Below are 144,179 nucleotides of genomic sequence, written 5' to 3' on the forward strand. Positions count from 1 at the left end.
GACCTATCTTCTTGCCGGAAGTTCTGATTTGCCAGCGTGGTCGCAGGCGTGTAATGATGCATTTCAGGAACTCTGACGGCTCCTCACCACACCTCCCATACTGCGACATTTCGATCCGTCTGCTCCAACAGAGCTTCATACAGACGCTAGTGGTGTCGGGCTAGGGGCCATACTGGCCCAACGCAAGGGTGGCTTTGACGAGTACGTCGTTGCCTATGCCAGCCGCACCCTCAGTAAAGCCGAGAAGAATTACAGTGTAACTGAAAAGGAGTGCCTCACTATTATTTGGGCAATCGGAAAATTTCAGCCTTATTTATATGAACGTCCGTTTGATATTGTAACAGACCACCATGCGCTTTGCTAGTTATCTTCACTGAAGGAGCCTAATGGTCGGCTCGCTCGTTGGGCATTGCGGTTACAAGAGTTTGATATCCGTGTTATCTACCGTTCTGGCCGGAAGCATTCCGACGCCGATGCCCTGTCACGTTCACCATTAACTTCAGAGCCTGTCGGCTCGCCTATCTCCACCAGTGCTGCCTTGGCCATCAGCATTTCGGACATGCCTTCCGAGCAACGCAAAGATGCTTGGATTTCTTCTCTTTTGGACTTGCTCTCAAACCGGACGCCCGCTCCAGTTTCCAGGACGCTTCGCCGTCAAGCAGGACACTTCGCTATTCGGGATAACCTGCTTTACCGCCGAAACTACAGCTCGATTGGCCGTAAGTGGTTGCTCGTCATTCCCCGACATCTGCGCTCTGACATATGTGCCACGTTCCACGATGATCCGCAATGTGGCCACGGTGGTGTGTTAAAAACATACACTCGCTTGCAGCTGCGGTACTACTGGCGCGGTATGTACCGTTTCGTTCGCCGTTACATAAGGTCTTGCCTTACGTGCCAGCGACGCAAAATGCCCACTCAGCATGCCACAGGTCCCTTGCAGCCGTTGCCATGTCCAGCACGAGCTTTCGATCGTGTCGGAATCGACCTTTACGGTCCGCTTCCTAATACTTCGAGTAGCGACCGCTGGGTCATTGTCGCTATCGACCACCTAACGCGGTACGCTGAAACAGCTGCGTTACCTTCTGCTACCGCAAAAGACGTTGCATGTTTTATACTGCAAAACCTGGTTTTAAGGCATGGAGCACCTCGGGAGTTACTAAGCGACCGCGGCCGCGTTTTTCTCCAAGATGCCATCAAAGCGTTGTTGAGCGAGTGTCGCATCATACACCGCACTACCACAGCCTATCATCCGCAAACTAATGGGATGACAGAGCGTTTTAATCGTACACTTGGGGATATGCTGGCCAAGTACGCTTCACCCGACCAGTCAAATTGGGATAGCATACTGCCTTTTGTGACATATGCTTACAACACTGCAACGCAAAGCACCACTGGATTTTTGCCTTTCTTTCTTCTTTATGGACGCGAGCCATCATCAATAATGGATACTATTCTTCCTTATCAACCGGACCCTCCAGAGATGACTACCGTTTCTCGAGCAGCAGCACACGCTGAAGAATGTCGGAAGCTTGCTCGTGCGTTCACGTCACATGACCAGACGCGCCAAAAACATCGCCACGATGCGTCAACCACGCCTATGAGCTTTGCTCCGAACTCACTGGTGTGGTTATGGATTCCTTCTACTTCTCCAGGACTCTCCCACAAGCGTTCGTCCAGGTACCATGGCCCTTATCGAGTTGTATGCCAAACATCCCCTGTCAACTACCTGGTCAAGCCGCTGGATGCATCTCCGGACAACCGCCCTCAGGGACAAGAAATTGTACACATCTCTCGGCTCAAGCCATACCATGACCCTTGTGTGTACACCTGTCCTTAGGTCGCCAGGACGGTTCCCTCATCGCCCCGGGGGTGATTGTCACGAGGGCAGTGGGCATCGAGCTCTAGTATAGAAAAGGAAGAAGACTTGCTGCGATCGCAGGCTTGCGTTCAGTTAGCCCTTGCGCTAAATAAAGCTTTCGTTCGCCGAGTCAACTCCTGCTTGTTAAACAACCCGTTGCAATATATATATATATACATGTGTGTGTATTTCTCACTAGATGGAATTGTGTGTATATGTCCTTGGAAATGATATCTCTAGTGGTTATCACTAGAAGTTAGTGGTTTCCGTATAAAGTACACTTACGACAATTCATACTTTCGGTTAATTCAAACAAAATTCAATTATTTGGTAGGCCCTCTATTCTTTCAATGTACTTAAAAGCCTCTTAAGTAAAAGTCCGTCATTCGGTTAATTCATACTTATTGCAGTTTCATACCAGAAAGTATTTGTTTCTTTCCCAGCACTACTATTTAAAAATTTGCGTGCTTGTAGAATGCTAACAGTCTAAAAATGAAAACTAAGCGCCTCAGGCCTTCAAGGCAAACGGCTTTGCTAGTAAACAAATGCTTGCATCGAAGCACATATGCGGTAAACCGAGATGCTTCTCAATTGGTATAGAGAGCTTTGTGCTGAGGGCACATAGCAAAAAACCAGTTGGCAGTTAACAATTTCTTTAAAAGGTCTGATCAGCAGTAAATTGCCGATGAACTTGTAGATGGTACCTTACACCTCTGCTTTCTGTTCATTACTACAGTTCGGTTTTAAAACCGCTTAAAATTTTTTAAATCAGATAAAATCAATGCCTAATCGTAATCTTTGATGTCACCTCACCCACAGTTGTATATCTGAGAACTTTTGATAGTTCAAACTTCTTGATAGTTCATACAAATTCAGAGGTTCCTTCGAGTTTGAATTAACCAGAGTCAACCGCAGTTAATGATTTCGTGCAGTTGACAGACGAACAGACAGACTTCACCCCAATCATCATTCATTCTGTGAATATCTAGTAACGTTGTGAATATGCTGTGAATTTTTTTATATTTTCTTCCAATTATGGGCTATAGCTCTGACTGAAACATACGCCAGCAGACATCACCACCAAATTTGGCTGTTGTACTGAGTAACATTGGTACTAAGCTCATAGCAGCTTGCGCTGCAAAACAGCTGGTCACTTTCTTATGCTATGTCGGCGATAGTGACCTTCAGCAGCTTGTAGACAGATTTTCCCATCTCCTGCAGGTTATTATGTGGCTTAATCTTGGTTCATCAGATTGTCTGGGCCAAGGATGTGCAGCATTTATATAAGAATTTGGCATTGGCGATTGATGACGAGACTGGTATGCTCAATAAATAGAATTCTAGTTGGGCTGCGGTAGTAGCAGCCACATATTGACATTCCCAGTGATTACACACACAACAGAAGACTAGTTCGTGGCTTGATGATGGTACAGCCGAGCCCTTTATAAGAGACAAATAAGTGTAAGAGACACCAGTATCCCTACAGTAAAATACAGGGGATAGGAAAATGCATACAATGTCCCCTGTTTATTAAATTTATCTTGCCCAGAGCATGCCTCTTACAAAGGGGTTTAAATGAACAAAGATTTATTAAAAACAAGGAATGTATGCAGGGAGCGCCTCTTAAGAGGACGGCACCCACAACTGTACTCGGGGACTACTTTCTGAGGCAATGAAGGGAAGGCTACGGAGGTAAAGTGGGCATGTGCCACCACTCTAGAAAATAGTGCCACGAATGCGTCCGTGTTTTTCGCATTAAAGCAATCAAAAAGAACAACACTACTTTGCACTAGATGCTGTTTATAAAGAGATGCTGCACGCACGGAGGAGATACCATTATTTATTGTTGCTTTATGAAGAGTAATTTCATGTTTTTGCACGTGTGAAAAATGACGCATGTTTTACGTGCACCTCGCAACCAAAATGGCGTCTTCGTCCTTAAGTGAGCGCGCGTCACCCTCCAGCTATTTCGTCGACTCGCCGAAAGAGCTTGTGTCGAATTTCTCTCACAAATGGCTGTGTAAGCAGGCGTATAACATTGTGTGCAGCGGAATCACATGAACGTGGCTGTCACTCGAAACGCGAGCCAAAGAGGACTACATCGCGGAGAAGCACAGGAGTAGTAGCTCCGCCCATGTAGCCTTCCCTTCATTGCCACAGAAAGTTGTCCCCGAGTATACATAGTAGGTGGGGATCAGCTGAGGATGGTACCGGCAGTGGCATTTCTGTCGAAAAGACAAGCCCATAAACGTGCTGCTCTCTGAATGGGTAAGCATTCTAGAGCTAGTTTCCCTGGAAAATTCATCCTTAATACAATGCCAATGGCTCCTTCGTTCATTCTCTTATTTACTGACACATCAAGGGTGGACACATCTAGTCAGTTGTAGACTTTTGATCAAAGTGTAGCTGGAGTGATGCACATCATTGGCAGGAAGACACTTCCACAGCCTGGACAAATGAGAATATTTTGGGTGAGGCACGCTGCGGAGATTGAGAGAGATCGTGGTGCCATCTAGGACAGCTACGTAGTGCATAATGAAGCCGATGAATACAAATAAATGTAGAAATAGGTTCCCAACAGCTGGAGCACATAAAACCATATGCTCTAATCATTATACCACTTGCCTGATCCAGTGGAATACTAACCCTCAGGAATGCCGAGGACTTCCACTTAAAAATATGCTATAATTAGCTTAAACAAATCCTGTGTGCAAAGAAATCATCTCATATAGTCAGGAAAGACATGTGTGGGAGAACTGCGACCCGTTTCTGGCAGCTGCTTGGAACTAGTAGCCGCAAAATGCAGGCCATACTTGTGCTTCCCCACCTTGGCTATAGTACCTAAAAGGGGTGCATCAAGGTGATAAAATTGCTTAAGAAGCAGTTAACATACCAGACATTAACAAACACGTTTTATTACAATCATACAATGGTGACACACAAGGTGTACACAGAATGAGATTTAGACAAATATTTTAGAAATCAGTCTCTCATCAAAAGGCTGATCCGCACAACAGCGTGTCACATTTACCTCCACTGGGCCCACAGTATAACAATTATCACAGCAAACGAATCGGAAGAAATAAAATAAAACATTCTGACAAACCACCAGGCACGCAACATGAGGTCATAAAAAGTGTTGACTAGCAATCGCTGAGAAATTTATCTTAATGGGCTATATAACTTTGACTTTTGATTTTATTTGAAGTACATGAGATGTTAAACATGACCTATGCATTAAATTATTTGCTCACTACAGAAGTATCTTGTGCATGGACTTCATTAAAAAAAAAGGCATCGCATAGAATGCAAATGACACGTACAATTTGAATAGTTGAAGAAACTAAAGCACTGCTCATTTGGAGTAGCACACATTTATGCAGATTGACCAAAGGCACTTGTCTGAGCAGTGCTGCCATACTGAATTCGTGTAAAGTTTGAACAAGTTGTTCTTTGTAATACTGTGTAATAAAAGATGTTTGTCCGGGTGAAATGATGTGACAAATGAAAATGCAATGACAAATGCATCAGCAGCCTGCAAATGCAGTTGCAGCAATGACGTGCACTGCCATATTGCAAATGGGATACTGTCATGTAAAAAAGAGACAAGAAATTCATGCTGTTTAATTGAACATCCTATGCAAGGCTTTTTTTGTACACTTGCCTGAACTTGTCATTGCCTTAGTCTTCCAACTTCATTTTTCTGATGCTTCAGAAGAAAAGCTTGCATATAACAAGCCATGCTATTCTACATAAAAGTGTGTAATTTCTGTAGAGTAAAACATGTGGCCAATGGTTAAAAATTACTTGCAATGTCAAAAATTCAATCACCACCAATTGCATAGCAGTGTGCACACTAATGATGTGCTTCCAGTGGAAAATAATTTAGGCTATTTTTCGTCAGCTAGCACATTATAGAATCCTAGCCGAAGTGCTCGGCGCATCAAACATCTAAGGTGACAACAAATAAATTACCAGCACACATGTCGCAACATTTATGCCATTTATATGAGCCAGCTGACCAGCCACCTCAATTTTGTTCATCATTACAGACTCACCCAAACCATGCCAACTTAACAAGGAAGAACGAGAGATAGCCCACACAGCTGTCCTGTCCCACAAATCGTTGTCCTCGCAGTGACAGCATTTCAGTTCCCACCGGGCAATTCCACCACAACAGGACGCTCTTCCTCGGCCACTTCTTGCTCGAAGCTCCAGCCCATCAACTTGGTCAAACTTATCCTGAAACGGTTGGCCTTCATCTTTAACGTCGTCGGTGAGTTGTCAGGCAGACTGGACTCGGCAATGTTTCGGAACAGCGAGGTCAGGGCCTCAGTGAGGAAGTTCTTTCGAGACACGATGTCCACAAAGAAGTCGCAGGGGACTTCGCGCAGCTGGAAGTGCAACACGGAGACCAGGTCGCTGAAGAAGTCTGGATGCCGGTCGATGGCCTCGCTGCTCGTGCAGAAGATGCGCACCAGCTTCTGCCACTGTTCAAAGCAGGGATACACGTGCCCCACCAGAAAGCACACAAACACAAACTGCAGTTCACCTAGCAGGTCCTCCTGGTGTGGCCAGGTGGCCAGCAGCTGCTCCAACACGTAGCTTGAGTCCATGCCGTGCTTGGTGATCTCCGATGGGGTCGAGCCACTCGGGTGCCTATAAGAATAGGCACATCATTTTTGCTCAACAGGAACAGTTGGCCTGTTTATTCACTATGTTGGTCTCGTCATTTGCAACAAAATTTTGAACACATAGGCATTGCGAATTTCTTGGCATAAGTCGAGCAGCAAGCTCATGCATTTTCAACAACTGTTTAGTTAATTGTGAGCATGTTCTTTTTTCTAAGTTGTCACCGCCAAATGTTCATATCACTACTTCCTCATGAAGGAAAGAAGTGTAATTAAATGCGCTCCCTTTGTTTTCTTTCTTTTTCTTTTTTGTTAGACACAATACGAATCAGAAATAAGAATAATGACACCAAGGAAAGTACAGGAGATGTTATTAGAAGTACTTGTCATGTAAATGGGAAAAAATGAAAAGTGGATGAAAAGATAACTTGCCACTGGCGGTAACAAAACCTGCAAGCTTCGAATAATGCGTCCGATGCTCTACCAACTAATCTCTCCGTCCACTTCATAGGGTATATATATGTGCATTTTAATTGTGGGAGCGTCAGCACCACCAGTAGCTATTATGGCGAGTGTGAAACAGAGCACCGTGAGTGCCATAATTTACGACATGAATTTTATCGGAAGCATTCACAAGCTTCCCACAAAATTTATGATGTGGGTGTATAGCACAGTGGCCTTCAGATCAGCACTTTTCCACGGATTGCCTGTGTTCATACGCCGCGTCAACAAGAAAGTTAATTCTGTTTTTGTTTTATTAAATTCTACATTCACCACACCCCCTGTTCAGTCCAGGTCAGTTCTTCCAAGGTTCATCAAGTGACTTCTTCCCCCTGTCCCCCCCCAGGTGTTTTAGCGAACACTAGTGCAAGGTCCCCAAAGACAGCCTCACTGAAACAAAATTCAAAGGCCCTATCAAGGAAATGGGGGCATCTTTCATTCTACTACACTGTGCGACGCGTCCTTCCGGATTCTTCCTCCACGTCAAGAACAGAACTTGCATCTACTTGCTGAGCAGTGCTACATTTCTTTGCTTCAGGCAACAATGATGGTGATTCACTCACATGCAGGCAACAATAAAATGTGAATGGACAAGATACCTCAATAAAAAACCAGACTGCCACATCACATATGGCCGGCAAGCTCATGTTTGAGAAAACAGTAATTATTAGTAAATGCCGCATGCACGAAACTTGCATTTCTAGGGCAACAATTTCTTTACACTCACCAGTGACAGGTTTTTTAGTGCATGTTGTTGCCAACGATATCTAAATTTTAAACGAAAGGCATCAGCGGCACAGTTAGAAATCTACGGTTTTGTGCTTAGAAGCCATGCGTCTAGCAAACAGGTGTCAACAATAGAAACCTCTAGAGTATTCATTTCCACTGTCCAGTGCGTGACAATCAAAACTATTTTTGTTATTTATAGAGATAAGGTGATGAAGTTCGGCATGCAGATATGACTTACTGTGCTGATATTTTATCTAAAATCACTTTTGAGCTATCTACTGCAGTTTCTGAGTTAAAACACTTGACAAACTTTCATTGTCATCCCAAAATTAAATAATGAATTAGACATAAGTTCCTCAAAATTTCTGCGTAATAATATTCACAAAGGCCCATTATGCATCATAATGCTATTGGTTTATTTATTAACATTTAAATAAGCACACAAAAAATTTTGAAATTTCCTGTAGATATCGTGTTACTAGTCTCCTTTACAAAAAGCCAATCATAAAAAAATTTTTACGACGTGGAGACAAGTATTGACAGCTTTGTGGCGCTCACCAATATCTCTAGATCTAAATAATGAAAACAGAATGGTTATTATCATCATTTCTTGTGATATGGCCCACAGATGATTGACAGCAACTGCTCAAAAAGTGAAAGCTGAGAAAACGGTGCTCAAAGAAAACCGAGTTAAAAGCTGAGAAAGCTGAACTCAGAAGGAAGATGGTTTGATTTTTCATTAAAACAATGCAGTTTTGTGGCTATCTTGAACTCTGGTCTGTCGTTTTTACAATGATACTAATATGATGACACTGTACTATAGAAAAGTTGCAAACTTGCATTTTCTAAAGCCCGATTTTCTCATAGTTCTTTATGACAGCACACAAGTAAAATGCTACTACTGCTTATTTTGTTCTAATATTATCGCATGACATAAAACATAGCCTCAGTGTTGCAGAACTGAAAGTATTCCCATTGCCCCTTCAGCATTGTTAAGCAAGCTTCCCTGTCCCAGATGGCAGAACCAGTAGAACGCAACTATTGCACAATTTCGCAATCGAGGGGAGGTGTGCCTGCGTCCTGTTGCTTGTCATTTTCTGCCATTTGCAATCCACCCCATACTGATCTTCTTGCAAAGTTTGCGTGCTAAGAGTCACCTGTGACTGATTGAACAGACGAGCATTAGCTCATAGAGCTTCTTGGGATTCAGTGCCAATTACAAAGTCCCTTGCATGAAAGATTACCTATGCATTTGTCATATATTAACAGTATGACACTTTCATGACAGGCATGCAAACACAAACACACCAGAAGAATAACAGACAACAAGAGCATTGGCTATCAACTCTCTGACATGTGTGGGCCAACACAAAAGGTAACCACTTAGGCACATTTCTCCTTTATGAAAAATATTAAAATTTTGGTTCATGCAGACAATTTCACTGACATGCCTGCCTAAAGCATGATACAGTCTGTACAATACTGCAGGTTTGTACATTTTCTTCGTGCATTGGCATTTAGAATCTCCATGATCCTTAGTAGCAAATCATTTCCAGTATAGCTGAACAATGAGCATAATGTGAGAACATGCCTTTTCTTGGGGATCTCTGTATAACGTATCTTGCACTCGGGCACCTCTTTCAGCTCAAGCAATTCTTTGGCCCTGTCAGACAGCCTGATGTCCTCGCCACAGTCGCCCCTCGAATCGACAGAGGCCAGGTCACCACCTCTATGTGAGCAGAAGTTAATTGGCTCAAAAGGCGTGGCCGAATAGATGACGCTCCTCTCTGGCTGCAGCCGCTCCAGCACCGCCCGGCTGACATGCTTCGTGAGGGAAATCCAGCGCCGCCACTCGGCGTACGCAAACACCGCCAAATGCTGATCCAGGTCGCCTCTCAAGTTCGAGCGCAGGCGCTCCACCTCTTCCATGTCCACTGGCTCGGGTGATATGTCTGCACAGACAGGCTCGCTTTCTTTCAATACTGCAGTACCACCCATCATTATTTATATTATTTATTTATTCATACTGTTAGCATACACTCCAAAACAGGAGTTGCTCAGCTGTGCACAAAGCAGCAGTTTCAAAAACCAATTCAATAGGGGAAGAAAACCTCGCAACTTGACACCATGCAACAAAATGAAAAAGAAAAAAATGCAACATTCGATGGGCACATTGCAGTCAACTCAGCGGAACACAGGTTTGCAAGTGAGGACATTTTCATCAGCACATTTAATTCAACAATGCGCTTTCAAAATATTTTCAACATCGTTACCCAATACAACATACTTTCATAACTTATTTCATGTGTCAACAGCGGATATGACGAAAATATTTTTGAACGATTCGGTGTTATGCTTCAAAGGTTTAACATGTTTATTGTGCTTTGTCTGCGAATAGGACAGATATAGAGCGAGAATGTTTGTTAGCTCTGTTTTTTAAATGCCATGGAATATCTGAAAAAAGTATTGTACGCTGTTGATGTTTATTCTTTCCTGCAATGCAAAGATATGAGCGTTTGTTCTTAGGCTTGTTACTGACTGCGTTCTATGGTAGGAATTAAGTACACTGAAAGCTCGTTAATTCACACCTCATTAATTCGAAATTTTGGATAATTCGAAATGGTCGCCGCAGTCCGGTCCGCAGTGCATAGGAGACCATGTGTAAAACGATTCGTTAATTCGAACAGAAATTGCTGCCTCTACGAATAATTCGAAGCGCGCGCCGCCGAGCGTCATCATCGTCAAACACTAGTGGAAGCTTTTACGGTCGAACGATATGTGGCACGACCAGTTTTTTCGAGCTTCAAGTGACCTCCGAGCAAAGGGCGAGCAAAGTATGGCCTCCAAAATCCAGGAAGCAATTTTTTTTCCGTAGCTCTCCCGCTATCTCAGCGCCTGGCGCCACTCGTACGCGGGACCCATGGGATGCTGAGGAGTCGGCGGAGTAGTCCAAGCAGTCCTAGGCCGCTCCCGGCAGCGTCACTTTGTTCCTCGAGCACGTTGTTCGTTCACGAATGATTTTGTGCGCGGGCGACAGGAAGGACTTCGGCATTACGCTGCTCACTGCCACGCACATGTTGGTGCGCGCATGGGAACAGGTGACCGCGACCACAATCGCAAACTGTTTCCGCCACAGTGGATTTGCAACTGGAAGTGCGCAGGATAGTTGTGACGCCAACGTGGATGGGGCTGAGGAGCTCATGCCAGTGGCATTGCGCGACACTCTTCGGGACGTACGTTTTGCCGATTATGTTGAAGGTGACACCGGTGCATCGGAATGTGGTGCCCTGACTGATGAGGACATTATCGCTCAAGTAGCCGGTGCGAAGCCTGATGCTGAAGAGCCAGAAGGTGAGGAAGACGAAAATGAAGCGCCTGTGCGCCCGTCAGCTTCTGCGGTGATGGAGGCACCTAATGTGGCGTGTCTCTTCTTCAGCTTTGAAGAGGGTGAAAAAGATTCCCTGCGCCGCGTCCGCGCGCTAGAGCAGGGAGCCGCAGCTGTGGCATTCAGAGAAAAGAAGCAGATGGTCATCCCCGACTTTTTTGGCCAATAAATATTTTTCGTGCCCCCACCCCCGAAATTCACCCATTTTCGCTCACTTTCATTATTTCGAATTTTGTTTAATTTGAAATTGCTCAGCGTTCCCGTGGAATTCGAATTAAAGAGCTTTTACTGTACTCCATTTTGAGCTCGCTTACATTTAGCTATGTTATTTGGCGTATATGGCTTCTATATCGGGCATGCATATTCCTGCAACGGAAGTACCATGGTTTTATTTGCTCTGAGTTTTCCTTCAATTGTCGCGTCACTAAGCCTCCAACGAAGCATCCAAAGCTTTTCTTCACAGATATAGTCTATATGGCGCTTCCAGTTCAAGTTAGCTGTGACGTAAACACCCACGTATTTATATTCTGACACACAGCAGAGTGGTTTGCCTAAAAAAATAACAGAGGCTTGGTTTTTCTTGCAATCGGCATAAAAACGTTTTTGCTAGGGTTCCATTTTATTTGGCATTTTTTACACCAAGAGCCTATTATGCCCAGATGCTCATTGAGCTTTTCCTGGTTGTAGTTCGATTCTACCTTTGAGTAAATGATTGTCTCGTCCGCATAGTGCTTAAGAAAACATCTGGTGAGAAGCCGCTGTTCATATCAGTGATATACAATAAGAACCACAGAGTTCCCTAAAATTAACTAGAGGGGACTCTGGGGCTGTGATCGTTCGGCGACCATGGGAATGATGAGTAATACACAGATTTTCCTAGTCTTCGTACTTGTAGGCGGCGATTGTACTTGTGGCTTCCTTTATTGCTGTGCTTCGGTTTTGTTTCAAAAGAAAGAACAAACGCTTTTGAACATTGCGACCCAATTTGAAAAGGTAAGCCTAAAAGAATAAGGTAGTGAAGCGCAACCACTGAACATTTGCTAATTTTTGTTTCATGAGAAAACAGCTCCAAGCCACACGAACACACACGGAGCTAGAAGTACAAAAATTAGACAAATCCGTGTACTACCCATCATTCCCATGCTCGTTGAAGTGCCGTGCGTTACAGCTCCCACAGACAATAGCGCCAGAGTTCCCTCTAGTGTATATTTAGGAAGCTATAATAGGAACAGTAGTGGCCCTATGACAGAACGCTGTGTAACAACACCGGAACCTACCGGCCGCCTTGTACTAATTGTGCCTTTAATGCAAAGCACTTGCTCTCTTTTTGTAGGCCGTTATCCAATTTAAAAGCTCATCATTCTGCAGGGCCAGGCTAAGTTTATGTAGCACTTTTGGATAAGGTATTTTGTCGAATGCCTTTCTGAAATCAAAAAAGAAAATGTCAACTTGCCCTCTGTAGTCTAGAACTTGGTTAATAAAATGTGTTACTCCGGTAAGAATCGTGGCAGTCGAGAAACTTCACCTGAAACCGTGTTGTTGTTTTCCTGTTAGTTTGTACTCTTTGAAAAATGCTGTCAAGTGCTTAGTAAGTACATGCTCCAGTGTTTTTGCAGCATGTGCTTGTCAAAGACACAGGCCTGTAGTTATTCACACAGTCTTTAGCTCCTCCTTTGTGAATCTGTACGACCTTAGCACATTTTCAGTCATGAGGAACCTCCCCGTCATGCAAAGATTTGTTAGATATATGTCAGATAATAAGAGCGCCCTTCAGCATACCGTTTTAAAAAGACATTTGGAATGCCATCTAAGCCACGTGATTTCTTTTCATCAAAAATTAAAAATTTAGATTACAAATGCCTTCCTGAGTAACCACAATATCCGTTATTGGCAGAGCAGGACAACCTAATCTGAATTCCGGCAATACACCATGATACCTTATAAAAACCGATCCGAAATAATCAGTAAAAGTACACGCAATTTGAAAACTGTCGGTAACACTGCCGTTCTCATTAGTTAACTACACATCAGTGAATTTTTTTTGTGGTGAAAATTTCTGCAGTGCTGCTTTAATAAACTGCGTTGAAGATTCATTCACGTATCACTTCTTTGAGTCAGCCAACCCAGCTTTGCACAACAAAAAGAGCGTCATGACATCAGCCGATCTCAAATTTTGTTTACCATTTTTCTTGTTTGGCCCGCATGCGCCTTAGATGACGCTTACACGTGAATAATTTTTCGCGAAACCCACAGATTCATTCCTTGGACTTTTCTGTACCATTTCTTTAAATTTTTCCCACGCCTCATCAACCGGAACTATAAGATACAGCAATGCATTTAAAATCTTCATATTCCACGTCGAAAGAAATCCAGAATTGAAATATGATCAGCTTTAGAGTAATCGGTGATTAGCGCTGCATGACACATGCCTAATAGCTGAAGAATCACAATACTGTGACCTGAAATACCAGCCTTGACTTCTCAAGTGTATATTTTTTTTAGCCAGTGATGCACTCGAAAATATGAGATCAAGTAGAGAGCCACCCTTCAGTAAGCCTGACAATACCCACTGCAGGGCACAGACCTTTCCCATGTTCCACTGATCAAACCGGTCCGGTGCTTGCTGTCGCCAAGTTACGCCTGTAAAGTTCTTAATCTCATCTCCCCACCTAACTTTCTGTCCCTCACTTATGTTTGCCTTTTCTTGGAATCCAGTGAGTTACCCTTAATGACTAGTGGTTATCCTGCCTGCGTGCCGTGCGTCCCGCCCTTGCTCATTTCTTCTTAATTTCAACTATGATGTCCTTAACACCCGTTTACTTCTGACCCCCTCTGCTCTCCTCCTGTCTCTTGAGGTTACTACGCCTATCATTTTCCTTCCTATTACTTGCTACGCCACCCTTGATTTAATTTTAACCTTCTTTATAAAACTCCAGGTTTCTGCTCCGTAGGTGTGTACTGGTAAGATGCACCTTTTATATGCATTTTTTTTAGGGATAGTGGTAGACTACCATTCATAATTAACATATGAAACATAATGCAACTACACAAATGAAATTGGCCTGGCCGTGGCAGATGCATTTCAATGGAGACAAAATACTCGAGGTCCATATGCTTACATTTAGGTATGGGTTAAAGAACACCAAATGGCCAAAATTCTGGAGCACTCCACTATGGCGCCCTCATAATTATATTGCAGTTTCGGGACGTAAAACCCGAACAATTATTCATATTATGATGAATAAAATGGTTTCTTTAAGAAGGAGTACCGCATTACAATGCAAACCACACTCTCTGAGATGGCACTCCAAACGATGCAGATTTTCAGGAAAAGCTCAAAGCACAAAATTCATGTAGACCAAGGCAAGCCACCTTGTCGAAATGCTGGCTACAGCAACATTTCTTGTTCAATGACTTCTCCCAGGCAGCATATTATAAACTGTCAAAATCAAAATGAAGAAGCACTTGGGAGAAGTCTAAGGATGCACCAAAACGTGAATCAATCGATCAGGCAACACATCTTGACAGCAGGTATGCAAAAATACATAACTTCGAATATTCGGTTCAAACAGTTTGGCATTTTTGATTCAGAAGGCACCTCTTCTATTCGAACACCACGAAAATTCGTAATGAGTATTAAAATCAGCCCTAAAACCTAAAACCTTCCCCAGCCCCTTCACTGTGCTTTTGCAAATGTTGTGCAACTATTTGAGTATAGTTGCTAAGAGCATGTATGAAGCTGTGCATGTTGATGCAACAGAGTGCCAAAGCAATACGCAACAAAACTGCTGAAACATGTAGGAAGCCCTTATGAAGTTAAGAAGTACCTCGATAAATAGGAGGTGAACGTAATCCTGACATTAGAGCATGGCAGTAGCACTCACTCGTGAACACTAGAGCATCCCTTCGGTTAAGTGTGCTCTGTTTCAAAGCCGAAAATTTGGACACTTTGTAAATTCCAACGTATGTTGGCGAAAACCTGTCCAATTTACTGACTTTGTCTCTCTCTCTCTGTGTGTGAGTGAGTGAGCGAGTGTGAGCATGCGCTTATACCGTTCAATATTCGCAGCATTTTCGAGTTCACCAACACTTCACGAGACGGTGTCGCTAAAATTCTGCATTCTTAGCTAGTAATTTAGCACTTATTCCATTTATAATGACGGCAAATGCACTATGTGATGTGCTTGAACAGCAAAGTGTCACCCACATTAAAAATATTTTAGACTATGGACGGAATGGCGACTACACTCAGTGTCATATGGACACATGCACGAAATCACTTATTAATTGATTTGATTTATATGTGGGGTTTAACATCCTCAAAACCACCATATGATTATCAGTGGATGACTCCGGAAATTTGGACCACCCGGAGTTCCACCCAAATCTGAGCACACGGGCCTACAACATTTCCACCTACATCGGAAATGCAGGAAATCACTTATTAGTGGGCACACAAGTCTCTAAAGGCAAAATGCTAGCGTATATTGTCACGACGCAGACACAGCACGAGTCCGATATAGAAGAGCTCACTTTAATTAAAAATTAAAGGCGCTCGTAAAGAGGACCGGGCAAGAGCTTCGTCTTCCTCTCTGGCTGTGCGAGCTCTCCTTTGCAGGTTGAATGCGGCATTTGCCTCCCTACAGGAAGAGCATCGACCCGATGCTCGGCTACAGAATACGCGGTGTATGTAGTTGACGTATTATGCAACTGGCTCACTGCAATATGGCTTCATCCGCACAACGTGTACGATTTCAGATTTTTGAGCTCGCGAGGAACTGTCAGGGATGACCTCATAATTCACGTCACTTAGGCGCCGTATAACATTGTAGGGACCAAAGTACTTCTTCAGTAAATTTCAGAAAGGCCGCGTCGGTGAATAGGGCTCCAGACCCACACTTTCTCGCCTGGTTGATAAGTGACGTATTGGTGTCGCAGGTTATAACGTTGTGCGCCGTAACTCTGCTGTCGGGCGATTCACACGCATGCTAGATGCCGTGCCGCTTCAGCTCGTTGGGTACAGGCTTGAACATCCGTGTCTGTATCCTCGCAGTCGTGCAGCAGCATGGCATCAAGCATTGTTGTCACTTCATGGCCATAAAGAAGACTAAATGGCGTGCTCCGTGTAGTTTCCTGCTGCACCATATTATAGGCAAACGTCACGTATGGTAGAACTTCGTCCCAATTTTTATGATCCACGTCGATGTACATACTGAGCATATCAGCAATTGTCTTGTTGAGACATTCTGTTAAGCCGTTGGTTTGTGGGTGGTAGGAGGTAGTTTTTCGATGCGTTGTTCCACTCAACTCAAGCACTGACTTGAGGAGCATGGCCGTGAAAGCGGTACTCCTGTCTGTTATTATAATTCTAGGAGTACCATGCCTCAGAACGATATTTTCAATGAAAAATCGTGCCGCTTCTACTGCGGTTCCACTTGATAAAGCCTTTGTTTCTGCGTAGCGAGTAAGATAGTCCGTAGCGACAATTACCCACTTCTTTCCAGTATGCGAAGTCGGAAACGGTCCAAGAAGATCCATTCCGATTTGTGCAAAAGGCATGGTGGGCACTTGAACTGGTTGCAACAATCCGGCTGCTTTTAAAGGTAGCGATTTTCGTCGTTGACGATCGAGGCATGTGCGGACGTAATGCTTTACAGTGCCTGGAAGCTTCGGCCAGTAGTACTTCTGCTGGATTCTGGCCAATGTGCGCGTGTATCCGAGGTGGCCGAAGATTGGCTCATCGTGGAAAGCGCTCAGGATCTCATCGCGAATGGATGTCGCGACGACAAGTAAGTGGGCATTTCCGCTGGGGGCAAAGTTCTTCTTGTATAGGACCACTGCGCAAGCAGAATGATGGCAGGCTCCTTGCAAATATCTTGGGAACGCTTGTAGACTGGCCGTTAAGAAAATTGATAAGAGGGAGCAACTCACTGTCTTCTTTCTGCTTGGACGAAATGGTGACTGTGTCGACCACTCCTAAAAATGCCATGTCATCATCTTCTGAGACATCATCTTGCTTTATAGGCGACCTGGATAAGCAATCAGCATCAGAGTGCTGCCGTCCCGACTTATAGACGACCGTCATATCGAATTCTTGTAGGCGTAAGCTCCAGCGCGCTAGCCGACCGGATGGGTCCTTCAAGTTGGTCAGCCAGCAAAGGGAGTGGTGGTCGCTGACTACGTGGAAGGGACGGCCATAGAGGCATGGGCGAAAATTCAGAACTGCCCATACTACAGCAAGACATTCCTTTTCCGTTGTGGAATAATGGGACTCGGTACGGGAAAGCGTCCTACTTGCATATGCAATCACTCTCTCGCTGAGTCTTGCCACTGGACGAGTACAGCGCCTAAACCTACGTTGCTGGCATCAGTGTGCATCATGGTTGGAGCGTCCCCGTCAAAGTGAGCAAGCACAGGTGGTGTCTGCAGGCGCTGTCGTAGACCGTCAAATGCTGCTTGTTCCTCTTCGCCCCATAAAAATGGAAGATCATCTCTCGTTACGCGTGTTAAGGGCGACGCTATGTGCGAGAAATTGGCGATAAACCTGCGGTAGTAGGCGCAAAGGCCAAGAAAACGTCTTATGGCCTTCTTTTCTGTTGGCACCGGAAATTTACGGACGGCGTCGATCTTGTCGGGGTCCGGACGAACATTTTCATGGCTCACCACATGTCCTAAGAATCAAGGTTCCTTGAAACCGAAATGACATTTCTCAGGCTTCAGCGATAAGCCAGCGGACTGTATTGCTCGAAATACTAATAGCAGCCGTCTTAGATGTTCCTCGAATGTTGGTGAGAAAACAATGACGTCGTCGAGGTATACCAGGCACGTCTGCCACTTAAGGCCTGATAGGACGGTATCCATCAGTCTCTGAAATGTTGCTGGGGCTGAGCACAATCCGAAGGGCAAGACTTTAAACTCGTAAAGTCCATCAGGCGTAACAAAAGTAGTCTTTTCTCTGTCCCGCTCATCGACCTCGATTTGCCAATAACTGCTTTTCAGGTCCATCGACGAGAAGAAGCGTGCATGCCTCAGCCTGTCAAGTGAATCGTCAATACGCGGTAGTGGGTGTACGTCTTTTTTTGTCACGCGGTTAAGCTTGCAATAGTCCACACAGAAGCGTAAGCTGCCGTCTTTCTTCTTAACTAGCACTACCGGTGATGCCCAAGGGCTTTTTGACGGCTGAATGATGTCATCATGGAGCATTTTTTGGACTTGTTCTTGGATTGCTTCGCGTTCTTTCGGTGCCACGCGGTATGGGTTTTGTCGAATTGGTCTTGCCGTCTCTTCCATTATAATTCGGTGCTTTGTCAGTGGCATTTGATTTACCCTCGAGGTCGACGAAAAACAATCTTCAAACTGGCCGAGAATATCAAGAAGACTGCCTCTGCGCTGGCGATAAATCTGTGCTCACGTCGACAGCCAGTGGTGTTGAAGCGGCCGGCGTCTCTGCCTGTTGTACTGCAAAGCACTCGTGGAATTCTACAATTTCTTCGAAGTATGCAACTGTGGTACTCTCTGTAATGTGTCGACGCTCGTTGCTGAAGTTTGTCAACAGGACCTCTGCTTGCCTAGACACTACACTGACAAGACTTCTGGCAATAGCGATTCCTCGAGAGAGTAAAAGCGTCAATATTTGTTCTGCGACACCTTCTCCAGTATGCTGCGTCTTACACATGACAGAGACGAGGCGGCATGACAACGGTGGCATGGTCACGTCGTCAATCACGCGCATGGGCTTGTGCTGCAGCGCTGCGCTATGGTCCGCTGACAAGGTCAGTACACCGTCTGGTATATTTATGATGGCAGCGTACTCCCGCAAGAAATCCATACCCAAGATGGCCTGTTTACAACCCTCAAAAAGAATAACGAAGGTTGCCACGAATGATAAATCCCCAATCTTGATTCATGCGGTGCACTTTCCGGTAGGCGTCAGCAGCTGGCCTCCGGCTTCTCTAATTTGCGGCCCTGTCCATTCCATTTTTACCTTCTTGAGTTTGTCGGCCAGATTCGCACTCATTATTGAAAAGTTCGCACCAGTGTTGACCAGTGCGGTCACGTCATGACCGTCAATTGAAAGTGTAATGTCGGCAGTGACAATCTAGTCTTTCGTCGGTTCATTCGAAATGTGCGGCACTTCGTGCGGCGGTAATGGGGGATTTTTAAATCTTCGGCAATTCGCAACCTTCCCCCCTAAGGTCGCTGCTTTTAGTTTTCCCGGCGTGGACTGGGAGATCTTCCTCTCACCATGTCCGTGGTGCTACCTCTATTAGATTGGGTAAAATGACCTGGGGAGGGCGAGCGTGACCGGAACCCAGGAGAAACGTCCCGCAGGATCGTCGTGCTCGTTTCAACGTTGCGTCTTCCGTCGAAATAGCGCCGAGGGGTAGTGGACGGAAATCCTTGATACCCGGCAACGCGATGAGGACAATACTGCACGATGTGGCTTGCTTCCCTACAATGGAAGCACAGGGGCCTGTAGTCAGGGGTACGCCATATGTCGGTCTTGCGGAGTGGGGGTCGCATCGGCGTCGACGTTTCCCTGTAGTACCAAGGCACTGCCGGCGGCTGTTGCTGGTGGTACTGCTGAGGTAGCGGCACGTTAGATCTAGGCTGTCGACGGAGAATATCTGCATATGCTGAGGTAGCGGCACGTTATATCTAGGCTGTCGACGGAGAATATCTGCATATGTTGGCCTAACTATTTCAGTGTTCGGCTCGGGAAGTGAAAGCGCTTGCCTTATTTCTTGGCGAACAACTTCTGTGACCGACGCAATCGCGCAGTCATTCGGTGTGGCGGCGAGCTTCTTCACCTCTTCTTGCACAATTTCGTGTATCAGGTCACGCAAGGAACGCTCGTCAGGAGTCACAGTGGCCATGGCGGTTGCGCTGATTTGTCCGCTGTTGTTTGGACGGTCGTACTGGCGGTACCGTAGCTATAGTGCGTGTTCTATGGCGGTCGCCTCCTTCGAAAATTCGTCGACGCTTGAAGGTGGGTTCCGTACGAGACCTGCAAACAGCTGCTCTTTAACACCACGCATGAGGTGGCTGATCTTTCTGTTCTCGGACATATCGGGATCGGCTCGATGAATGAGACGAGCCATGTCCTCAAAAAACATAGCAACAGACTCGGGCTTTTGAATCCGTGATTCGAGGAGTCGTCGTGCATGCTCCCGCCTTTCGGTGTTTGCGAAGGTGTCCAGGAACTTCCGCTGGAACTCGTCCCACGTTGACGACACGCGATTCGTGAACCACGTGCGAGCCCCGTCTTGAAGAGGGAAATACACGTACCCCAACTTCTGTGCGGCGTTCCACCCGTTAACGTTGGCTGTGCGCTCGAACTCCTCAAGCCAGTCATCTGCGTCCTCATATGTGTTGCCATGGAAGTCCACAGGAGTTTTAGGGGTGAAAACAGTCACCTGTGTCGTGCTTGGCCTCGTCATGGTGAGGCAACTGCTTCCCGGCGCGGTCATGTTTTCCGTCCGAGGACCGAACTCTGGGCTCAGGCCTAACAGGCGGCGGCTGGCGCGGTGAACGGGTGTTTCGACGAGCGGAAGTCTTTGTGGACTAGATCCCGGGCTGTTGGAAGGTGTCCTGGACATGTACCCAGCTCCTCCACCAGTGTCACGACACAGACACAGCAGGAGTCCGATATAGAAGAGCTGACTTTAATTAAAAATGAAAGACGCTCGTAAAGAGGACCGGGCAAGAGCTTCGTCTTCCTCTCTGACTGTGCGAGCTCTCCTCTGCAGGTTGAATGCAGCAATATTGTATAAACATATGTTCAAGAATTTCGCACTGTGCTAACACCACAGAATAAACTGCCTTCTAAGGATGTGCATAACATAAGCACACATGTAAACATGCTGTGACTAGCAGATGACACTGTTCAATTTTGTGGCTAATAGCATTTGGTATCAGAGATCCACATTCTTGGGGCGCTTTTCAGAACCGCTTGCCGGCATTCCTGCTCTACTTCTGTGAAAGACAGCTGCACTTATTATTAATTGAGGATTCGTTGTCACTGTTCATAACATTATGTTTGCCTGAGCAGCGATGTCAGAATATCAAACGAAATTCACCAGATTGTTCAAGTTTCTCAAATAAAACCAGTGACACAATTGTGGGTCTCTACCATGACAGAGATATCTGGGCCCTGACAAAGGGACAAACGGATGTGAGCATGGGAGATTAAAAGATTTCGGCTTAAAACGTATACCAGAGACCACATATAAAGAAGCACATGGCTGGATTTGCTCTGCCAGGTGCATGAAGTCATTAAAGCATTTTTATAATTTTACTGACAGTCAATAGGCCCTTTCCTCAAGTAAACTTGAGCTCCAATATGATACAGATTTAACATAAAAATTTTTCGAATATTTGGAAAACCAGAAGTGCTCGACCGGAGTCATTACTTATGCCATCAAAGATGAAGCACCTGATGAATGCAATGCCAATCAGTTGTCATTCCTCGACCCGCTTGAGAAAGCAAGCTTAGAGCATTATACTGTGATGACAAGATGAACACAACAGCACCAGTGTGTCTGGCGAGCAGCTGAGGAATAGTGGTATGCACACGGTGCCACTGCTTCCCGAACATCCCATTTGTTTGCATCTCTCGAATCCGCTTCAAAGCTGAAAACTCGATGTTTACACACCCTCTAGTGCTGCCCAATCATTTTCAATTCCATGCAGTCACAAATATACAGAATCAAAATTTTAATCATGCTTGTGGTATATTCAAAAGAAGGCAGCATGAAATAAACACAGACGAGAACAAGTCCTGTGTTCTCACTTGCCCATGTTTTATCTTTCACTGCAATTTGCCAATGCTATATTGGCAAATTACAAAGATGTAAAAATAGTAAAATTTCCAACATATTTTTTCTCTGCCATCTGAATGGAAGTAATACAAGCTCACCTTCGTTATGAGTTTATGTAAGCATTATTCACACCAAGTTAATGCACAGAAAATGATAGTGATATGAAGATGTGAAGACATATCCTACTGCAGCAAGGATCAACACTATTCCCATGTGATACTACTTAATTCTGCACTGAGATAGTAGTTTGCTGGCCCACAGAAAACTGGCTCTAAGGAGAGCTGAACTTCCTACCTGGACATTCAAAGCCACTCACCCAGTTTTTCCAGCACTGCGAGCAGCATCCAACCGAAATTAATAAATTTGAGATTTGTTTATTATGTAGTAAGTTATTAGAATAGCTTCTCTGCAGCTATGCTAAAACACTGAACTTTACATGGGAGCGTTCTTCAGAAGAGCAGTATAAATGATGTGAACAAGGCATCAGCAATAGTACTGTAATGAAGAAGTAGTGGGTCATGCAAAGCTCACCAAACACATCGTCAGTGCTAAGCACGAGACGCTCGGCCCGGACGTTGTCACTGTTTTCGCTGGCTAAGCCTATGCTCCTACCTGGTCTCAAATAACAATTCTAACTGTCTCAGTTCTTTATTATATTTGGTGGAGTTTTCTGGGTCTCCTCGCAATCCAGGAATTGGGAAGCCGGACTCGACCTGCTGCCATGAGCACTGCATCTGCCACAAGCCTTCAACCTATGGCTCCACAGGCCATCGTGTGCTCCGGCGCGGTACGTCAGCGGGACCCTCTCATATTTGGCGGGACTGACGATTACGTCATCAACGACTGGCTGGCTACCTACGAACTCGTGAGTGTCTTGAACAAATGGGACGAAGCCACGAGACTGGCCATCATCGGCATTTACCTGAATAACATTGCCCAATTGTGGCTTCGGAACCATGAAACCGACGTTCCAACCTGGACAGCATTCAAGACAAAGTTCAGCGAAGTCTTCGGTAGTCCTGCTGTCCACAAACTTAGTGCGGAGCAGCGCCTTCAGTCAAGATCTCAACAGCCTGCTAAGAATTTCACCAGTTACATAGAGGACATCATTGACTTGTGCAAATGCGTCGATGCGAACATGGCAGAGGCGGACCGCATCAAGCATATCTTTAAGAGTATCGGCAAGTACGTAGTCCAGATGCTCATTTCAAAAAGCCCAACTACTGTCGGCCAAATTACCGAGCTCTGCGAGCTCCGCCGGCAACGTCTCGTCACCCGCCGTGCTGTCCCACATCAGGAATCGATGTCCGGCTTAACTCCCTCGCAAGATCCTGTCCTCCTCTCGCCAGATCAAAGATTTTGTGCGCGAAGAAGTTGCCCGCCAACGCTCGCCCATCTCCGGCCTACCAGAGTGCAGTGCGCCGCTTAGCCCTACACTACGTACTATTATACAAGACCAAGTGTATGAGGTCCTTTCTTCGCAGCTGGTGCCACTAGTCAAGGCACCATTTACGTACGCCGAAGCAGCAGCACAACCACAACTACAGACGTTTCGAGTGCCACCTCCACTGCCTGCTTCTGTTTATGCCGCCCAGAGGCCATGACCTCCAGTGCACAGAGTCCTTAATCCATGGAGCACGGCCGACAACCGACTGATCTGCTTTTCGTGTGGTCTACCAGGACACGTCGCACGTCTGTGCCGCCGCTGCCCACTCTGGTTACGTGAAAACCCACGTCCATATGAGTACGACCACATGTTTCTCTACACTCTAGACCCTGAATTGCACCCTCCTTGATCAAGCCACCGACCAGCTGCTGATCGCCGATCTCCTTCTTCACATTGTCGTTCGCCCTCCCCGATGCCCCAACGCCCCGTCCCCCTACAATCGACGCGGAAAACTAAATGACGCAGTTCCCAAGGCAAGAACTGCGTCCTCGTCGCAAAGCACAAGCCCTCTTCGTTCACCACCGAATGTAATTATTGCCGTTCTTGAAGGTGTATCTGTATTTGCGCTTATTGATACTGGTGCCGCCATTTCTATCACCGCCAAAAAGGTTTGCTGTTCAATTCGAAAAGTGACAACGCCTTACTTAGGTTCGTGTCTTCATACTGCCACTGCACAGCCTGTGCAGCCTGTGGCCGCGTGTACCGCTAGACTTGTAATTCAAGGAGTGCGCTACACAGTGCAGTTTGTAGTACTCCCGCACTGTTCTCACAACAACATCATTTTAGGTTGGGATTTTCTCTCCCATCACCAAGCCGTCATTGATTGCGCCCCTGCCAAAGTCGTTTTTTGTCCCCTTGGTGATGCTCTACCTGAAGATGATCGCCCTTCTACACGAAGTTGGTCATTAGTGACGACACCCAGATCCCTCCGCGCGCTACTGTCTTCGCACCTGTGTCGTGTTCCGCCGTCGTCGACTTTACCTATTTTTCACGCTTTCCGCTGCTTTCGTTCATCGCCACCTATCACTGCTCCCAACCACTCTCGTTACTTTTCAAGGTGGTGCAACCGACGTGCCGATAGGGGAATCCGTCCCCATTCACGATTACGCTTCTACGGCGCTCAATAGAATCATTCGAAACCATCGCTACCCTCGACGTTCTTGATGTATCATCGGAAGTCAGCACCCTCTCCTGTAGTTCCGTGAAAGGCCCTCTCACTGCCGACATTTTCAACCCAGTCATCGACGAAGGAATAAACCCACAACAGAGGTTTTTTTCATTTCATTTATTGCATCCTTAAAGGCCCGAGGGCATTACATAAGGGGGAGCAAAAAATACGCTGTGAGTGTGTATAATTCAAGTTGAACAAATTATTATAAACAGTACAGTTCTAATATGGTAGTTTGGTCAAAAATGACAACAAAAATGAATCAAATAAAACACAAAAGAAACGCTTTGGCTGGGAATTAGAGTACAAACAACTAGGCACAAGCAAATTATACATACAGTACGTTGGTAGAATATATTTACAGCCACGGGTTAATGGGTGGAATCAAAGTGGGATTCCAATTTTGCGCCGAATGATGTGCGGTCAGGTGTGGCAACAATGGTGCCGGGAAGGCGATTCCAAAGTGTTATTGCTTGGGGGAAAAAGGAGTCGTTCATTGCGGATGTACGGCCGTTGATTCATGCAATGGGGTTTGAATGGTTAATGCGGGAAGAAGATCTGTTTGGGGGCTGTAAAAGTTCGTGTCTTGATTGGGGTCGGAAAAATAAACTGAGGAGGAAGCATGGGCGCGAGATGAGGCGGCACGACGCGAGTGATGGCAATTCAATTGATTGTTTTAGGGCGGTGACGCTGATTTCTCTGGAGAACTGTGAGGTTATAAAGCGGGCAGCGCGGTTTTGAACTGCTTCTAGTTCGCTAACGAGGTATGCCTGGGATGGATTCCAAATGGACGATGCGTATTCGAGCTTTGGCCGTACGTATATTAACTATGCTAGTTTTTTAACGTCAGGAGATGCTGATTTGAGGTTACGGCGCAGAAAACCAAGCGTACGCAGAGCGTCTGAGCAGATGCACTGTACGTGCGGTGCAAATGTGCACTCCGAGATACATGTGCACTCCGAGATACTTGTATGACGAAGCCGAATCGAGAGGAAGCGAATAGATAAAGTAGGTATGATGAAGAGTGGTGCGTTTACGGGAAAATGACATCGATTTGCATTTGGTTAGATTTAACGGCATTGATGAGTCTTGGCACCATAGCGCAACTGTGTCGAGGTCTTGCTGTAGTTTAGTACTGTTTTCAAAGTTGTGAATGGGGGAGTATATGACACAGTCATCTGCAAATAGTCGAAGTTTTGTTTGAATGTTTGTTGGCAGGTCGTTTATGAATATTAAAAATAGAAGAGGTGATAAGCCCGCACCCTGAGGAACGCCTGATGATACGCGAGTTTTAGAGGAGTTATGATTATTAGCAGAGGTGAATTGTTTACGGTTGGAGAGAAAGTGTTTAACCCAGGAGACAACATTCTGTGCAATGCCAAGGGAATTAATTTTCCTAAGTAATAAGTTGTGTGGTACGCAATCAAAAGCTTTGGAAAAGTCTAGGAATATGGCATCAATCTGCAGGTTATCATCCATGCTTTTTAGTAGGTCGTGGGTAAACTCGGCTAATTGGGTCTCGCATGAGAGGAGGAGGAATAAATGAGGAAGGACAGGGAGGTTAGCCAGTTCTCAGACCGGCTCTCGCATGAGAAGTGCTTTCGGAAACCGTGCTGGTGATTATAGAAGAAATTTATTGATTCAAGGTGAGTCGCGATGTGAGAAGATATAATGTGTTCTAGTAATTTAGAGGGAACGCTTGTCAGGGAAATAGGGCGGTAGTTTGCTGGATTCGTTCGCTCTCCTGTTTTGAAGATGGCTACTATTCGGCCTATCTTCCAATCGTCTGGAATTTCGCTTGTTTCAAGGGACTGCATGAAGATGAGACAAAAAATCTGACTAACCACTGTGACGGTGTTAACTAAAAGTTTGGGGGGTTATTTGGTCAGAACCTGGCGCTGAAGATATCTTAAGACCGGTGATTAGTTTAACGATTGCTTCAGGGTTAAATGCTATTTCGGGGGATACAGCGCCGGGGGAACGGGTAGGTATTCATGTTGGCTGTGTAATGTTAGGGGTAGAAAATACTGATGAAAAGTAATCATTTAAAGCGGAGGCAACGTGTTTTGCGTCTATTGGTTCCCCGTCTGGGTCTAGAAGATCTTTGTTGGTACTTTGATTTTTGTGAGAGAGCATGCGCCAGAATTTAGTGGGATTTGAGCAGAGAATAGATAGTAGGTCACATGAAAAATATTTATCTTTGGCTTTTTGTAGTTCCGTAAGATACTTTTTGGCGCACAGGTGATATTTTTCCCATGTTAAAGGGTTATCGCATTGACTGGCGGTCCTATAAAGACGTTTCTTTTTATTTAAAAGACTTTTCAGTTGTTTGTTGAACTAATGATTTGTGGAATCTGATTTTACGCGAATGGTTGGAATATACTGTTTTTCTAAGTTAAGTATCGTGTTTTTGAATATCTGCCAGTTGGCGTTTACTGAGCGGGTTTGATATGATCCGCGAAAACTGTCAAGAAAAGAACCAAGTTTGTCGTTGATAGCGTCATAATTTCCTCGTTTGTAATCAGTTATGAATTTTTCAGTCAGCGACCTTCTGATCAGAGGTAGAGATATGCAGTTGTGGATAAGGTTATGGTCGCTAAACCCGGGGAGTACTATTGTGCGCTTTATGTCATCCGGGCTTGATGCTAGAAGAAGATCTAAAGTATTATCACCTCTTGTGGGGCATGTTATAGCTTGGTGTAGGTTAAAATCTAGCGTCAGATCAAGGAATTGCTTTGATTCGTTGGACGGGGATGCACTAGGGGCTGAGAGTAAAGGCCAGTTTATTTGAGGGAAATTAAAATCACCGAAAAGAAAAATAGGGGCGTCCGAAAACTTGTCTTTAATCCGGGTGAGTGAATTTGAAAGGAGGATGGAAAAGCCAGGTTCAGAATCAGGCGGCCGGTAACAGATGCCAAAAATCGCCTTTTGGGCAACGTTTGACACTCGCACCCAGGTTAGTTCTAATGTGTCGTCATGAGTGATAAGAGATGTTAAATTGTTTTTAATAGCTATGAGCACGCCTCCACCTCGGCGATTAGTGCGATCATGGCGATATAAAGTGTAGTCCATGTTAGACGGGAAGATTTCGTTGTCGAGTACGCCTTCGTGTAACCATGTTTCTGCTAGCACGACAATGTCGGCTTCTACATCTTGGATAAAACTGTGTAGCCTGTCTAGTTTAGGCAATATGCTTCGTGTATTAGTGAAGGCAACATTTAGGTGTGAGCTTTTGAGCCTCTTTGACAAGTTTCGGCCATCTTTTGACAGTCACAGCACTACTTTAGATCGAACATCTACTGCATGCCACTGGATCGACACAGGTAATTACTCACCACTACAGCGGCGACTGTACCGTGTTTCGCCGACTGAACGCTGTGTCATTAATGAAGTAGGTGACATGCTAAAGCGTGGCGTCATTCAACTATCAAACAGTCCTTGGGCGTCGCCGGTTGTTTTAGTTAAAAAGAAAGATGGCACAATACACCTTTGCGTAGATTATTGTCGTCTAAACAAGATAACACGAAAGGATGTTTATCCTTCGCCTTGAATCGATGACGCCCTCGACTTTTTACATGGCACAGAGTTCTTTTCGTCTCTTGATCTAGGCTCTGGGTATTGACAAGTGCCCACGAATCCGGATGATAGGCCAAAAACTGCATTTGTTACACCAGACGGCTTATACGAATTCAATGTGATGCCATTCGGCCTATGCAATGCGCCGGCATCATTTGAGTGCATGATGAACACTATCCTACGAGGCCTAAATGAAACATGTGTTTGTGCTACTTAGATGATGTGGTGGTATTCTCTCCCGATTTGCCCATGCACCTTCATCGCTGGGAACGGGTTCTACGCTGCCTCTCTGCAGCAGGCCTCCAACGAAACTTGAAGAAGTGTCACTTTGGAGCACGCAAGCTCACCATTTTCGGACTTGTCGTGTCGAAAAATGGCGTTCTACCTGACCCCGATGAGCTACGGCTGTTCGCGAGTTCCCGAGGTCCGCGTCTCTCAAGGAGCTGTGTAGTTTCACTGGGCTTTGCTCATACTTCCGCCGCTTTGTCCGGGACTTCGCCTCGATCATGGCACCTCTGACAGACCTCCTTCAGGGGGACTGCAATCTATCTGCGTGGTCTCCAGCCTGCAACAGTGCCTTTGCAAAGCTCCGTGAACTACTTACAACCCACCCATACTGCATCAATTCGATTCAAGCGCTCCCACAGAAATCCACGCAAATGCTAGCGGTGTCGGTCTTGGCGCTGTACTCGCCAACGAAAGCCTGGTTACCAAGAATATTGTCACGGCTAAACGCCGAGAAAGAAGACAGAGGACGATGAAGTGATGAGCGTGGACAGCACCCACGGTTCCTCCGAGGAAGAAGAAGTCGAAGGGCTGCTCTTTTGTTCTGTTAATACAGACCTCGTTTTTTTCTGGTCGCACCGTCGTCCTGTATTCTATTATTTTCACCTAGCGACATTGGTGGAGGTGCTGGACTTCTCCAACTCATGCTTGGGACACCTCCGCGCCCTAGCACATCGAGTCCACCACCGCAATCCATTCCTGCAGTGGATACTCCTGTCCACCGCTACAGTCGCCGACAGCGAGGCCTTAGTCCCGAGGTGACCCCGCTCGAACTTCTCCAGCAACACACCGTACCGGTAGAAATGGCTACCGGAGGGCCTTCACAGCTTACTGTTGATCAGCCTCTAATTCCTGAGACCTTCCACGGTGAGGTTTATGAAGACGTCGAGGACTGGTTAGCCCAGTACGAGCAAGTCGCCAAAGCCAACCGCTGATCCACTGAACAAAAGCTATCTCGCGTCTACTTTGCTTTGGCAGACAGCGCTCGTACATGGTACGAGAACCACAAGTCAACGCTGTCTTCGTGGGAGGAATTTCGGCAGCAAAATCTCGGGACATTCGTAAACACCGATCGCCGTGATTCTGCTATGCACCTCATCGAGGCACGCATACAGAAACCAAACGAGAGCGTCGCCACGTTTGCGGAAGACATGGCCCGCCTATTCCAGCGGGCAGACCCCGAGATGCTAGAAGGTAAAAAACTCCGACATTTGATGAGGGGCGTCAAGGAAGAGCTGTTTGCCGGTCTCCTATGCAACCCACCAACAAGCGTAGCGGAATTCGTCAAAGAGGCTACAACAATCGAGCGAGCACTGCAGCAACGGCGCCGATACCATGACCAACCAAACAAAACATCTCCCAGCCTCTCTGCTTTGAGTGCTGGTAGTGAGTGTTCTCTGCGCAAACTCATTCGTGAGGTCGTTCGGGAGGAGATCCGAAACCTTTTTGTGACTCCGCAAGAAAATACTATAGCTTGCGTTGCAGAAGTTGTGCGGCAAGAACTCCGCCAGGCATTTTCGTTGCCCGAATCGCTCTCAGACAAGCGGTCTGTAAGCTACGCATCAGCTGTCCGTCGACCCACTCCAGTGTCGTACAACTTGTCACCACTGGCTTATCGTGACGTGAGCCAAGGGCCTTACAACGAGCCGTGAGCCCCAGCTCCCAATCCGCCGCAGCCGCATCCACAGTCCAACGTGCCTATGCAAACGGCGCCGATGTACACTCCGCCGACATCTGCATCTTGGTCGCAAGGTATGCCCACCATTCATCCGTAAGACGGACTTGTGGCGCATCGTCAACCGTCGACCACTTTGCTTTCATTGCGGAGAAGCCGGCCATATTTTCCGCAATTGCCCGTACCGTGACCGGAGACATCATAATTTTCTACAAACCTCCCCTCGTGCTTATTTCGATAACCGCCGTGACAGCAGTACAGGCCCACAAGCACAGCAACCCGAAGTGCCGTATCGTCGACCCCACTCTCCTTCCCCTGCATTGAACTCGCCGCCGCAGCGCAGTTACTCCGAGGTAGTCCGGGGCAGATCTCCTAGCCCTCGTCGGGGAAACTAACAGCTGCGACCTTTGGGGGGAAGGTTGCCGCCCGTCGAGATGCTATTCTTCTCTACGACGTGATACGACGAATGATACCACGGATCATACGACGCACGATACCAATGACGATACGACGTCACCGACATCAACGGAAATCCTAAGCGCCAATCTAGACATTTGTATAGACGGACGCCCAATAACAGCACTGGTAGATACTGGTGTGGACTTCTCTATTATCAGCCGTAAGCTCGCCGACTGCCTAAAGAAAGTAAGAACAACATATACGGGCCCAAACATAAGAACCGCAGGGGGTCAATTGGTGACGTGACGGGCAAATGTAAAACTCGAATTCATATTGGCAGATCAGATTTCGTTGCTACTTTCGTAATTTTACCGGAGGGCTGCAAAGACCTGATCTTGAGCATGGACTTCTTGCGTTAATACGGTGCCATTATCAACATTCCTGGGAGATCGGTTACGTTTTGGACGGCCCCAGATCAAGTTTCGGATGTGCCCTGTACAGACCAGCGACGTCAGCCTTTGCGCGTCTTTGAAGATGATGTGACCATCCTACCGCAGTCGAGTGCACTCGTGGCTGTGACATGTGACACGTCGAGCGATTCTGAAAACATCACCGAGCAAATTCCAACACTGCTATTCAGCCACGGTTTATCTATCGCAAGACGCGTCGTAAGCATAAAATGCGGACACACGCACGTCCTTGTTAAGAACTTCAGCTCTGAACGCCGACATCTAACGAGGGGCATGGCAGTCGCATACGTGGAAGAGCTCGCTGAGATGACAGACTGCCCAACTCTTGAAAAAGATAATTCAACTGATCTGACCCCCGCATCTCTATCTGTTGATATTGGCCCAAGTTTGTTGCCGGCGCAGAAGCAAAGTATCATGCAGCTTATTAACAAGTTTGAAGATTGTTTCTCTTCGATTTCCAGGGTCCGTCGAGCGCCGCTGACGAAACATCGAATTATAACGGACGACATGACCAGACCCATCAGGCAAAACCCGTACCGGGTAGCTCCGCGAGAACGTGAAGCCATCGAAAAGCAGGTGCGACAGATGCTTGAAGACGACGTTATTCAGCCGTCGAAAAGCCCTTGGGCTTCGCCGGTTGTATTAGTGAAGAAAAAAGACGGCACCTTACGTTTCTGCGTGGATTACCGCAAGCTGAATCAGGTGACAAAAAAAAAACGTCTACCCACTTCCACGTATCGACGATTCACTTGGTCGACTACGGCACGCGCGTTATTTCTCATCGATGGATTTAAGGAGTGGGTATTGGCAGATAGAAGTCGATGAAAGAGACCGGGAGAAAACAGCTTTCGTGACACCTGATGGCCTTTTTGAATTTAAGGTACTTCCATTTGGCTTGTGCTCAGCACCAGCAACGTTTCAGGGGCTAATGGACACCGTACTATCAGGCCTCAAGTGGCAGACGTGCTTAGTGTATTTAGATGACGTCATCGTATTTTCTGCCACATTCGACGAACACGTCAGGCGACTGCACTCAGTATTTCAAGCTATCCGTTCCGCCGGACTAACACTTGAGCCGGAAAAATGCCATTTCGGCTTCGAAGAGCTTCTGTTCCTGGGGCATCTTGTCAGTAGTGAAGGTGTGCGGCCTGACCCTGAAAAAATAGCTGCTGTTACGAATTTTCCAGCGCCAACTGACAAAAAGGCGGTCAGACGGTTTTTAGGACTGTGTGCTTACTACCGACGCTTCATTGAGAACTTCTCGCGCATTGCCTCGCCGTTGACCCGCCTTACCAGAGAAGACGTCGCATTCGTATGGAATGAAGAGCAGCAAAAATCATTCGATGAGCTGCGGCAACGCCTTCAGAAGCCACCAGTCCTCGCACACTTTGATGATGACGCACCGACAAGAGTGCACACCGACGCTAGCAATGTCGGCTTAGGAGCTGTACTCGTGCAGTGGCAGGATGGCGCCGAACGAGTAATAGCTTACGCAGGCAGAACCCTTTCACGTGCGGAAGAAACTTATTCCACTACGGAAAAAGAGTGGCTTGTGGTGGTGTGGGCGGCTATAAAATTCCGCCCATACCTGTATGGTCGTCCTTTTAATGTTGTCAGCGACCATCACTCCCTCTGCTGGCTGACGAATTTAAGAGACCCTTTAGGACGGTTAGCGCGCTGGAGCCTGAAGCTTCAAGAATTTGACATGACTGTGGTCTACAGATCGGGGAAATGACATTCAGACGCTGATTGCCTTTCTCGTGTGCCATACGAACCTGCGACGGCAGAAGATGACGATACAGCCTTTGTCAGAGTTGTGAACACGGCAACTGTCGTACAGCTGCAACGAGACGACCCCGAACTAGAACCCATAATACGTTTTTTAGAGGGTCGCACTTCAGCTGTACCTAGACTGTTTGCGAGGGCTTTCGTCATTTTGCTTGCGCAACGACGTCCTAAATAAGATGAACTTCACGCCACACGGAAAGGACTATTTACTCGTCGTCCCAACATCTCTAAGGAGCGAAGTATTACAGGCATGCCACGATGAACCAACATCCGGCCACCTGGGTTACACGCATACGCTGTGCAGAGTGAGGCAAAAATACTACTGGCCAAGACTGACGGCGACCGTTCAACACTATGATCGGACGTGCCTTGATTGCCAGCGCAGAAAAGTTCCACCCGTCAAACCAGCAGGCCTCCTCCATCCTATTGACGTGCCTGTTACTTCATTCGCACAAGTCGGAATGGATCTTTTGGGCCCATTTCCAACTTCATCAGCAGGTTGTAGATGGATTATAGTGGCCACCGACTACCTCACTCGTTACGCCGAAACCAAGGCTTTTGAGAAAGGCACGGCAAGTGAAGCAGCCCGATTTTTCGTAGAGAATGTGGTGCTGAGGCATGGTGCTCCATCAGTGGTAATAACTGACAGGGGAACTACATTCGCAGCCGAACTATTACAGACAGTTTTAAGACTTAGCGGCACATCCCACCGGCGAACAACGGCGTATCATCTGCAAGCGAATGGTCTTACAGAGCGTCTCAACAAGACACTAGCGCATATGCTCTGCATGTACGTCGATGTGGAGCATAAAAATTGGGACGAGATCTTGCCGTATGTCACGTTCGCCTATAACACGGCTCATCAAGAAACAAGAACAGCGCCATTCCGCCTTCTTCATGGTCGTGAAGTCACCACTATGCTGGATGCTATGCTGCCGCACGAGTGCGAAGACACTGAAACGGATGCTGATTATATCACTCAGCTGGCCGAAGAAGCCTGACAACTTGCACGCCTACGTATTAGTAGCCAGCAGGACTACGATTCAAGACGGTACAACCTTCGTCACAGACCAGTCTCCTATGAGCCAGAAAAGAAAGTTTGGATATGGACACCTATTCGGCGCCGTGGCCTCTCAGAAAAACTGTTAAGATGGTACTTCGGTCCCTATAAAGTTCTGCGACGTCCCAGTGACATTAATTATGAGGTTCTTCCTGATACTGCGCACTCTTCAAGGCGTCGAAGGTATGCCCCAGAAGTTGTGCACGTGGTACGCATGAAGCCTTATTTCTCCGAATGAACTCATGCGTTTCCAACGAGTACAAACCGCTTTGATTATAATGCATCGGGACGATGCTTTCTTGAATGGGACGCTAATGTCACGGCTAAAGGCCGGGAAAAAAGACAGAGGACGATGAAGTGATAAGCGTGGACAGCACTCATGGTTCTTCCGAGGAAGAAGAAGTCGAAGTGGCTGCTCTTTTGTTCTGTTAATACTGACCTCGTTTTTTCTGGTCGCACCGTCGTCCTGTATTCTGTTATTTTCACCTAGTGACAATATGTTGTTGCGTACACGAGCTGCACTCTCACAAGGACAGAAGCAAATTATTCGGTAACTTAGAAAGAATGCCTAGCGATCATCTGGGCCATTACCAAATTTCGACCTTATCTGTACGGCCGCCCTTTCGATGTTGTTACCAACCACCACGCGCTCTGCTGGTTATCCTCCCTCAAAAATCCCTCCGGACGCTTGGCATGATGGGCTTAACAGCTCCAAGAGTACGACATCAGTGTCATTTATTGCTCAGGCCAGAAGAGCATAAGCCGATGCCGATGCTCTTTTGCGCTTGCCTGTTTCTACAGATATTGCGAGTGTCTGCATCCAAGATGACTTACTTTCACTATCAGGACCCATCGACATGGCTGCGGAGCAGCGCGAAGATTCGTGGATTTCGTATGTGATAGATTACCCATCTGAAACACTCGCCCGCCCGCCATCTCGAGCACTACACCGACAAGCCTCTCATTCCGCCATCCGTGATGGAATACTGTATAGCCGCAAACTACCAACCTAACGGCCGCAAATGGCTACACGTCATACCCAGGCATCTCCGTGTCAGCATATGTGCAGCTTTCCATGCCGATCTGCAGTGTTGCCCACGCTGGTTTATTTAAAACCTACGCCAGGCCACGTTTTCGGTTTTATTAGCGCGGCATGTACACATTCGTTCAAAAGTACATTCTATCTTGCACAGAGTGCCAACGCCGCCAGCCCGATCCTACCGTCCTACTGCACCAATGCAGCCATTACCGTGCCCAGTGCGACCATTCGACTGGGTTGGAATAGACCTTTATGGTCCTCTGCCATATACATCAGCTGGGAATCACTGGATTATTGTAGCGATCGACCATCGCACGAGATATGCAAAAACGACCGCTCTACCAGCCGCGACGGCACGTGACATAGCGTCTTTCCTGCTGCAACGTGTTGTTCTGCGTCACGGCGCTCTACATGAACTTGTGAGTGACCGAGGCCGCGTCTTTCTCGCAGATGTTATTCAAGAACTTCTTGCTGAATGCCATGTGATTCATCTCTGTACTACCGCATATCGCCCACAAACGAACGGCTTGACCGAACGTTTCAACCACACTCTTGGTGACATGCTTTCTATGTATGTCGCCTCCAACCACACCAACTGGGATCTTATCCTTCCCTACGTAACGAACGCTTACAATACGGCACATCAAGGGACGACAGGCTTTTCTCCCTTCTTTTTACTTCATGTTCGAGAACCATCATCTCCAATCGACACCATTCTCCCCTACCGACCCGACTCATCCAAAGGCACACCAGTTTCCGAAGCCGCTCGGAATGCGGAAAAATGACGGCAATTAGCTCGCACCCTTACAACACAAGAGCAAGGGCTACAGAAATTTCGTCACAACGATGAACGGTCCCACAAGCAGTTTTCGCCAAACTCTCTTGTTTGGCTGTGGGTGCCTCCCACTGCTGCTCCTGGTACCTCTACAAAGTTCGTCAGCAGGTACCATGGACCTTATTTCATAGATTGAACTTGCGCTGTCAACTACCTCATCGAACCTCTCACGCCCACTGTGGACCTGTGTCGCCGAGGCTGCGAAATCATACACGTGGATCGTCTCAAACTATATCATGAACCACTTGTCCTCACGACACCTTGGAACACCTACTTGGCTCCCGTCTTCAGCGAGGGGGAAATATGTAATGGAGAATTAGTGGGTCATGCAAAGCTCGCCAAACACATCGTTAGTGCTAAGCACGAGACGCTCGGCCTGGATGTTGCCGCTGCTGTCGCTGGCTAGGCCTATGCTCCAACCTGGTCTCAAATAACAGTTCTGGCTGTCTCAGTTCTTTATTATAGTACCAGTATTACTGGAAATGTTCTCATGATCAAGAAATCTGTCAAGCCCACTTTCTGCATACAAGGTAATGACAGCGCAAAGAAAACAGCAAATGCTGTTTTTTGTACAATACTGTAAATTCTTTGTTGCATGTAGTGCAGTAATAGTTGGCTCACCTATACACAGGAGTTAAACTACACCATGCCAATGTTTTCTCACAGCATTCAAAAAGTATTGCAAGATTCCTTGAATAGCCAATAAGCTAGCATGGCAGGTGGTGAAGTCTGTAACATCTAGTTACGTACCATTACACGCAAAGAGCTCAAGGGTACTTCAAATACATTTCTAAATTTATTATTTAATCAAGCCAAGAACTACAGCCGGTTGTGCTGCAATGTCCGCAGAGATGAAAGATGTCTATAGCACGCTAACAGCTATGACAAGTTAGAACAGGTTCATAATTATCTAAGCTGCTAAAAAAAATATGTGTAAAAAATAAAGGTACATTTTGGTCACACCTCTAGCAGCCACTCATGCCTTGCTGAAAACAGTCACTGCAGCCAGTAATTGAGTTGAAAGTGATTAAATAAAGTCTATGGTAATATACAAACAGCAGGATAACACAAGCTCTTTTAACACAAGACTGCTGTGTACACATTTGGGAAGAGTGTGAAATGTTGCAAAACTGAACAAAACATGAACAAAAAGTTTTTCATATACCATTTACGCAATATGAGTGCCTTATGATCATAAACCTTTGCTTTTTCATCAAAGCAGCCTTAATGCAGCTGATGACCTTGACAAATTAAACAAAATTACCCTAGCAAATAGCTCTTCATTTACATCTTCGTGTATGGCAATTAATAGTGCGAGAATAGCAGGAAAGGCAAAAAAGGAACCAATGATGGAGAAAGCACAAAGAAAGACTGCAGCACATGACATAAGCACTAACCACAAGAACGATGCATGAAAAAATGAAAGAGCACAATCATTTTTTTTTGCAAGATAAGAAAATCTCACCCTCAGTGGCTTTGTCCCACTTTTTGACAAGCATTTCGCCTTTCTCGAAGTAGTGAAAGAAGCCCGTGCGCGGTGCAGCTGTGCCAGTCTTGCTCACGGCACTATAGTGCACAAAGTGCAACCCAGCGGGAATCAATTTGACGCCCCTAAATTTGTCTCCAACCACATTTGTGGACATGTCAAGGCCAAACTCGGTGCCTGGTGGCACGTCCAGAAACACAAGGGTGGCACCCTGCAGCAACAGCCGGTCCACCACAGCCGGATTTACCTGGACATTGCTGGCACCTTCACCTGCCCTGCAAACACAAGAACCACCATCACAGACTGAAATCTAAACAAGTTCTGAAAGACTACAATATGGCAACTCTAATTTTAGGTGGTCCCATAAGCACGCAGAATGTTAGCAGGACTGGCGATCAGCACAGTGTCGTGTGTTAAAGGGCGGTTCGCAAGGTTTAACGTCCCAGAATGGCTCAAGCTATAGAAGATGCCATAGCAGAAAGCTTCGGATAATTTCAATCAAGTGGGGTAACACACTCGTGTACTGGCAGTGCAAAGAACATAAGCCACTAGCATTTCACTCCATCGAAAGAAAACTTTTTCCAACCAGGATTAAAATTGCATGGAGCTCAAACCGGACGTATAAGAGCAACCAAAGCATCAAGCTAACTGCGCCCCTACATTTTTCGACACCGTCAAGTTGCACGCTATGTGATCTTCTTCAACCATTACAGCAGATGTACGTGCAACTTTCTGAAACGAGGAAAAAATGTGAGAAATGCAATGAGTGCGCCATAGGGACATAACCCTGAGCACGCGACTGATAAGAGGAAGAAAAAAAAGACTGGTTCACAAAGCCATGTATGGCCGCCTTCGATTGTCTTCAAGGCTTAGACCCCGTGCCTAGGGCCCTCGCTTTTGTTGAGCATGATCTGGACACCAGCAAGACGCCAGGGTGCAGCACAGAGTCGTCGAGCTCGAACCAGCGGGGCAAACGACAAGGCATGTACGCACCATAGTCACTACAGCGACGGACTCTACACCATGTTGCCCGGTGCTGCCGTCATCGCGATGAAGGTGTGTGTGAGTGCCGTCGCTGAGACTGCTTTCGCTGAGTGTGTAAATTCTGCCACCGCATTGAGCGCTGGAAGGAACTTCCTTGTAAACTCTTTTTCACCTCGTATCGTCTTGCTGTTTTGTGTAATATGAAGTCCTAGTCCTAAATAAATATTTTCTTTGTATATTCATTAGTCTGTCTTGACTTCATCTGATCACCTGGGCCCATTGAGTAAACTTACTCACCACACGTATGCTACCAGAGCGGTCAAACTGGACATGCAAGGCAACAATGCTTCGCGCGCCGTAGCGCGAATACAGGTCATTCGGGAAACTGGCTGGCATTTGTATTTGCAATGAAATATAGGAGCTTCTATCTCAACTTCAATAATACAATGGTGATATGAAGGTGGAGAATAAAAAGAATGTGTGCTTTACAGTAAAGCTGCAACATACTTCTCATTCTTTAATGCACGCTCTGTGAATGGCATTTGTCTCTAGATGAGCACATGTTCTTCCTAGACGAATGAACGCAAGACCAGCCTTCACTCTTCACCTACCAGCAGGGCACTTTTACAGAGATTCAGTGAAGTGCAATTAGCGCTATCGTCACAAGCCAGAGATAATTTCTCAAAGTGTCGCCTACTTCAGTCACAAGGTCACACAGCTTTTCTCAGAAGTGCAGCTGTCCTTGGCAGCCAATCACAACATTGCTGTCATTGTAACTAAATTAATAACTGTAGTCTGCTGTGTTAGCTTTCATTTGCATCCATGTCTGCATGCTTTGCCTTCTAAGCCATGTCACAAGTCCTTTTTTTTTCTATGTCAATCTCTTATATTCACCAATAAAAAAATTAAAAGGCCACTGCTGGCACTGCCAACACACCAAAAGCCACGTGTGGTACATGCCCACATTCCCTGGGTAAAGAATTAAGTACATTAAAGATGAATAAAATGTGAATTGAAGTAACGAGTGTATGCCAAGTCATCAAAAACAATTGATAAGGTGAATCAAATGTTAAGCTGAACAAAAGAGAACCAAAAGTGAATTATGGTGAATCAAAGAAAACAAAGACAAACGACATATTGAGTAACAGTGAACGAACAGAACTAAAGCTGTGAATAAACGTGAGAGTCATCTCAGCACTGCAAACAAAGGGGTCTGCCAATTGCACTGCAGCCTCAAATATGCCTCTTTTTGATGACAAACTGCAGCGGTCTGGTTACCTTTTTTCTGCGCAAAGAAACAGAGCAGTAACAAGAGTTTTCCTTTTGGTGGCACGGTGACTCAAGAAAATTATCTGCGTATTTCTGCGTTCTATAAAGTACCTAAGACCTCAAACATTCCTATAACATCAAACACCTAAAACATCACCTCACCGTACCGTACGACTCAGGTCCACTACATCTTCCCTCCGGGTACAAGTTCAACCTGCACGGTGGTTTCACGGCATGACCAGAACGCGTACGCTTAGGTTCACCACACTGAGGTGAATTTGCTTGCACAGGTAGAGTCTGCACTTCAGGCAAGGGGCATCTTCACAGGCAGCATAGGTGATGGGCATGAACTACTTGGAGGCGATGCTTCCGGCGTTGAAGTTGAGGCTGATGCTCTTGGCGGACTTGATGGCAAGGTTCCATGCGTCAGTGATGAAGCTGTTGCTACTTGTCCTTGGACATTTTGGTCACCCACAAACAGCACCAGATGGCAACGGTTCTTCTGGACAGCACCACTGGGAGTCTCGCTAATGTACGACCTTGGTCGCTGAGCTGGTCTGAGAACACGAGCGTTGCGACATAAATCCTTTATCCACACCTCCTCCCCCATACTGAGAGGAATCAGAGGAATAGCACTATAAGGGCGATTGTAGTCCTTCGCCTGCTTCAACTTCGCTGCAGTATTCTGTGCTTGAAATTCCCCACGATTTGGTAAGGCCGGAAGAAGTAGGTCCACAGAACCAGAAGATGAGTTTGTAGTCTCCTCCGCATGGGCAACTGAGCTCGAGAGACGCCCAGAACTCCAGGTGTGTCTCAGTATGTGAGCAGAGCGAAGTACGAATCCGGGTTTCTCTTCAGCATATCTTTCATGGTACGCACCACGTGCTGTGCCTCCCCATTACTTTGAGGGTATCGAGGGCTGTTGGTCTCGTGGCAGAATCGATATGCCATTGCAATGTCGGCAAACTCCTTGGACGAGGATTGAGGTCCATTATCCGTCCGTACAACGTCTGGTATTCCAAAACGAGCAAAATAACTCTTGACGGCAGCAATAACTGCTTTTGCTGACAAAGTTCCGAGTGTGGCTACTTCTAGAAATCTGTAGTAGTAGTCAACGATGAGTAGTAGTCAACGATGAGGACATAGTCCCGTCCTTCCAAGTGAAACAAGTCAATTTCCAGGCATTGCCATGGTCATTCTGGTGTTGGCGTTGGTATCAGTGGCTCAGAACATGAGGCTCGAGTATCAGCACACTTAGCACATTGAGTCGCAAGGTCCTCCAAACGCATTCTCGGGCACGCTCTTGACAGCGGCGGACACCTTGATGTCCTTCATGCAGCAGTGCGAGAATGTCTTCGCGTTGATCTGACGAGATGACAATGTGGCGATTCAGTAAGAGTAACCTCTCGTATCTACTCAGTCTTTCTCACACCTTCCAGTACGGTGCTAAATGGGTTGGCACTCTCTTCTTGGACAGCCAACCTTTCTCACAATAGGTCATAATCGAAGAACATTCGCTATCTTGAGCTTGAAGACAACGAATTTCATCCAGCTGACTTGCCAGTTCTGTAGGTAGATCCTATAGAACTTCCCCTATATAGCCTTCCAAGCTCCTGACTGCTTTAGAAGTTGGCAAGTTAGAGGGTGCTCTTGATAGTGTGTCAGCTGTATCTAGCAGTTTTCCAGGAATATACTTAACGGAGAACTGATAGCGCATCTGTTTGATTTGCATACGTTGAATTCGAAGTGGCAAGATATCTAGATTTTTACGTGACAAGAGCAATACAGATTTGGCCTCAAAGCCTGGTTTATGTAGGTATTGGTCAAACCTGGTGACAGCCCATGTGACAGCCAGAAATTCTTTTTCCGTTGTAGCGTCCTTCTGTAGTACTGAGAGATCTGAAGCATAGACAAATGCACTTCGAATTCCTGACAGTTGATCTTGTAGTAAGACGGCGCCAAGGCCATGAGAGCTTGCGTCAGCCAATACTATCATTGAGTAATGGGGATCGTACATAGCCATACACATGTCTGAGCTGAGCGAAGACTTTATGTTCTTGAACACTTGCTTTTAGTTATAACTCTAGCTCCATGCGTTGTTCTTGTTGAGGAGAGCACGAATAGGTGCAGAGATCTCAGACGTGTAAGGAATGAGTCAAGCCCCATGGTTTACCATTCCAAGTAATCGGCGAACACCTCTGACATTGATTTGAAGTGGGAGATCTATTATAGCCTTGACTTTGTCCGGGTCTGGACTAGTTCCTTGCTAGCTGGCGACAACTCCTAAGAACTTAACAGAAAAGACTCTGAACTGACACTTCTTTTTATTAAGAGTGACGCCCACTTGAGTTAACTGCGTTGGAAATACTTGGGTGCTGTCGCAATGCCAAAAGGAAGACACTTGTAGCAATAGCGGCCAGAAAGTGTGATGAATGTCGTCAGCTCTTCGCTCTGACATGTTAGTTTGATTTGGAGGAAGCTGGATCTTGCATCAAGCTTGAAAAAAATTTGTGCCCCACCAAGCTGGCCTAAGACGTCTTCAACTGTAGGCAGAATGTAGCGTTCCCGCTGGATAACCTTGTTAAGCTTCGTCAAGTCAACACACAGCCTGTGCCCGCACGACAGCTTCGGCACAACAACGAGGCCTGAACACCATGCGGTAGGCGTGTCAACCTTGCGAATGACTCCTTGGGTTTCCATTTCATCCAATTCCTTCTTCACTTTCTCAAGTAGAGGCAGAGGTAATCGTCAAGGAACACTTAATGAAAAGGGACAAACATCTTGAGTGATGCAGATTTGGTATTCTTCTTGCACTTCACCAAGCCCATGAAAAATTTTTGCTTGAGGTGACAAAATACCCTCCACAGAGTCCAAAAACTGAACGTTGCCCAATTGCCAGAAATCCCAGCAAGTGTGCCTGGTTCTTGATGATATAAGTGTATGTGCACAGACACCTTGTAACGTCACTGCAAGGTAGCAATGAAAGATTCCAGAATGTGCAACCCTTCATTTCCAGGACCAGACACCTCGGCATCCACTTTATCCAAAACAGTAGAGAATGCCAGAAAGAAAAGTGAAACAATTGTTACTTCAGCTTCTGAGTCTGCTTTCAAGTGTGCAAGGTGACCTTTCACGTGAATATCGGCATATCGTACCCAACGCGTACTGAGCACGTGAAGTTCAACTGAGCCTAACAACTCTTTCCGGGCAGCAATAAAGTGACCTTGCTTCCTGAAGAAATTGCATGTAGCCTTGCATGCTGGATATTCTTTTTGAGAGTGGTGACTGTGGCTACAGTAATCGCAAGTAAACTGAGTTGGCTGCGCAGACTTGCTGAACACGATGACGCTTTCTTCATTCACTTGCATTCATATTTCTAGCGCAAAATAGAAAGGAACAGGGACTCACAGAAGTAACACGTGAGTCATTTCTGTGTGTCTCCGTTCCTTTCCGGTTTGCACTACAAATATGAATGCAAGTGAGCAAAACCAACTAGCCCGCATTGCTGCCTTGACTGCCTTCTTCGCGCAATGTGCAAAGGCCCCACTCTTGCTGGGAGTTTCGCGGGATAGACACTCTTTTCGAGCTTCTTCGTGAATGCACGCTTGGCACAACGCTTCCTCAGCTGAAAGTTTCGTACATTGGCACAACTGATTCGATAGCTTCTTGCTCTACAATCCATCGACAAACTTGCCTCCCGCAAGGCGGCCTACGATATCTGCGTTGTGGTACCCACAATGCTTGACAAAATTTCTAAGAGCAGTAAAAAATTCATCAAACAGCTCCCCTTGTACTCGGTGGTGAAATCGGCGGCGCTCGTAAATCTCATTGATAAGGTGGACAAAATGCGAAGTGAGCTTAGCTTTGACTTCCGCAAAAGGGCGGTTCTCCGAAGCAGACAGTCCTAGCGACGACAAGATGCTACGTGCTTAGGAACCCATGCAATATAAGAGAGTTCGCACCAGCACCTCATCAGTGGCTGCGTTCATTTCGCCAGCGAAGGCGTAACCTTCGTACCTTGTTATTCATGCAGTCCATTTCCCAGGGCTAGGGAAGTTAAAGAGGGAGGGAGGCTGAACTGCCGGCATACCGACGTGAACGAGGTTGAGATGGAAAGGATCGGCATCTGTACCAGCTGTCGTGTCCATAACTCCGCGTTAGGCGTCCACTTCTCGCATTAAGTTCAGGGATGCCCAGTAAGACACAAGCACAGGTCATAACAACAAGAAGAAGGGAGCCTTCATTTGGAACTGCCCCTCTGCTATATACGCCATCTGAGATGGTGTGTGCTAGAGTTAGTGCACATGCTACCTTTAGGTAGCAGAGTTGCACCACCACTTTCTGGGCGCCGCTCACTCCGCCTGCAGGAGTTTAGTGCCCCCATTCACCAAGTGCCATTATGTGGTCATAAGTGGTTCATTTGCACTGCAGAGAAGCCAACATTATGCAGATTCCGGGCAGATCAAGTGTGGTTGACATCGGCTGTTGTTATTCTCACCGCGCTTCTTCGGTACTGAAGCCATGTTGCCCGTTAGTCGCAAGAAATGTGGTAGCAAGTGCATTCTGTGTTGAATTGCACTATTGATTAGATGTGGGTGCAGCAGGTGTTCCTATAGAAAGATTAGTGTTAAGTAAGAAAAGAATAAATGACTCGCTTCTTTTTATCTATCCACGGCACTGCGAAACTTGCTCCGTTTGTGTTACCCAAAGATGCAGTGAATACATTATACATAAAGAGTTGGTCAGCGTGTGTTGGCTGCATACTTCCAAATTGATCTGACGGGGAAAACGCTAAAAACAAAAGGGAAATTACAATAAAACTATTCTAATTTGCAACGTGTTGCAGCTAATGGATGAATTTATGCAGCTTTCAAACCTAAAGCGAAGGGAATGTGGGACGCGACAGGGCTGTTGGCCAACAATTCACATCAGCTGTCTTGAGACGTGATTGTAATAAGAGCGTAATATAAGAGCCGACACAACACGGGCGTCGCAAGGCCACTCTCAATCGCTATTCAGCTCGATTCAGTTGAAGACAATAGAACTATAGCTGACTTCTTCCCACAGTTAACAAACGAGTCCCAACGCAACGAAAAAATTCCGTCCCCAAATGGCTCGATCACGATCAAAAAGTGCAAAAATATCTTGGTATCAGTAAATTGGAAAAACAGCGAAAAAGACGACGAAGTTAATGTGTGACCAAGTATAAATATATATCTCACTGGTTAAACGAGCCAATGCACTTTGTTTCTTTATTACATATCAAGTAGATAAGTAAAAAATGAAGGCTGCTAGGCATCACCGGAGCAACCGAGGCTTGCTCGTACCTTCACAAAAAATAGAAAGGAAGTGAAAAAAAAAAAAGCAACGCTAGTACTCTAAAACACGAGCACTGCACCTATGGAGGTAACCAAGCGCTTTCCGGCAAGACATTTCAACCTAAGATGGCATACCTTGATACAACTCTGCTACCTCAAGGTAGCATATACAGTAACTCTAGCTATTTCCTCCTTTATTAAAGGGGCCCAGCAACACTTCTTGAGCATGATCAGAAAACGCTGCCGATCGATAGGGGCTCTTGTGAACACGCGAGCTAAATATTATAGAGCAGCAAGTGGCCTCGAATTCACAGGAAGTTATCGAAGTCACCTCAAAATTTATTTTTCTTCTCTCGACTGATGACGAAAGATGCTCAAAAATCACTCGTAGAAGGCCATCTGTCAGCCATTGGCTGATTTGAAAACAACGCGCTCGGTCGTTACAGGGATCGCCGCGGGAGGCCGCGACTTGTCCATGCACGCGCGCGCAATCACACTGAAAAAGCGGTGTATTCCAAAAAAAAAAAAAACAGTGCTCAAGGTCACGAGATGCACGTGATGTATTGTTTTTTTTTTTTTCTTCTGCCATCCCTCCCTGTTTAGCTTCCAGTGCTTTCGTCGAGACGAGAGAAAGAATGCGTTTGCAGCGTGCGACAAATCTTTGTAACTCAGCTCATCATGGATAGATTCTTAAAATTTTCGCGACGTTGAATTTGTAAGGCAATAAGTTATCGTAGTGAATCCATTCCATGGTTACATGAAAAAGTGTTCCAGGGCCCCTTTAATATGCCTGACGAATAGCTCGTGGTCCCAGCGGAGTCGGGCTGCCTTCAGTTTTGAGCAAGCTCCGCACAGTGGCGTTCGCAACCGACACTATTATCTCGGCATTTTTTTACTTGTGGCCCATAGGAGCACGTAAGTCGAGAATTATTAAAGATCTACAGCTATACACGACTATTTCGGAGGCTATGCACAATGTCGAGTTGTTGCAGCGTTTTCCACAAGTGGCACTAGCGACAGACACTAATCAAAAAAGAAGAAGCGAAAGGGTGTGGCGCCTGGTTTCTTTCTCATGCGTCAGGCATCTAGTCTAGGAGGCAATGTTCTAGTAGATGGATGCTACGAGCGCCCCCTTTATAACGGGCGGTGACATGTGTGCCAGCAGGCTCGCAAGAAAAAAAAAAAATGAAAAGAAACCTTTTTTTTTTTATGTTGGCCCAATGCCTTGTCTACTTCGGTTAAATTTATCTTATTGTAGCAAAAAATATATATATATTTATGTTCCATCTCTCTGCCTCGTCAGACAGAATGACCTCATTTTCCCACTATTGCTGTCCTTTATCTCTACTTTTCTGCCAACAGTATTCTTTAACTGTCTCTTACTTGCTTCTATCGTGGACGTGTTCAGCTTTCCATGTTTTTCCCTAAAACCTAAAGCCTCATGTAGGCTTGTACCCACACATACACCTCAGTGGATATCGTCGCATTCAATCAGAACATTTTCCATCCTCTTCTTAGCTCCCCCACAGCATGTACATTGTTCTTCTCTACTGAATCTCACCTTGTGACTACGCCTAAGGCATCCCGACCTCACTTCGAAGAGCAAAGCGCTTCTCCTTGAATTATTATAAAACCTCTCCCGCATTACTTTGTTTTTCCCCTTTCGGTAGTTACTGAGAGCCTGCTCCTTTTCCATCGCTATCATCCAATAAATCCTCTCCGCATCTCTGACTTTTCGTTTAATGCTCCTTGTTGCCACGTCGCCCACACTGCCAGCTGTACATTTACTGGTGAGCCTCCTAGTTTCTTTTCTCCACTTTATGTCCACGCTCTTCCTATACAAATACCCGAGCGCTTCCCTGATCCGTCTACTATCCTTCATTTTCCTGAGCCTCTCTTCAAATCTCATTTTGTTCTGAGCTTCCTTTCCTTAAAAGCCTGTCCATCCCATGTCCCCCTTTACAGCCTTATTCGTCGTCTTCCCGTGAGCACCCAACGCAAGACGTCCCACAGTTCTTTGATTTACATCCATTTCTGATTGTACCTCTCACTCAATGCACAACACTGAGTTCCCAAATGTAAGCACTGGAACCAATTCGCCTTTCCACGAACCTCGAAGCACTTTGTACCTATTGTATCCCCATAACGCTCTGTGCTCCATTATTGCAGCATTCCTCTTTCCATTCGCTGCCGATGTTTTTTTCCATCTCCCTCATTTACCTATATTCCAAGGTACTTGTACTCGCTTATCCTCTGTATTTCACGGCCCTCTATTGCAACAGCCTGGTCTTCGTGATCATTGAATACCATCAATCCACATTTTGTTGCACTAAATCCTAGTCCTAGAGCCTCGCCTTCCACTCCATATATATCTGCAAGCCGCTGTATATTGTCTTGACTATTTGCAAATATGACAATATTGTCTGAATAAAACAGACCTGGAAGCTTCTGCTCAACCATCACGCCACCCTGTTTGTGTGACAGATTAAACCCAATTTTGCTACCTTTTAGTGCTATTTCTATCATCAACATGTACAGCATGAATAACAGCCGGGACAAAGGGCATCCCTTTCTGAGCCCCTTGTTAATTTCAAAGCTGTCATTGCTACTTATCCTTCCCATTTCATACAAAATGTATTTTGTGGCCTGTCGATTCAGAATCGATTCTGAAGTTCTCCCAAAATATTATTTTGCTCTACTCACGCTTATATATTTAATTTTACTGCCTGCATCGCCAACCTGTATAGTACAGATGTAATGGTTAGTGGTCTATACGAGCAAATGTTAAAGGGCCAGTAAACAGGCTCCAACTTTTTTTTTACACCCCCAATACAAGCTCGGCAATTTGTAGATTAGACAGCAACAATCACGTTCTCTGAATATTAAAGCGCTGTGCCCCGTGCAGAGCCTCTATTTCGAAAAACAATTCACGCGCATCTTTTTTACGCCTGACCGACACCCTTGCACGCGCAGTGACGTCAACTCGGCGACGTGACGTAGCACGCAGCTCGCCGATTGGTCTAAATCAGGTATGAAAAAACAGAAGTGAAGTCAACGTCAGTTCCTGTTCCCACCCACAGCTACAAAACTGCCCCTTGTTTCTTGGCACTGCAGTAAAAGAACCAGCCTCGCAGTTGTCGCGTGCACATGTACACTCCTCGCTCAACTACAGCACCTGTGCGCACAAACGAACATACTTCGCCCTTTACATGAGCAACGCGGGTAAAAAGCGTAGCTCTGTTGTTGGCTGCAAATCGAGCGACTGGGCAGCGGAGAAGCATCGGCACTGGATGCCTTACGATGGGGTCCTGCACGCTGCATGGCTGAAGCGAATTGGCCTTCCAACGACGTACGTCGGGGACCTGATCGTTTGTGGTCGACACTTCGCACCTGACGCTTACACGGTTGACCTGCGGCTGGTGCGGCAAACAGTAAACAAACAACCATGCTTCGCAGCAAGCGGAAGTGCGTTGCGACTGATTGAGTTCGCCGATGACGTCAATCGCCGACGTGGTGTCACCCTGCCGAAGAGGGCGGAGTCACAACAGTGGGCTAAACCTCCCCCTTCATGGAAGGGAGAAGGCGGGCGAGGCCAGATAATAATTTGAAACCAGCTTAGACCGATGTTCTAACCCCTGTTAACTTCCTTAATATTGTCACGACGTCAAAACAGAGGTCTTGCAGTAGAGACTGAGACACCAGAAGCAGGTCGATCTTTTTAATTAGAACGCGCAAGCGAGTTCTTCTTCTTTGTCCATTTCGTAGTCTTTCGTGGCACATGCAGAACTGTCATCGTCTTTCTTGGGCAAGCACGTGACATTTGCCTCCCTCCGAAAGAATCATCGTCCCGATGCGCAACTTAGGTGCTCTACCAGGCGTATGAAGTGGTCGTACGAAAACGGTAACCGGGAGCTAATTAACTCGATAAATATGGTTTCATACGCACGACGTGCACGACTTTGGGCAAACACTTTTGGCGCTTAGAACTACAATTAGTGTCGGGAACAACTTCGTAGTTCACATCGTTAAAGCGTCGCGTGACGCTGTATGGACCAAAGTACCGTCTTAGCAGTTTCTCAGACAGTCCACGTCGACGTATCGGAATCCAGACCCACACTTTGTCGCCTGGTGAGTAGCTAACAAACTTGTGTCGGTTGTCGTAGCGTTGTGCATCTTGATGCTGCTGATGACAGATGCGCACGCGCGCAAGCTGTCTGGCTTCTTCGGCACGCTGAGTGAATTCTTCGGCGTCTACATGGATGTCATCACACTCATGCGGCAACATGGCGTCCAATGTTGTCGTGACTTCGCGACCATAGATCAGACTGAACGGTGTCATTCCAGTAATTTCTTGTCGAGCGGTGTTATAAGCAAAGGTCACGTACGGCAATATCTGATCCAAGTTTTTATGTTCTGTGTCAACGTACATACTGATCATGTCTGTGAGGGTCCTATCGAGGCGCTCCGTCAGTCCGTTTGTCTGCGGATGGTATGCAGTTGTTCTCCGGTGAGCTGTACCGCTGAGTCTGAGAACCGACTACAAAAGCTCTGCGGTGAAGGCAGGTCCTCTGTCTGTGATCACTGTTGTCGGAGCGCCATGCCGAAGGACGATGTTTTCGATGAAAAACTGAGCGGCTTCTGCTGCTGTGCCATGCTGCATAGCTTTAGTCTCCGCATATTGGGACAGGTAATCAGTGACCACAATAATCCATCTGTTCCCTGTTGTGGAAGTTGGAAAGGGATCCAGGAAATCCCTTCCAATCTGGGTGAACGGCTTTTCTGGTGCTTCGACTGGATGTAAAAGGCCGGCTGGCTTGCTGGGAGGCGCTTTGCGTCTTTGGCAGTCGGTGCACATTCGCACGTTATGGTTAACAGCAGCAGGTAACTTTGGCCAGTAGTACTTGCATCGTAGTTGGCACAATGTTCGGGTGTAGCCTAGATGACCAGAAGTTGCTTCATCATGGCACGCTTCCATAATTTCTTTTCGAAGAGAGGCAGGCACGACGAGCAAGTGCGGGTTACCAGTTGGTGAGAAGTTTTTCTTATAGAGAACATCGTTTCGCAAGCAAAAAGATGGCAGTCCTCTAGCAAACAACCGCGGCACGTCTTTACGTCGTCCTTCTAAATATTCAATGAGTGGTAACAGCTCAGGGTCACTGCGCTGCTCTCGTGCAATAGTGGCTGTGTTGACAACTCCCAAGAATTCTGCGTCGATGTTTTCGTCATCAGGAGCGACAGTTTCCACTGGCGACCGTGAGAGACAGTCGGCGTCGGTGTGCCTCTTCCCAGATTTGTAGACGATGGTCATGTCAAACTCTTGAAGTCTTAGGCTCCAGCGCGCCAAACGACCAGATGGATCTTTAAGGTTGGTGAGCCAGCACAAAGAGTGATGGTCGCTAACAACCTTGAAGGAGCGGCCGTACAAATACGGACGAAATTTGATGACTGTCCACACCACGGCGAGACCAAGAAAGACGATGACAATATAGCACATATTCACAAAATTCTTGCGGCAGCATGTTCACAAAGAAAAACTGCACATATATCTCTTTAAAAAAAATTTTGACCTCAGGGCTGTTTACTGGCCCTTTATTCTTTCTCTCTTGCCTTTATAGAATAATTTCATTCTACTTTTCTGCCAAGTGTCTGGTATTTCATTCTCATGTAAGCACTTTTTTACGGATTTCATTAGTGCTTCTTCAGTGCTCTTTCCTAGTTCATTAATGAGATGGACTGGAACCCCATCTAAGCCCGGAGTAGTGTGCTTAGAAAGCTTTACTTCGGCCTTCTTCCAATTGAAATTCTCAAGTACCACTACTTCCTCTGTAGCACTCTTCTTCATACTTTTACTCCCCGGAGAAGTCCCCTGCAGGACGAACTTTTTAAACGAATCTACTGTTACCTTTTGGATATAACCTAGTGCTTGGTACCCCACCAATTTATTTCCTCCTTCATCTACCCTATGCTACTACATTGTGACACACTTCCTACCTAGGGCTTTTAGGTGGCTACAAAATATTCTGGGTGCAGCCTTTTTCTTTTTGCAAATTTCTGTCATCCACCGTTCACTTTCACTTTTAATTTTTGCCTCAACCAATTTCGGCACTATGGTTCTTTTTCTCTAAATACGTTTCCAATATTTGGTTGACTTCATTCTGCGGCCACTTCTCCCTTATTTCCAGTCTGTGCTCCCGTGATGCCTCACGTTGCTTCTCGAATTCTTCTGTTCCACCAACTTTTTGGCTTTCTCTTTTCTTTACAGCAAGTAAACTTCTTTTTTTCCATCGCCCTTGCCATTACCTGTAACAGCCCACTATACTCCCAGTCTTTGCCCAGTAGTTTTCCTACTTCGTCCTCGACTTTTGCAGCTGTGTGTGTCATTTAAAAACGAGCTCTCGAGCTTTGACTCTATGTTCTTATTTTCAGTTTCATATCCCAGTTGTAATCAATGCTCAAGCTGTTAATGTCATCCTCGTCTATTCTAATCTCTCTAAGTTTGTTATAGATTCCCTGGGTATAAGACAATAATGAATGCTCGATTGCCTGTGTCCGACTTTCCGCGTACTCTGCCCCTCACACTTAGGCCCTGCATTAACCATCTCAAGACTATGTTGACCTAGCAATAACCTACCATCGGTGTCTGAGTATCCATCAAGGTATCTGAGCATTCATGTACCCTAGAAAGAATTATTTCGGCCGATTACGTTAGCATGCCCATGCTATTAGCGCCATCCATTAGAGGATCAACATAGCACTCAGCGGCCACTCCAGCCAGCACGCACGAAAATCGGATGCGCGCCACTGCGACCTCTTCTTTACGCCCAGGCAAATGCCTTCTGCCCAGGCGACACCACTCGGGTCCCCTTGTACTGGGACGCTGCAGGCATCGTCTCAAGACGAGCGTTTTACAAAAAACAAGTGAACCTGCTGCAAGCGAGCACTCTCCGGGCATTGTGGTAGGCTGTTCAACCGCGAAAGCACCAGATCGCGTTCGAGACGCACAAGAAAGAGACTTATCGCGTTTTTTTTTTTTTCTCACATTACCCCCCCCCCCCCCTTTTTATTTTCACCGCAAATTGCTTTGAAGCCGGTAGAAGAAGGGCAACCTTTGACTTTTGAGCTAGAAAACGGACTGCGCTTTTTTTCCACTACGAGATCTGCCGGCGAAATAAGCAAATTTAATAATATCAGGCTAGTGCACGTCCTCCGATCCCTCTCTAGCTCGCCGCGCTTTTCGCTAGACAGATGAGACTCGGCTGTACACTCTGTCGCAGCAAAACAAAGGTTAAGAAGAATACTCACTCAGCCATAATTTCAGCAACGTGCTTGTTGCAAAGCCTGTGCAAATTTAAACTTTGTAACAGAACTTGCCCTGCCGCACAATCAAAGCGCGAGACGATAATACACGATACGTGACAATACCGCACACTGTTCGAATTTGCGATGCAGCCGCGTAACAGCAACCTCAGTTTCGAAAACAAACAATTTAGGCAGCAAATTTTTCTAGTCTGCTAAACTGAGCAAATAAATCAACTTAAATCGTATGTATATTATATTTGAAGCAAGCACTATTAATTTGACATTGTTTACTACGATGAGATACGACATCGCGGGAAGGCTTTTTGTTACCATGGGGATGAATCCTAAACTGAAACTATACGTTGCCGGATTCCGCGCGTTCCTCTGCTGCCAAAAGATGTGATCGGATTCTCAACGCCAAGCAAGCCTTCCTGAGCGGCGATAAAAACCCAATCAAAGGCACGATGGACGAAGAAGTGAGCGCTAAGATAATTAAAAAAACGCAAGACCTCTTGGGATCTGTGATAAAGAGACCACCTCTGCAAGAAAAACTGCTCAAGAAACCGCCTTTCCGATTTCTGCACGACGTTATCCATAACGTAAGCACTCATCATGTCGCTATTTTGGGCGCATGGATGGCTTCAGCAAAGTTCTTATTTTGCACGCGCACTGCAGGTCATCAAAGCGACAAATTTTTTAGATGGATTGTACACCCAGGAAGAGCTTACTTCAGATAATATAAAGGCAAGTTCAAAATGAGTTTCTTTTTTCTTCCTCGACGCGGTTTATGTAATTTTCTACACATTTTTCTAGGACAAGGAAAGCAAAATAGCATTTTTACAGAAGGCTATTGATGCTGTCGGTAAGTACACACACTCAAAAATTTCTAAACATGAGTTTAGAATATGTGTGTGCATGCTTCCATTCGTGCTTAGTTGTGATGCTCTATTTGGTTTGGCGATGAATTCTGCACTAGGTATAGTAACTGGATCGGCGTTGCCCGTGCGACCATCAAAAATAGTTGCTGGACACGAGTCGGATAAAACCAACGAATTTCTTCAAGTACTTGCAAAGTCAGCAGCCAAAAAGGTGATGTGATGACACTTTAAGATTGGCATTAAGCTGTTCGTTTATTGTACAACTTATTATATTTGTACTCAAAACAACACAGGTAGACTCTAGTGAGGCTGTGAAAAGGGTTCTAGCTGGTGAAAAACCTCCTGCGCCAAGCAAACCTGAGAAAAAAAATGCGGAGAAAAAGAAAGAGGTGAAAACAATATTATTTTGATTGCACAACACCTGTTACATGAAGCATCATCACGTCATTTTACTTTGCAGCCAGTGAAAGTGTCAAAAAAGGCTGAAGGTGAACGGAAGTCAAGAAAAACAACAGGTGATGCCGACACAAGTAAAGATAAAAAATCGACATCCTCGGTGCAAAAACAAAAGAGCTCATCTAACAGCAAGTCATCCAAGTTGGACAAGCAGGTAGAGCACAGGTCAAAATCTAGAGAGCCTGACGCTCGCAAGACAGAGGGCGATGAGACGGGCAGTGAACGTCCAAAAACAAGCTCGAAGAAAAAATCAGCCAAGGAGGTGAAGGAGTGTACAGCTCCACCAGCAATGCCCAATGAAACGTCTAAGCTTGAACAGGTGAGCTACATGACAATGGACAAAGTGTCGGCAATTAAGAGTTCCCCCTCTCCATGTGCAAATTTCAGGATCAATTTGTTGCGAAGGTAGACAAGACTGACGCACATGCAGTCAATGTGAGTTGATGCTTAAACTACATCAATTATTTCTGCAAATGTATTTCACTGCAGGCATCTCCATACATAAAGATTTATGCACATTTTGTCTTAAAGAAAATCTTAACTTCTTTTTTGCAAATATCGACGTGTGCAACAAACATGGTGATTATCAGATGTGTATCTTTGCCTGATACTTCAACCAGAACTTAAATGTTTTTTCTTATTAATTTTATTGTAATGTTACAGCCGCAAGATGATGAAAGAAAAAGGACACAATGATGTAGCACAGGTCATAACAGCACTAATCTCGTGTATTCTTGTCTGTGTTTTGATGCCAACTGTTTACTTTATTGATATGAACCAACTTGCTCGTATTCAAATACTGTATTACCAATGTCATTATACAAGACAAAACTGCATAATACAGTAGACTCTCAGTAAACGAAAATTTGCTCAACCGAACTACTGCTTAAACGAAACTATTGCCTCTAAAATTCTTGGTCTCAAGCTTGATCTCTGCACCCATTTTCACCTCTCAGTAAACGGAGCTCCTGCTGAATAGAACATAATTTTCTGGTCCCTTCAGGTTCTGTTTACTGAGAGTCTACTGATTATAGTGCAAGGGATAATGTACGTGTTGAAACAACAGTTTTACCAGCATCGTCATGATTTATTTATTTATGTATGCATAAATAAAAACATAACCAGTAGAAATTATAAAGCATTTTGTACTCATACTAAAGCAAGTTCGATTGTATTGTAAGCTCCAGTATTGTAAATAAATAATGTTATATTTAAAAGAAAACATGTAGCAAATTTACTCCGAAAAAAAAAAAAGCATCATATATCAGCTTTGCCAATAATATTGATACGTGTATAGAACTGCCACTCAATAATATCGTTTAACAATATCATTTAAAAGTTGAATCTGACCCCCTATGGTGAGCTAGTGGCTAACGCACTTCGCTGCTGACGCACAGGTCACCGTATCTGCATTTCTGATGGAAGCAAAAATGCTTGAGGCCCATTTGCTTAGATTTAGGTGCACGTCAGAAAAACCCAGGTGGTTGAAATTTCCGGATTCCTCTACTACGTCATCTCTCATATGGTGGTTTTGGGACGTTAAACCATAACAATTATTAATATTAAAGTTGGATTTTGCTTTATATGTTTGCTAAAGAAATGAATTGCCAAAAGGGATGTTTTGTATGTGCATTCTGATAATTATGAATTATCTCAACAAACTGAGAAATGAGGAGAAAAGTAGAGATGTAACTTGGATCAATTGATTATGCAGATTGTTTAGTGTTAGAGTGCCCATAGGCTGTGCCGTCATTGTGTTGTGCATCTCTGCTTCGATACTAGTCTTTTTTCATGAGTCAGCTAGAAAAGCAGTAGAAATAATTGACACACATTCTTTTAACTTTGGTTTAACAAGTGTGATGCTAGAGTACATTTTAACAAGGCGTGATGACTATATTGGAATCTCCTGCCAAAGCTTTCTGTGCATCTGATGCTACCGCCTCTTAGTGCTTCTACACTATCAACTTCCGTCAATTTTAAAAAAAGAAAGACGTTTTATCATCTCTAATTAGTAGACCGTTTCCTCAATAATCTACAGCACAATATTCAAGATGATGAAGTGAAACGCCCACGTAGTACAAAGCGGTCATCTCACAAGGAGCAAATTCCGGAAAGCAGTGGTGAAGGACATCAGGATAAGCCACCTACATGTGAGACAAACTGATTTTTATTATTTATTCAAAGTATGTTCGAGAATTACAAATTTGTAGTTTTGGAGAAGCTGTATATGTATCGTATTTTGTACCTCTCAGGTACAAAATTACACAGGCTACCTATATCAGAGATTAATAAGCTCCTGGCAGAAGGCCTGAGATCTAATTTTTTCATCTCCAGTAAATAGCAGCAGCCATGAAATGGCTCCACAGGTGGATCACTCATTGGAACTTCCTGAGCCTGGAAGCAAGACTGTGCCAGATGTCGAGAGGCCATTGTCTCGGTAAGCAATTCATTACCGATAGAGGAATTTTTTTCATGAAGTGAAAATTGGCTTACAATTGCAATGGAGTGTACCATGCTTATCTTCATAGGTTTCTTGTTTTGTGGATGCTTCCTAGTAGGTTTCGTGGAAAGGAAGATAGAATAGAAAAGAGAAGAAAGTGAAGCCCAAATTGCCACTTTCTTTTTATGTTTCGTGATGCAGGCCGTGTAGATACTGGTGCCTTGTGCAAATCACGCCAGAATGTCTGAGACTATTTGAGAATATCTTGACATCAATTCATAGGCTTGAGCGCAAAAAGCTGAGTTGATTGCAGAAGAAACGCGGCCACTAGTGATAATGCTCAAATGTGTGACGCTGCATGTGTCGAAGTGTCTTGCCGTGGATCAGTTGATCAACGACCAATGCTCAATTCGCCACTATCAGCGCCATTGTGTATCACTGTAATCTGACTTTGCATTTAACGGCTACTAGTTTGGCCAAATAAGAAGTTTCATCTTAGACATACCGTCTGCTCCCTTCATCCACATCACGACCTCATGACAATAGTGTGATCACACTGCCAGAAACGCATAGGAAAAAATATGGACACCTTCTGGGCTGGCATAAAGAGCTAAGGTGTCACATAGAATGACATGGTCAACATAGCATGTTATCAGGAAGGTGCATCTTTTTTAACAATGCTAAGTTATAGCTGTGTCGCTGACAAAATTAGACCCTAGGCTTTGTCAAACAACAAAGGCATTCAACATTTCTCTAGCAATTTGTTTCTTCGTTTTCTCGGAATCAGCACATGCATAAACCATGGTGCACAACATCAGGATTCACAATGTGCGAAAAGATGCTCATTATCCCTCTTACTTATGCTACTAGCACGATTCCTCAGTCTGTAACTAATGCAACGTTTCACTTGCCCAGTTTCAGAACGCACAAAGATGTCTTTCTTTTTTCCTGCACGTTTCCATGGAGATGCCGTTATGTAAATAGCAGTCAGCAGTTGCCGCTTCACTGCTCTGCTTTTGTCTCTTTTGACAAAATGTGCTTTGCGCCACAGTCGAGCATACATAGGCAATCTAAGCATGGCCATAAAAAAATCCCTTCTGCAATTCACTGTAGTTGTAGTAAATTGGAAAGTTGATTCCAGTTTCATTTTAATTTTTTCTACATAAATTTCACTAGGTCAACACTGAGGTCATCACGCCCTCGAAGTTCCCGACCAGCTGCACCAAGAATACGAAAGAGGGAGAACTCTGCTGATAGCATGCCAGCGGCCATGAGGTGGGACTACCTCCTCCATCAATGACCTTTTTTTTTGTCTTATTATTAGTCTCTTTCTTGTATAAAAATATACCTGTCAGGACAGGCTGTAAAATTAAGACATGATTTCAACTCTTGTTTTATCTGCTTAAGTGCTCCTCGGGCAGTCTAAGTACCCTGCAAACAGATATGTGTTGGCTATTGATAATAGTGGCTACTCCTAGGCACAAACTAAATGGATGCAGACTAACAAGTGCACTAAGTTCACTATTGTCAGAGCCAAGCTAGGACTGTGAGGAAACTCTTGTTGTCAATGTCATAGGCTGTGCCCATCACAGTGATGACACCTTCATAAATTTCCATAGTGGTGGTTCTTGGGCCACTGAATAATATTGCCACTCAATCTTGTAACAATCACTGAAGAAAAATGAATCACTGATTTCTCAGTGATTCTATAGTGATTGTGATTCAGTGACTCAATGGTTGTTCAATGAAATTATTCACTGAAGAGGCAAATGTTTTAGGCTACTTAAATACACTTGCTTGCATATCACTCAAGCAAACAACTAAGGCATCAAACAAAGAAGCAAAACAAATTTTAATTGCAATATTATCAACCTTCTGAATTGCATTTTATTGACGAAGAAGGAACTCCTTTGTGTTTGATATGAACTAAACTGACTTAATTTCAGAGAATGAGTTTATTGGATTCGAAAAAGAAAACTAGGATCTACCAATTTCTGAGACACGTTTTATTAATTATCCTATAAGTATTTAACTCATCTTTCTTTAAATAGGTATTAAGAAAAATTGAGAAAAAAGTAGTTCAGCATCAAGTTAACAGTTTATTCAATTCAGACTGCAAAATAACGTCAGCCACATGATTCGATATGTCCTAAAAGGGAAAAGCTGATTAGCTGCTCTTCAAGCTTTTTTGGCTCTACAAATATGAGCTTCATGTATGGCTTTACAATGGGTGTTCAAATGAAAAGGTACGAAACATCATAACAACATTATCGTTAACATAGATTCCGCTATGGCAGAACGTAGCGATATATCTGAGGACAGGATCGCGGGTGTCTGCATGCACAGCAAAAGCTCTCATTAGGACTGCCATTCAATTCGCACAACAGCATGTGAGAGGACAGGATGGCATTTACGTAGCCAAATTCAACATCTGAGGCGTTATGTGATTTGTGACAGTGGAGGGTGTCGAACAAGCCACTATTGAATGCTTACGATTTCCATGTGTTCAGTCCCCTTCAAAAAAATATCTGAAAGGGATGCGCTTTAACCGAGATCACGGACTCAAAGACGCTGTGTAGGACTGGGTTTCGTCATGGCTACAGGCATTCTGGGAACAAAAAATATCTTGGCCCGTTCATCAATGAGATCATTGCGATTAAACATACAGTCTATACTTTGAATGAAATCTTCATTTACACCCATAGTTTCATTTCGTACCTTTTCATTTACATACCGCATGTATATATTATTGCATTGTGATTTGAGACTTTTAAATTAAAAATTCAGATACATTTATACAGTGTAAACAGATGTGTCTTAGTGATGCATTAATGCACAAAATTAAAAAAAGAAGCAATTTAGAAAACTGCAACGGCTGTTTTTTTTAGAGCTCAGAAGTTAATGAACTGGGGCTCAATTTTTAAATATCTGCCAGTCTATAGTGAAGTTTGTCTGGAAGCCTAACTTGATGTCAGAACTGCTGGTAAGAGCTCCAAAAATAAGTTAAAGACAGTGAAGTATTTGTGTGTCTTTCTACGGGTTGCATCTGTTTTCTTTTTTTTTACTGTTTTACCATTCTTAAATAGAAACCAATTCAGCCAAGCATCAGTTTTACCTAAAGAGTGCGAATGAGGTCATAGACATAGTATAACACAACTTAGCTTCAATCTACTCGCCAGTAGTCATCTTCCAGCACTCTACAACCCAATTTTTTCCTACAGTGGTTGCTTCCATTAAACAATTATAATAACCTGCTCATGTCACAGGGCTCCGACTGCTAAGCCAGTTGAAAACGTAATTCTGGACACAAGTGAAGACAAGAATGAAGATGACAAAGATGACGAGTTTGTGATTACCGAGTCTGCAAATGAACCAGTCCTAGTGAGTAAAAGGTTTTCAGAAACAAACTGAATTTAGTACATGCCCCTGTCATGTTTCATCTTTGGATTCAGTTGAGGCCAAGGGTGCATGCATAGGAATTATATTATTTTGCACATGTTCTAATGCTCACGTACTGACACCAAGACTTTGGCATGAAAGTCCAGATAAAAGAATGTTTTGCAGTGATTTTCTTCAGCATGTTAAGCAACCAAAGTACAACCAAACTTGTAACATAGCATGCTACAAAAAAAAAAAGGACGGGTTCATCATATTGTGTAATTGTTGTAAGCATGTATTTATTAAATGCTAGTATCAATGAAGTGAGGTTTTCTTTGGTTTGTATACTACCACATATAAGTTGTTATCTATGTTCATTATATTGGCATTCATTAAAACTTGCTAGGCTACTTGGTCACTCATCATATTGTGCAAATTTAGTGCAACTCCCTCGAAACACTCACACATTCACACTCGCTTCCACTCAAAAACCACCCAGCTACCAGCTGTTCATTGTGCCTGACTGACCATCTTATATACAGGATTATGTGCAAAAGCAATAATCAACAATAATGAGCATGTGCTAAACAAGTGATGCAAAAAGCAGCTACCCAATGCAACAAAGTAACAAATAAAAAAAGGAAGCACAGATGGACCAGTTAGGAGCACTAACACCTTGACTTGAGAAAATATATTTTCTTTCGATACAATACCGTGTACAGCGGCGGCCACGTTTGTGTAGAGCACACGAGCAGCCAGTTTTTGCTCCGCGACGCAAAACCTTGTGACAGTTTCGGGCTCTGAAGTGGTGTGCTAGGAGCATTTGTGTCCTAGTTGTGAGGCTGGCCACATCAGAGCCCGATTCTGCCTCAAGGTTTCGTGCCATGGAGCAAAAACTAGCTGCTTGCGTGCTCTACACAGACGTGGTTATGGCCGTACAGCTTGCAAACACGATTCTTTTTTTTTTTTCTATGAAACGTGCTTTCAATAAGAGAAATACAGGTGATTTCACGCTCCTTCTGGGAACCTGCCTGTCTGTATAGCAAGATTTACAGACACACACATTCTCAAAAGGAGCGTGAAATCATTTGCACGTCTGTCATTGGGAGCATACAAGTATATAGAAAAAAATAAGGATTGTTGTCTTAGCGAGCTGTCCATGGTGTTGTATCAAGAGGAAATATCTTTTTTCGAGGCAAGGTATTAGCGCTCCTAGCTGGTTTATTTGTGTTTCCCTTTCTTTATTTGTTACTTTGTTGAGAGGGGTGGCTGGTTCTTGCATCACTTGTTGAATCTTTGCTTATGCATACTGTTGTCGATCATTTGTTTTGCACATATTAGTGACGCACAATAAACAGTTGGCAGTGAACGCTGTGCATTTGTTTTTTTAGTAGAAAAATGTGCAGCTATGTGAGTATTTCAAGAGATTTCCAAGTTGCGCTACATTTACTAACAATATATTGACACTTGACTAATTATGGTCATGCTTGTGTCCTCGGCTGAACATAAACCAAAAGCTGAAATGAGACATTGATGATCGCACTTACGCAGGCCAAGCTGGACACCGTCACAGCAGAACAGCTTCCAGAGTCCGAGCAAGGCAAGTGGATCAGTTCACTTTGCGAAATTAGCTCGCACGTTCTCCTTGGGGGCTGAGTTGTTTAATGCTTACAGCACTTACAAGAACAAAAAGGAAAATATGGGCTAGTTGGTGATAGTTAATTTTCGATAACTCACAGCGCAAGAAGGTCACAGACGAAGCGCTCAGGTTGTCCTATACTTCGTCTGTGTCCTTCTTGCACTGTGAATTATCAAAAATAGACAACACTTACATTTCTCTCAGCCTACACTGGTTATGATCAAGTAATATGTGCTCTGCAAAGCTACGAAGGCTGGTGATTGTATAATTAACACATGACTGTTTATAATTGTACATGTCCAAGCATGTCACCTCCTGTATTTGCATTGGACCACAAACATCACCAAATCACAGATTCAATATTCAAAAGCCACAGTGGACCTTGATATTCGGGATCAGGCAATAAGCAATGGTGCTGTTTGTCTCCCACTTTTGGCCTGATAAACATTTATTTCTGCAAAATCTTTGTGGAGCAGCCACAAAGCAAGATAATTTATTTAAGTTTGCAAGAAATATCAGACATGATACTGTGCAAAGCAGCAACACATGTTTGGAGGACTCTATAGACTCGCAAATGGCACCGAAAGTATAATGCAACAAGTGGTGACGTTCCAGGGTGATTGGTACAGCTTTCAGAGAATAGGAGGTATTCCTGGATTTTCGAAGCAATAACAGTATCTCACGTAGCAGATCTTTACTACTACAACGCTTTTCAACAATGGGACATTCTTGTGATTGAGTGGTGTTTAAGAGTTTCTCCACTTTACTCTTTGGCACGAGTCAAATGGACTTCACCTTCACGCACCACTTGCTTGGCGACAAAAAGACGGTGCAGAAGCTCTTGGCTCCCGCAAGAAAAGCAGGAGACAGCCGGTGGTAAAGTCAAATGAACAATTGGATGAGACCCAAGAAGAACAATGTAAACCAACCAGAAAAACCAGTCCCACACAATGGTAGTACCTCTTTCTGACCAAGGAGTTTTTGGACTTCACATGCATTTGCAAAGGCTTCAAGTTCGCATACAGGTGAACTAAGATGTATTGAACACAGGTTTGTAGAGATGTTCTCTAAACAGCACGGTAGTGATACCCCTTGGGAGTCTCATATATCTTAATATGCATGTGATACAAATTCCACTTTCGATATGCCCCCACAAGTGAAGCCCAAGGTGCCCCCACAAGTGAAATTTCATTGAAAAGTTCTTGCAATAGTGTTTCTCTAAACAGTTTTCAAGCGCTTACAATGTCACTCTAAACATTAATGCGACAAAAATGTGGTGGTTTTATATGTACTGTTGAGAAATAAATCAAATAAAAAGTGAATTACATATCACCGTGAGGCAAATTGGGCTAGTTGCACGTATCGAAATACAGAAGCACGAGCCTTATTGGCACTGTACAATGATAATTTGCTTTGGCATGCCCCAAAGCAACATAGACATACAGAGTGATGGAGCATATAAATAGTAAAAACAGCCATGAAATGCCGCAACTCTTATGTGTCAAAATACACTGTAATCCCCAGATGTTATACATTTGAGTGTAAATGAAAATGAGAGTATGCCGGGTTCACACCGATCTGCCATAGAAACTACTTTGGATCACTTCAAAATTAAAGGATTTTCGTAGGGGAATAAGTACAGAACGTTCAGAACGTACTTCTCCACGTCAAGGGGGTCTTCATGGATTTCAGAAGCCCTGTAGTCATCCAGCAACACTTTCCAAAGAGCAAAAGAGGTTATGCCACACTTTTATGTTCAAAAACACATCACAGCTGCCAGTGTTCAATTACCTTAACTTTGCATTAGCTTTGCATATTGAAATTTAATACGTACCAACTTTCATTGTCAGTGCTTATCAATGGTTAGCTTTTATGAATAAGATGTGTTATGCGATGAATATTTGATGCATCACTAGCACACCCCAGGTCCAACACCTGCGCTGGGCCTTTTCAATGGAATGCGTGTCATTCTTTGTGCTGAGTACACCTCAGGACGACCATTTTTGTCCTTTTGGTGTGTCAATATTTCATTTTAGACTGCCTTCACAAACATCCTTCACTGAATTCTGACTTTTCAACAATGTTCTTTATTATACTGGGGTACGTTATAAACTTAATGACTACGGGGGAAGGCTTCCATCAGATATGGCATTTTGGATTTCAGAATACATCTCTGTGCTAATGCAGTGAAAAATGAGATGGTTATTAAGTTTCGTGAAAATGTGCAATAAATGCTTTTATTTATTTATTTATTTATTTATTTATTTATAGTACTGCTATGATGTAACTTCCACTATAGCAGAGTGGTACATAAACATAATAAACATGCTTTTCGGGAAAAAAAAAAGACCGACGAATAATGGCAAGGCATTCTGAACAGGTTACAGAATACTTCGAAACGTCGGACTCTGCCCAGGCGGCGCTGTGAAAAACGCTGCCATCAGCGCCCCAATCGCCGTGCCAGCCTTAAATGAGTAGTGCAAAGAGAGCCGTCTGCAAGTGAACATGCATATATGCCCTCCTGTTTCGTTAGTCTTGAGGTGTGGTTTTTGAAAATCAAGGACCTGGCAAGCTTTTTCCATAAATCCAACCTCACTTCAGAAAAGTAGGAAGCTCATCAAAGCGCCTGCTGGTACAACTTTAAAGATGTTTCAGTTATTTTGGTGTGCTTCAAGTGCAAGCGAGCATCGCATGATATCGAGTTTGAGGCAAGCACTCCGACCGTCATGCGATCTTTAACGCCTAAGTGCGTTAAACTTGGGCACACACAAGATGCCAAAGCGATGAAGTACATACACGAGCAATGTATCTTACTATCAGTGGTACAAAGCTCGCTTTATCCAGCACAAATGTCCCTGACGATTTTCGTCTTTGCAGTTTCATTCTCTATCGATATCTCACTTCCTGTGGATTGAACTGTTGCTAGAATGTTCTGTTGACAGTTGTCTAGCGTTTGTATATAGCACAAATGGGGATACATGCGGGTGTGAACAATGAAAGGTACAAAACCAAGGCCTTTGAGATAGCCCTGGCAATTACGCATACCAAAGGCAAAAAAAACCTGATTGTGGTCGTGATCATTTTGCAATTTACCTGTATAACGTACATGTTCTTGTTTCCTCGTTAAAGCTGGAACTTAGAGCCTTCAAAGCCATACATGTGTAATACTGTGTGGTGGCGACAACTTCAGTTCATCAGTAGTCGTGGCGTGTGCAATGTTTATCGCTCGTGTCACCTGTCTACTGTTTCACGGCGCGCACCGCGATCAGAAGCTTCATAATCAAAGTTGCCATGGTTCTTCCTCAAGGCTACTCAGAACAATAACAGGAAACCTACATTATCACACTTTCTCAAGCGAACGGCTGTGGAGAACGCAAGTAATTCGCTTACCCAATGCGTTCGCGACTGCCCATATCCTGCACTCTCACCGTTATGCTTCGTGAAAGCTGCGGAAATTAGCCATACTGAAGTCTTTTTTACATCAGTGGCAATTCACAACACAACAGTAGCCTCGGCTAGGGTCTGAGTGTGAGAGCTGTTGCGTCTGCTCTTGTTTTAGTCGTCGTTCTGGTGAGTGAACCAGTAAGCACTTCATGGCGGTTCAGGGACGCTACTGACTAGAGGAGAGAAATTTGTAGCACTTTTTCCAAGTGTTCAATGTGCAAATACACCTAATATTTAGCTCAGTCCTTGTTTCTTACGCTGTAGCTGCACCTGGCTGCTCAGCAAACTGTGCAAGAGTTGGGATTTGCACAACTCAAAACTACGTCGACAGGTTGAACTGCGTGTCCACAAAACTCCAGAGTTTGACATCCAGATCAAGTCCTCTTCAAAGGATACCGAAGATTTTTGGGTTACAGCTTCAGCATGCAAGTTATTCCAATCACAATTATTGTGCAATGTTAATTGCTTTAGTGATGTTAGGCACATCCTTGCCGTTTTATGAAAACTTTCAAAGCTGCACTCGCAGGCAGACCTCAGCTTCGACTTACACAATTAGGCTATCAACAAGCACAATCATCAACAGCACGACATACCATTTTAGCATCAAAGTTGGCCGATATGTTTCACAGTATGTTAAACAAAAGGTTGTCTTAATTGGAGATAGTTAGCCTATCAATCACAATTGTTTAAGTTAGATAGGCAGTGGCACACAAACATAAAAAAACTCTAGGCAAAGCTGAACCATAAATATTGTGCAGACATCCATGGTATGTTTCAGAAATCCAAATTACGAAAATTAGATGTACCCGCAACTATGAAAAGCTCGACCGAGTAAGGCCGCAGGTATGTTGCACATGGACACTGAATGGACATTTAACAGATATACATAGACATTGTCGTTTAGTAAATAAAGGCTGTTTTCATGCACTTTGCAGACTTATTGCATGTAGTTGGTGTGTTAGACCTGCGGTCCCATGGGAGTCCTGCTCATTTCCGCTTGGCTGTGCTTTATAGAAAGCATAAAAGGCGTGATTCTAGCTGCATAAATTGATATCTGGCGTTTAATGTCCCAAAACCACCACATGATTATGAGAGATGCCGTAGTGGAGAGCTCCGGAAATTTCGACCACCTGGGGTTCTTTAACGTGCACCCAAATATGAGCACAAAGGCCTGCAGCATTTTCGCTTACATAAAAAATGCAGCCGCCACAGCCGGGATTTGATCCCGCAACCTGCAGGTCTAGCCGCCGAGTACAACTAGCTAGGCCACTGTGGCGGGGCGAGGCTGGCCGGATTGCTGTCAGACGACAAATTTAAGGCCAGCCTCACTGTGTTGATGCTTTCTATAAGTATAGCACAACAGCTAGCTAAGAGCCAGACTGCAGTGGGAGCGCAGGTCTCTAGCACATGAACATGCAGCAGGCCTAAAGGAAGTGCGGGGCTGGGAAGTCTGCTTTGCTTCTCTTGAGCTTCCTTTCCTCCTCTCTTTCTTTTTTGTCTTTTTCAGTTTTTCTCTGTTATTTCTCCTCTGTTTTTGTTTATTTCCCTTGCCCTTTCTGTTTTTGTTGCTATTTCTTCCTTTTCCATCTCTTTATCAATTGTTACTAGGGGATCCATAACTACGTGTTAACGTAAAAAACAGGACATGCGTAAAGTTGATGTCACTGCTTCTTTAAATGAACATATTAGCTTCACATTGATTCATCATTTCTTAAGTTTAAAAGCTTGTTATACTGGCTTATACACTCTAGGAGTAGTAAATTTTTAAACATGACATATTTTACAGGTTATCACTTGCATTCTAGCGAAAGTCAATCTTTTTCTATTCAAAGTTGTTTCCACTTCCTTCGAACAAAAACAAATGGCATTTACACAGGCCTTAATACAATTTAAAAAATACTGCCCAGGTTTATTGGGTCATGAAAAATATGCCCATATATATATGACCTCAGTCAGCATAAATTAATTTATTTAGTAGAAAAAGTTCAGAACAATTCCACACGATTCACTTCATCTAACTATAATAGCACCGCTAGCATCAGTTTATTGAAAGCTAATCTAGAATTATCACCTCTAGCTTTACGACATAAAATCGCGCGCCTCTCTCTCTTTCATTGGATATATCACCACCCCTGTTTACGACCCCAACTCCTTTCAGCACTGCATTACATGTCATCTCGCATTGATCACCAACACAAAGTCGGCATTCCATCTTGTAGGTGGGGGAAGAAGAAGAAGTTGTCACAGAGAGCAGCCTCTGCTTCGAGCTCTGTGAGTTTCCTAATTCTTTTGCCAAAATTTTTCAATAATCGACACACCTCGAAGGGGCGTTTCCCCTTAGAATGCGGGATCAAAACCCCATCTAGCAACCGGGACCGGGCCGACCACATCATAGTGCGTCTGACGCAAGTTCTCACCCCGGCCCAAGCGGGGCCCACGATGACAATTCTGATGACTCCTCCGTTGAAGATATGGCTTCGGACAGCGACTACGTGGTCGTACAAAGCCGACGCCTGAAGAGGAAAATCAGCCGGACATCGCCCACTAGCCGGCAAGCACAGACAAAGGCGAGTAGCATGCGGTCGTACACCATTTCGTATGTGCTGACATCGAAGACAGACATCTTGAACTCTCTAAATAGGCAGAGCCTGACAGAGTACTTTGAGCTCATCGCTCCAGGGAAAGTCGTAGAAATACGCATAAATACCCGAAAGAACATAATGTCCGTGGAGGTCACTACGAAGGCCTTAATGGACACGCTGAAAGCGATTGTTCGATTAGGAAATATTCCGGTTCGCGCATTCTCCGCGTACGACGAAGAAACGACAACAGGAGTTATATACGATGTGGATGAGGAGATAACAGACTCGAGTCTCGAGAAACTGCTGTCATCGTCGGCTCCCGTGCTTGGCTTCCACCGCTTTGGACGCACGCGATGTGTTAAAGTAGTGTTTCAGTCGAAGACGTTACCCACACATGTAAAAGTTGGGTACGTGAGGCACTCGGTACGTCCTTACGTACCAAAACCTCTGCAATGTCATAAATGCATGAAATTTGGGCACGTTAGTGCAGTTTGCAAGGGTGCAGTAACCTGCAAGCATTGCGGTGGCCCTCATGATGGTGATAACTGCAATGCTGTGGCCAAATGCCCAAACTGCTCAGGCGCCCACGATGCAACATCAAAGGAATGTCCCAAAATGAGGAATGAAATTAGTATCCTGAAGAAGATGGTTCGAGACCACTCCACTCACAGAGAAGCTGCAAGGGCTGTACGGCGCCGTAAACATCGTTCGCGACATCGACGCAAACGAAGCAGCTGTGCTCATAGCTTATCGAATTCAACACACAAAACCGTGCCCTCACCACCTCCTAGCCTACTTTTGTCGGTCAGAAAGGAGGATACAGATGCTCAAATGCCAATACAGTCCACGCAAGTACAATGTAACCAGTCATTGGCTCTCCCCACATCGGAGACTCAGTGGCCTTCACTACCGTCAAGAGCTACGGTAGCGCCATCATCACATAGTGCCCCTACCTCCAATGAAGAAAACAAGAAGATGGACAACACAGATGTCAAGGCTATGCTTAAAAATTTGATGGGTTCAATGCGTAAGATTCTCAGCAGCCTAAACACTCCCGCTGCTAAGGCGGCTGTGCAGCTACTTGAGGTTTTGGAGCCTCTTCTACTGGTTCTTCAGTAAGTGAACATGGCACTGATGTTCGAAGAACGCATGCGCCAGTCGCTTGTTATGCAATGGAATGCTCGTGGCCTACGTGGCCATCTGTCAGACTTCAGACAATGGGTTTTTAAATATCAATTTCCTGTTATCGTTATATGTGAACCGAATATGGTTTCACCTTTTCGTATATCTGGATATATCCAGATTTGGTCCCGCAGTGATCAACGTACGAGCAAAGTTCTCGTTTGTATACGCCGTGATTTGACATTCTTGAGACATGAAGTCGCGTCGCATACTAGCAATGATTACGTGAGCCTGACTATAACACATAAAAAGCGAACATTCTCCGTAATAGGAGGATACATACACCCAAGCACACAGATGGACTGCTTCCACCTGGGGACCATTCTTCAAGCAGCACAAAGGCCACACATTGTGATCGGCGATTTTAATGCACATCATCCTCTCTGGGGTAGCACTACAACGAATTATTGCGGAAAGGATTTAGCCAATTTTATATACAACTATGGACTAAGCGTACTCAACGACGGATCACCTACATTTGTTCGTGGCACGTCCTACAGCAGCTGCCTCGACCTCTGTTTCGTTTCCAGAAACCTTCTGTCTTCCGCATGTTGGTGCACAGATTTGGACACTCGCGGCAGTGACCACCTTCCAACCTATGTTCAGTTCAGGTGGTTTCGCCGCATGCACACACGCTACATCTGTCAAACCGACTGGACACTGTTCAAGGCATCTGTCAAGTCTGGCTGTGAGCACACGACTGATCCATCCGAGGTAGAAAACATCATTGCTTCTTCACTGCGTGACACAACCAAACAGGTTAACCTACCGATGCAGAGATCAGCAGTTGACTCCCAATACGAGGCCCTTCGTGCAATCCGTCCCCGTGCCGAACGCCGATACAGACGAACGAAGTCACCTTCAGACCTTTCCGCCTGTCGTCGAGCTCAACGACATGTTCTTCGGCATCTTGACAAGATTGACAGGCAACGCTGGAAAAATTTCTGTGGATCTCTGGACCCCAGGCAACCTCTATCTAAGATCTGGCGGGTGGTACGAAGTTTGCAGACAACTCCCCAACAACATCAACCATTTCAAGCTGTTGCTCTACATCAGGGACGGACAGAAGTTGAGATAGCCAGTGACTACTGTAGCCTCATCGTGGACACCACTGATGATCTTGCCACTAATGAGCTTCTTACTACCATTGCGCCTCCATCGTCTGACGAGCGCCTTGATGTACGTTTTACAATACATGAGCTTGACGCTGCGATTTCTGCCTCCCGCCGATCATCGGCACCAGGGCCTGACGGAATCACGTATGCTGCACTCAACCATCTTGATACAGAAGCACGACGTATCCTGTTATCTCATTATAACACCTCATGGGAGTCAGGAGAAGTCCCAGCTAACTGGAAATGCAGTCGCATTATTGCATTGCTCAAGCCGGGGAAGTGTCCTTATGCACTTTCCTCCTACAGACCAAACGCGTTAGCCAGCTGCGTCGGAAAAGTGAGGCAAAGAATGGTACTGGCACGATTAGAGTGGCTTCTAGAGAGCAACAACTCCTTTCCTGCATTTATGAATGGCTTCAGAAGAGGCCGATCTGCCATTGATGGTGTGGTCGACTTGATCACCAGCGTTGAAGAGAAAAGAAGCCGACGCAGACTAGTGGCGGCGGTCTTCTTAGACATTAAGGGTGCCTACGATAATGTGCTGCATTATGCGATCCTTGACGCACTGGAAGATTTCGACATCGGTGGACGACTGTACGCTTGGATTTTTAGCTACCTTAGGGACCGCACCATTTACATGACGACAAGTAACGGAGACACCGATCGATATAAGGTTCATCGTGGTGTTCCCCAAGGAGGAGTTCTCAGCCCGATCCTATTCAATGTCACAATGATCGGCCTAGCAGCAGAGCTTCCCAGCACGGTGAAGATCACTGCATACGCTGATGACATATGCATATGGGCATCCGGAACTACTCGTCCTCAATTGCGAGCTCGACTACAGCGTGCAGTGACGATCACATACAAATATCTACGACGTCAGGGGCTCACTCTTTCAATCGACAAATGCGCAGTGCTTGCGTTCACGCGCAAGCATATGTCGCAATACCCGATATTTATTAATGGGACAGCGATACCTGCTGTAACGCACCACAAGTTCCTTGGGGTTGTCGTACACAGAGATCTATCGTGGACGAGGCATGTCGCCGTACTTAAATCTAAATTGAAGAGCTTTGCTCTCATTCTTCGCCACGTAGCAGGAGCAAGATGGGGCCCATCAGAATCATCGCTACTTCAATTATACAATGCTCTATTTGTGGGATACATTCGATACAGCATGCCGGTGCTTTCCAATATGAGACCTAGTTGTGTGAAGACGCTCGAGAGTGTTCAAGCTCAATGCTTACGAAGATGCTTGGGTCTACCACGCTGCACTTCAACAAATGGGACAATCGCAGAGGCTCGGGCTTGTCCCATCAGTGTATACATGCTCTGCGAGCCACTTAGAGTTCACCTACGATTACTGAGCAGACACAGACAGCACCCACTGTCAGTACTACCCACCACTCACCCAGATTGCAGTTTCTCAAAAGTAATATTGCGGCATGAAAATATTATACCATCAAGGTTTTCTCCGCCAAATGCCCCTGCAGTGCCACCATGGGTTCTGCCTAAACCACCTATCTCTTTTACGATACCTGGAATTACGAAGAAGTCGCTCATTTCTTCTGTTGGCCTCAGACAACTGACCCTATATCACATTTATACAACGTACAGTGATTCTCTGCACGTGTACATCGACGGATCCACCACGCTAAACACCTCCGCCGCAGCCTTTGTCATCCCAGACATGGATATCACTCGACGATTCAAAGTGGACCATAAAACCACATCAACTGCCGCAGAGCTTGTCGCTATCCAAGAGGCAATAAGGTTTATTTCCGGAGAGCGACCTCGAGCCTGGACGATTTTCTGTGATGCCAAACCCGCTTTGCAAACCATTAATTGCATCATGAAGCAAGGTCCATATTACAGCTTGGCAATAGAAATCACAGAACTTATTCAGGTTGCTTCAACAAATGGCCATCTTATAACTTTCCAGTGGTTTTCCGCTCATTGCGGCGTGATGGAAAACGAAGAGGCAGACGCTCAAGCGAAAAATGCCTTAAGCAGTGCCCCTAAAGTACGCATTGCGTTTTCACGAGCTGACACGAACGCCTTGCTTCGCTGCGTGATGCGCAGCTACACACTTCAGCACTGGACCAAACCGGAACGGCGACACCAGCGACTTCACAAATGGGACCCGGAAATGAGGTTCCGCATGCCTCCTAAATTGAAACGACAACTCACAAGTACGATCCACCGCATTCGTCTTGGTGTAGCGTACACTAGACGTTACGCACATATCATCAGTCGCAGTGACACCGGTCCTAATTGTGAACACTGTGATGTGCCAGAAACACTTGAGCACATATTTTGTGTCTGCCCAGCATACGCACGTGAACGACAAACATTGATTTCTTCTACTGAACAATATCGCAGTAGGTCATTAACTGATGAGACCATGTTGGGCCCTTGGCCAGACACCAACAGTGCAACTGCGGTCACAAGAGCAGTTATTACCTTTTTAGAAGCAACTGGACTATGTGCGCGGCTATAAAATGTGTCTCAACTAGAAAGAACACTACATACTCACCTCTTTATCTCACCATCGTCATCCATTAATCTTTCTTTTCCCCTTTCCCTTCCCCCAGTGTAGAGTAGCAGGCTAGAGCAAACTATCGCTCAGGCCGACCTCTCTGCCTTTCTGTAAATAAACATACTTCCTTCCTTCCTTCCCATCTTGTAGGTCTCCCTCTTTCCTTCACTCATTAGTGCCACACACAAGTGATGAGTGGAATCACCTTCCTCCAGATGTTGTAACCATCAAGGATACTACCAATTGAAAGTAGCTGTATGCGATATATTTCTCCAAGTTTTCTTTTTTTTTAAACTAGGCACCGCCATTTATAGTTATATAATGCGTCTATCTTCATTGATACACCGAATTTTGACTCACGTTTATACTTAACGTATATTGTATTTTGTTTTGTTTTTTGTGTCGTTATAATTTGTGTAACTACTTGTAATCTTTTAGAAATGTACTTGGGAATTGTTGTGAGTTCTTTTACTGCATTTTTTGTTCGTTTGTCTTGAGACTTTTTTTTGAACTATACCTCCAATTTTCTGTATTTTTGCCCCACCCCCTCTGTAATGCCATTGGCCCTGAGGGTATTCTAAATAAATAAATAAATAAATAAATAAATATATAGTTACATGACATCGGCAACGAGAGAGTGTCAGGTAGACGACGAAGACGATGAATGCGATTGCGCTCGTGTTGTTGTTGCTGTTGTACCTCCATCTTGGCCGCAGCTGCCTCTGCCTCTCCCTGTATATTTTATAAATATATTTATTTCATTAATTCTCTCACCCCGTGACATTTGGTGGTGGTGTGGGGTACAACACGATATAACGGTGCTCCGCAGTGGCCGACGTTCGGATTTCTCCACCATGGCAAACCAGGGACTCGCTCCCGCCGAGGCGACTACAACAACTGTTGTCCTTCCGCAGCTAAAAGATCCCGGCACATTCTGTGGCACTGATGATGTTGACATTGAAGGATGGTTGCCGTTGTACGAATGTACAAGTAAGAATTACCGCTGGGATCAAACTCTTATGTTGGCCAATATCCTGTTCTACTTAAAAAGAACAGCAAAAGTGTGGTTCGAGAACCACGGAGATGAAATGGAAAGCTGGGATGCATGTAAGAAAAAGATGCGCGCCCTTTTCGGCACGTCTGTGGGTAGAAAGGCAGAGGCCATGAAGGAGTTGGCATCTCGTGCGCAAACATCAGTAGAGTCCTATGTGACTTACATACAGGACGTGCTCACCCTTTGCCGGAAAGCAGACAATGGCATGCAAGAAACCGAGAAAGTAGCACACATATTGAAAGGCATTGCAGATGATGCGTTCAACCTTCTCATATGCAATGACTGCAACACGGTCGATGCCATCATCAAGGAGTGCCAGCGTTTTGAGGCCGCAAAAAGTCGACGTATCGCCCACCATTTCACTCGACTACCAAACACAGCAGCAACCTGGTCGTGGGAAGACGGGCTTGCACTACAGACGCCGTTAACTGCAGAGCACGTGACCAAGATCATCAGACGTGAACATGAAGCTGCGTCTCTTGCGTCCACGTGCTCCCATGTCTGTGACTCTATCCCTCAGATAGTGCCACTGGTACATGTCATCGTGCGACAAGAGCTTTCTCATGCTGGACTGGCCTCCGAGTGCACTACAGCTCCCTCTCAGCCGATCGACTGTCGTCAACCCTTGTTTCGTATGCCCAAAGCCAAAACCTTCCGATGCGCCCTCGCAATCCAGCCGAGTGGAGGACTGCTGACGATGGTCCGATTAGTTTCAACTGCTACCGTATCGGACACATGGCCCGCCATTGTAACACTCGGTGATATTGGCATCAGACATCTTATGGGTACACCCATTGCCCAGAGAGGGATCATGGACATTTTCAACTTTACCGAGAATCATTTCAGGCCACCAGTAAAGACGTTCCTTCTATGCCACCATATCGTCGTCGTTCTCCATCTCCGCATGCTCACCAGTCCCGTTCACCGCTCTCCCGTCGCCCGTCGTCTCGCTCGCCCCAATTTCGTCGACCAACATCGCCGACTGACCACCTGCCGTGGGAAAACTAGATGATGCAGCTCCTGGAGGTGATGATGCTGCATCGATCACTTGCCCGCCAAACCCTCTGACCATGCTGCCGACTCGATGCAACCTTATTGATGTTGAAGTAGAGGACACACCCGTTGTTCCACTTGTGTACACAGGAGCTCACATATCAGTGATGAATTCGGAACTTCGTTGCCACCTCAGGAAAGTTTTAACGCCACCCACAGTACCACTCACTCAGGTCGCCGGCGGTGGCACATTTCCTGTGCTTGGAATGTGCTCCGCGCGTATAAGTGTTGCCGATCGCTCCACTACAGTGCTATTTGCTGTGCTCGAGAAACGTTCTCATGAACTTATCCTCAGCATGAACTTTTTATCCGCCCACTCTGCCCTTATTGATTGTGGAACCGGCTTGCTTCATCTTGATTTACCGTGTTACCATGACGACCCAACACCAGCTCAATCACGTCTGTGTTTAGTAGATCACGTTCGCCTAGCACCTTAAGCCGTTACCTGAGATCTTTCCTTTCTGTTCCCGACGGTGCCTACATGTTGACATTTATTGCTGACGTTCTGCTGGCCGAAAATCTTGCCGTGCCTCACACACTTTTGACAGTCACAGGAAATACAGCATCTCTTCCGATGCTAAACTTCAGTTGGAGCACTCAAGTTATCCCAGATGGTATGACTTTGGCAAAATTTTCTTCTATAGATGCTGCCATTTCGGCGTTCATTGCCGAATATTCTTTGTCATCTGCCCCATTCTCCTCATCGAAGAGCGCAGCGGATGCCATCATCGACAAGATGATCACCCCTGATCTTTTTGCAACACAGACAACTGATATCCGACACCTGCTGAAATCCTACCGTGACTTCTTTGATTTTGATGACGGTTCTTTGGGTCAGACATCTTCCTTAACTCGTAGGATTAACACTGGAGACGCCAGCCCTATCCGGCAACGTCCTTATCACGTGTCTAATGTTGAGCGACAAGTTATCCAGCACAAACTTAAAGAAATGCTCACAAAAGACATCACCGAACCTTCCTGCAGTCCATGGGCATCGCCGGTCGTGCTAGTTAAGAAGAAGGATGGCAGCTGGCGCTTCTGCGTAGACTACCGTCATTTAAACAAATTAACACGTAAGGACGTGTATCCACTGCCGCGGATTGACGATGCTCTCGACTGCCTACATGGGTCTGCCTACTTTTCATCTATCGACTTACGATCAGGATACTGGCAGATTTCTGTCGATCATCGAGACCATGAGAAAACTGCATTCATTACACCGGATGGACTTTTCCAGTTCAAGGTTATGCCATTCGGATTGTGTAATGCCCCAGCTACATTTGAAAGGATGATGGACTCTCTCCTGTGTGGATACAAATGGTCCACATGCCTGTGCTATCTCGATGACGTCACCGTATTTTCACCTACATTTGAAAGTCATTTTAGCCACCTGTCGGCTGTTCTTCTGGTTTTACGAACAGCAGGACTTCAGCTCAACTCTTCCACATTTCGCTTTGGCCGTCGGGAAATCACTGTGCTGGGCCACCTTGCCAGTGCTCGAGGCGTTCATCCTAATCCTGACAAAATTATAGTTGGCAAAGATTTTCCCATACCATGTTCCGCAAAAAGTGTACGCAGTTTTATCGACCTCTTTTATTACTTTCGACATTTTGTGAAGAATTTGGCTGTCGTTGCCCAACCACTTACTGAACTACTGAAGAAGGACATGCCTTTTTATTGGGGTACTGACCAAGCGACTGCCTTCAGCACCCTTACAACATTACTTACTTCCCCACCCATTTTGGCCCATTTCGACCCGTCAGCCCGTACTGAAGTTCGTACCGATGCCAGCAGACATAGAATCGGTGCTGTTCTCGCCCAGGGGCATGTGAACAGGATCGCGTCATCGCTTATACCAGTCGCTTCCTTTCTCCTTCGGTGAGCAAGTTTTCTATCACAGAGCGTGAGTGCCTCGCACTAGTCTGGGCAGTCAAAAAATTTCAACCATACTTGTTTGGTTGCACCTTTTCGGTAATTACGGATCACCATGCCTTGTGCTGGCTGTCGTCCCTTAAAGATCCAACTGAACGACTTGGCCGTTGGGCCTTAAAACTCCAAGAATACAGCTTTGACAGGGCATACAAATCTGGCCTAATGGACCAGGATGCCGACAATCTATCCCGTCACCCCGTGAACCCACCTGACCTTTCAGCACATGATTCTGACCCTTGTGTCTTCACTATGTCTGCTTTCACCAACATATGCAAGGAACAGCTCAGCGACATACACTTGCGGTCTATCATGCAGAGTCTACGTTTGATCCACATAGACCCGTCGCTACACTTAATCGTTCTATGCGATGGCATTCTTTACCGATGCAACACCAGCGCCGAGGCACCAGAGCTACTACTCGTAGTTACTATGACACTTCGTTGCGCTGTTGTTAAACAGCTTCACGATGCCCCAAGCACTGGACATCTCGGGGTCACGCGCATGTACGATCGTGTGCGGCGTAGATTCTTCTGGCCAGGCCTTTACCGTTCTGTGCGCCGGTACGTTGCTGAATGTGAGTCCTGCCAGCGCTCCAAACATTCCACCTTGCCACCAGCTGGTCCGCTCCAACCAGTAGACATATCCATTGTCCCCTTCTACCGCGTTGGTCTTGATCTCGTTGGACCACTTCCTACTTCTCTCACTGGAAACAAGTGGATAGCCGTGGCCACTGACTACGCCACAAGATACGCTATCACAGGAGTGCTACCGACAAGCTGTGCCACTGACGTCGCGAACTTCTTGCTTTATGACGTAATTCTTCACCATGGCGCTCCTCGACAGCTGCTGACCGATCGTGGTCGCTCATTTTTTTCAAATATAGTAAGTGACATCCTTCGCTCGTGTTCGACGCCTAACAAGCTCACTACGGCCTACCACCTGTAAACAAATGGTCTTACCGAGCGCCTAAATCGAACCTTGACCACAATGCTCACCATGTGCGTTTCCAAGGATCACCTTGATTGGGATAGTACTTTGCCTTATGTAACATTTGCATACAATTCGTCACGCCATGACACCGCTGGCTACTCCCCCTTCTATTTATTGTTCAGCCGCCATCCAGCGTTACCCTTTGACACTCTTCTCCCATCAAATACACAAACGATTACAGAGTACGCCCGGGATGCCACTGCTCGGGCTCAAGTGGCCCGCCAAATCGCACGGGAACGTCTTCTTGGCTCGCAGCTCTCTCAGAAGGCCCACTACGATAGCCATCACAAAGTAGTTTCCTACTCTCCAAGTTCATTGGTCCTCCTCTAGACACCATGCCGCCAGGTTGGCGCTACTCGGGGCCTTACAAGGTTTTACCCCGGCTTACTGAGGTCACACATGAGATCGCTTCGTTGGACAGTCAGTCGTCGTCGTCCGCACCCGCCACTGACGTCGTCCACGTGTCCCGTCTGAAACCATACATCTCCGCATATGATGCTACTCTCTTTTAGGCACTGAAACAGCGCTATCGGCGGCAGGGGGTTATATGTTACATGACATCGGCAACGAGAGAGCATCAGGTAGACGACGAAGACAATGAATGCGATCACGCTCGTGTTGTTGCTGCTGTTGTACCTCCATCTTGGCCGCAGCTGCCTCCGAATCTTTCTGTATATTTTCAAAATATATTTATTTCATTATTTTTCTCACCCCCATGGCAATATATACATATATATATATATATATATAAGGGAAAGAAGTGTATACCTAAGGGCTCGTTTTTCCGTGTTTTAACACAATATTAATGAGATCTAACAGACATTATAGCCAAGGAATGTGCAGGGGAAGTTATTAGAACCAACGGAATGTAAATAAGAAGAAAGAAAAGTGGATGAAAAAATAACCAACCGTGGAAAAAATAACCAACCTGCCCGTGGTTGGTTATTTTTTCATCCACTTTTCTTTCTTCTTATTTACATTCCATTGGTTATAATAACTTCCCCTGTACATTCCTTGGCATTACTGTCTGTTAGATCTCATATATATATATATATATATATATATATATATATATATATATATATATATATATATATATATATGGAATATGGCACAATAAATATATTTATCCTTGTTGACAACGCTCCCATAGGGCCATATCCCATACCTTCACGAAGACTAACTGGCCCATTGAATTATTGCTCCCACATATATATATATATATATATATATATATATATATATATATATATATAAGGGAAGAGAAAGAAGTGTATACTTGAGGGCTCGTTTTTTCGTGTTTTGACACAATATTAATGAGATCTAAGACAATAATGCCCAGGAATGTATAGGGGAAGTTATTAGACCAATTGTAATGTAAATGTGAAGAAAGAAAAGTGGGTGAAAAGATAACTTGCCGTGAGCAGGAACGGAACCTGCGACCTTCTAATGACGCGTTCGATGCTCTACCACTGAGCTACCACGGCGGCTATCCCCCCAGCCACTTTATTGGGTTTATATGTGAACTAAGCAAGGGAGTGTCAGTTAGCGCCACCTGTAGCCATGGCGGTAAGTGTGGCACACTCTTTATGAGCCTGTTTGGCGTCACGTAGCACGTGAACTTATTACGAGCTGGCAGCTGACCAATAGTCATTCGTATAAAAGATAACGGCACCAAGTCTGCCAGTATGAGACCGTCGTTAATGAATAATAGAGAAAGAAGTGTATACTTAAGGGCTCGTTTTTCCCTATTTTGACACAATATTAATGAGATCTAACAGACAATAATGCCAAGAAATGTATAGGGAATGTTATTAGACCAATTGTAATGTAAGTGTGAAGAAAGATATATATATATATATATATTGCCACCTACTTCTAGTAGTGGGTCGTATGCCAAGGTGAAGGCTCACACCACAGAGAAGAAAGAAGTGCACGTGGGCCCCCGCTCTGGCAAACAAGCCCAACCGGCGCGCTTGGTTAGAGCCCTGTTGCTCAGACGTCAGTAAACCTTGTCGACACCCCCTGGAGTGACGTGACAATTGGTGGAGGTGCTGGGTAGGCCCCTCACGGATGTTTCAGACCCCTCCTGGAAGCGGCACCACAAGCCCAGTGCGAGTCAACACTCCCGTTCATCGGACAAGCCGCAGGATCAGGGGATTGCCTCCCGAAGCTGACCCTACAGTTCACACAAGTATGATGAGCACGTCCGTTCAAACCACTTTAACAGGTACGGAAAACCCCCCGGTGACTCGGTACATCCTCGAAAGTCCACAGGTTCCGACACCGTTTCATGGCACCGAGCTCGAAGACGTCGAGGACTGGTTGGTCGACTTTGAGCGCGTGGCTGCTATGAACGACTGGAACGACGCGGCCAAACTATGACGTGTGTACTTTTATTTGGAGGATGGAGCACGTACCTGGTACATGAATCACGAGGAACAGATGACATCGTGGCCCGAATTCCGCCGCCAGCTGTTGGATACTTACAGAAGTGATGATCGCCACGAACGAGCGGAACGAGCGATCCAGGCCCGCATCCAGATGCCCAATGAAACTGTCATGACCTATGTGGAAGATATGACGCGCCTGTTCCGACGAGCTGATCAGAGCATGACAGAGGAAAAGAAGGTGCGTCACCTGATGCGGGGAGTTAAGGAGCAGCTTTTCGCTGGCCTTGTACGGAGCCCTCCGAACACGGTCGCGGAGTTTTTGTCTGAAGCTGTCATGATGGAAAAGATGCTTCAGCATCGATCCACCTTGTATGAGCGGCAAGTGAATACGTCCACTGCTCAAGTTCTAACGAATATTGGGAGCACCGAGTGTCTGCGCGACCTTATCCGCTCCATAGTACGCGAGGAGCTGCAAAAGGCTGCCACACCACCACTACCTGCGGTAAGTTCCATTGCAAGCATCGTCAAGGACGAGCTGCATCGTGCCCTTCGTGACCCTGTGAGTCTGAATAATGCCACACCCGCCCCGGCTGACTACCACCGTGCGACCTATGCAGAAGCCTTGAAGCGCCCAGCTTCCTCTTCCCCGCTGTTTGTTCAGGCACCTCCTACGGTTTCACTTCAGTCGGCGCAGCCTCTACGGTACTACGAGAACACACGCACGCCCCCACCCCTCGTTTACGCCAGCCCTGTGCATCTTGCGGAACAACCAGCACACTACCTCGACGACAGACGTGCTTCGCCTCGGAAATCTGATGTTTGGCGCACTCTTGATCGCCGACCTTTGTGCTTCCACTGCGGTGAAGCGGACCATTTGTACCGCCAGTGTCCATACCGGCGCCTCGGGCTGGGCGGAGTTTCAGTATATTCAGCGCCTCCTCGGTATGGCCAGCTACCCCGAGACATTGAGGACTACCTGGCTCAACAGCGCATGCCACCGCCTTCTGGACGGCAGTCGCGCTCACCGTCGCCGAGGCGCTTTTCATCTTCGCCACAGCGCCATGCTGGCACACGGTCCTCCAGTCCCCGCCGGGAAAACTAACGCAAGCGACCCTTGGAGGCGAGGTCGCTGGCAGTTGACGTGCTGAAGACCTCCGATCGACGCTAACAGTAAAGGGTGTAGGTTCGACTGAGCGATATGTGCGGCTTTCTCTGGATATACCGGTGCTGATAGACGGCTATGCAGTAGGTGCTTTAGTTGATACCAGGGCTGACTATTCGATACTAAGCGGGAAAATGACCAGACTACTAAAGAAGGTAATCAAGCCCTGGCATGGCTCCGTGATTCGAATGGCTGGTGGCCACACCGTCTCGCCGCTTCGAACCTGCACGAGTAGAGTTCGGGTCTGCTGTTATACTTTTGTAGGAAGTTTCCTTGTGCTCCGTGAATGTTCACGCGACGTTATTCTTGGTGTTGACTTCCTGCAGGAATATGGAGCTGTCATTGATCTTCAAGAGAATCGCATCACCTTCTCAGCCGACCGAGCAATCGACAAGCAGGACGACCAACAACGTACAGACGTTCTTCGTGTTTCTGCTGAAAGTATAACGCTTCCTCCAAGAGCCAGTGTTATTGTCGACGTCACATGCTGTGGATCGCGAAATGGTGAAGCGATTGCAGAAAGTAATTTTGAACACCTGCTGACTCAAGGTGTTTGTGTGGCTAGGAGTATCATACAGCTACGTGATGGCCGATCTCAACTGCTCGTTACAAATTTCAGCAACGAACACCGACACCTTTTCCGTGGCACTTCGTTAGCGTTTGCAGATGAATTAGGAACCGTTCCCATCTGCTTCTCGTCGGAAGCAGTGGAGACCGCCGATACGTCTCTAAACAATATCGATATTAATTCTAACCTCACACCAGAAAACCAGACAGCACTGCGAAAACTCTTGCTTGAATTCAAGTCATGCTTCGCTGCTTCCTCTAAGGTGCGCCAGACTTCGATCACTAGGCACAGAATCATCACTTACGACGACGCCTTACCAACAGCCTTCCCGTGTGTCAGCGAAGGAACGAGAAGCCATTCGTATGCAAGTTCGACAAATGCTTGACGACGGCATCATCGAGCCTTCCAAAAGTGCGTGGGCCTCTCCGGTCGTCCTAGTCAAGAAGAAAGACGGAACGCTACGTTTTTGCGTCGATTACCGGAAGCTGAACAGCGTGACTGAAAAGGACGTGTACCCGCTGCCATGCATCGACGACTCGTAAGACAGATTACGCCACGCCCACTATTTTTCCTCTTTGGATTTAAAAAGTGGGTACTGGCAGATTGAGGTTGACGAGCGAGACCGCAAGAAAACGGCATTTGTGACCCCTGATGGCCTGTATGAATTTCGAGTCCTTCCTTTTGGTTTGTGCTCAGCGCCCGCAACCTTCCAGCGGATGATGGACACTGTGCTTACTGGTCTGAAGTGGCAAACTTGTCTCGTATACCTTGATGGTGTTGTCGTTTTTTCGGAAACCTTCCAGCAACACCTTCACCGCCTCAGGAGTGTGCTACAGGCTATTCAATCAGCAGATCTTACACTCAAACCGCAGAAGTGTCACTTTGGTTGTAAAGAGCTCAAATTCCTTGGCCATGTAGTCAGCGCCAAAGGAGTCCGACCCGACCCCGACAAACTTGCCGCTGTAGCCGCGTTTCCGCATCCTACAGACAAAAAGACTGTTCGGCGCTTTCTGGGCTTGTGCGCCTACTATCGACGATTTATTAGAGGGTTTTCGAAGATAGCGGAACCCTTGACTCGCCTTACACGCGACGACACACCGTTTGTATGGGCTACTGAGCAACAGGCTGCTTTTGCCGAGCTACGACAGCGGATGCAATCAGCCCCTGTTCTTGCGCATTTTGACGAAGATGCTGACACAGAGGTGCACACTGACGCCAGTAACATCGGCCTCGGTGCAGTGCTCGTCCAGCATCAACACGGCAAAGAACGAGTCATAGCCTATGCCAGCCGCTCACTGTCCCGTACCGAGGTGAATTACATGACCACAGAAAAAGAGTGTCTCGCAGTAGTGTGGGCGATCACCAAGTTTCGCCCGTACGTCTATGGTCGTTCATTTAAAGTGGTGACGGACCACCATGCCCTCTGCTGGTTGGTAAACATTCGTGATCCCTCTGGACAACTGGCCCGATGAAGTTTGCGTCTACAGGAATTTGATGTTACCATCGTATATAAGTCTGGACGGAAGCATGAAGACGCTGATACGCTGTCGCGTGCACCCATGCCTTTAGTCAATCAAGAAGAAGAGGACGATAACGGCCTCTCCGAAAAGTTGCTCAGCAGATACTTCGGTCTGTATAAAGTATTACGCCGCTTGAGTGACGTAAACTACGAAGTGGTTCCGGACGCTACGTCGTCACGATGGGTACAACGAAAACAACCGACCTCTGACATAGTTCACGTGGTACGCATGAAGCCTTATTTTGCGCGTTCCTAAAAGACCACTTTTCCTGTGTTTTTTTTTTATTTGTGCTCCGACAATTGCCTCTTCATTGGCAAACTTATCGCATCTAACATTTGATTATTGGTGCCCTTTTTCATTGTTTAAACTACTTTGTTTGTTTTTTTCAATAACTTTACAGCATCGGGACGATGCTCTTTTTTTTGTTGTTGAGGGGGAATATTGCCACCTACTTCTAGTAGTGGGTCGTATGCCAAGGTGAAGGCTCACACCACAGAGAAGAAAGAAGTGCACGTGGGGCCCCGCTCTGGCAAACAAGCCCAACCGAAGCGCTTGGTTAGAGCCCTGTTGCTCAGACGTCAGTAAACCTTGTCGACACCCCCTGGAGTGACGTGACAATATATATATATTGTTACGGTTGAATAAAAGGATAGGTGGATTTATTTACAGGGTGAGGATGAAGTTCGGCAGTCGGGGTAAAGATGGAGTCCTCAGGCCTTCCTCTTCTACTTACCCGGCACATACTACAGCCCGGCTCATACCGTAGCAATCCCCGGTTCACAGACGAAGCCCGCTGGGCGAGTTTAAGTCACTGGAGGGATGAAACTTCTTGAGGCGAGCCACGTGCACCAACTGCAATCGATTTGACCGACGAAAAGGTGTCGTCAAGCGTGCCACAACGTACGTCAAGTCAGTCAAGCGATCTACAATGACGTAGGGGCCTGTGTACTGTGGTAAAAACTTCTGACATAAACCAGGTTTTTGTTGGGGGGTCCACAACCACACGAATTCACCTTTGTGGAATGAAATGGCATCATGGCGTTGATCGTACTGTTGCTTGGAGCGATCTTGTGATGCCAGTGTGCGCAAGCGAGCAATTTAGCAGGCTTCTTCAGCCCGGCACAATATTTCAGCCACGGACTCATCTGTATGGAGCTTAATTCGGAGGATTGTATCAAGGGAGCTGTGTGGTGATCGAGCGTAGAGCAGGTAGAAGGGCGTGAAGTCCGTGGTCTCGTGCTTCGCTGTATTGTATGCGTAAGTAATAAATGGTAAGATCTCATCCCAGTTTTTGTGATTGGATGCGACGTACATAGCGAGCATGTTAGTAAGAGTTCGATTGGTGCGTTCTACAAGATCATTCGTCTGGGTATAGTATGGTGTCGAATGTCTGAACTGTGAAGTGCAGAGGCGAAGCGATTCTTCCACAGCGTCGGCGATGAATATGCGACCACGGTCACTGATGATTACTTGAGGTGGACCATGGCGAAGAACAACAGAGCGTAACAAAAGGGCAGGGACGCCATCAGCTGTAGAAGATGGTATCGCAGCGGTTTCGGCGTATCTGGTAAGGTGGTCGACGTACACTATTATCCAGCGGTTGTTGTTCGAAGATCGCGGAAACGGGCCCAATAGGTCGATGCCCACTTGCTCAAAAGGCGTAGTAGGCGGTTCTACGGGATGAAGAAGGCCGTGCGGTGCACTGGTAGGTCGTTTGTGACGCTGGCAGTTCTCGCAGCTCGAGACGTATTGTTTCGTAAAATCTCGCATTCGAGGCCAGTAAGAACGCTGCTGCACTCGATGCAGGGTGCAAATGAACCCAAGGTGTCCTGACGTTGGATCATCGTGCATAGTACGGGGAACGTCGCTTCAAAGACTTTGAGGTACGACCAGTAAATAACATGCGCCGGTTGCTGAGTAATTCGTTTTGCACAACAGTCCATCACGAATGCGAAAGCGACCACTGCCTTTGAGATTCCGAGCGTCAACGAACAAAGGGTCTAAAGATAAATCATTCAATTGTTCTCGTTTGAAGATATTGGCGTCAGGAAACGTGTGAGAGACCGCAGAGAAACAGATGTCGAAGGTATCTGCACTGTCCTCTGTCGTGGTCATAGGCAGGCGAGAAATGCAATCAGCGTCCGAATGACATTGTCCACTTCTGTACGAAATGCTGAAGTCAAATTCTTGAAGGCGTAAAGCCCATCGAGCAAGGCGGCCAGAAGGGTCTCGGAGGGTAACAAGCCAACATAATGAATGATGGTCTGTCACAATCGTGAATGGACGACCGTAGAGGTAACATCGAAACTTCTGAATGGCGAATACGGCCGCTAAACATTCTTGCTCTGTCACCGTATAATTCATTTCAGCCTTGCTTAGAGATCGACTCGTATAAGCAACAACATGCTCTATATTATCATGGCGCTGAACAAGCACACCTCCAATGCCAATTCCACTTGGGTCACTGTGCACTTCTGTAGGAGCAGAAGGATCGAAATGACGGAGAATAGGCTCAGATGTCAGTAGAAGTTTCAGTTCAGAAAATGTCAATCAGGTGTCCATTCGAATGGGCTGTCTTTTCGCAACAAGCTCATCAGTGGGTGTACTACGTTTGCGAATCGGGGCACAAAGCGGTGAAAGTAGGAACATAGGCCCAAGAAGCTGCGAAGTTCCTTCAGTGTCTGGGGTGGTTTGAATGTGCCGACTGCTTCGATTTTGCGGGGATCCGGCCTGACACCATCTTTGTCAACTAGGTGACCGAGGAGTAAAGCTTGTCGTTCACGAAACCGGCACTTCTTAGAGTTCAAAATCAAGTCAGCCTTTCCGACACAGTCTTAAACAAGGCTTAAACGGACATTGTGCTCTTCGAAGGTACGACCAAAAATGACGACGTCATCCAAGTAGCATAAGCACACCTCCCATTTAAGACCACGAAGGACAGAGTCCATAAACTTTTCAAAAGTGGTGGGGGCGTTGCAAAGCCCAAACGGCATCACATTGAATTGGTACAGTCCATCAGGCGTCACGAATGCCGTCTTCTCCTTGTCTGAAGGGTGCATAGGTATCTGCCAATATCCTGATTGTAGGTCTATTGAAGAAAAGTACGAAGCCGAGTGTAAGCAGTCAATAACATCGTCAATCCTAGGCAGCGTATATGCACCTTTTTTGGTCACGGCATTGAGTCTTCTGTAATCAACGCAGAACCGCCAGGCACCATCTTTCTTCTTAACCAAAATGACCGGTGCTGCCCACGGGCTACACGAATCTTCAATGACACCCTTCTTCAGCATTTCCTGAACCTGGTCGGCAATAACTTTTCGTTCTGATGACGACACTCGGTAAGGCTTTTGTCAGATCGGATGGGCAGTGCTGGTGTCAATCCTATGGTGAGCACGAGAACATGGTAAAGGTAGTGGCTTCTCCTCTTGGCAAAGGTAGTGGCTTCTCCTCTTGGCCTCAAGAGATGGCGTAACGTCTGCTGCTCAGGTGACCGCAAAGTGGTGCTAATCATGCCTAGGATCTGCGACTCGTAAGAGCAACTGCGCTTGCCAGAGACTGTACCTTTCTCGCTTTCGTCGTTGTTAACGACGGCTACAGAACCTTCAGTGGAATCATCGAAGACGCCAAGCTTCATTCCTCAAGGGAGCACAACCGGCATTGGCAAACAGTTCAGTGCCCACAGAAAGGTTGCTCCTTCATCAACAGATACCAAACAACGAGGGATGATGCCTTTCTTAGCACATTGAACGATGGCAGGTTCAACGATGGCTTCAAAAGATGTTGCAGATTCTGGGGCGAACACCGCAACTGACCTCATTGACCATGGCGGCACTGTCAGCTCATTGGAAACAATCAGAGCATCCTTCGCGGCCTGCGGCGCCTCATCGACGAGGGCAGGAACAATGTCACCGATGATGGAAAGTTCACCGCTTCCAGAGTCAACGAAAGCGCCACATCCTTGGAGAAAGTCAAGACCGAGAATCACATCGCGGGTACAACGTTGCAGCACAAGAAACTCTGGTGGGAGCACCTTTCCTGCCAATAAGACATTAACGGCACAAACTCCGACAGGATGAAGTACTTCCCCACCAACACCACGAAACCTTGTTGATTCGCCCCAAGAAAACATAACTTTGCGGCCAATGCGACTTTTGAAAGAAAGACTCATAACTGATATCGTAGCACCAGTGTCCACCAAAGCACTTGTACAAAAGCCATCTATTTCCACACGTATCTTGTTTTTGGACATTATAACTGGCGGAGGCATCTGAGGCAAATCCTGCTGTGCGACCTCACCTCCATCGGTCGCGCTGGCTAGTTTCCCGGCGGCGGCGGTGATGACAGGTGTCGTCCCGGCAAAGGGGAACGATGCAGTCGGCCAGATAGAGGCGTCAAACTACGGTCAGAAGCGGGAGAACTGCCACAGTGATTTCCCCGCCGTGAGGTACTCCTGGAATAGGCGGGCCAATGTCCGTTGTTGTGACCAGTGCCTGCTGGCGGAAACTCTGATGGGTAATGATATCGGGATGTTGGCTCTCTCTGTCGACGACAGTACCGAGCTATATGCCCAGCGATACCACAACGGTAGCACACAGGGGCTTGGCGGTATGCATTGTACGCCTGGAAGGCATTGCGCTGATGTGGTGATGGTACAGGTACATCTTCCTTCGGGTCGTAATAGGTGTTGGCTGGCTGATGGGGGTAACTGAAGCGGTCTTCGTACCTCGGCAGCGGGTAGTTATTGTGCTGTGACCTCGGTGGTGAGGGTGGCCTGTAGTTGCAGTCATCGATGCCTGTTGCGGCAATATACACGGGAGGGCGGGAGGGAGGCGGTGCGGGTGTAGCTTCGTACGGCGTCGGGCGAGCGTGTCGAGTGAGCTCTTCTCGAACGATGTGGCGTATTGTCGACGCGAGATCAAGCGGTGTGTATTCGTCAACACTTGCCACGGTGGTTACATTCGATAGACGACCGAACTTGGGGGTGATACGTCGCATCTTCAGGGTCTCGAATGTGCGACAGTGGCTTATGATGTCGGCTACTGTAGCAAGGCTGTCTTTGCTGATGAGGAACTGATACACGTCCTCGGCAATGCCCTTCAATAGGTGGCCAACTTTGTCTTCCTTTGACATAGAAGGGTTGACAATCTTGCAGAGCTTCAAGATTGCCTCGACATTGGTCATGCACGTCTCTCCTAGGAACTGAGCTTTCTGCAGTAACGTTTCTTTGACCTGCTTTCTCTTAGTTATAGAGTCTCCGAAGTACGCTCTTATTTCGGAAACGAAGCGATCCCATGACGTGAGGGCATCTTCGTGGTTCTCGTACCACACGAGTGCTGGGTTCGTTAAGAAAAATACTACATTGGTCAGCTGGGTCGCCACGTCCCATTGGTAGTATTTGCTCACCCGTTTTTAGTGTGTGAGCCAGGCGTCCACGTCCTCGCCAGATTTGCCACCAAATGTGCGAGGCACTATCAGATCCTGACGCAACCAGGGACCAGCCGCACGCAAACCTGGCACTAGCGGTGCTGCTGGGACTGGTAGAAGGTCTGCAGCTGCAGGGATCCAGTTTCCTTCTTCGCCGTGAGACATCTCAGCTGCCAGTGGTAACGGGGGCAGTCCAGCAAGGTGGCGGCTTCGTCGTAGATCAGGCGCTTGAAGCGTCGTGTTGCTTGGTTGATTACGCAGCGCCTCCACCACAAAACTGTTACGGTTGAATAAAAGAATAGGTGGATTTATTTACAGAATGAGAATGAAGTTCGGCAGTCGCGGTAAAGATGGAGTCCTCAGGCCGCACCAGACAACGTCGTCTTCCTCTTCTACCTACCCGGCACATACTACAGCCTGGCTCATACTGGAGCAATACATACATATACACACACACACACACACACTCATATATATATATATATATATATTATGACGACTTGGTTGTAACGAGGTTTATTCGTCGTGAACTCGGGGACGAACAAGCGCAACGAACCCGACAAAGAAGCGCTCGTGCCAAGAAGATGATGATTGTCAGCCAGAACATATGATGATGATTGACTGCTGTTCAGATGAGGATGAAGCGCATAATAGATGCCTACACTGATTCCCCCCCCCCCCCCCCGTGGAAGCGGCCAGCCTGGCCGCTGCGGGCGGGTAGTCAAGGTGACGAGGAACGTCGTGTGAAAAGCTTCATGCGGGAAACGTGTACAATTTCGGTGCTGCGGTAACGGCGGTCAGTTGGCACGACAAGAGGCGTCACACGATAGTTGACAGGTGAAGTCTGCTCTAAAACAACATATGGGCCGATGAATCGAGGCTGGAACTTGTCGCAGAGACTAGGTGTGCGAATTGGTGTCAATAGCAGCACCTCGTCACCCGGTCGGAATGATACCACACGATGAGAGGTGTCGTAGACGGCCTTCCTTGCTTGTTGCGTAGCTTCCGTGTTCATACGAGCGCGCTGGCGGCACTGGGCAAGGCGAGAAATATATTCTTCGCAAGAAGATGGTGATGTAGGGCCATTGCTGGTGAAGAAGGAAACATTGATAAAGAAAGTAGGTGAACGTCCGTAATTGAGATAAAACGGTGAGTAGCCGGTTGTGCGCTGAACAGTGGTGTTGTAGGCGAAAGTGAGGAACGGTAGAAGTTTATCCCAGTTTCTGTGATCCGGTTGAATGTATACGGCGATCATGTCGGCAAGGGTTCGATGAAATCTCTCATTCAGACCGTTTGTTTGACGATGGTAGCTAGACGCCATCTTGTGTGTGGTACCAGAGACGCGAAGAACTTCACCTAAAAGCTGTGATAAGAACACCTTTCCACGGTCACTCAGAAGTACACGAGGAGCACCATGACGTAGTATTATGGCCTGAAGGACGAAGTCAGCAACTTCCGATGCTGAACCAGTAGCTACTGAAGTTGTCTCGGCATAGCGTGTCATATGGTCGACGGCGGTGACTATCCATCTATTTCCAGCACCAGTAACAGGAAGGGGTCCATAAAGATCGACACCGACGACCTCGAAAGGTGTTGTAGGGCACGTCATTGGCTGTAACTGACCAGCCGGGGGAGATGTCGGAAGTTTGCGAAGTTGGCATGGAGAGCAGGAACCCACGTACTTTGCTACGCTGGTAGAAATCCCAGGCCAATAAAAGCGGCTTCGAATGCGGTCGTAGGTTTTGTGAAAGCCTAGGTGGCCAGCAGTCAAATCGTCATGAAAGGCGTTAAGTACATGATGTTGAAGAGCGCGTGGCAGAACAGGTACCCAGCGTTGGCCGTCAGGATGATATATGTGACGATACAGCACACCGTCCTGAAACTTGAAGTGCTCGAGTTGTCGACGAAGGCGCGCATTGGGTGGACGCGTAGCTCCTGAAAGGTGGTCTATAATGCGCCGACAATACGGGTCAGCCTGCTGGCGAGAACTGAAGGGTTGTTCATTGTCGATTGGCGGTTGGTACAGCGAGGCGAGCAAGGCAACAGAAGTGGGAGTCACATCCGCACTGGTGTCGTTGGAAGTGGCAGCTGGAGTGTCGAACGACGCCGTAGGTAGTGGGCAACGAGAAAGAGCGTCGGCGTCTTGATGTTTTTTGCCCGATTTATAAATAATCTCAAACTGATACTCCTGTAGGCGTAAAATCCAACGACTCAAGCGTCCAGACAAGTTCTTCATTGTAGAAAGCCAGCATAAGGCGTGGTGGTCCGTTACGATGGTGAATTGACGGTCGTACAGATAAGGAAGGAACTTTTGTATGGACCAAACCACAGCGAGGCACTCCTGCTCAGTGATGGTATAGTTTTTTTCGGTAGAAGTTAGCACTCGGCTAGCATATGCGATGACCCTTTCCCGTCCAGAGTTATCGCGTTGGAGGAGAACAGCACCTATACCGCAGCCGCTGGCGTCGGTATGCAGGAGTGTTGGGGCGGTGTCATCAAAATGGCAGAGTACAGGCTCTGACGTCAAAGCTTTCTTCAATAGGTGAAACGCCGACTGACATTCCTCGGACCACACAAAGGGTGCATTAGATGCAAGTAGTTTGTGAAGTGGCGCAGCTATTGAAGCGAAACTTCGTATGAAGCGACTAAAATATGATGCGAGGCCAAGAAAACTTCGCAAATCCTTAAGTCTTGTGGGGCATGGAAATCGAAGGACGGCAGCGATCTTTTCGGGGTCAGGGCGAATACTGTCCTTGCTGACGACATGACCGAGAACCTTGATGGATTTGGTGGCGAAACGGCACTTCTTAGTGTTGAGCTGCAGACCCGCACCGGCGAGGCATGTTAGGACGTCATCCAAGCGGCTAAGGTGCTGAGAAAACGTTGATGAAAAGATGATAATGTCATCAAGGTAGCAGAGACACGTCTTCCATTTCAGACCACGCAGGACGGTGTCGATCATGCGTTCAAACGACGCGGGCGCATTGCAGAGCCCGAAAGGCATCACGTTAAATTCGTATAGGCCATCGGGGGCTGCAAATGCCGTTTTTTCTTTGTCGTCATTGTGCATGGGAATTTGCCAATATCCCGAACGCAAATCAAGGCTTGAAAAGTATTCGGCGCCTTGCAGTGAATCAAGGGCGTCGTCGATGCGTGGCATGGGGTATACGTCCTTGCGTGTGATGTTGTTAAGTGCCCGGTAATCAACGCAAAAGCGCACGGAGCCATCTTTTTTTCGTACCAAAACAACAGGGGATGACCAAGGGCTAGTTGATGGACGAATTATTTCTCGTTGGAGCATGTCAGCAACGTTTTCCTCGATGATTTTTCGCTCAGAGAGAGACACGCGGTACGGGCGGCGATGTACAATAGATGTTCCCTCCGTCTGAATGCGATGCGCTGCAGTGGTAGTTCGGCCCAACGTTGAGAAGCAGGTGTCGAAAGAATCGGCGTGTTTCGTTAATAACGCAAGCAACTGCTGCGCCTGCATAGCTGTTAAGTCATCACTGATAAGAGCTGTGAAGGGAGAGGATGAGGCAGGCTTACTCATAGAACGGTCGTTGGTAGAGGCAGGGTTAAGTGGCGTGACGCTGACAGGCTCAGCATCCACAACACAGGCTACTGCAGTGCCCTCAAGCAGGAGAATTTTCTCTAGCGTTTCATTCGTAGCAATGATGAGCGCGGAGCCATGGTGAAAGTGTACGACACCAGATGCAAGGGCTATGCCTTTTCCGACGCAAGTCGACAAAGGGGACACCAAGACGTCACCGTGGTCGATGTCCTTAGAGATCAGGGTCACAATTCGTTCTTGATGTGGCGGTAGTTCGAGATCTTCGCGAGCGAACAGGCGTAGAGGCTTGTAGACGCCTTCGTCGAACATGGAGTCCGTATTAGTTAGGTGCAGAATCCGTTCACCACAACATATAGCGGCTGAAGAAGAAGATAGGAAGTCCCACCCTAGAATTAGCTGGTGAGAGCACCGGGTAAGCACAGTGAACTCGATGTAATGCAAAATGTCATCAATAAACACACGAGCAGTACAAAGAGCAAAAGGGCGGATAGCGTTCCCCTGGGCTTCGACTAGATTGGGTCCATTATAAGGTGTCATTACTTTTTTCAGGCGTTTGCACAAATCATACCTAATCACAGAAACTGTAGCACCGGTGTCCACCAAAGCGTCCACGAGAACTCCTTCCACCGTAACAGAAACCATGTTGAACGGGCGTGCTGGAGGAATATGAGTCCTACTGTTACATGCAGTTTCTCCTCCGAAAACTGCATCATTTAGTTTTCCGACCGGTTGTCAGTAGTAAACGAGGCTGGCCGAAGAGAAGAGGAGGAGCGACGGAAGGGCGAAGGTGATCGGCGTCGGCTTGAACAGTAAGTGTTCCGCGTCTCAGTCGACGCGGGCGGAGATGGAGACCGCTGCTGTCCAGATGAATAACGCCGAGCATAAGAATCCCCTCTGGAAAAGTCCCGTTTGCGCATGTCGTATCCACGACGCTCGTCCTGCTGGCGCTTGCGGCAGAAGCGTGATATATGGCCACGATATCCACAGTAAAAGCATGTTGGGCGAGACGTGCGCCAAGGCGGGTAGTAGAAGGCGTTCGGCGCACCGGGAGATAGCGCACTCAAGTGGACTGACAAAGGGTCGGGTGGGATTGGCCGGAAGTGGACCGGTGGTGCAGCAGCAACCGGCGTGAATGATGGCAGTGGTGAAGTAGAGTTTACGTTGCGAGGAGGCGCGGCCGCAACTTGCGCGTACGTTGGAGGGCTAGACGTACGTGGCTGGACGTAGGCTGGACCGGTGAATGATGTTAGTTCCTCCCTTACGATGTCACGGAGGGCCATGCTTGAAGGCTGTGTGACAGATGGAGAAGGTTGTGAGATGCCCATTGATTGAAGTTCCTCTCGTATGATCTCCCGTATCATGTCACGCAGGTCCCGGTCTGCTGTACGGTGTTCACTATTGCCCGACTGAAGGCGAACAGAATCAAGTTCGTCGAGACGCTGACACGTAGAGACGACGTCAGTGACAGTAGAAGGATTCTGGGCAACAAGGGCATTGTAGGCAATGCTTCCGATGCCCTTCAGGATGTGGCGCAGTTTGTCCGACTCGGACATCGAAGAATTGACGCGCCGGCAAAGTGCAAGGACATCCTCGATATAAGATGTGTATGACTCGCCGGGATGTTGTTGGCGAGTATCTAGGGCCCTCCTCGCTAGAGCGTATCGAACGGCTGGCATGCCGAATACTTGGCGAAGCTGCTGCTTGAAGGCAGGCCAGTCGGTGAGGCCGATCTCATGGTTCAAGAATCATGTCTTGGCAACGCCCGTGAGATAAAGCGATACTCGGCGGAGCTTGTTAGAGTCGTCCCAGTGATTAGTTGCGCTTACTCGCTCGTAGTTATCGAGCCAGTCCTCCACATCTTCGCCGCAGAGACCAGCGAAGATCGGAGGGTCACGCTGGTGGTTTACGATGTAAAGAGGAGGGGCTTGCGGCGCAGTGACGGCTTGCGGCGCAGAGACGGGAGCAGAAAGGGCATCCACCCACTCACTCTGAGACATGTTGGCGGACTGAGGGTCCAAGCGGCGGCCTGAACGGAGCTCCAGCGAGTAGGCATTGTAAGGAGAGGTACTGGGAACGTCAATCCACCTCCACCACGAATGACGACTCGGTTGTAACGAGGTTTATTCGTCATGAACTCGGGAACGAACAAGCGCAACGGACCCGACAAAGAAGTGCTCGTGCCAAGAAGATGATGATTGTGAGCCAGAACATATGATGATGATTGACTGCTGTTTAGATGAGGATGAAGCGCATAATAGATGCCTACAATATATATATATATATATATATATATATATATATATATACTAGTTGAATTGACTTTGAATTCGCTTACAACCTGAAATTTACAATTTGCACAATGACTACTTAATTCTGAACATTAAGGCCCCAACACTAGTGTGTTGGGAAAAATACTCAGTTTAGACATGTACCACACTGTCAAGACACTTCAGCACCAGGTTCCCAATATGTGCAGGAAATGCTGTGGCTGTCCTCAGTACCGTTCAACTTCATTACAAACAAGTTGCATATTCAATACTTACTATAAGAATACCTAATGCTTGCTGCACAAATATATTAGAATTCAATTATATTTGAAAATTCCATTGTGTCTCCTATGAATGGTAAGGTTTCAGAGCAATGAAATGTCATATGTAGTATTTGGAAATCATGTTGCTGTTCCATAACTTTGGTCAAACAGACTTGTCAGCATAAAGTAATGTGCTCCAGAATCAATCGGGCAGCATACTGCCTCTTGCTTGCAGGAAGCCTGGTAAAGCAGATCCTTGAAGCAAAGAAGGAGTTGGAACAAGGAAGCCAGCGGCCATCGACGGGCTTCACAGCAGCTGAACCGGTAAATGTTAACACAGCTTCATTTTCCTTTGAAAGGTTGCTGGGTTGGTAGATCAGAGCTCCAAGGTGTTTGAAGAATAATTTTCATCAAGATCTGAGTCCAGAAAGTAAGCAAGCCACTCTTGCCACTACAACCAATCTCAGATTAATAAAAACATTTCAACATTGAAGAAAATGATATTTTGTCACATGTTTCTTCAAAGTAACTTGTGCTACTTATTGCTGCTGCTCTGCAAAGATGCTTTCAATGTATTCACAGAGAGATTTCGTCAAGGGCAGCTTTAACAATACACTTGTGAATTGTTTACTGCTTCAGATCAAATTGTACCACTTTCAATTTAACAAGTTCAGTAATGCGACAAAAGGGGCTAGTTGATTCGTGTTGGCTTGGCGATGCGCTTACGGTAGGGAGATGCTACGAAGGACGGACTACAAAAAACATTTAACACAATTCAACCGAACAAGTGCAAACTCGAACTGGTTTTATTATTCATGAATAGTCAATACAAGTTCATAAAAGCACGTTGAAAGAGTTAGTACGTTTGACCCGGCCTATGTGAAGTCCATCACGAAATAGATTTCATGAGGAGACAGTTTCATTGATGGCTCGCTGACGCATGTTTCGGCACCCAGATATGCCATGAGAGCAGCTTCGTCAACTGTTCTCTCCCTGTCGTCTTTCAAGCCTGTTTCATAATTGTCATTTTTTTAGATTTTTGTATGCATGTTCATTAACTACAATGGGTAGCTAAATTCTAGGGTGGGTAATCTGTTGGCAATTATACCTCTGCTTTCTAAGCATAGTGTTAACACTAGTGGGTATAATGCTGTGCATAAAGAACGCGGGCACAAGAAGATGTTCCATTACACACGGACTGCAAACTTTCAACAATTCATTACTGAGCCGTATGACCCTTTTTATACTTGACGTGCATATCTGCATGTTCCAAGGAACATCATCAAACAAATGCACAGCCACTAATAAATGTTATTTATTTTGCTAGCAATGTCTACAGAAGCCTCACTGACACATCTATCTTTCGATTTCGAGATATTATGTGCTTCCATAATCAACCATGTTGTTTAATTATGATGCACTCTTCGAACACAGGTTTAGATCTGCAATCTCTGCAGTGGATGGCTAACCAACCACCTGACTGATTTTTAACGTAATTTGTGTACTCGTGAAGCCTGTCATTAATGCAGTGACCTGGTTGTTCTACTTATTAGCCAAACAGGTTGATGTTAGAGTGTTATTTTTCACCCCAAATAAACTTGCTAAGCTGTGCCATATGACCAATAAGTAAAGCAGAGGAAAAAGTATTGCAGTAAGCCTCATAGCAACAAGCTTGTTGCATGCAATGAAGGTATTATGTACCGCACACCTTTAACTTGTAAGTGCTATTATGTTGGGCAATCAGCTTGTTGCATTAAGAGCAGGCTGCGCAAGCACGTGAGTTACACTAAAAATCTCCTAGGTGGTTGGTTTGCTATCTAATTGCGGAAATCGTAGATGTAAACCTGAGTTTAAAGAGTGCATCATAATCGTCTGAAGTAGAAATTACCCAACATGATTGATATAGAAGCACATAACATCTTGCACCTGAAAGATAAGTGTGTCAATGAGGCTTTTATAGCGTCGTCAGCAAAAGAAATAGTATATTTTAGTGGTTGTGCACGTGTTTTATGATGTTTTTTGGGACATACGCATTTATGTCAGTCAAGAATAAAAAGGGAATGTGTTCTCAAGCTGACCTTTTAACAAGTTGCCTTTTCTTCTTCAAGGCTAGAACTTGAGGCTAGCCTTGAGGAAAATAAGTCCACTTGTTGAAACACTGTCTTGAGCATACATCCCCTGTTTATGGATTTTTTCATTGCAAGCTTCCCTTTTCTGCCGTTTTTATGTATAAGAAGGGTAATTCTGCTCCAATATAAACTGTTGAAAGTTTGCGCTCTGCGTGTTACATCGTCTATTATTGTGTCCTTTTTGCACAATGTTACACACACTAATGGCAGACCAACAGGCCCAAATTGTAATCTTGGTGTTAACACATCGTGAGGTCTCACAAAAATGGTCGTAGGAGCTTCTCAGGCTACCAGCTTCCAGAAAGGATCCAGTACATGCTCGATAAAGGTCCCAAATTTGCAATACAACTGCATCTCAAACTGGTACAGCTGTTAGAAATTGTGCGCAGTATTGCGAAGTGAACTCCTAATGAACACAGAAGCGAATGTGTTTCAAAAGCACCAAATCAATGTGTTGAATGCTTCAAGAAAAATCAAGAAAGAAAATGTATGCAGAGCTGTTTGAATGATACTACGATCTGGCTGCTGAAACGCAATGATTTATGGCTACTTTTATTAGACAAGACAGTGATTTGTGTTCTTGAATCATGAAGATTATGAAGGAAAAGTATTGTAGGCTCTGAGCAGAAATTTCAGGGTGATAGACATAGACCGATGAGGACTAGAGGAATTGTGCAAAAAAGCTAGTATAACATGCAGTAAAATGGGCCTGTGCAGTACTCAGAAAAAAACCAAAGATAGCATGGAAGTCACCCTTGGTCTATTCAACGAGGTAAAAAAACTGAATATATGAACAGTGCAACTTAGAAGTAATTACAGTGCATCTACGGAAGCGAAAAAACAAGGACAGAAAAAAGTGCTGTAAAAAAAAACACAGAGCAAAATCTGTTTAGGGTTATTGTTGAAGATTTTGACCGAACCGAAATTGCAAGATATCTAAAAACACATCTGTTAACTCTCCCAATTGACAACCTGTACCTCATCAATGACTCTCAGGAAGTCTTAGAATTTTTTAACAAAGATCAATGGTTTACATATATATCAGTGGATGTGAAAGACATAATAATTTCATTCTGCAAGTACAAGCAGTTCAAGCCATCAAAAAAAGCCTTTGAAGCTCAAGCCATCGACACATATGGCAGTGAAAAGTTTATGAATGAATGTCTGACAGGAGTGCAAGAATTTCTAGAACTGTTACGGATTTATTTGCAGTTATTACGTAAAAGACAATGGAACTGCATTTGTGCAGTGAGAAGGAAGAACAATTCTACTATGAATCTCTCCTGTTCTGTGCAACATGATTGTGGCAAAAGGAGACTGTATATTTAAGAAATGCTAAAGCAAATATAACAATTTATGTCAAAGTAAAAGATCAATGTTAGAGGATGTCTAAAAGGTCAATATTATCAAGAGTAGCACTCTACTCATTGAGAAGTTAGGGTAAATGTACAACACCGTACTGCCACATTCTCTCCTCATGTTTTGTTATCACCTCGTTTTACTGTGAGTAATCATCAGCGATAATGCCAACACTATTCGAGAAGCTTCAGGATGGCAGTAGATGATTTCGTTAAGACTACGCCCACTTCGTGAACAGTACAGTTTATTCTGGAACCTACGTTGCCACTAGTGATAACGCTAGAATAGTCGACGGTAAGTGTATAAATTCCGACACGCCTCCCCGCTTGTCGATTGATCGACGGCCAATGCTCTGTTGGCTGCTATCAGTGTCAGTGTCTTACTTTCCTTTTGCGTGGCCACAAAATCGGCCCGATTGAACAATTTCTTTTTAGACCTGGAGTCTGCTCCCTTCGTTCACGTCACAACCTCGTGACAATATGCGTCATGAGTGGGACATTTTTGCAATGTTTCGAATGGCCTTAGAAGTTCCCAGTACAGTTTGTATAATTGTATACTAATCAGACTAGTTGCATTAAAAAAATAAAGAGCCTTTCGTGCATTACAACATGTGATAAAATGCTGCTTGTCCGTTTCTTTGATTAATGAAAAAAAGAACCACTTGCATTACCATGGGGAACGGCACGAGTGGTTCAATAGTGCCGTTCTTGCGCAACTGCACTTCGCTCACACGGTAGTGTCTCAGTGGTAATATTTTGGTAAGGCGTACTGCTGCGAGTGCTTTGCACGCGCACAGAAGTAGCAGTGATGAAAAGTTGGACAAAATGTCGCGTGCATATGATGTTTTGGATGCCGTTTGAGTTTCAGCAAAGAAATGGTTACTTTCCTCTGGCTGCCACGAAAACAAACCCCTATGCTTGAAGTGGCTGAGTGCCATGCCTCTGTCTTGAATGCCTTTCATGATGTATTTAAAGAATTACAACTCAGGATAAATTTACCAAACCAGAATTATAGACTTAAAATTAAACCTAGAGCCCCGCCACAGATGTCGGGCTTATATGAAAAAAGGTGACAAAGGCCTCATGAGCTGCCATAGCAGTTGTTCAATGTTCACTAAACGAAGCATTGCACTCGCATGTCTTCCCCAATCTGTTAATGAATCATACGACTCCATGACTTCAAACAATCTGAAAGTACAGGCTGCTAGGTTAGCCCCTTGTGCAACCATAGGACATATACCTCCCACTTTTCCAGCCCGCCGCAGTGGTATAATGGTTATGGCGCTCGACTGGTAACCCAAAGGTTGTGGGATCAAATCCCACCTACAGTGGCTACATTTTCGGTGCAGGCAAAAATGCTGCAGGCCTGTGTGCTCATATTTCGGTGCACGTTAAATAACGCCAGGTGGTCGAAATTTCCGGAGCCCTCCACTACGGCGTCTCTCATAACCATATGGTGGTTTTGAGACATTCAAACCTCGTATATTAATTATTGTCCCACTTTTCTATCTGCAGAAAAAATGTTCTCCCACATTCCCTTGCAATTAGTGCAACACTAAGTCACTCATATTTTACCCAAGTTTTCGTAATCTCAAGAAAAATTCTTTTGCCAAGCTTTCAAAGGGTGATTATAGGGTTACAATGACAGCAAATTTTGGTAAGCTTTTTATAATAGCTTCTGATTTTTCCTTCTCTTCAGATTGATAGAACTTACCAATCAAGAACTTACCAATGCCTGAGACTTTCTTATTTTTCTAGTTCTTGAGAGAGGTGACTTTGGCTTCCAGACACCATGTGTTTTTGTAAAGTTATGCAACAACTTTACCCATAAGTACAGCGGAACGATACCCAGTCAAATTGCACCACTCATTCCTCAGCACAATTACACATATTGGTGGATGCGAATATTTTTTTTGATATCGTATACCCCTTGAAAAGTTTTCCCGTATTCAGGGACAACGGTTGTACTCAATAATTTTGGCAGCAAAAGTAAGGACAGAAAAATGGGCAAAAAAGGAATGGTCTGTTAATGCGGTGAAGTAAGCTTTACAGCAACAGACCACAGCCCTACGATGGCTCACAAGAGGTGCACTTGCAGGTGTTCCTCTGTTGAAATGAGGTCCACACACCTTTCTCTTCACAACTTCAGAAGTGGCCCTCAGCAATGACACTCGCTTCAACAGTTTCATCCCAAATACCTGTTGATGCAATCGCTAGGTGGTGCTTTCATGACACAGTTGGACAGTGTTTTCCCACTCTTCAAAAACACTCTCACGATTTTTTTTTTCTGTAAACTACCGGCTTGATTTTGATCAAATTTGTCTCAAACTATTTATTTGTAGTATATAAGGCTATACCACAGCCAGTTTTTACAGTGAAAGCCGTATGTGGCTAGGAAAAACCAAAAACCACTCGGCATCGGTTCACAAGTGGTTTCCTTTGGCTGTGCTATCAGTTGTCGTTCTCAGCGTCGTACCCAAGCGCACACACCATTGGCTGCTTTGTGAGTGACGTCACCCATTCCGCCGAAGCCGCGGCGCCGAGCAACATGCATTAGTTTCTACTGAGAATGCCCACATGGGTAAGCCACGGACAACTTTAGAAGAGCGCCAACAGAAAAAATGTGAGAGAGCTCGCATTCGCTGGGCCGGTGCTGCAGTCCGGGCACAAAAACAGACCCGGGAGACCAAGTGCCATCACCAACTGTGTACCGATGATCCGGCAGCCTTCCAAGCTGCGCTAATTACGAACGAGAATGCAAGCGCCGGCAGCGGGCAAATCCTGCAAACCACGCTGTTCAGTTAGCTCGAAATGCCAAACGCTTGCAACAACTCAAGCTAAACAAGCAGTGTTGCGGCCACAACAGCGTTAACGTGATGATCGTGGGAGCGCGTTTGCCGAGGCGTACGCCCGCTTTCGGAGGGAAATTCTCCAGCGGCACTTTGGCTTCGGCTGCGATGTCTGTGACCGCCTGTGCTTTGAGAACAACCACTGCGACCACCACATTGCGAAACACATTTCGTCGTTCATTACACTCCTCTATGACCGTGATCATGCGAGGCACAATGTGCGGCATGTGAAAAAACAGTGGGGTAAACCCAAGCCAGACGTGTGTCTAACCTCATTAAGAAGCACGAACGTGTAACCAATAATTGCGGAAGGCTTCAGTGCCACGTCGAGTTGAACCCACTGTTAAACGTTGGGGCAGCACATTTCAGCTTTTGCTGGTTAACCATTTGTACGGAGTGCTCGGACGGTGATTTTTTCATATCATTGGTTCGAAAATATAGGTAAACCTACAAAGCGTTTTGAAAGGGAAAGCCCTTTTTTGTGTGCAAATTGTTTCAACAAAAAAAACTGAGATAGGACAGAGCACACTCCTATTTACAAAGGAATAAAATCTAGCCGCTTTCCTGATTCAATAATTGTGCGTATCGCTGAAAAAATGCTTCGCGATATGTCTGCAAAAAAGAAAAAAGTTGAAACCAAGAAAGAGAGGCAACGACTCATGCTTATCCCCTACATCCACAAGATATCGCACTGACTAATGATGATCGCTGACAAACATGGCACGCCGGTTTTATTTGCAGAACCTAAAAATTGCTAGAATTGTGTAAGAATGTTAATAGTACATAAATAATGCAAGATTAAATTATTTGTAAAATATGCCACAAACCAAGCTTTGTTCAGTGTGATGTAGGTGTTGTATACCACTTGCCATTAACATGCTGAAAAAAAGATATATCGGACAGACCTCATGATGTGTTAAAGGGGTACTGACACTTTTTTTTCTAGGTGAGTTTACTCTGCCATACAAATACCCTGTGTACAGAGACGGCTCTGAGCAAACGTGACGCTCGGCAAACGCCGACAAGATATTATACTTTGGTATTGAAGTAAATTTTCTCGTAGCGTTTCTAAAGACATTGACACTAACTTGACATCATGATTGATTGATTGATATGTGGGGTTTAACGTCCCAAAACCACCATATGATTATGAGAGACGCTAACTTGACGTCAGGCTAGAGTACTAATCCGGGTGACTTCAAGCAGCAGTCTGGCTTGTTGTGATGACATCAAGCACCAAAACACAAAAAATGGCAGCTTGCATGTCGCCTTCTCGATCGTCTGTTCGTGCTGGGCTGTCGTGCAGTCACTGTCATCCAGCGTACATGCGAAGCAAGTGAGCGGAGTCTAGAATAGTGTACGGGCACATACTATCGCCTGGTAGCGCTGCTCATACCATGTCCTGACCTCAGGGTCCAGTAGGAACCAAAGCTAAATTTTAAAAGCATGCTGTAATTAATTTTTCAGGGCACACTCACACTTAACAATACATTTTCTATGTTGTCTGAAGCTTGGCCTATCATTTGATGCAAACAAAAAAATGAAAAGTGAGAAATTTCGTGTCAGTACTCCTTTAATGCTAGGCTTAGAGAGCATGAGTACACTTGTCAAAAGATTACCCCAAGAATTGAGCTCCCCAATATAACCAATGCACATGTGTACCAGAGTTAGAAAAAACAACTATTTTGAACTGGTTAAAAAATGACAGGGAGCGAATAGTTTATGAAGCTACTCTCATGGCATCTCTGGGTGCTAGTATATGTGTTAGTGAGCCATGAGTAAAATTATCGTCTGCTGAAATCAATTTTGTGATGAATGTCACATAGGTGAGATCAAGTATGCACAGTCTGTTTTCATGTGCTTTATTTTTTATTTATATATCGACTCTGCATGAATAATACAAACAGTTAAAGTTTGTGCTCATTCAGTTAAAACTGTGTCCTGTGTTCTTTGTAGCCTGTCCTCCGTAGCGTCTCTCTACTGTGTAGGCTCATCGCTGAGCCAACAAGTTCACCCACCAATATATTAACAGCAATGCAGACCCAAGTCAAACTAACACAATGCTCGGCCAATGAAAAGATTATTTGTGGTAAAAGATGAGTTAACATTGCAAAAGTTAATAAAAATATGAGCAGTCGTAGGCATGCACGATGAAATTCGCAACACTGAAAGAAATATAAACAGCAGAACACATTGCTTGGGAAGAAACTATGAGCACCAAACATTTCAGTTCACACGTGAACGCAGCCAGATATGATGGGTGAAGTAGTTGCACATTGTAGCTAAATTTATTCGTTCGTTTACGCACACCACACACTTGGCTGTTCAGCTTCGATCACACTTCTACTGCTGCTTACACTAAATTTGCTAGCACAATCATGGACTACACTTTCGGTGCAGTCCGACATTTTCGAAATTCGTCACATTATTAGTTTTCACAATCAATGCCAATGACACTACACATTACACACCAAGAATCCACGAAAAAACCAGTGATGTATTCTTTTAGTGAGCGTGATTTTGTGGGAAATTTTCTCAATTTTATGCTGCCAAGCTGGAGGTGTGGCTTTCTCACTACCGAGTACTTTCAAATACACGCTGCTATTCCAGCTTTGATTATCTGCCAAAAAATTAAAAAAATAACTTCCCCACCAAGTGTAGAGTTGTGCTTCCATGTATATAACTTTGATATCTACCTAGTTTCACTAAGCAGATTATTCTTTACAGAGGTGATAGGGTACCAAGTGCAGGGCGCAGCCGTGCGTGGGGCACATAGCCGAGAACCATTGCAGCATACTGACCGTGGCAGTTCCATATTTGCAGGCAGAGTGGTCTGCGCAACAGACCAACAGCAGCCACTGTCAGATTCAATTGACACAATGAAAGCAAGGCATTGAAAGATTTAAAAACATAAAGCTGCTGCATTTAAGGTGTTCCAAGGAGAAATCTTCAGCACCTTTCGTAGAAAAAGACACTCAAGATGTGTTGAGGTTAAAGTGCGTTGTTACAGAACTGGGACATTTTACATTCTGCACCGCTGCAATTCTTTGGTTCAGAAGACACGAGAAGCTGTAACTGAAGAATGTTGGGACAGGCCTTCATCTTGTCACATAACATTGACTGACGATGAAGATTTCTCATATTCACACTATCAAGTGAATGTTTCCTGACAGGTCATGCCAGGCATTGTCTCTAAAGCACCAGGCCAGGACAAGACCGATGCCCTCCGACAGCACATCCAAGCAGTCAGCCGAGGAGCGCTCCCACTGGGAAAGCTGCTGGACTTACTTTCTGAGGACCTGGACTCCATGAACATTGAGTTGAGTTTGTGGAAGGAGGAGCACGCCAAGAATCTGCAGGCTTACAGCTCCGAGCAGAGGTAGGACTGAAACTAAAGCTCTGAATTGGCATTCTTTCAAAAGGCTCCAGATAAAACGTTGACACAAAGTCCAAAAAAAGAGAGAAAAAAAGGCACGGCATAAGAACAGTGTAAGAAGCAGAAAGCGGCGACCTTTTGTGTCTTTGGCCAAAGTGCAGCTTATGGCATTCATAGGTTAGCTGAGAAAAAGAACCAGAGCAAGTGATCAGTATGTGCAATGTGCATAGCACACATGAAAATTTCTATTAGCCTGCATTTATTCCAAGCTGTAAAACTTTTTTCACTGCAGAAAAGGGGTGCTACATCATGACTACACCTCCCAAGAGAAACCCACACTGCCGCGAAGCCCCTTGGCAAGGCTAAAGGGACATATTACCCTCAAACCGATTCATCATTTCTTTATAAGTTAAAAAGCTTGATATACTGGTCTATATGCTATAAGTATAGCAAATTTTATATTTTACAGGTTATTACTTTCATTCTACTGAAAGTCAAATCTTGTTACTAATTATTGTTTCCACTTCCTTTCAACCAAGATGAATGATATTTGCACTGTTTTTATTTCAATTGAAGAAATACAGTATATGTATTGTGCAGGTTACTTGGGCCATGACAAAAATGTGCCCCTTTTCCTTATAATGTGTGATATGTACTATTTGAATTCCATTTGACCAAATCACTATTCACTTCAAATTCACATTGAACCTAAAATTCACTATTCACACAAGCCTATTAATTTATCATCAAGATAAGCTTGATTTTTTGCCTTTATGAGCTATTCATGCATTTCATTTTCAATCAAGGTTGTAGAATGAGTTGGTGCCTCTTCAATAACAGTCTCCTAATTGCTACTAACCAATACAACTCCAAGTTATCATGGTCAAAACCTCATGCACTACTCATTGCTCTGTTTTTTTTTCTGCACACACGTAGACTATCGATAAGCGGAATTCACTATGTGGTATTTTTTGGCCATTTTCAGAATTCCTTAAACCTTAGGGATAATAGAAGAGCTGCACAATTAGATATGTCATTCCTGTAGTGTTCTCACTGAAAGTGTCTTTTTTGGCCCTGTGTGTGTGTGTGTGTGTGTACACACAAACACACATGCACCTGCATATGAAAACAAAACATTTCGAGTTGACGCTGTGCTTGTGTGTGTTCTACTCTGTCCATGTTCAGTCGCACTGTTCAAAATTAGCATGATAAACTAACAAGTTCTCTGTCAATGCACTTTGGCCAGTCATATAAAGGAGCATGCGTTGCAATTAGTCACTTTCTGACTGAAATGATTGCCAAGCAGTGTGTTGGCTTTTGTGGTGCGAAAGGTTTCTCTTTACACTGTTTCACAGTGAACTGAGCAAAGCTGATGAGGTTTTTTTTTTTTTTTTTTTTGAAGTGCAACAGACTCGATTCTGGAGCCTTTACGACAGAACTTAGAAGAGCTGGACCAGCGCATTGGTGACGAGCTTGAGGAAATCTCGGCAAGGAGGGCAGCCATTTTCAGCAATGCTGAACGGTTAGAGAAGATGCTCACTGTGGCAAACCTTGGACGCTAAAAATTCCTGACTTTTTTGGCAACAGACAGCCTTGAGGATGTTGTTATTTCATGGATGAGAATGAAATAAATACACTAATTGACGTGTTCACTTTGTTGGCCTTGCTGCAGCAACATATATAGTTCAGGAAATTCCTGCAGACTTGAACCTCGAATAAACACTACGCATCTAGCTTAAGCAATGATTCAATGTTGGGTGAGACTTTCAAAATGAGAGTGTAGTGACACGTATCCTGAAGGAGTACGGCCACTAGCGTGGGTCCAGTCTTAGCGAGCCGCAGGGCACGCAATAACCGTTGCCATGGCGAGAACACGATACTGCTCAAAGTCACAACACTTTATTGCCTGTGGCAACACCAAACGCAGTACAACCCGTTGCAAAGGCACGGCGAGAAAGCGAAGAGGCTTATCCACACCACGGGCATAAAAGTACTACACAGTGTGCCACAAGCTTTGTCTTCGCAATAAAGGTGATCCACAGAGACACCGGGACCAAGGCCCGGTTGCTCGAGCGAGGGCAAAGGCGCTCGCGTTGGCTTCGGAGGGAGACGGGTCAACGTAGCTAGGCCATGCACTAGGACACTGTACCTCCCTTCGGCCTAGTGTTCGGAAGGGGGGGAGCGACATAAGGTAAGCGTTCGCTGCGGGTGCAAGGCGCTGTTGGCAAAGTCCGAACGAGTCCCACAGGGAACTGACGGACGGAAAAGAAAAGCGTGCTTACCCCATGTCGTCCCCGGAGAGGTCTCCCGCCCGCTCTCGACGCACACGCGCAATACCTTTCGGGAGACTCCGCGTGGGGCGCCACAGTCAACATCCGCTACCAAGTGAGGGGGCTAAACGTCACTCCGCTCCCCCAGCGCGGCATACAGGGGAGGAGGGGAGACATGTCGGGACATGAGAACGGCAGAAAAGGCGGCAAAGCCCGCACAAAGGCAGCGGGCTAGCCTCAATTCCCACAAGAGAAACCACTACGAAGTCAATACAGTAAATAAAATAATTTCACTGAAATAAAGAGTTTAAGCAATAGGCCGACAGAAAGATGACTACCCACACGGTCTTTTGTAATTCAGGTTTCAGAGGCTCTGAACCAATTAGCACAATAATGTTGCAGTAGCATGTTAAAATGACCTCATTCAGGTCACTCTTATGCCCACCATAATGTTAAACATTCACAGTTTGAAATGCATCACAACACTTGCTAAAGGGAGTCTTAGAAATATTAAAACTTGCAGTACGTGGAAACAATGTTCATCAAGCAGGTGAACAGGATTCGTTTGATCACAGCATTACAGTTAGCCAGTGCAATGTGACCTAAAAATTTCAAAAGGACTTGATTTTGGGCAAGTTGGTGCTTACTTTGTGTAGATGACTGAGGCACGAAAAACATTTCGTGAAACGGGAAGAGCAGAAGAAAAGAAAGAGTAGCAGCTGTTCTTTTCTGCTCTTCCCGTTTCACGAAATGTTTTGTTGTGCCTCAGTCATATGTTGTCACCTAGCACAGCATCGTGTGCTATAAGGTATTTGAAGATGTCCACACAGATTGCTGTGAATGTGAAGACTGCTCCTGATCACATCCCAATGACTATGATAGGAGTTAAGTTGCTACGTAGATGTAAGACTACAAAAACTATTGACAATTAAAATTTTAGAAGCTGCAGCTAGTGTCAGAAGCAGGGCACAAGGAAAGGAAACAGTAAGTGATCTGAACAAGGAAAGGACCTAATGAATGACCGAGCATGGAAATCTCCAGTTGCAACGACCGTGTAAAATTTTTTTGAATCAATAGACTAGATTGACAGCAGCAGCTTATGCTTACATAGTGCTCTGTCTTTTTTTTAACATTGTGTACACATATTGTTTTTTATGTTATTTATTTACTATTTGTGCCGTCGATATTCGGCGTTCCTCCCACTAGAGCCCTTCTCAAGCCTGCAGCTTCAGATGTCTGAGAAAGTCTGAGACGTCCTGGGGTTTCCTGCATATGCACATTACAGCCTTGACCATTGAAGATCCGTTCATCATAAAAAAAAAAAAAAACTGTTGTCTTCCCCTCTGTAGTGGCGTGCCCGGGTAGCGCGGACGCCGCTAGCCGAGCCAAAAGTGGGCGTGAAGCCCGCGAAGAATGATCCAACAACGCGTAGTTCACAAACAGCAAAAAGCCCCGTTTAATGCGCACCGATGCCTTTTATACAGAGTGGGGGCGCCACCTCCCAGTTACTAGAAGCAACAGGTGGCGTCCTCTACATCCCTCCTTCCGGAGCTCTCAAACACAAGTGTTCCAAAAGAGCACCACCAAGAAACAGTCCTTGCAGCAGTCTCACAAATTCAGTCTCCGAGGTGGCACTACGCGCCGGCCGTATCGTGTGTAACGGTGACCTGGCAATCGTGCAGCAGGTGCAGGAGCTGGAGTGTCCGATGCGTTACCGGTTGCTGCCCGCTGTGGTCCGGGAGACGGCGCCGATGTCGGGGCCGCAGGGTTGGGGATTCCCGTCTCATCTGAGGGGGCCGACTGAGGATTGCTGCAGGGGACAAGGTGTCTGCGGTTTCTCACTAGTATGCCACTGGGCGTCTGGACGATGTAGGAGTGGGGTCTCTGAGCCGGGCTTAGGACCGTCGCCCTTGCCCGCGTGTCACGCACCCAGACTTCCTCCCCATTGTCGAGAGCACGAACGTCATGCGCTGGGTGTCGGTTATTGTAGTCTCTCTGTTCTCTTCATCTCTGGGCGGCATCTCTGTCATTGAATACGTTCACCTGGGGCCAATCTGGAACAAGGCTTTGAGCCGTGGCTGGCACACGAGTTCGCAGAGAGCGTCCCATGAGCAGTTGGGCCGGGCTGTAGCCAGACACTCTGGGAGTGTTACGGTATGCTAGCAGAGCCAGAAACGAGTCCGTGGCCTTCAGAAAGAACTCCTTGATCGTGTGAACCATGCGCTCTGCTTCGCCGTTCGACTGCGGGTAGCGTGGACTGCTCGTGACATGCGTGAAACCGTATGTCTTCCCAAAGTCCTCAAAAGCTTGCAGGAAAACTGTCGCCCATTGTCGCTGACAACAGTCACCGGGATGCCGTGTCGGGCAAATGTGCCCTTGATCGCAGAAATAACGGCTCCCGCAGAAGTGGACCGGAGTGTGAGGACCTCAGAGTACCGAGAACGGTAGTCGACAACCACCAGGAACTCTTGATTAGCAAAATGAAACAAATCAATGGTCACCCTTTCCCACGGAGCTGATGGTGTCTCGGTCGCAATCATGGGCTCACAGCATTGAACGCGTATAGAAGCACATGCTGGGCAGTTCTCTATGGCTGCTTTAACCTGGCTGTTGAGACCGGGCCACAACACAGAGCCTCGGGCCACAGCCAAGCACCGATTGACGCCTTGGTGACCATCAAGCAGCAGGTTCACGATGTCTCTGCGTAGTGCTCCAGGCACAACTAGGCATCCGCCCATGAACAGCATGTTCTCGCATACAGTGAAGTCTCCCCTGTGGTCCCAGTAACGCGTCATGTTGAGCGGCAGACGGTCTCGTCGAGGCCACCCTTTCATGCAGTATGCTTTCAGCATTGAGCACTCGCCGTCTGAAGTTTGGTGGGACCTGAAGTCTTCAAGACGTACGGCCAGGGTTGAAGGAAGGGCTACCACGACCAGAGACACAAAAATTTCTGTGCTGTCCTCTTCAGACGTGGAAGAGCCTTCGGGATCCCTAGAGAGGGTGTCTGCCGTCGCCAGGTACATTCCTGGAACATACTTGACTGTGAACTGATATCGCATGAGCCTTATGCGAAATCTTTAGATGCGAGGGGGCATGAGGTCCAGATCGGCGGAACCAAGCAACCTGACGAGCGGCTGGTGGTCGGTTTCAACGACAAAGCTGAGTCCACGCAGGAATTCCTCAAACCTCTCGATAGCCCAAGAGACACCAAGCGCTTCTTTCTCAATCTGACTGTACCGCTGCTCGGCGGTAGTCAGTGCTCTTGACGCGAACGCGACAGTCCGTCGCTCTCCCGTCTGTTGCTCCTGCAAGAGAACCGCGCCTAGCCCGAACGAACTGGCATCTGCCGACACAAGGGTGGGTAGCTCTGGATTGTAGCTGGCCATACAAGCATTAGATGCCACCATTCCCTTCAATGTCATGAAAGAGGTTGCTTGCGCATGGTCCCAGGTCCAGACCGCGTTCTTGTTCAACAGGAGCCGTATCAGTGTAGCGACGGCAGACAGGTTCGGTAAAAATCTTCCAATGTGGTTCAGCATGCCCAGAAAACGACCGACGCCATGCGTATCTGTCGGCGGCTTCATGTTCACAATAGCAGATACCTTGTCAGGGTCAGCCGAGATGCCACTGGCGCTCACCACTACACCAAGGAACTTGACGGAAGATACCCTGAAGGAGCATTTCGAGGCATTCAACGTAATGTCCGCTTGTTCTAACTTGCAAAGGACTGCTTGGAGTCTGCTGTCGTGCTCGGAACGGCTCCTGCCGAATACTAGAATGTTATCTACCATGTTCACACACCCTTTCAGGCCCTCTAGAATCCGAGACATTTGGCGCTGAAATACTTCGGGAGCGGACGTGATGCCGAAGGGCAGGCGGCGGTAGCAGTAGCGTCCAAACGGTGTTATGAAGGTAGTTAGCTCCTGACAGCTTTCCGATAGCCTTACTTGATGAAACCTCGATATTGCATCAAGTTTCGAGAAGACCGCGGCATTGCCAAGACGGCCAAGTACCTGGTCCACTGTGAGCATAAGGTGTCTCTCCCGAAGAACTACTTGGTTCAACTTCGTGAGGTCAACACAAATTCTGTATTCGCCATCGGCTTTGGGTACCAGCACAATACCAGCACACCACGGAGTTGGCACTGTGACTCGCCGGATGACCCCGTCCCTTTCCATGGCATCTAAGTCCTTCTTGACTACGCCTTCGAGGGGAATAGGGATGCGCCTAAGAACGCTGATAGAAAATGGAATCGCTCCCGGCTTGATACGAATGTGGTATTCTTCAGGCATCTCGCCAAGGCCTGAGAACAGCAAAGCTGCGGCCTTGTCTGACGTTGGGGGCCTATTCGGAGCTTCCGCATCTTCCACGGTGTCAACAAACTGGACGACTCGCAGGTCCACTACCGCCGAGTACCCCAGCAGAGGAGAGTCAATGTCTGCTACAACGTACAACGTTTTGCATACCGACCGGCCTCGCCACGACAGGGTAGCAGGAAACGTCCCAAGCAACTTTAGGCGGCAGCGGCCCGGCCCCGTCAACCGTTCGTTATCGGGTTTGTCAAGGTCAACTCGGCACCCGGCGAAGCTCGGAGGTATGACCGAAACGTCCGTCCCAGTATCCACTTTGAATTGAAGGGGGCATCCGCTGACATGAACAACAACGTGCCGGCGTTCTGTTTGCGAGGCATCCACGGCGCAGAGCTGGATTTGGCTTAAACGCCTAGTATTATTCGTGCGGCAAACCGCCGCGAAGTGTCCCTTCTTGTGACATTGGTTTCATGTGGCCCACCGTGCTGGGCACTCAGATCGCGGATGAGGGGCGTGGCCGCAAAAATCGCATGCCAACTTCAGGCCAGCACGGTACTCGGGAGGCCGACAGACGTTACTTTTACTTCGGGCAGCGTCGCATGCTGAGGCGTCGGCCATTCAGTACTGGTTGTTCGCAACGGCGTCGACGTTCAATGCGTCTGGTGCAAGGCCTGTTCCCTGACGCCGCAATTTCTCATTTTCAGCGTCTTCGTACTGACGCGCTTGGATGAGCGCCTTGTCCAGTGTAAGCTTTGGATTGCGGCAGAGCTGGTCGGTCAAGCGAGAGTCAAGCAAACCTACGATAAATCTGTCCCGAACCAGCCGGTCGTCGATTTCCCGAGAGGCGTAGTTGCACTTCTTCACGAGATTTCGGAGCGCCGTGAAAAACGCGTCGACTGACTCGCCTACCGCTTGCGTGCGCTTGTGGAACCTGCTCGACTCGTGTACCTCGTTGACGGGGTGTACAAAATATCCCGAAAGACTTGTCACGCCGGAGTACGAGCGATAGGCCTCGGCGTCTGACATGAGAGACGAAAGCACCTCGCGACCTTGGGGACCCATACAGTAGAGGAGCGTGCGTACCTTGGTTTCTTCGGGGGCGGAGGACAGTCCTGAGGCGAAAGAGTAATCCTCGAATTGTTGAAGCCACGCCGTCCATTGGGCTGGGTTGTCAAAAGTGAACTGCGGCGGAGTTCGCAATGTGAAGCTGGCGGTCACGGCGGAGGCGGCGGCTGGGTTATTCTGCATGTTGCATGGTTGTCGCAGGATCCCACTCCTGACACCATGTAGTGACGTGCCCGGGTAGCGCAGACGCCGCTAGCCGAGCCAAAAGTGGGCGTGAAGCCCGCAAAAAATGACCCGACAACGCGTAGTTCACAAACAGCAAAAAGCCCCGTTTAATGCCCACCGATGCCTTTTATACAGTGTGGGGGCGCCACCTCCCAGTTACTAGAAGCAACAGGTGGCGTCCTCTACACAGGACATCTCAGACTTTCTATGTGATGGGTGTGCCCTAAGTGCTTGTGCTTTTGTTGTGGACGTTAAGCACTTATTTTATTCCCTACCGCAGGACATTTTGTGCGAGGAGGTGAACGAGTGTATTCAACACTATGGTGAGAATAAATTTTGTAAGCTTTGTGGAACTGACGTAGATAGCTCTCTTGCACTTCTGAACATTTATTTGCAGTCGATGTTCGTCAAGAGAAATGACAAATGGTACATTCAAACACAGGGCGTGTGTATTGGATCATGTTCAGCTCCAGTCCTCGTGATACTTTATTAGCTCGTTATGACAAACGCATAAAAGTGAGCCTTGCTGTGACACGTACCGTTGAGGTATTCCGCTACATTGATGATTTTTAGGGGCAAAGCTCCTTAAGGTGTGGGTCTGTCCGTCCTCCGGTGGTGTATATAGCCACCGATGGCCCATACCCGAAAGAGCGGTCCTTAGAATGTCCGCTGGATGGCGGCAGTTGTGCATGATGAATACATAATGAAAAGATGTGAAATGGCTGTACTTTGGAGTGTTCGCTGACTGACGGAGCACAGACAGATTGAAGGGTGGACGCATGGACAGACAGAGAAACAGCCGCACGAACAGACGGATGGACAGACGGAAGAACGGACGTTTGCATAGAGAGACGCATGAACAAACGGATGCACCGATGGTCACATGGACGGACAGACGCATGTATGGGCGAAAGCAAGAACGAATGGGCCGACGAAAGCACAAGCGGACTGACGAACGCTTTGCCCCGCCAATCATCATTCACTCCGTGGATATGCTGTGATTTTTTTAGTCCTTTATAGTGCAGAACAGTGTGACACAAGGCAGCACACTGACAATATTTCTAGAATTTTTTCTGCGAACACGACTAATTTGCAGCTGCAGCCGATGACAGAGTTTTATGAGAATAACGAACTTAGATTTTTATATCTGGAGCTTATGTTTCTGCCAGAACACGCATGCTGGTAATACGCTTTTTATTCCCAGAAAGCCCTGTTACCTTTTAGTTCATTGTACTCCAAGCTTGTTAAGCGAGGAATCGCAAAAGCATGCATGATGGCATCATTGTCAAGGTCTTGTGATCACCAGGTTCAGAGCAGTTTTGGCAACCAAGTTAAGAGATTTAAGAAAGCAGGCTTTTCTGATTAATTGCTCTCAGGCATAGCAGAGTCACTTCTGAATAAATTGAAGCGGGGGAAGAACGCACAGCATGCATTACAGGACGAGCCAAAGCTGAAAGTGTCTGCCATTCCTTATGTGCACAAAGTTTCACACTGCTTAAAAAGAATCATAGAAAAAACTGGGGTGAAGGTTGTCTTTGCAGCAAAAAACAAGCTATGGTTTCTATATAAAAGAGTTAACTACGAAGGACTTTCAAGTGTCGAGCGCATCAAGAAGCATGCAAAAATGTTGGCAGAATGTATTATAGATGTTGTGTATCTCATTTCTTTATCATGTGGTCGACACTACATCGGTCAGACGGGCACTGTCTGAATGATCGCCTTAGGGAGCACGCAAATATCATGCGAAGTCACTGTGCCGATTTGGGCACATCCCGAAGTTTGATGAATGCCAAGTAATAGCAAGATATAAGGACAAGAGGGCACGTGAAATACATGAGGCGTTTTTGATTTGCAAAGCAGGAACTGAGTGTGTAAATGCCCCGTCCGTCAATCTGTTGAACAATGAATACCAGTATCTTTCCAGTTAAATTTTCATTTCACGATATGAATAAGATGTTCTGGCGCATGCCCCATAATTTGTTTCTTTTTTCTGTGCATCATCTTCCCACTCTCTTGACTGTGTATATATATTGCCACCATCTGTGCAATGAAGTGGGTGTGAGTGTGCACTCTGTCCTGTCTGTCTTCTTTTGTAAACATTCCCTGCACACACAGAAAGTATATTTCTTTAAAAATTATGGTACTCACTATGACACAGACCACCCAGTGCTATAGCAGGCGATGCAGAATATGCAGCTCCATCATTACGCTCACCAACAACCACGCGTGGCTTACTCTCCTGAACTTTGGCTCGTCACCACAAGCTCTTCCTGAGGGTGCATATCTTGCTGTGTTTTGTCTCCTTTGAACGACTCCGGAGTATGTAACTAAGCTATGAACAACCATCTACGTTTGCTCAGCTTTCGGCTCCAACGACGCCATCTAACGAGAAGTTCAACAAAATGATAGCGCCTGACCTACGACCTTCTTACGCTGATGCGCTCCGTTGAGTTTTGATGTCCTACAATGACATATTTGATTTCGACAACTGCCCGCTAGGCCGAGCACACATCTTTACTCATACGATCCACACTGGTGACGCTTCGCCCATCCACAGGCGTCTCTATCGTGTGTCGGCGGCAGAACGTCACGTCATACGAACAGAGGTCGAGAGAATGCTGTCCAATGATATTATAGAGCCCTCCTCCAGTGAATGGGCGTCCCCAGTCAATTTAGTAAAAAAGAAGGACAATACTTGGAGGTTCTGCATTGATCATCGTAATCTGAACAAGATCACCAAAAAGGACGTTTACCCGCTTCCACGTATTGATGACGCACTAGACTGCTTACACCATGCCAGTTATTTCTCTTCGATCGATTTACGTTCTGGCTACTGGAAAATTGCAGTCGATGACAGAGACCGTGAGAAAACGGCATTCGTCACTGCAGACGATCTCTACCAGTTCAAAGGGATGCCTTTCAAACTATGTAATGCCCCGGCAACCTTCGAATGCATGATAGACTTTCTTCTTTGTGGTTTTGAATGGTTCACATGCTTGTGTTATCTCGACGATGTTATTGTTCTTTCACCGACTTTCGACAGCCACCTCCACTGGCTCTCGGCCATCCTTGACGTCTTCCGACAAGTGGGCCTACAGCCCACTTGTCGGCCGTCATCAATTCATTTGGCCGTTTCGTTTGGCCATTTGTCATTTCGGCCGTCATCAATTACGTGTACTCAGTTACTTGGTGGACGCTACCGGCATACAGCCTGATCCCGACAAAGTGTGTACAGTCCGCGAGTTTCCAACTCCTCGTACCCCTTGTGATGTCCGAAGTTTCCTGGGGCTGTGTTCATATTTCAGACGCTTTATTGAGAACTTCGCAGAAATTGCTCATCCTCTCACTGGTATTTAAAAAAAACAGCCCTTTCAGTTGGGGACCTGAGCAAGCTCAGGCATTTTCCAAGCTTACGATTCGCCTTGTGAATCTGCCCATTTTGGGTCACTTTGACCCATCTGCTCACACAGAAGTCTGTATAAATGCAAGTGGCCATGGTATTGGCGCTATTTTGTCCCAGTGACAGGAAGAGCTCAATCGTGTAATCGCTTATGCTAGTCACCTTCTTTCAGCCTCAGAGCGCAACTACTCAATCACAGAACGTGAATGCCTAACCCTTGTTTGAGCCATTTCTGTTTTGCCCATATTTGTTTGGACGGAATTTCACTGTGGTAACAGACCATCATATCTTATGTTGGCTCTCCTCACTCAAAGATCCTACAGGACGTCTCGGTCGCTGGGCTTTACACCACCAAGAATACACATTTTCAGTGTCCTACAAGTCTGGACGGCAATACAAGGATGCCGACTGCCTCTCCCGTTATCTCATGGACTCACCTGACACCACCGATGATTTGTGGGGTTTAACGTCCCAAAACCACCATATGATTATGAGAGACGCCGTAGTGTAGGGCTCCGGAAATTGAGACCACCTGGGGTTCTTTAACGTGCACCCAAATCTGAGCACACGGGCCTGCAACATTTCCGCCTCCATCGGAAATGCAGCCGCCGCAGCCGGGATACGAACCCGCGACCGGCGGGTCAGTAGCCGAGACCTGACACCACCGAAATTGATTCAAATATCTGTGTTTTGTCGCACAGCGATTTCGTACACGTCACAGATGAGCAGCGCCACGACCCATTTTTGCGATTTTCTTATACAACGCCTCACTTCAACACCACAGGACGGCTCCCTCCATATGCTTGATTTGCATGACGGTACTTTATATCGACGCAATACCACATGGTGCGGAACTGCTCCTTGTTGTTCCTGTGCATTTGCGTCCAACTATCCTTTTGCAATTACATGATGCTCCCACCGGTGGACATTTGGGTGTTTATCGAACTTACGATCATGTGGGCAGACATTTCTTGTGTCCTGGCCTATACCGCTAGGTTCGGCGCTACATCCCTTCCTGCGAACTTTGCCAACACCAGAAAAAGCCTTCTCTCTCTCCTGCTGGGTACTTTCAGCCCATAGGTATTCCCAGCAAACCATTCTTTCGTGTCGGCGTGGACTTCCTTGGTCCTTTCCCGACGTCGTCTGCGGGTAACAAGTGGGTGGCCGTAGCGACTGATTATACGACACGTTATGCCATTACGCGAGCCCTTCCTAGCAGTTGTGCAACCGATGTCGGTGACTTTTTTCTCCATCAAGTCATCTTACACCATGGTGCCCCGCATCACCTGCGGATCGATTGAGGTCGATGTTTCCTTTTGAAAGTTGTCGATGACCTTCTCCGCTCTTGTGCAACGTCTCACAAGTTCAGCACGGCTTACCATCTGCAAACAAATGGACTTACTGAGCGCTTGAACCGTACACTCACGGACATGTTATTCATGTACGTGTCTGAGGGCCACCTGGATTGAGACTGCACATTACCATTTATCACGTTTGCTTATAATTGGTCCCATCACGACATTACTGGTTATTCTCCGTTTTATCTGTTGTAGGGCCGTCACCCGCTCTTGCCTCTCGACTCACTACTTTCTTCTGAGGCAAACTCAACTACGTTTTACGCTCACGACACCATCGTTCGCACGGCAATGGCATGTCGCGTTGCCCGTGATCGACTCCTGGCATCTCACGCCAACCAAAAGCGCCATTACGACAGTCACCACCGCGACGCGAGTTTTAGCCCTGGCTCTCTGGTCTTGCTCTGGCTGTCTTCCCGTTGCGTTAGCTTGAGTGAAAAACTCCTGCCGTGCTACATCAGGCCTTAGAGTTTTTCGCCGAGTTACCGAAGTCACATAAGAGATCTCACCACTAACTCCCAAGACTTCGTCCACCTCACTAGCTGCTGAGACTGTGCATGTTTCCCGTCTAAAGCCCTTTGTCAGATTCACTGATCCGATGCACCAAGATGGTGCTTTTGCTGCCGGAAGTTAATGTTACGTACGTGTTAGTGCCAGTGTCAACTACAGGACGCTTCTAGATATAGAAGAGGTTGAGGTGTCTTGGGCTCAGAACTGATTGTGTTGCACTTGCCTACGACGTCTGCAACTGTAACTTCAATTCTACACGTATCAATATCTTCGGTGGGCTCCTGTGCACATGCGCAGGGACACTTCGATGAGCGGCTGTGCAGTGTGCAGTAGTGACGAAGTGTGGCCACACTGAGCCATGTTCGCTTTATGAATGAATGGCCCTCTTAATCTTGCATCGGTCTATCACTCTTTCATGGCAGCAAGAACACCATGCTTGCTGCGAGATGATACGTGGTCCGTGACAAAACACACATGAGGAAAATGCGAGGTGACGGCACCACTTTAGAGGCACTTACTACGGCCTACCTCATTCTTAATCAGTAAAATGAAGTACATTAACAGAGAGCTCATCTTGTTGGTTCATCCCAAAAGGCAAACACCGACACAGTCCTCTTTCTTGTGTCTGCATTTGTGCACCCTGTCTTTTAGGACATCTAGGGAGAGAGTTGACGAAAGTGGGCCAAAATACAGAAAAACACCTTGAAAATCATTATAGCATTATCAGACATTTCAGCAGAAAATTCGAAGATAAAACTTTTGACATTGATTTTTTCATCTATGAACAAAGCTACGGAGGCGAAATTATAGACACTGGAGTTTACAGAGCATAACTTATCAGTTTGAACTAATTTATTGTTTCTCTGTAGTGTGCCTTCAAACGTAAAGGTCTGAAAGAATGCCAATATAACATTAACCATTCACTCCCTATACCCTGAATTTTTTTTAGGGGCGAAGCTCCTTATGGCGTGGCTTGGGCGTCCGTCTTATGTAACCACCAGTGGCACATACCCGAAATAGGTATAACACTTGACCTCCAAGGTGGTGCCAGTGAGAGATTTCTTCTGTGCGTTGTTTAACAATAAAAAATAGTGCTCAATGTACATGCCAATGGCTGCTAATGGGGAATGAGAGACATGAGCATTCGGCTTTTAGTCAACGCGCACGCTGCGATCCCCGTTAGCAGCCATTGGCATGTACATTCAGCACTATCGGACAAGAAAGGGATGCTACATTATACTCGCTGGGTGTAACCTCCTTAGCTTTAGAAAGGTTTAGCGAGCGTTGAGCCGCAGTGCCATGAATACAATGAACTTGTATATACCATGAATGAACTCAAGGTGGTTAAAAATGAGAAGTAGATACGAAGCGCAAGCCGTAAGAAAGTAAAAGCCGAATTCTCCTGTCTCTCATTTCTCATTAGCAGCCATTGGCATGTAAATTGAGCCCTATCGACAGGGAAAGGTTGCTACGTTATACTCGCTGGGCGTAACCTCCTTGGTTTTCGAAAGGTTTAGCGAGCGTTTGGTCGCAGTGCCATGAATACAGTGAACTAGAATATACCATGAACTCGAGGTGGTTAAAGGTGCAAAGTGGACCCAAAGCGCAGGCCGTAAGAAAGTGTGCGTGTGCCACCTCTCGTTTAGTCCTTGGAATGTCCGCTGGATGGCGGTGCTTCTATATGGGGAATATATGATAAAAAGATGCGAGATGGTGGGACTTGGAGTGTTGAATAGATGAACGAACGGACACACAAACAGATGCATGGATGGACGCATGAACGGACGCAGGGGCGGATGCATGAAAGAACGCAGGGACGGGCGCACAAACAGACGCATGGACGGTCACAAAGACGGACGCATGGACGGACAAATGCTTCGCCCCACTCTCCATCATTCACTCCGTGGATATGCTGCCATTTTTTTGTTAGAGAAGGAGAACATTCCAGTAAGAGGTACAGAAACTGTGAGAAATGTTTTTTTGGTGAGTTAGACCATCAGTGAAAAGGAAAAATAAATGTAGTAAAAATGTGTACATGATAACTACATGAAGCATTGCATTTCGTCACTAAATCTCACCTGAATGTACTCACCGGTCCTGTGTGGGCACCTCGTAATTTTTTCCACACCGTTTTTCCTTCTTAACTATAAAACTCATGTGCAAGTTAAATAACAACATCCAATGCATATTCAGGACTTATTCATCATGCTCGATTGAAAAAAAAAAAGGTGCTAGATTAAGAAGTGTCTTGGCTACATATGGTTTGCACTGTCCCTTCTTGAAATACCCGATAGTTCTGGATTAAATACTTATACAAAAAGCATTGAGGTCTACAGTCAATCAAACAACCAACTGTTCATGACTAGCAGTCTAGAAGCAGTCAAGAAGAAGCATCAGCTAAATATAACAAGCAGCGAGACCTCCTTGGTGTATAAAACTGGGAAGTAGATTCCAATGCAACGGCTGTCGCACTTAATACTGCTTGCGATCGTGTAGTAAAACTACAATGCAGATAAAGCACGAAAACTTCACTGATTAAGCACAGAACTGCGTCCTTCGAAACTGCATGCCAGCACCTTATATTAGTTGGCCTGCTCAGAATGTTGCGACTTCTGCACATTCACAGCACAACACTGTGATTCGCTGAAGAGCGAAATATCATTGATTGTCAAAAGTGAGAGAGAAAGATGCTAAAAATATTTCTAAACAGATACTTGTTTGAGCATGCTGCATGTCTTTTTTACCAAATAGCAAGTTCCTGTAGATGCAATGCTTGTTTCTAAAAATTCATTCCTGGTGTGCTGAAAAAATTTAAGTGATTCCCCTAAGACTCAGTTGAAAAAAGCAACAAAATAATTTATTGATACAATTTATTGGCTTTAAATGCAGATATAATAAATTGCAGTATGATCTAATATTTATCTTACAAATCACTATGTACAACTTGCAAAATTTACATAAGCAACCCAGAAAAGTGTGCTCCACTTAGGAGGTGGCCTCTTCTTCTTGTTGGTCAAGAAAGAGTGCCAGCGCTGCGGCCTCGATTGGAATCAGCAAGTTCTCGGTGCCGTCATGACCCTGTTAGGAAGTGACATAGCCGAGGATGAGAAACAGGAACATAAAATCTCTGACACACCATATGCAAACACCGCTCTCACCACTCATCCCTCACATGAAACTTGCACATGTCTTTTTGTGAAATCTTCGCAGGGTGCAGGTGCCAGCCAGGTTTTCAATTACCTGGAACGCGGCTATTCCCCCTCCTTTATTTCTCCAATGCCCCGGCGAACTACCAGTCTCATGGCGACAGTGCCATCATGTTTTAAAGTTTACATCAACGCTGCTATGCGCGTCACCACACCGATGCATAAGACGGCGCTCCTCTTGAATGCCTCAGAGATTAAGGGACTGAACTGTTACCTACGTGCCATGGAGGACGCACCGCAGCCAGAAAACAATAAAGTTGAGAGCTGGGCAAGTTAGTGACTGATCGTAATACCGTATGCCGAAGTGGCGCACTTTTTACGGGGACCCATTGTCCTTGTAAAAAGTGCGCTACCTTGCCATACACTATAAGCCAGAAACCAACCGGTCACCTACAGACGCTACTCAATATGCATATACCACGACGCTTCTGCAATTGGATGCTATCTTCGACACCCAGGTCGATCTGATGTGCCTTCGCACCACTTTCAAGTTGCTGCGCCAAGGCCCTGACAAGACCGCCGCGCACTTTATTCATAAGGCAAGACGACTCAACTGGCTATGCGATTTTGGTGCAACCATTAATGTACTGGCCTTCGTTTAGATTGCTGGCATTGCATCTCAAAAATTAGAGGAAATTTATTAAAATAGAAAGCAGTTTCACTATCCAGAAAGCTTTTGACCTAGCAAAAAAATAGGAACGCATTGACCGTGCGTTCCAGCATTTCTTCGGCCCGCAAATCGACACCAGTGCGTCTCGATCAATCCAAGATTCCTCCTGCTGCTCTTCTGCTGTTGGTGCGCCCACCTCCTCTCTTGCCTACACTCCAACATTGCCGTCGGCTCGCACGGGTGCCTGCTATCACTGCGGCTCAATGCAGCACTGGGCCGACTTCGTCGCTTGCCCTGCCAGGAGCCGTACTAGTTCGAGATGTAGGAAACGCAGCCACTTCAAAAGGGTCTGCCGATTAAACGAGATTCCATCTGCTGACAGACCGAGTACTTCAACAAAGACCAATACAGTTACAATACTTCAAGTGGACAATAATATTAATATTAATTAATACAAATGGTCTTCTATGGCTTCCCATACACATCAACGGCTGCATCCTCAGTATGCTCATCGACACAGGGGCTATTGTTTCTTTACTGGGTCTACAAGATTACAAGTTATTCTCTAATACCAGGTTGATTCAGTCTCAACTTGCGATTCAGAATTACTTGGAGTAGGCCATAAGGACTTCATCATCATCATCATCACCAGCCTGACTACGCCCGCTGCAGGACAAAGGCCTCTGCCATGTTCCACCACTCAACTGGGTTTTGTACTTGCTGCTGCCACGTTATAAGTGGGCAGTCAAGCCCACTTATAATGAACCTGAGCGTGATGTGGCATCCTTTCGCTGTAACCAGAAGTTTGTAGTAAATGAAACACAGCTTTTATAAAAAGTTACAAGTGTGAATACAATCTTTTCCCCCTAAAAACTGCGTGATGCACATATTTTGAATACCAAAAGCGATAACGATGTTCTCGAGCTTACTCAAAGCAGCAGCGTGCTCTTTTTCGAGGCCCGTGGCATATACAAGCTGCCTGAGGGTATTAATGCAGCCAATTGCTACAAGCACGCTAATAAGCTCTAACTTCTAAGTTTGAATTGAATTGAATTGAAGTTTATTTGTCCTGAAAGTCTTACAGGATCGGGAGCAGAGGCTAAAGGCTATATAGCCTGACATGGGACTTCTGCTCCTAAATACAGTTTGGCATGCAGGCTGCTCAATCTGCCGCATATGTTTTCAGACATAAATATATAACACAACAAATAACACACAGAAATAAATAAATAACACAACAAATAAACCATAACACAACAAAATTTAGCATGGTCTTGTTACACAATTTCAGGGAAAACATTAGAAAATCACTTCATCACGTAAGCGTCATCTGAAAAGAAACTTCATCAATACAGAATGTAAAATAAAGCATAAGAAAAGAAACTACAACACATAACTCAAATTGATAGATGGGATGTAACAAATCAAGTATAGAAACTTTAATAAGCATACTCAATATCGTGGTTCATTAGGATGGACTTGATAATGGTGTTCGAAGGTACGGAATCGATATCTATGAGACCGTGTAAACGATTTAACATTGTGGGTATTTGATACTGAATGCGTTGCTTGCCATAACTTGTTCCTATTGCTGGGATTTTCCGGCGTTGTTGACACATGGTAAAATGAGTGTTGTCAGGCGGGTTCTGAAGACACTGTGGCTTGTTTTGTTTAATCCACTGCAGAAGTTTGAAATGATACAGTTTTGTCACTGTTAGTAATGCGTATTTTTCAAAGAGTGGTTTGGTTTTCAAGTCCCTGATAATACCATGGTATTGCTCGAATGCTCGCAAAACTCTTTTTTGAAGAACTAGTAATTTTTGATAGTTTGTTTGTGTAGTAGTACCTCATACCAAGATACCGTATGTCATTTTAGAGTAGAAAAGGGCATAATATAATTCTATTTGTAACCATTTTGATAAGACTGGGCTGAGCTTATATAAACATCCAACGGTTTTACTGAGTTCTACCGTTAGTTTTTCTATATGTGTGTTCCATGTCAAGCCTTCAGAAAACCATACACCTAGGAACTTCTGGCTGGTGACTTGCTCTATCTCTTTGCCCTGGAATAAAACAGTTGAACTATAGTTACGCGGCTTATTAGGTGGGGCAAAGACAATGTATTTCATTTTACTAACATTTGAACTATAGTTACGCGGCTTATTAGGTGGGGCAAAGACAATGTATTTCGTTTTACTAACATTTAGTTGCAGTTTATTCAAACTAAGATACGCGGACAACTTTCGTAGGTAGTTATTAACCTGGTGTTCAAGCTCTAAAATGGATGTGCCGCTAAAGAATATGTCAATGTCATCTGCATACATTATTAACTTGGGAGAACATGGGATATCACACAGGTCGTTTATATAAATTATGAACAATAGAGGACCAAGAATAGACCCTTGCGGTACTCCTCTTGTTATGTAAGTAATGGATGCACTTTTGTTTATGCAAACATATTGATGGCGGTTTGTTAAATAGTCTTTCATTAACTTAAGAACCACACCACGTACACCACACTTGCTAAGTTTAGCCGTTAGTACTTCATGACATACCGAATCAAACACCTTTCTAAACTCTATGAACAAACCTAGTGAGTACAGTCTATGTTCGATGTTTGTGATCAGTTCATGTTTAATATCAAGCAAAGCTGCTTCACAAGATTTATTTTTTTTTGAAAACCATACTGAGCCTCACTGATAACTTTATACTTGTCAAAAAATTTGTACAAGCGCACGTTTATTGCATTCTCAAATACCTTAGATAAAACAGGAAGAACGGATATTGGCCTGTAGTTTGTGAATAGCCGTTTATCACCACTCTTGAAGACTGGGCATACTCTCGCTATTTTTAGGCTGTCTGGAAAAATGCCAGTTTCAAACATTCTATTTATTATATAAACAATCACTGGAGCTATAATATCAGCTACGTAATTTAGCGGAGTTGCCTTGATCTCATCAAAGCCAGTGGCTACGTTATTTTTAATCTGGTTTATTAATTGTATTACTTCCTCTGATGTCACTGGGAATGGTGACACGGAGTTTATAAGCCCATACTCTTTTAATGTAGCACAGGGAGCTATATTGCTATAGTTTTTGTATTCTGCACTGGTGACAAAGTAATCATTCATCTTATTCGCTGCGTCACTATCAGATAAGGTACCTGCATTAGTATGAAAACATAGCGGTGATGGCTCTTTTTTCTCTGACATTAGATTCTTTAACTCGTCCCACACCTTCCTAGAGTCATTTTTTATTTTCATAAATAACTTTTCATAATATGTTTCCCTCGCACGCTTTAAGTCCGTGTTCAACCTATTTCGGTATTTTTTAAACTCTGACAATGCCTCCCGGTTCCTTTACCGAACAAATGTGTGGTACATTTCATTTTTTGTTTTAATCATTTTCAATAGCTTTTCATCAATCTATGGCTTCCTTGCACGTTTGGGTTTTGGTTTTCGCAAGGTCGTTGGAAATGCTTGATTATAACATAGTCTAAGTTTTTCAAAAAATGCCTCGTATGCTGCATTTGTGTTTCTTTTCTCAAACACGCATGTCCAATCGACTGATTGAATATGTGAGCGAAACACTTCCAAGCCTGCAGCACTACTGCTACGAGATAAGGTTTCCACTGTGGTTTCACGTTTGACTTGCATATTTGGCAGTAAGCGAAAAATTGGTAAATGGTCGCTTACGTCAGCCGTTAGCAGTCCAGAAAAACAGTCTCGGGAATGAATGTTTGTTACACATATGTCGAGTGAAGTTGCACTTTTTTCTGTTATTCTTGTAGCTTCCGTAATAAGATTGGTGCGTGCAAAGGAGTGTATGATTTCAATAAACTTTTTAGCTGCAGTGTTACTCGATAACATATCTATGTTGACATCCCCCATTATTACAAAAGGCATCTAAAATCGACATAGAAAAGAAAGCATACGCTCCTAATACTCAAAAAAGTCTATAAAGTTTTGTTGCCCGTTGGTGGTCGATATATTACAACAACTGTAGAGCCCACATATAACGGCCCCACTTAAAACAAACTTTTTCTTAAAACGAACAATATCCGCATGACCGTGAAAATATGCATTGGTTAAATGGCACAAAATCGCACTTACAACGAACGTCTCCAAGCTCCGCTGATCGGTTACAGCGAACAGAGTCAGCAGTCTGTCGTCTTCCCGGGAAACCAATTTCGACCACCGATCAGACATCGGCGAGGTTCCCATACATTCTTATTGTTAAACGCCGACCCTGCCTCCGCGACCCTCTAGTTGCCGCTCTCCCCAACTCATGGAGGAAGGAAAGTTGTTTCCTTCCTCTATGCCCCGACTGCTTTTTGTTACGCACCCCTCCGTCTTTTGTCCCCCCGCTACTCTGGGGACCCCGCATCACCAGACGAGGCCAATGTTTTCACACTGCAACCGATCTTTCGAACACCGATCGGTCGTCTACCCTGTTTTTGATCGCTGGTACTGTCGTTGGCGACGCTGGCCTGGAGTGACCTGACCATTTGCCAGCATTGTCGGCCATCGACTGTATCCGATAGTCTGCGTCTAGTGCACGCGCGTAGTGCACCCCACCGACTCTGATAATTCGCGATTCGTTTCGTGTTTAGGATTTGTTCTCGCTCATTTCGCACTCAACTGAGCATGCCTTCCGCGCGCGTGCGGAAGCGGCTAATTTGTACGGAACAAATCACGAAATATCGAAGTTCGTGAGGCCACGCAAACCCGCCGGCGCAACAAAACGATTTTTCCACCACGGCCGCCGATTCTTCTAACACCGCCGCGCGCATCTATCCGGGCGGCCATGCTTTGACTTCTGCCCACGCAGGCACTTTTTCCAAGTTTATCTACGTGCGAGTTTCGCGGACCTTTCAAGCAACCTATCCAACCTACCTCCTTCTTGTGTGTATTGGTTTTCAAGGTCGCCCTCCCGCCACATTCTCCCCTCTCTTTATCGTAACTTCTTGCCCTTCTCTCGCATGTCTGCTCTCCTTTCCCCTCTTGATCACAACCCCTTCGCCCGTCACCCCCGCTTCGCAACGCCTGCCACGCTGGCTCGAATAAGTTTCGTTTTCTCACTGAAAACGGGCCCAGAGCTGTTCCACACGTTCTGGCATGTGTGTCAAGTGTGCGCGTCTTGCTCGCTCTTGGTGTGCATGTGTGGTCATGATGGCGACAAGAGGACTTGCACGCTTTTAGGGGCGAAGCTCCTTGTAGCGGCACCTGTTTGTCCCTCGTAGCCGTTGTAGTAGTGTGTAATAAGTATAACATTTTGACCTCCAAGGTGGTGCCGGTGAGAAATTTCTTCTGCGCGTTGTTGAACAATAAAAGATAGTGCTCAATGTACATGCCGATGGCTGCTAAGGGGAAATGAGAGACAGGAGAATTCGGCTTTTAGTTAACACGCACGCTGCGAATTTTTTATTGTTCAACAACGCAAAGACAAGAAAGGGTTGCTACGTTATACTCGCTGGGCGTAACCTCCTAGGTTTTAGAAAGGTTTAGCGAGTGTTGGGCCGCAGTGCCATGAATACAGTGAACTAGTATATATCCATGAACTCGAGGTGGTTAAAGGTGGGAAGTAGACAAGAAGCGCAAGCCGTAAAAAAGTGTGCGTGTGCCTCCTCTCGTTCAGTCCTTGGAATGTCCGCTGGATGGCGGTGCTTCTATATGAGGAATATATGATGAAAAGATGCGAGATGGTGGTACTTGGAGCGTTGAATAGGTGGAAAAATGGACACACGGACAGATGCAGGGACGGACACACGGATGGCTGCACGGACGGATGGACGGACGCATGGACGGATGCAGGAGCAGATGCATGAACGAAAGCAGGGACGGGCGGATGGACGCAAGGGCGGCCACACAGACGCACGCATGGATGGACGGAAGCAAGAACGAATGGACGGACGGATGCTTCGCCCCACTATCCATTATTCACTCCGTGGATATGCTGCCATATTTTTCCTGCCGCTCAACAGAACGTCTAAAGCGTAACCTCTAGCTTGAGCGTAATTCGCGCGATAGGTGTCGCGTTGCGGAGCGCTTGCTCATAGTTGTTGACCACCTGGCAGCCAACTTGCTGCTTCGGGTGTCCCGGTATTCAGCTGTGGAGATGGTGAATATTTCGTGGGCAACGGTGACAACATGCGCGCGAAAATGTTTTCGCGCGGCCGACTTCGTCGATGTCGGGCTTGATGCCGAGCATGAAGCTTCCGAACTGTGGCGACGATTTGTGGCAGTGCGTCGTCGACTCCGACCTGGGAGAGCGAAGGGACATCTGTTGCGATGATTTAATTACGGCCGATGATGATGCCGACAATGCGGAACCGTGCACGGATTGGGGCATCGTGAATGAAGTACGTGGCGAGAGCGATTCGGAGGAATCGAATTGCGAGAACGACGAAACTTTGGAGCCAGTGCCTCATGCAGCTTATGCCACAGACCTCGGTGAACGATCACACTGCCATTTTAAGTGAACTCGAGACCGCCCTTATCGCTTCTGCTCTTCGAAACACGTGCATCACGGACATTTGGGGCAAAAAAAAGTTTGTGTGTTTCACTCGCAACATTTTTTAAAAGCTGTGTTTCATTTATTACGAACTTCGGGATACAGTGAACGGATGCCGCGTGACGCTCAGGTTCGTTATAAGCGGGCTCGACTGTAATTGCATGGACAAAATGACATTTAATAAACTTATTCAGTTTTTTCTGCAGATTACAAATCTTTGAGTAGATTTTCAATGGCTGCATTAGAAGAAAAGGTATACCATTACAACATTTTCTTGCATAATTCATACAGGGCTTTATGACAAATTCTCTTGATGAAACACAAATAAAATTATGCACCAAAGTTGTCAGAAACCTGTTTTGAGCCAATGATGCTATTTATTTACTGATAATGTTGTTTACCTAATTATAATGCTCAATACTAATCTTAAAAATATGAAAAAAAAATTTTCACTCATATTTGCATTCGTTTAGTTTGCATTCGATGTTCGATGAAAACAATCATATAAGCATTATCGGCTAGACCAGCTCTCTGGCAGTCTTGCCACATATCTTGTTTTTGTGTTTGACAAAGCAAAGTTGTCAAAAAGCCCTGTACGAATACGCTAAAAAAAATAACATATCTTTTGTTCTAATGCCTATATTATATAACATAAATCTACTTAGAGATTTGGGATCTGCAGCAAAAATTGAATAATTGTATCAAAATTTGTTCAGTTAATGTAACTAATAAAGAATCTTTTTCTCGAGACCCTCATCTCCCTCTAAGTACTGCATATGCAGTGAACGAAATGCTGCTAGAGCACTAGAACCATGTCATGTTTATTATGACGTACATGACATGCATGACACGATTTTCATGTCACAGCCTACCATTTACATTCGTCCTGCACTGTGTCATGACACACCAATTTTAATTATATCAATTTAACATATTGGAAATGAACCAAACATTACAGGATGCCAGACAAATGGCTGGGTGTACAGACAGAAAAATAAATAGGTGAATACGCTCAAAATGCCTGGTGTTAGCTAAGAAACACTTTGCATTTAAAATGATGCAATGTTAAGCTGACACATTAGCAATTTCTTAGCATCAAAGGCAAGAAAAAAACAATGAATAAAATACCTTCTTCATTTTCAGCAACATGTGGTCAAGGAACTCCCTCAGTTGGGCTCGAAGTGTGAGGTCGCTGTTAACAAGGAAAGCCTCCCGGCAGCGGTGGTAACAGTCATGGAAGGACATTCCTGGGAAAAGCACAGTCCATCACATACCGACACACTTCTTTATTCGGGCCCTGAAACACATTATCAACACATAAAAAAACACTGCTGTTCTTTACATGAGCTCCCAACAAATATTTGAGCGAAACACATTATGGCACTCAAAGCAACCAAGAACTTACAAGTTTCTGTTAAAAAGAAACACCACCTCTCACTTCTCCTAACAAGTATTGGGTGACCTTGTGATCATGATAATATATTAGGCATAAAAGGGCTACAGTTAAACCTCTTTATAAGAGGCATGCTCCAGGCAGCAATTCTTGTTTTTTATAATCAGGGTACCTCGTATGCATTTTCGTATGAACCCGTATGTTACTGTAGGTGCACTGGTATCTCTCATATTAGTGTCTCTTATAAGGGGGTTCGACTGCATTGCCAATTTTTAAAAGAGGGTAATTTCGAGAGCTTGTTTCTTTGTTTGTTACAATCTCAATGAAAACCAACAGATAATGAAGCCAAGAAAGGTACTAGGGATGTTAATTGCACAGTGTTGTAATAATACGGTCGCTTCACACAAAAAAGTGGCCGAGCTGAAGTGCAGAACAAACACTTTTCTGTACTCTTTCTTTCCTCGGACAGTTGTCGAATGGAACCCCTTACCTCCCAATGCGGTAGAAGACCACAACATTGATTCTTTATTGCATGCGATAAGAGATGTGGCTCCGTAGGCACCACTGCACTTGAGGGATTATGTGAAATCATGTATTTGCTTGGTATGCGATGTTCAAATGGATGCTGAAACTGTTTTTGTATGCAATGCGAGTATGATCATGATGATATGTGGGGTTTAACGTCCCCAAACTACCATATGATTATGAGAGACGCCGTAGCGGAGGGCTCCGAAAATTTTGTCCACTTGGGGTTCTTTAACGTGCGCCCAAATCTGAGCACACAGGCCTACACCATTTCCGCCTCCATGGGAAATGCAGCCGCCACATCCGGAATTCGAACCCGCGACCTGCGGGTCAGCAGCCGAGTACCTTAGCCGTATGCAATGCGAGTACAAGATCAGTGCTTGTATGTGCTTTATGTTGTGTGGGTATTTGTAATATGTGTGGTTTGGGCTTTGTGAGCACTTACTGCCACAGATTTTGTTTCATTTTTTTTTTTGTTTTTGCATATTTGCCAATGTCAGTGTTTTGCAGTATATTACTTGATGTACTTTCTTTTCTTTCATCTCCCTTTTTTTTTTTTTCCGACCTTGTGTTGTGTCAACTATTTATGCCCCACCCCTGCCTAAGGCCTTCATGAAAAGCCAGCAGCATGTAACAAAATAAAAAAATGAATAAAAAGTATTTATGATGTAGATATGAAGGAAAAGGCAACTTGGTGCCAGCCGACTAAACCTGCCACCTTCGCACACCGCGCCCTACGCTCTACCAATTGAACAATGGCAGCAGTCATCTACATTACTTTGCCAAGCATTTGTGTGACTGCAAACCTGAGAGTGTTAGTGCCGTTCATAGCCTGGTGAGTGTGAAACACTCTCTTTTTGTCGGTTGGCATCACACAGCATGTGAGCTTCAAAACATTGTAGTACAAAGAACCAATGAGGCCTTACATCAAGTCTGGTGGAACGAGACCCTCGCTACGAATGAATATAACAAGGAAATTTCATTCCCTCCATGGTTTGCACGCAGATAAATACTCGATAAAATGTATGCGGACTACTTCTGTAGCTCAATAGGTTTGATTATTGATTTATTGATATATCGAGTTTAATATTTCGACCACCTGGGGTTCTTTGAAGTGCACCCAAATCTGAACACAAAGGCCTACAGCATTTTCGCCTCCATCGAAGATACAGCTGCCGCAGCCGGGATTCCTCGCGACCTGCGATTCAGCAGTCCAGTAGCTTAGCCACTAGAGCACCGCGGCGGCCCAAGATGCTATGGAAGAGAGAATAACAGACACTACAAGAATTAGTTCAGAAGTTGAACATTTCAGGGCTGACAAATATGGTTTGACAAATACGATGGGCTGGTCATGACATGAATAATGTCACAATCTTGTCGCGTGCGTCGTCAAAAACTTTTTAAAAAACAGTGGCACATACCCGAGGGTTGGTATGTGCCACTGGTATGAGGGTATGTATCACAGGTGATAGATATTTTACATCTACCCAGGAACGGCCAAAACACACATAGGTAATGTAAACGCTTGAGCGTTAAGAAAATGCTGACATAGGCAGAGTTGACCGAACAAATTCAAAGAATAAATGTCATTGTCCCAGCAGCAGTGGAACGCTAGCATTCTGTGAGGCAATCAAGTATTCTATTACAGAGCCACACCAGGTCTCGGAAATACTTTGTAAACAGACCTTAATGTTTGTGAAATGTCAATTCTGGTTGTAGTAATGCGCGCTGACTTGTTTGATACTTTTCAGCCATTGGACAGGCAAAATCACAAGTCACGCAAACCTGTCAGACCGTTGCTGAAAGAACGTCACGAGGCACCGCTAGTACTGCGCTGACCTGTACTGTGAGAAGGTGGTGGAGTGGTCGCCAGGTCTTACTGGCTATCAAATTTTATAAACATTACATATGCACCCCTATGATACAGCTGTCATGTTGAGTCAACGTAAATTGTAATTAAGCGCCAGCTGCTGAGGTTGATTTGGGTAACAGTGTTAAGGGCTGCCATCCTCGTGAGCCCCAGTGAAAAAACCAGCACTTCTTATCAGCTCACCGCTTCTGGTGCTGTAAATAGCCATGTTGCTGTTGGCATCGTTATGCAATTGCAAAGAACTGCCAATATAAAACATATGCGGCTGGTCAACATGTGTGCGCGGATTTGTACATGTATTGAGCGCTACTTCATAATGTGTCGCTCAATAAAAAAATTATAACACATTCACCTTGCATCCGCATGTTTCGCTTAACATTGATTCCCAAAGTATGGGGGTCACCAAGTTTTTCCCGAGGAGGATACACTCAAAGCACACACATCGTTTCATTCTTCATCGCCAGTGAGTCCCTCTATTTGGAGATGGCTCATTCAGCGTCACCAAAGCATGAGACCATGTAGCCTCAGGCGATGCTGTGCTGCGAGGCGCTAGTTCCTTATAGTATTTAGGCAGATGTTTCAAACTGACGAAAAATCGTCCTAAGTTAATGACGCTAGCATTGATTATACGATGCGCTGAAGTATTTACGATTCTATTTTGGCCTTAGCATACACAAAGCTACAAATTACTACAAATAAAGCTTTCACTGTGAGGGGTTCTTTAATATCAAGGGCATTACAGTCTATCCTTAGTATATAAAACTCAGGTATATTGAATTATTGACTATTTTAACAGTTGAGAACTCCGCTTGAATTTCTCAAGCAAAAATATGGGACCGGTGCACCCATTTATCGAACTCCTGCACAGCGGGAACTCTTGTACGTCAAAGGCTGCGCCACACTGAAGCCCAGAAAGTTAATTTTCCTAAAAAAAAAAAAAAGATGTGATCAATTTTCGTCCGCGTTATAAAAAGTTCTGAACGCTTTTCGCATAAGAGTGACAAAAAGGCGGTGTTATTCCATCGCGCTGATCGGGTTCGTTGCACGGTGCTTGCAAGTGCATCAGTATGTTTGATGCGCAATCTGCAGGTCTTAATGCGCGGGCACAGTGCTTTTCAAAAAGACCGATTGCCGAGGACACCAAAACGTAGAATGCTAAGTGACTTGGCAATCTAGTTGCAATGTTCACATTCCCTTCCTCGTTTGCGCACAGTGGCATGCGAGCCTGAAAAGCATGGCCTTCGATATGTGCAACCTTGTGACGCTTTTTAGTGTTTTCGGTTTCAAAACGCACGTCTCGGAGGCTACGCTTTTTTAAGCTTTTTCGCATCAAAGCAGCTGAAAGCGGCGGCTGCCAGTTACAACGCCACAAGTGACATCGATATCGCCAATATGTCAACCGTTGGCGACGGTGGGAACTGGGTGTTGTCTTTCGCACCTTGTGGACCTGTGTACTTCTCACCTTGTTCCTAATAAATTCTCATTTGGGAGTTGAGCTGAACATTCACCCCTACGTAGTGATAAAAATTGTGACTGACGCTTGAAACGACATCAAGCAAAGCTCCGCCGTACACTGTCCTTGCGGGTCAGGTGACGACTTCGAGTGTGTCATGACCGCTGACAAAGGCGTACAGTGCCTCAGAGAATTCTGCGACTTATTAGCATTTCCAAGCACCGTCGTGGAACGTGAGCGACTTCATTGGTGCAGATCACGACGCAGCTGTTTCTGACAGCATCGATGCTGAGATCAGGGCTGCCGTTACTGCTGCCGCAGAAGTGTACCCACGCAGCGGTTATGATTATGCCAACACCTTCGCTGCCACAGCTAACCAACATTTTGCCGCGCTACAAAGCTTGAATCGGCGTTCTGCGTCAATGAACGCTGTTGTAGTCGAAGGTGCTGAATTCGCTTGTTTGAAAAGCTTCAATTGAGGATGATTTGAACTTGACGTCGTGCAAGAAGCAAGACTAGTTTATGGACTATTTTCATGTCAAATAAACTGCAGTAACTTGCAGCTCACACCTTGTTCTTCATTATACTGTGAGCAAATCATTATGTTAGCACTTCTAACAATTTCCAAGGCCTAAAATGCTTAAATCTAGGCCTTAAATACACATATCTTGTATTTCGAATTATCGATAGTATATCGAACTATCTCACGATCCCCTTCGAGTTCGATATATCCGGGATCGACTGTACCACTCAAGAACTGATGACAATATAGCGTTGGTATGCAAGTTTCCTGCAGTAGAACACTTGCGACACCAGTCCCTTAATGGGGAAAGGCACGTTCCACAGCAGTGATTATACATGGCACCATCACTCTCTTACAACGGCACTTTTAGATTGGAGTAGCCACAGATGAGATGCATTTCTACATTATCGTGAATGAGGCATGCCGGTAATGCTCACCACGTCTGATACGAAACCAAAGCCCTTTCAGTATGCCACCTCTGAGTCGGATGTGAATTGCTTAGCTGAATGAATCAATGCAGCACTCAGTTAATGCCCAGTTGGTGCATGTCGTCAGCACTTACCCGCATACGATGGTGACTCTGTGTTGTCAAGCTGATGTCTTGCGATGAGGAGGAATATCTTGCGTGCATTTGGAGTCAAACTGGAGAATACGTGCTTCAGTGAACTGAGTGCGTTGGAGGCAGAGCTCTTGAGGGGCTCCAGGCTGGATTCCAGAGCATAAGGCTCGAATGTCGTTGCATTGATCCACACAAATCGGAACCGCCGTGATGTCTGTTGATTCCACACTGCATTAAGACATGAAGCATGACTCAGCCCATCAACACGAATCTTCACTGCCCTAAGTTGGCCAGGTCAAAAAGAATGAAGTGGAAAAATAAAGATCAGCACATAAATCTGTGCATTAATTAACTTTCAGTGCATATTTATTTCTCAAGACCATGAACAACGCCTACCTCTATCACCCAGCTGACTGATATCACTGCTTTGAATGCAATGTTTACTTTACAGAGAAAGTTGCACTAATAAAGAAAAAACACCACAAAAAAGGAACGCTAAAACAGGTCTAGCACAAACTACTGTTTTATTGTCTGTAAATCGTCGTTTAAATAACGAAACCAAACATAGCTGCGCAGACACACCAAGGTACATCACGTGCTAATGCACCTTATTCATCGAAAAGGACACTTCTGCACCACACAGCGGCATCGAGGCCTCACTCACGCAGCTATCACTTTTCATGTTAATGAAGAACGCTTCCGAAATCTCACGAGCACCTGTATTTTTGCTATCACTCAGCATCTTAGTCTGCTGAAATCGTGCTTCACATTCACAGGCTGCACAGTGGGCAGGCAAATTACTAATTTCGTTATTTTTGATTGACTGCTGGTGTTCCCGTAAATGGTCGTTTACACAGCAACCTGTGTAGTCCACATAAGAATTGCCGCAGGAAAGCAGAATCTCGTATACCACTCCCACATTGCCTTGCACCATCGGGTTGGCATGCTTCTTGCTACAGAGGCTATTGTACTATTTGCTGCTCGAAATTTACAAGCACAACCTTGAAAGTTTCTTGCGTGGGGAAAACACCATGCCAACTCCATGGCGGTTGGCAACTTTCTTCAGGTTGTGTGTTACCCTGTGTAAGTAGGGTAACACTATCGGCTTCTCCTGCCCTATGGGCGCGTCTTTCAGGCCGCTGCGTAAACGACCATTTCATTCATTCATTCATTTTATTACCTCAAAGGTCCCGGTTGGGATATTACATGAGGGAGTGGGTATTACAAAGGCTAACAATATAATGGCAGTTATGATAGGATAGTTTCGATGAGCCGTTTAAATGCTTGGGTGTCGATGATGGTGGCGACTTCGGTGGGCAGGTCATTCCAGTCTTGGGCTGTGCGCAGGAAAAACGATTGCTGAAAGGTCACAGTATGGGCTTGTGGTGGATATACTGCGTTACAGTGACTGATGTGGGAAATGCGGTGGGCTCTTCTGATGTATGGGTTATCTCAAGGCAAAGAATGGAAGAATTTATGATAAAGGTTAAGACGTGCGATTTTGCGACGCTTAGCCAGATCGGATAAGTTAATCTCTGCTTTTAGTGCCGAGATGCTTGATGTGTATGAATAGTTAGACAGTATAAACCGTGTCGCACGGTTCTGGACAGATTCGAGGGCATAAGTGAGGTTAATGTGGTGAGGGTCAAAAATCGCGTTAGCATATTCTAGCTTTGTCCGGACAAAGGTTTCGAAGGCAATTTTTTTAATAGAAGGAGGAGCGAGCGAAAGGTTACGGCGTATGTACCCTAGAGTACGATTAGCAGAATTGATTATGTGGTTAATATGACAGGTCCAAGTTAGGTCACGCGAGATGTACACACCAAGATATTTAAATGAATCGACTGTAGTAATCTGGTTGTTATTGATGCTGTAGTTATAAACAACGTGCTGTTGACGACGGTGAATAGACATTAACACAGTTTTAGTTACTTTCAAGGACATGAGCCAAGTGTTACACCAGTTTTGTATGCGGGTGAGATCACATTGTAGTATGGAATGATCAGAGGGGTTATTAATTGCGCGGTAAACAACACAATCATCTGCGAATAGACGGATGTGAGAAGAAATATTACAGGGGAGGTCATTAATGTATATCAAGAAGAGAAGGGGACCAAGTCAATAAAGGAGCACCAGCTGTCAATAAAAAATAACGAAATGGGTAATTTGCCTACCCACTGCGCAGCCTGTGGATGTGATGCACGATTTCAGGAGACTAAAACACTCGGTCATAGCAGAAACCCGTGTACTCGAGAGGTTTTGAAAGCGTTCTCCAGCAACATGAAAAGTGATAGCTGTGTAAGTGAGGCCTCGATATTGCTCTACAGTGCAGAAGTGACCTTTTTGATGAATAAGTTGTGTTAGCCCGTGATGTACCTTAGTGCATTTGTGCAGCTATGTTTGGTTTTCCTATTTAAGAGGGCAGACTGGTCTTCGAGACCAAAAAGGTACAAAAAAATTTATTTTTTAAAATTGACATATTTGGCTTCTGCAAGTTTTTTTTATCTCTCAGCAAATTTTCACCCAACAGGAAATCATAATTTTTTATTGTAATGTCATTCTGACTGCCCAGAGTCTTGGTGCTAGCACAATGCAGAACCTGCAAAAAGCTTACTTGAGACTTCTTTACAATTTGCCAGCACCAGTGTCAGAAGCTGTACTGCCAATTTATGAGCACCTTTAAAACAGGCACACCATAATTGGTGTTTTTTTTAAGGAACTGGGTGTTATCAGTTTTCTTCCATTTTTCTCAAAAAACTAAATTTACTACTGTTCAATTTTGAGGCCTCAATATCTCTACAGCTAGGGTAGGTACTACAACAATAACTCTTCTAGCAATAGAAATTTGCACATGTAGAGAATGCAAGTATGCGAGCAGAATTTAGAGCAATAGCCTTTCAATTATTTACTTATCCAAACTGTAACACAATTCCAGTTATTTTTGAAAATGAAAAGATCTCTTGCATACTTTCGATCTCCTGTCATTAGTCTATGTTGCCATATCTTAAATATCACACTTGATTAAGTGCTTTTTTTATAGGTGTTAACTTAAGTTATCTTAGGAACAAGATGAGTTACATGAAAAAGTAATTACATATTTGAAATCAGCAGAAAAAATTGCACAAGCATGTGCAGTCCATTAAGATCACTGAAGGAATAAAAAAAAAAGTCACTGCTTTGCCGCAAAGACGAAGCAATGAACATGATAGCAACAAATTTGAAGGTCACGCACAGAATGGCAAGCAGATCGAAACGTGCCCCGTGTGTCTCACGCACAAACGACGCATGAAATGTACCCACAGGTACCGATGAACGCGAATAAGCGTCTCAGTTGTTACTTCGCTGTGTCTGAAAAGCGCGCCCTTTTCGCAAACGGAGGCTGTGCAATAATTGCAGAGACCTTTGTGCGCCCCGTAGCTACAAGAGAATCGTTACAAGCTTAACGCCAGCCAAGACGTATGATTCTCCCCACTGGGAGATAAGGTCGCGCGAGAGATCGTCTACTCCCCTCCTCTCCACGGGCCAAAGTCCACGTGAGAAATGAGAGCTGCCGTGCGCTCATTGCTCCATTTTGCTGATAGTGCTGAAAACACAATAGTACCCCCCCCCCCCCCCCTCCTGTCAAGATGCCCGCTAACAGCGGTAAGTGGTACGTTGAAGGAGGTATCTCTCGGTGGCACAGTGGTTAATGCCATGCATTCACGACGCGGAGGTCCTATGTTCTTTTCTGGATATTTTTTCTTTCTTGTGTTTTCATATATACAGATACGTATATATACGGTGCATGACATCGACGCCGACGCCAACGCCAATGACAAAATCCAGCTTAGTGTGTCCATATAATTGCTATCGCAAAAAAAATATCCAAGATGAGTCCTCCCCCTTAACTGATGATCTACGGTCAATAAAACAGTTGCTAGTTTGCGCTTGACCTGTTTAAGTGTTCCTTCTTCGTGGTCTTTTCTTTATTAGCACAATTTTTTCCTGTAATGTAATGAGCCAACTAGCCCTTCAAGACGTCTTGAGCAATGTTTACTCTTGGCAGGATTTTTTTCTCTTTCTTCTTTTTCTCATTATTGTGTATACTGTGACCCAGTCACTTCTGTGATGTTGGCGGATCCTGAAGGTACTAAAATTTCAAAAAAAAGAAATGCAAAGTACTGATGCACCAACACGGCATTCACGTTTCGAGTGAGAATAGAGCAAATTACCGAATGAAATAGACAAATAATACCGTAATCACTCGAATCTAACGCGCACCTTTTTTCCGGTTAAGCGAGTTCATAAATCGCATGCGTGTTAACATCGAGTGCGAAAAAAAAATTAATACGGTCATTCTATTGCTATCGGCATTTCCAAAATGGCCGCCCCCTCAAGCTTTGGGCATAGCGCGTCGGCCATTACTGCCTATGTGTTTCCCATGTGCGGCACTTCGTACGTGTTCTGAGGAGTTCGTCATCTAGTAGTGCATTAGAATCGACGGCGTGGAAGGGCCGACTCCCAAAACTCGAGTGCACCACGATGCCGCTTTTAAAAGAAAAGTCATCGCGTGTGCAGAAACGGACGGAAATCGGGCCGCATCGGGGTCATTCGGAGTTCCCGAAACGTGCGTGCGGGACCGGCGGAAACAAAAGCAGAAGATTGTCGACAGCAAAGCTTCACGCAAAGGCTTCTGTGGACCACAGCAGGGTCGGTTTCCACAAATTAAAGAGCTGCTCAGCGAGTATGTGCTTGAGCAGCGAGCGGCACAGCGGCCCGTGACGACAGAACTGCTCCAAGTGCGGGCTATGCAATTAGTCTTAGAAAAAGGTCTAATGCGGAGCCAGTTTAAAGCGAGCAGGTGCTGGCTAACTAACTTTATGAAGAGGAAAGGCTTTTCCCCCCGAAGGTGAACATGCATATGCGAAAAGTTTTGCGGAGGAGTACGATGAAAAGCTTCACAGTTTTCAGAGGTTCGTCCTAAACTTGCGGCGCAACAACGGCTACCTGCTCGGGCAAATCGGGAATGCCGATCAGACGCCTCTTTACTTCGACATGCCTGGCACCACAACCGTCGAGAAGAAGGGGGCGAAGCAAGTTCGCGTGCTGACATTGGTCCACGATAAAACTACAGTGACGGCAATGCTCTGTTACACGTCAGATGGGTACAAGCTTCGCCCGTACGTCATATTTAAATGGAACACGCTCCCGAAAGGAGTAGTTTTTTCGAGTGGTGTGATCAAGCGGGCCAGTGAGAAAAATGGGTGCACGTTGCAATTGATGTCTTACGTTTTTTTGTTTTTTTTCGCAGTGGAAATCGGGTGCACGTTACAATCGAGGGTGCGGTAGAATCGAGTAAATACGGTACATTCCTTTCATGAATGAACACAGGAGGCACCATCATGGACAGCAAAATAAAATTATGTGCGTAATTAGGCAAGTTTCTTACTTCCTGTTTTTATGTTGTTGGTACTCAAGCGCACTTTGATTCCCTATTTATCTTTTCCTTTATCCTTGTCCATGCCAAAAAAAAGTGGCATTTATGCAAGCACTTCCTTTAATACTATAAACTTTGAACAGTATCACTCGTCCAGTCATTGTAATTTTGTTTAACAATTTGACTCTTTCACAAGGTGTTGGTGTTAAAGGAGCCCAATGATAATTTTTATAGTGCCTTGCGCGAGTGTTCAGCTCTGAGTATTATGATAAAGGGAAAAGAAACATAATATACTGCGCATGGGAAGTGATGTTCGAAAGCCGAGCAAACAAAAAAGAAAAATATTGCTTTCCACATTTTACTCTTTGAGCTCCCAATAAACGCGCACCTATGACAGATATGTGACACACACCTCATGGCAATTTTTGCAAGTCACTGCACAGTACGCCTAGTGCTAGTGTTGCAACTTTGTTCGAAATATCGTGTGTAAATAAAAACTCATGTTACATAGGATTTGGCACATCAAGCCAATCAGAATGCACAGCGATTTTCGTCCTAGTCGAATGACCAAACATCCTTCCAAAAAAAAGTTTCAAATAGGCATAATGTTAACTCGCTTTTCAATGCCTCTTACAAGCCGTCTTTGATATGTGCACTCACGAAATATAAGAACAGGCACCCCTCATGCACACTAATCACAAAGCCTGTTGCACTGACTGTACAAGTACTAATGTGGTGCATCAATTTCCCGTGAGCTGTGCAAAAGTTTCTATTGGTCAAACAGGACAGCGTTTTAATGAGTGTGCTTGACCACACGGCAACAACGTAATGAATGAATATGGTAGCCATTTATTCGACTATTGCAAGAAGTGCGCATTTGTTCCCATGCTTGAAAAAACTAAATTTATGAGAAAAGGAAAATCTAAGACAAAAAGAGAAATTTTACAGCACGTTTTGGATCAGCTATGAAGGTCACAATTGTGTTAGTTCACCCTCTCTTCAGCTATATTCAAAAAAGATTGCTATTATGATTGGTGAGTGTCTGATGTGTGCATTTTTATTTTAGGAATGCATGAAAGGCTGGTTTTTTTGTAATACACAATTCAGTTGGCGCTCAGTACTTGTCCCGCAGTCTTTGTTGTCCTTGTTCCATTCGCGGCACTATAACTTCCTTTGCTACAAAAAGACACCTTGACAATGAGCATTAGATTACCCAGAAATCAAAAAAACATTTATGCTTACATAAAGCAGCGTTGATGTGGTCCACCGAAGCAATTATGTGAATGTGACAAGCAGTTGAAAGTGTGGAGAGTATTTCTTGGACTTTGGCGCTCCTCAGGCCCATGCCATCAATGTTGTTGATCAAAATGAAAATGTCTTCAGCATCTGACGAGACAAATGGTGGAGGCAGGCACACTGAGGCTGGGTCATGGCAGCTAAGCAAAAACTCATTGGAAATAAACAAGGAGCGAGACATAGTGCTATCAAATGTACCTTTCAATTTAGCATGTGAGCAAATGAAAACTAGCCCCACCATTTCCAACTCATTTTGCCATCAGTAGAAATGTGATTGCCTTAGCAATGTGAAGCCACTTCTTTCAGATGTAGTAAGCACAGCTGTATACAATCAGACAGAGCATCAGAAGCAAAAGCACTAGTTAAACAACAACAACTGAAAATTTATCGCATTACATCTTGAAACACTCAAGATTAAACCTACAGCGGGAATTTGTCCACGTGATTTTAATGGCAACCATAAAATACAATGCATTATTCGAAATTGCATGCCATCAATCGCATGCCATCAATCGCATGCCATCAATCGCATGCCATCAATCGCATGCCTCTAAAGTACAGCGGGAATTTGCCCACGTGATTTTAATGGCAACAATAAAATACAATGCATTATTCGAAATAGCATGCCATCTAAAGCTTCAGAAAGTCTAACACCAAATGTTGGAAGCTTTGCACACATCCCTGGTCAAGTGCTTATGAATAAAATTGAGCCTACTCAAGGTTTTCTTTAACGTGGGGCAGATGCTTGACAGAAAGTAGCACTGCTTCTGGAATCACCATGCAACTGGCCTGAAAGGACCACGTAGTTCGCTGGTACGTGCTGTCACCTGATTCTTATTAACAGCGTCGTCATCAACAAAATTCATCTCCAGCAAAATGACCATGGCTCTCTCCTAAAGCAATTTCTTTGCACTGCTTGCTGCTACAGAATCTGCATGGATGCTACTATTATGAGATGTAACTGCATTAGACAAGATTGAAGAACTATGAAACTTAGAAACATATAGCAGGGATGATTGATTGATTAGTGGGGTTTAACGTCCCGAAACCACCATATGATTATGAGAGACGCCGTACTGGGGGCTTCAGAAATTTAGACCACCTGGGCTTCTTTAACGTGCACCAAAATTTGAGCACACAGACTTACAACATTTTCGCCTACATCGAAAATGCAGCCGCTGCAGCTAGGATTCGATCTTGCGACCTGCGGGTCAGCAGCCGAGTACCTTAGCCACTAAATCACCACAGCGGGGCCGAAACATATAACAGTGAGAGTCCATTTTTGCAGACATATTGTCCAGTTTTATGTAAAAATAATATTGTATTACTAAGCGAACCACACAAACATACATTGCTCCTATGGGTGAAGTGGGAAAAGTTAAAAAGAACTATTATCCAAGAAGGGATATTGCGTAGTAACATATAAACATGATTACACTGCTTCAAGCATATAACAGGGTGCTTGCTTTCTGTGGTGATAATAGGTTGTGCCGCAGGTTCAGTTTACAATCAGCGATGTTACTTTCGTAATGCTTCACATTCTTTAGATTATTTTCCTATTTGCTACGCCTTCTAAACACACTAAACTTGTAAGAATTGCTGAACACCGTTATATTTTGCACAAGGTTTAAGGAGAGCGTACGTGGTGTCCACATTCTTTAAACCTGCAAAGCTTACAGAAGAATTAAGAAGCCTTCACCCATTTCGCAGCTGTACACTTTTCATGCCTTTGAAAAGGCAACAAACATGGTGAAACAAAATATTTAATGTATAGAATTAATTGGCACCTACAAGGTCACACTCGGCTTTCACTAACAAAGTTAGCTAATGGTTTATCCATAAGGGGAAGGCAAATACACTATTGCCCTTCTGGAGCAGAGAAAAAACAATATCGCAACAACTACAAACGTTACACATTAGTAGACAACGGGTACCATATTTACACGATAAAAATGTAGGTCAACCCCCTATAATCGCATGGCAAAAAAAGAGAGAAGAGGAACAAGAACAAAGCATAAGTTTGAGGACTCGCTTCCTTTGTTAGGCACAATATTTAATTGATTAAAAAAAGGTGCTCAAGCACAATTATTTTTAAAAAATTATTTACGATGTATAAAAAAAAACAAATTCCCGTGTGCCAAGGCTGCTTTATGACAGTGCTTGAACACCTGGTTTAGAAGAAATACGCCAGAGATTGTTTGCAGAAAGACTTTACAACTGAAATCACTTTTCAATTTTAGGTCGACCCCCAACTTTAGATATCAATTAAGACAAAATGGGTCAACCTATAATTGGGTACACACAATTTATTCTCAAGCTGCTCATAAAGAAAGGCACAGTTTATTTTATTCTTTAAAACTATACCGCAAAGAACAATGTATAAGATAAAAACCTGATAATGTGTAACTGATCACTTCTCGTTTTGTGTGTGTGTGTGTGTGTGTGTGTGTGTGTGTGTGTGTGTGTGTGTGTGCGTGTGTGCGCGCGTGTGTGTGTGTGTGTGTACACACAGCCCAATGCATTGCATTGCAATGCTCTGCATTGGGCTGTACTGCTAAAGGGTGCACACCGTTTGGATTCTGCCATTCATATAGCTGAGATATGATGCAACGACTCAAGGTACGTACTTTATTAATATGCATAAACAAACAATTTTCTCTGATTTGTGCTTAGTACTAGAGCTGTGGGAATAGCAATGTTTTGGGTGCTAAGTGAATTATATAAATTCACTTCGCACCCAAAATATTGCTCGGGATAATATTGAAGAGTGAGTGCGAATCAAATCAAATATTTTTTAATGTTTCTCAAATATTTAACGAATATTTTTCTACTTCAAAGCAAAAGTACAGAAAAAAAAAACGTGTGAGAAAAAAAGTTATCAAGATTTGTCTTATGAAACAACAGCATGAAAGTGTTTCTTTTGGCTACGTTTGGGATGTGCTGGCAAGGTAGTGTTTCATGGCTGTCTCGTCAAGAGTGAGGCCATGCCAAGAACGAATTTCATTTATGTAGTACATGATTTGTTGCAACAATAGTGTTGCTGACAACACTTTACACGTGAAAGGCAAATATGCTATTTCCTCAGCCTCTCCTTCTCTCCCAACTTTTATAGAGAACCAACTGATGTGGCGGACAAAGGTGTACTCCCTTCAAGTCCACAGTTCCATATCTGCCTTGCAGACATCTGAAATTTTGGATGTTGAAAATCTTCTGCGTTTGTTTCTTGAAATTCCTGCTCGAATTTCAGGTCCAAAACAGCATTAACTGAGCCACCACCTCTGCCACAACTTTAATCTCTATGTTGGAAGCAGCGTCTTCTTGAGACAACACATTCGCGAGCGTAGCAGAGCTTTGCTACAATACGACAATGCAACGTGGTCAAGCATAATTAAAAAAAATATTTGAAGGGGCCACTGTTTATCTATCGTACGTTGACGGTATTTGTCTAAGAAAAGTTTCAATAGCTAGAATAGTAACATTCTACAGGAATCGAATTGAACAGCAAACACTATACAAAAAATATAATAAATTATGAATATTCACACACACACACACTTATTACTAATAGCTGTACATTAAATTTTCAATGATACTACTTTTAATATTAGACGGCTTTTTTTTCTTCACTCGAGCTGTACTTTGCTCCATCATTGTGGTCACCTAGGTGAACAAATATTCCAATTTCTTTAGGACTAAAAAAAAAAGAAGCCTGGAAAATACTTTACGTTAGGCACGAAAAGCTATCATTCTTGCTACCTGAAAGCCTGAATTAGTTGGCAGAAAATTCTTCTAAGAATGATGATTAGTCCAAGAATGATTCACCATTTTTTGAGAAATGTTCGACAATGTGATTCACCGGAGCCGACCCAAGAAATGACGCAGCATTGCCACTCGGGATACACTGCAGGATGCTGTGAAGAATCTGAGGTAAAAGAAAAAAAAAAAAACTTCAGAACGGCATATGCTCAGCAATTCGAAAAAGTTGCATAGTCATGTCTTTTGTTAAATTTTCCTACTGTGTCTCGATTATTTATACAGCAGTATTTGTAAATAAATAAAAAAATAAATTGAACCACAAGCTCTTCATACTTTTA

The 144,179-nt window shown here is 45.4% G+C and overlaps 3 protein-coding genes across 5 annotated transcripts in view; 1 reads left to right on the top strand and 2 right to left on the bottom strand.

Moving 5' to 3' along the window:
- Positions 1 to 4,760: 4,760 nt before the first annotated feature.
- LOC119172532 (protein AAR2 homolog) lies at positions 4,761 to 105,912 on the bottom strand. Of its 2 annotated transcripts, none has more exons than XM_075893926.1 (4): positions 105,870 to 105,912; positions 37,135 to 37,430; positions 9,314 to 9,674; positions 4,761 to 6,520 (listed from the first exon to the last, which is right to left on the bottom strand). In XM_075893926.1, the coding sequence occupies exons 1-4, from the start codon at positions 105,872 to 105,874 to the stop codon at positions 6,010 to 6,012; spliced, it is 1,173 nt and encodes a 390-aa protein (XP_075750041.1). In that variant the 5' UTR covers positions 105,875 to 105,912; the 3' UTR covers positions 4,761 to 6,009. The 2 variants fall into 2 exon arrangements, with proteins under 2 accessions (XP_075750041.1, XP_037279575.2); XM_037423678.2 differs by lacking the exon at positions 105,870 to 105,912 and adding an exon at positions 52,029 to 52,155.
- Positions 52,079 to 105,239, top strand: IFT54 (intraflagellar transport 54). Its single transcript, XM_075893925.1, has 15 exons — positions 52,079 to 52,624; positions 52,701 to 52,769; positions 52,839 to 52,887; positions 53,002 to 53,114; positions 53,197 to 53,292; positions 53,364 to 53,678; positions 53,747 to 53,794; positions 55,398 to 55,509; positions 55,694 to 55,796; positions 56,976 to 57,074; positions 59,066 to 59,180; positions 60,729 to 60,777; positions 94,111 to 94,199; positions 103,385 to 103,590; positions 104,990 to 105,239. The coding sequence occupies exons 1-15, from the start codon at positions 52,490 to 52,492 to the stop codon at positions 105,147 to 105,149; spliced, it is 1,758 nt and encodes a 585-aa protein (XP_075750040.1). The 5' UTR covers positions 52,079 to 52,489; the 3' UTR covers positions 105,150 to 105,239.
- Positions 105,913 to 119,575: 13,663 nt separating the features above from the next.
- Positions 119,576 to 144,179, bottom strand: part of Orc2 (origin recognition complex subunit 2) — a 53,571-nt gene continuing 28,967 nt past the window's right edge. For both annotated transcript variants that reach the window (XM_037423671.2, XM_037423672.2), the window contains 5 exons: positions 143,908 to 144,007; positions 140,032 to 140,175; positions 133,377 to 133,601; positions 128,179 to 128,297; positions 119,576 to 119,800 (listed from right to left, as the gene is read on the bottom strand). In XM_037423671.2, coding sequence (XP_037279568.2) covers positions 119,708 to 119,800; positions 128,179 to 128,297; positions 133,377 to 133,601; positions 140,032 to 140,175; positions 143,908 to 144,007 — 681 coding nt within the window. In that variant the 3' untranslated portion in view covers positions 119,576 to 119,707. The remainder of the gene's footprint in view (positions 119,801 to 128,178; positions 128,298 to 133,376; positions 133,602 to 140,031; positions 140,176 to 143,907; positions 144,008 to 144,179) is intronic.

Source organism: Rhipicephalus microplus, chromosome 4, assembly GCF_043290135.1.
Source record: "Rhipicephalus microplus isolate Deutch F79 chromosome 4, USDA_Rmic, whole genome shotgun sequence".
Taxonomy (NCBI): Eukaryota; Metazoa; Arthropoda; class Arachnida; order Ixodida; family Ixodidae; genus Rhipicephalus; species Rhipicephalus microplus.

Coding starts and splice junctions, on each gene's coding strand:
- IFT54 (XM_075893925.1), top strand. CDS start 52,490: ATGGACGAAGAAGTGAGCGCTAAGATAATTAAAAAAACGCAAGACCTC. Junction 53,795..55,397: donor CTGACGCACATGCAGTCAAT/GTGAGTTGATGC, acceptor AATAATCTACAG/CACAATATTCAAGATGATGA. Junction 60,778..94,110: donor GCTTCCAGAGTCCGAGCAAG/GCAAGTGGATCA, acceptor TCTTGCTTGCAG/GAAGCCTGGTAAAGCAGATC.
- LOC119172532 (XM_037423678.2), bottom strand. Junction 9,675..37,134: donor GTGGGACAAAGCCACTGAGG/GTGAGATTTTCT, acceptor CTGTCTGTGCAG/ACATATCACCCGAGCCAGTG. Junction 6,521..9,313: donor ACAGAGATCCCCAAGAAAAG/GCATGTTCTCAC, acceptor CTATTCTTATAG/GCACCCGAGTGGCTCGACCC.